Source organism: Muntiacus reevesi, chromosome 7, assembly GCF_963930625.1.
Source record: "Muntiacus reevesi chromosome 7, mMunRee1.1, whole genome shotgun sequence".
Taxonomy (NCBI): domain Eukaryota; kingdom Metazoa; phylum Chordata; class Mammalia; order Artiodactyla; family Cervidae; genus Muntiacus; species Muntiacus reevesi.
The window spans coordinates 90710684-90854862 of NC_089255.1; the positions used below are offsets into that span (position 1 = coordinate 90710684).

Genomic DNA, 144179 nt, shown 5'->3' on the forward strand with positions numbered 1-144179 from the left:
GCCCTTCCCAATAAAATCTCTTGCTTTGTCAGCATGTGTCTCCTCGGACAATTCATTTCCGAGTGTTAGACAAGAGCCCAGTTTCGGGTCCTGGAAGGGGTCCCCATTCCTTCAACAGTCACTCAGATAAAATTTATCTCCAATAATACCTCTTTTCTGGGGAAAAAAATTAAATTAGTTTAGGCAGTTAAGGGAGGGCCAGTAGCTTCTCTTGAAGCCTCAGGGTCTCAGTTGCCTTTAGCACAGAATAATCTGCATGTAAAAGTGACACATTTTGAGAAGGCTCATTCTCTAGCCCGATAAGGTCAACAGAATTAATTTTCACTGAGGTGAAAAGATTTCCTAATCCTCCTTAATGGAGTCCACAGTAAGCAACTTGTTTTGCTGGCTTGGGGGTTTTTCATCAGTTGATCAAAACCAATAGGCATATTTCAGCCTGTCTTAAGAGTAGAGGTCATAAGGCTTATAATGTTTCAGCTTAAAGAGGAAGCATTTCTTAGGAACACTCAAGTGGATTTTTAAAAGGCATCACATTTTTCATTTTATACCCAGTTCTATAGATCTTTATCACATAAATGTATTTTTTTTCATATAAATGCAAGGACTAAGTAGTGCTCTGAAATGTGTCAGCATCGTCCAGTCTCAGTTCTGCCTTTTCTCCCATACACACAACCCTCTGAGTAATCTAGATAGCTGTTGTTTTATATGGCTTATATCCTCTCATAAAGGATCATAGATTTCCAAGTTCTTTCAAAAATATAATTTGAAATATTCTGTGTAAAGGCTTCTATAATAGGCTAAGAAATTAATATATATATATATATATATATATATATATATATAAAGTTAGTGCTCCCTTATGTACCCTGAACATACTCCTTTTCCTTACTTTCAAGATAATTAGTCTTCTGAATTTGAGATTTATCATTTCCATAAATGATCAATTATTTCTTTATATTTTATTACATCAAAATATTTCCTCAATATCGTATGGTTTGAAAACATGCATTTTAATTTTATAGAAGCTGTTTAATAATAGTCATAACCTTTTAAAACATGCTGTTTTTTTCACTCAATATTATCTTTATAAGACTAATGTATGTCAATACAAGTGACAAAAACTGTCTAGTTATGCATTTTTTAAGAAACCCATTTTGGTGTGGAGGGATCACATGGACTCTATTTTGCAGCCATCTTCATAAATAGGTGGGGCCATATGATTGAGTTTTAGGTAATGGAATGTGAATAAAAGTGATAGTGTATTTCTGGTCACTTAACTTTAAATAACAAGGGTTCTCTCTGACATTTTTCCATTTCTGCTTACAGGATGAGAATGATGACAATGTCTTAGAGGATAATGGAACCACAAGATGGAAAAAACCTAGTCCCTGAACTACCACTTGGAGAAAAGCTGACAGCAGGTGAAAACTGCATGTGAATAAATAATTCTTTAGAGAATTTGAGCTATTATATACAACATGTAATGTTCCTCTGACTAATATGACACTAATATAATACAATCACAACTGTAGCTCATTCATTTTGTTGCTCTATTTCCAGTACAAGTAAACTAAAATTATTTCTTCTTCACTTAAAACACATTTAAAAAACTTATTCTTATGAACAATCCTGCAATAAATAATGTGTACATCATTATCATTGAAGCTTTATTGATTGTGGAGTGAGGGATAGAGAGGGGAATTGATTAATAACTTGTCACTCACCAGTCATTTATCTTTGCATATCATCTAATATTCTCATCAATTCTAGAAGGTAATCAGGAGACCATTAAAAATTTATCTCAAGAAAAAAAAATGGAAAGTAATCCAAATTGATAAGTCTGTGATTATATATGGAATTGTAGACAAAGCAAATAATACATGTATGGATATGCATATTTGATCTCGAGTCGCCTTGACCTACAGTGTCTTGAAGGAAATTGAAGTTGGACCGTGGGAGTGAGAGAACTGAATCCTAGCCACTAGTCTAGTGCTCAGTGACAAGACCAGACCCTGGCCCTCCAGCTTTGCAGAAATAAATTCCCACAAAGATGGGAAGCTATGAAACAAGCAAAGTGTTTACTAGGATGAAAAAGAACAGTACATACATGTGGATAGACATATGTGTGGACAGACACATGGGTCAACTCAGACATTTGTATGCTTGTGGTAGTTTCAATTAATATGAGGCACTTCTGAGTTTTCTCTGGCCCATCATTCTGATTCGTCTGGTTCTGAGTCCTTATTTGGCATATCTCAGAATCCTCCCATGTGTGTGTGTATCTTATAACCAAGATGCATTTCAGCGGAGTGGCTTATGGGTCATTTGGCATCATTCCCTTTTTGACCTCCAAGGAGCTTTCTAGTCAGAAATGTCTCCTTGACTTTGAGAATGAAAAATATGTGGTATTTTATTTCTTATCTGGGCAAGGCCCAGCCTCCTCTCAATTATCTTATTTTTGGAGTTTTCTGTCCACAGGGAATGAACTCAAGTTGCTCACCCCAAAGGGGCTTATCTATCTCCTGCCTCAAATTCATTGTATAAAATAATGATAGTATGTAATTTATAGAAATACAGAGCATACATAGAGACATTATGTCATTCAACCAAAAATCAGTAAGGGTCTCTTATAATTGCAATATTCCAAAATTTTGTGTTTTTGTTAGTATTTCAAGAGTAAAAATAATAATTAACATGAGGGTTTGTCAGCTTAGTGGATTTATGCTAAATATATGTGGTATTTATTGAAAGAATTGGAACTTATTTTTAACTTCAAAACTATGAAAGAAAATCATTTTCATAGATCATACTCAGCATTTTGAAAGAATACCAAAAAAACAGTATGTATAATATACATACTTGGTAAATATTATTTTATAAAATCCTTGTTTCAGAATTACCATTTGTAATTACCAAATTACAGATTTGATTGTATTAGGTTCAAACATTTCTCCAGAGGAACAGATATCCAAAACTCAGTCAAAAAGCATATGAGAAAAATACAGAAGATTTAAACATTGTGAGAAACAATATATTGCTGTTAGTAATATACTAATGGTGTCCATAAATGGATGAAAAATTACTGAATAAACCTGGGCAAAGAATATAAACTGATCATTCACTGAATAAAGGACAGTAAAATTTCAGTTGTGCACAAAAATATCCCGATGTCACATGCAGATTAAAAATAGTCACAATCTGAAAGTAGAGAGCTATTTTATTTGGTGGGGAGTTCAGGACTCTGAGCCTGGGAGAGCATCTCAATGTGTGTGTGCTAGTCACTCAGTCCTTCCTGACTCTGCGACCCTATGGACTGTAGCTCACCAGACTCCTCTGTCCATGGAATTCTCCAGGTAAGAATCCTGGAGTGCATTGCCATTTCCTTCTCCTGGGGATCTTCCCAATGCAGGGATCAGACCCAGGGATCAAACCCAGGTCTTCTGAATTACAGGCAGATTCTTTACCGTCTGAGCAAAAACTGCTCCAAGGAGGCAGGAGGGAAAGTCAGACTACATCAAGTTTGCAAGAGAAGGGACAGGCAGTCTGAATATCAAAGATTGGAAATCAAGTTAAGGGGTTTAGCATTCTATTTATGGGAAGATGCAGGATTCTGGGCTCACTGAATTCATTCCTTTTATATGCAAAATGAAGATCATGGCATCAGTCCCATCACCTCATGGCAAATAGATGAGGCAACAATGGAAAGAGTGACAGACTTTAATCACTGCAGATGGTGACTGCAACCATGAAATTAAATGATGCTTACTCCCTGGAATAAAAGCTGTGACAAAACTAGACACCATATTAAAAAGCAGAGACATTACTTTGCCAACAAAGGTCAGTCTAGTCAAAGCTATGGTTTTTCCAGTAGTCGTGTGTGGATGTGAAAGTTGAACTATAAAGAAAGTCAAGCACCAAATAATTGATGCTTTTGAACTGTGGTGTTGGAGAAGACTCTTGAGAGTCACTTGGACTGCAAGGAGACCCAATCAGTCCATCCTAAAGGCAATCAGTCCTGAATATTCATTGGAAGGACTTATGCTGAAGCTGACACTCCAATACTTTGGCCAACTGATGCAAAGAACTGACTCATTTGAAAAGACCCTGATGCTGGGAAAGATTGAAGGCAGGAAGAGAAGGGGATGACAAAAGATGAGATGGTTAGATGGCATCACCGACTCGATGGACATGAGTTTGGGTAAGCTCTGGTAGTTGGTGATGGACAGGGAATCCTGGCGTGCTGCAGGCCATGGGGTCGCAAAGAGTTGGACACAGACTGAGTGACTGAACTGACCTGATATGCACCTGAGCTATCGGGCCAATCCTGTTTCCTTGTTCAACTTGCTTCTTGAGTTCCCCCAGTTCCTCAGCAATCCTCTGGATCACAGTTCTGGGAGCCTTCACTAACATTTGGCAGCCAGAAATCACTGATGGCTGTGAAATTTCTTGTTTATTGATTTCATAGGAGATATTTTCATTTCACACACATATATTTAAAACAATGAAAAATTAACCTTTTACTACTTTATTGCTTTCACTCAAATTAATCTTCAAAGTATATAGGTTCAGGACAAATTATGGGGACATAAAATCATCATGGATACTTGAACTTGTTCAGAATACTTTTGGTAGGTTACAGAATGCTTCAATAATGGTTACATTTTGGAAATAGAACTACTTTTCCTATAAGAAAGACATTTTCATCATGTGTTCTTTGTTGTCTGTGTTATTTTTATTATGTGGAAATATATATTTTTGAATTTGGTGCCTGAAGTTTTATTTAATAAATGAACTTATTAAATTAGCTTATTACTACTTCATCTGTCATAAATTACTACAACTGTAGTGGCATAAAGCAATGTGTATTTATTATACAAACTTTTGTTCTGTTTTGTTTTTTTAAATCAGGAGTCCAGATAAAGCTTATTTGGATCCTCTGCTTTCATTCTCATATGCATAAAATGGAGGTGGTGGCTGGGCTGTTTTTTACACAGGGGCTGAGTTAGGGGAAAATCTGCTTCCAGGCTTACTCAAGCTTTTGCAGAATTAATCTCCTTGAGATGATAAGACTGAAAACCCCAGCCTTTGCTGGTTGTTAGCTGAAGGCCAGCCACCCCAGCTCCTAGAGGCTCCACACATTGTCTTGCCACTTGGGTTTCTTCACCATGGTTGCTTGCTTCATCAAGCTGTAAAGAAGAATCTCTAGATTGAGTCTGAGAGTCCTTATGGGCTTCCCTGGTAGCTCAGACAGTAAAGGGTCTGCCTACAATGCGGGAGACCCAGGTTTGATCCCTGGATCGGGAAGATCCCCTGGGGAAGGAAATGGCAACCCACTCCAGTATTCATGCCTGGAAAATCCCTTGGACAGAGAAGTCTGGTGGGCTACAGTCCGTGGGGTTGCAAAGAGTCGGACACGACTGCCACTTGGGTTTCACACACACACACACACACACACACACACACACACAACACATCACCTAGCTCTTGGATACCACAGAAAGATAGATTTAGGGTTTTTTGTTTTCTTTTAAATTTTAATTGAGCTGGGATACATCCGAAGTCAGCAGGAGAGAGAACTCAGAGAGGTTATGTAAATAATTAACCTTTGGGAATAACACTTGCTAAGCGAACATAAATATCGATAAAAATAATTATCATTTTCTATTCACCTTTAGCCAAAGATTGCAATGGGTAATTTAAAAAACATTTGAAATATTTGCATACTATTCAGAGTGTTACCTTTTCTTGGGTTCTCAGTTTTAATAGACCAAGCCAGCAAAGCTTCAACATATGAGTAAAAAGAAGACTTCTCATCAGAAAGATAATATTGGGCTTTACTATTTATTATTATCAGGCTTAAGACAATAAGCTGACTTCATAAGGTGTCAATGTTAGTCCTTAAGTGAGTAAAGAGATTCACCAACAAAAATTCTGACATAGATGAAAATGTACTACTGTAAGAAGAGACAATCTGTCCTGATTTTATTTATGTGTCAGTATAAGGTCTTCACAAAGAGTGAAACAGGAACATAAACAGCAGCTATATTTTTTTGGCTGTGAAGCATTCAAGTGAAGTTAAAGGCCCTCAGCTCTTTCCTCTGCCACCCTGTGGACTGTAGTCTTCCAGGCTCCTCTGTCCATTGAAGTTCTGCAGGCAAGAATACTGGAGTGGGTAGCCATTGCCTTCTTCAAATAGCTCTTTAATTATTCAAATAGCACTTTACCTATTCAGCCTATTTCAGGCATTATTGAAATTCCCTTAGCTTAAAAAAAAAAATGCTTCTTAATTTTTTTAGGAAGATCCATTTGTTTGTTTGCTTCTGGCTGCGTTGGGTCATCGTTGCTGCCTGCAGGCTTTTCCTGGCTGTGGGGAGCAGGGGCTTCTCTGTGTTGGGGCCCACGGCTTCTCATTGCAGTGGCTTCTTGCTTCAGCTCACGAGCTCTAGGGCACGTGGGCTCCATGACGTGTGGAATCTTCCCGGACTGGGGATCAAACCCTGTGCCCCTTGCATCGGCAGGTGGCTTCTTAACCACCGGACCATCAGGGAAGCGCTAATGCTTTTGTTGTTGTTGTTGTTGTCATCGTCATGCACATGAATATATGTTAAATGAGATTATGATGTCTCCATTGTTGAGAATAGTCCCCATTCTCCATAACTGAAGAATATCATACACTTTTATTGCAAGGAGGCAGCCACCAAAGGTCCCTTTTGGGACCTATGGTTTTCTTTTGATGTTTGATAATTTTATATCCAAAGATTTTGTAAACCTGATCTGTTTTATTTTCATTGCTTTGAGGTATCTAGGGGGAATTGCTGTGCTTAGCCGCTCAGTCGTGTCCAGCTCTTTGTGACCCCTTGGATGCAGCTCACCAGGCCCCTCTGTCCTCCGTGATTCTCCAGGCAAGAGTACTGGAGTCCGGTTGCCATGCCCTCCTTCCGGCGATCTTCCCAGCCCAGGGGTCGAACCCAAGTTTCCTGCATTGAAGGCGGATTCTTTGCTGTCTGAGCCACCGAGGAGGCCCATGTTTATTCTAATGTCACAGATTGGTTAAATGATACATTGAAGGAAGGAGAAAAGTGCGCTAACATGCTGGTGTGGCTTTGTTCTTCTTTACCTTCTCGAGTCTATCCTCCTCTTCACTTTCCAGGCTCACACTTTGCTGTTCTTGCTTCAGGAATAGATGGTGTATTTTGATTAAATATGTAATTCTTTCTGCCAGATATTTTATGTAAGATGGGTCATGCCAGCTTCCCATTTCTCTGGAGCCGTGCCTCTCCTCTACCCACCTGTTCTAAATTTGGGCTTCCTGCCTAGATCGGAGATTCTTATCAGAAGGCAGATATGATAAGTAAATGATATAGAGAATATTATACAGATAATACAAAGAGCTTCTTTCTTATAAATACCACTCCAAGCAATCCATGCTTATGTTTTATTGAAATATTCCAACAAGAATAACATATTATCTGTATATTAATAAAGTGGTAAATAATGATAGAAATGATAAAACTTTTATTGTCCCCTATATACTACATCTTGGGTGTTGGGTCCAGGTACTTCGCACCTATAGAAATGTTGTCCAGTCTGATAAGACTGTGGGCTTCTATGTTAGACTCTCTTCTTTTCCATCTTGGCTCTACAACTTCTTAGAAGTGCCAATACACACAAATGACTTGAACTCTTTACTTTGACTTTCTTCATTTGTAAAGTCGGGATGATAATTTAGCCATTCATGACTTAATTGGAGCATTAAATAAGTTAGTGTACCTAAATCACTTTAAAAATGCATGGCACACAATAACCATAAATGTTAAAAAATATTTGTAATTCTAACCACAGAACTAGTCCACTTTACGAATGAGGTGAGAAGCAGAGCCTGTGATTTAATCCTATATTCCCTCAAATATAAACAGCAGCCAATAATTCAGTTTTCTGTTTTTATTGTTAGAAAGGCTGAGATAATGAATATTGTTAAATAAATATTGCACTGAACACATTAAGCAAGATTTTATTTGAGAGTATTGCATAGGGGAGAGAGAATCCAATGGCATCTTGGCACATTGAATATTTTAAGCTGAAGGAGCTGAGAAAATGGTGGGAGAGGATGGCTACTCTGTCCTCCTTCTCCCCTCATCTCCCTTTTTTGAACAGGTCACAAAATCCTTGAGAGAGAGATGCCCTTCCATCCTTGTTTCCAAAAACAAAGGGCAGCCAAGAAGAATTCTAAAAAACAGGGCTTGCTCCATTTCTCCTGGGCTTCCCAGGTGCCTTGGTGGTGAAGAATCCACCGCAAGTGCAGGAGATGCAGGAGACGCGGGTTCGATCCCTGGGTCGGGAAGATCCCCTGGAGTAGAAGTGGCAATCAACTCCAGTATTCTTGCCTGGAAAATTCCATGGAGAGAGGAGCCTAGCGGGCTACAGTCCACAGGCTTGCAAAAAGTCAGACATGACTGAGTATGCACTGACAATTTTCTGCCCGTTTTCTCCCATATTCCTTAACCTGACATATTCCTCTGCAACTGTTCAGTCTTCATCAAACCTAAACCTATTTACCTTCATCAAACTCGTGCATAAAAATACACAGGTCTAAGTTTTTCTATGGGTTTTTATTTCCTGTCTAAGCCTCCCTTGTCATGTAAAACTTACTGTAAATAATTTGTGTGCTTTTCTCCTGCTAATCTCTTTCAGTCAGTTTAATTTTCAGATCCAGCTAGGGATCCTCAGAGAATCTGTTTTCCTTTGCTACATACTCTGTTGAAAAAAATGGTGGGGGAGTTGTTCAGAGTTGAGGTGAGCTAGTGGAATTGTACTGGAGGATGTGAGGAGGGTTGACAAGGAGGGTGAATAGACCGTCTGTGTTTGGTATTTGGTGTTCATCTATGCTCCTAAAATGTCCTGGCTTTCTGGTCTTTGAGAAAGACATTCCTGAACTGTAAAACGGGCAGAGAAAGAAAGAAGATTTACATCTCAAAAGAACCAAACAAAATTTACAATTGCAAGTAAAGTGCTCTAAGAAAAGGGAGTTTAGAAAACTGTAGTGAAGCAGAAACCTATCTAAATTTTAGTGAAGCTGAGGGAAATATTAAAAGGCCATCTTTGTCAATACAAAGTACTTTATTACGGATGGTTTATAGTATGCCAAGATCTCTACTTACCAATGAACATGATGATGATGATGACTTTGAGTGGGCTTGCTTTTCTTCTTAGGTATTTAATTTCAAATCATAGATCAAATGTTGTACAATATAAGAAAAGACAGGTATTTAGAGATGACCTAGTTCAGTTGCCCCACTCTATAGTTGAGGAATTAATGATCTGTTGCAAAGATGCTGAGTAAATGCATTCTTGAATAGAAATTTTGACACCAACAAATCATATCTCATGATAGCGCCTCCAAAGAACATCAAAACAAAAATTGTATTATGGAGAAAGCAAGCAAGTGGAATAAGGAGCTCGGAGACTTGCGTTGGTGGGGAAAGTGTTATTTGCTCAGTCGTGTCCGACCCTTTGCGACCACATGGACTGTAGCCCACCAGGCTTCTCTGTCCATGGGATTCTCCAGCCAAGAATACCGGAGTGGGTAGCCATTCCCTTCTCCACTGGATCTTCCTGAACCAGGGATTGAACCTGGGTCTCCTGCATTGCAAGTGGGTTCTTTACCATCCATGCCACTAGGGGCTATCTCTGTGTTGGTGTAGTCATGTTTAAAAATTAAGCTTCTCAGAGTTGCTTGGTTGCATTTATGTGTCCAAATTGAGTGACCTTTCAGATTGCTAGAAACTGGTGATCCAGAGAGAAAAGCAGTTTTTTCACTCTGGTCTCTTTTCAGTCCTATTGGCAGTCCCTGTTTAGAAAAGCAGGGAGACAAAATTAAAGGAATAAATAGTTGACTGCCTTAAATCCATTCAACTTCTTTGCAAAATGGAAAATAAAATTACACAATGTCATTTTTTCCACCAATTATCAGAGAACTGAGGATTGAAGCTGTTGATTTTACTAAATTAATCACAGTAACTTCTGAGCCAAGAATATGACAATATCATAAATACATGGAATCCTTTTGAGAGGTTAATATTTGAATGCTTTTCCCAGGCAGCAGTATTTGGCCCTGAATAGACTTTTGTCCTTTGTATTTTTTTAAAATATATCTTTTATTCTCACCTGGAATGTTTCCTTTCATGACATGCCATCCAGGTAAACATGAACAGGAAGAAGACCCTCATTTGGAGTTTCACTTGGAATTGAGCAAACTCAGTCAATTCATATTATGCCCATAAAATATCAAAATCATCCAGGTGGATCATTACTGCTACTATTTTCATTTCTCATTTGAGGAAACTGAACTTCAGAGATAATAATAATATATCTATGATCCTTGACACTTCAGCAAATGATGACACTCTGGACCAGCAAGATGTTCAGTCTCCAATCCATCAGAGTTTAATTTGAAACAACACATACCTATTGTGTGCCAGAAAGGGTGATTGAAGCTCTGGAACACAGGGGTGATTTTCTGTTGTTATTGCAATACTCGTGTTCTCCATATTTCACTGTCTCAGCTTGTGAGGGGTTTTCTAGTTTATTTGTCTTTCTGACTTTTTGATGGTTATCTTGAATGTCAATTATCTGCATGTCCTTTGGTCACCCGGATTTCTCCCTTTGTCATGATCACTGGTGGATTGCTCTTTTGGTTCCTTTTTGTTTATACAGACTCACATCCATTCTTGTCCTACCATGTTGGCCCATGTGTATCCTCCATGTATGTTACTGGTAACCTCTTCTTACTTGGTCTTAAGGTAATGCTTGATGTGTGTGAGCATGCTTAGTCGCTCAGTCGTGTCTGACCCTTTGTGACCCCGTGGACTGTAGCCCACCAGGCTCCTCTGTCCATGGGATTCTCCAGGCAAGAATACTGGAGTGGGCAGCCTCCAGGGGATCTTCTTGACTTAGGTATGGAACCCAAGTCTCCTGCATTGCAGATGGATTATACTGTTTTGTTAATCAGCATTTACTGTGTTGGAAGGATGAAGAATATTCTTACTGCGTTTTTCCTGTGGTTTTTTGGACATATTCTTCTCTGAGATTTTCCTCCATCTTCTTTCTCCTGCTCATAGTCTAGGAGACAGATAAACAGAGTAGCCTGCGTTTCCTACTGAAGCATACAACAGATCCTTTTGTCAAGTCTTATTGACGGGACATAGAAGAAAACAGTAGCTTAGAAAAGTCAATAGCAGTATGTAACATGAGTCTCAATTTTTCTTTCTTTTTTTCAGGTAATGAGAGTAAATTCAGTCCAAATGTATTCCTGCTGTCTGTTTTATCCTAGGGAAATTTAAGCAAGAATTCTCTACTGTAAGACTCATGTTAAACTTTGAAATCATCAGTTTAGCAATGGCGAGCTGATATCTTCAGGTTAACTCAGATTCAATTTCAGTGGTTAAAAATACAAAGTAACCCAAATTATCATCTTCCTGGTTCGCAGGTAATCCTGGGAAAATTGGAGCCTAGATGACAGGAGAACATTTTCTCCAAAGTTAATTTAAATTAACAGATTCAATTTCATATGTGTTATGAGCTACCTGAATTTCCAGATGGGGACTGTAACATTTAAGCAGAAATCCCACCCAGAAGTTAGTCTATCCATTGGCACATAATCTTGGTAAAATCATCTTTCAGAAACATGTCAACACAGGTGCAATGGAATATAATCAGCATAATTTTCCATAACAGACGTGACTTTTCTAGGAATGCAGGAAGAAAAGAAAGGCATTACTGAAGATTTCAGAGGTACTATATTTCAATCATATTTATTTTGAATGAGAACAATATTCGATAATATTGCTATTGGATGAAATCAAATAAATATATTGCTAGACAAGACTAAGCCAGAAATCCAATGTGCAATAAAGAATGTCAAAAACCACTGAAGTGTTTATAAATAGTTCTTAATATATAGTTTCTGAAGAGGTTCCTTTGCTTCACTTTTACATTTGTTTTATGACTTAAACATAGCAGCTTTTTGATATTAGAATTGGGGCATACTAAATTTGAAAATATTTCATTATCCTGTAATAATTGAAGCCAGATTTAGGTGGCAATAAGAAGAAAAAATATTATTTGCATAAAATACACAGTATAAAAATTAAAAAAATTAAGTATACAATATGACTGAGGATTTACATATGTGTTAAGACATACACAATCATATACAGACATGATGTGAATGTCTATATTTTAGGTTATAATATGAACTACGCTTTTTCTTTAAGATAAATTAGATCACACATTAACCTATAGTCAAACTATAGCATTGGGAAAATTAATAAGATGCCATTTGAACACCCATTTTTTGCCAATTTCACATTCTTTTTCAAATTAAATTCCAAATTGATATTTAGTCATTGACATCCTTGAAGCAACAAGTCATAATTTGAAAATTCTGTCCTTAATCTTACTACTAATCCAGAATTTACTTTTTCAGTCATTTCCTTCAGTTTGAACATATCATGTAGTATATTCTTTTTAGTCTGACTCTTTTTTTGTACAAGTCATCAGTTTTACTTCATAAGATTTCAGTAGAAAATCAGCAGACCACAGGGCTATATTCTGCTGAACTTGTTCTGACCTGTACTATCTAACCTCTAGTCTTCCTACCACCAGAAACTCCTGTTATTTCAGTTAGGGCATGCTCTGTTACTCCCCTCTGACACCTATATGGTAAACAAGCTAACAGACCAACACACAGTCTCATGAGTGGTTTCTGTCTGTGGATTTCCCGCAGACTCTTCTAGCATCTTTAATGCATGGGGACAAGACCATTTATAGTAGTTGATTTCCAATGATGGCCTTCATATCTATCCTTCTTTCCAGTATTCCTGCCCTCCTATGCTTTCTTCTTTTTAAATCTGTGTTGCCCCTTGAATTCTGAATCAAGAAAATATATTGGTGTGATGTTTAAGGATTTCTGAGGCCAAATCAGAAGAAGCTTTGAGGTTTACAGTTGGACCCCTTTGCATTGCTCTTCTTGGGGTCATCTCTCTTGGAAACCAGTCTCCCTGTGGTGAGCTGCCAACGACATGCAGAGAGGCCAAGTACAGGTACTCGGTCAATATTCCTGGCTGAGTATTGTCTTCCACCAGCCATGTGACTGAGCTATCTTGGATAACTAGCTCACCCAAGCATCTGACTAACCGTGAGAAATCCCACATGAAGACTGCCCAGCAGAGCCCAGCGGACCCACATTTCTGTGACAGATTAAAAATAAATCATTGTATTTAGACAGCCCCATGGACTGTAGCCCATGGAGAAGGGAACGGCAACTCACTTCAGTAGTCTTGCCTGGAGAATTCCATAGACAGAGGAGCCTGGTGGGCTAGAGTCCACAGGGTCACAAAGAGTGGGACACGACCGAGCAACTGACACAAAAACACAATAAAATATCACATTTAGACAATAAAATATGGAGGTGATTGGCTACTAAACAGAAACCATGTAAGGAAAATCAAAGTTCTGATATTTATACTATTTTAACTAGCCAAAATCTAACAAGCTGATTATATACACTTAGCTACTAACACGGAAAGTCATTTATTTTGCTTAAAATGGTTATTCAACTAATTCAGAAAATGGTCTCAGTTCTTTTTGCTAGCTTCTTTGTTGACAAGACAGTGAAATCAATAGATCTGTAATGATGAAGGAGAAAGTAGAAATAAATAAATAAATAAATAAATACTGACAGCAAAGTATTTCATGACCTACTAAATAAATTAGACATATCTGTTCCTAACAATGTCAAAATTATACAAAAGTCAGTAAAAGTGATTTAAATTGAGCATTAACCATAATTTATATCAAATAATATGTTTGTGTGTCTTTAACATATTTGGGCTATTTCCCAGTAAATTTAGTTCAAAGAGTGCTGTTAAATATTATTTAAATGAACCCTAAGCATGCATCCTCACTATAACTCATGTTATCTCTTCACACCTCTTACAATGATACTATTTAAAATTTGTGTATGTGTGTGCAGGTGCAGGTGTACATGTCTACACCATTTACAGTTTCTGTTCTATTTCTTTCAGAACAATTAACCATTTTCTAGAATAATTTATTTTCTAGCTTCTTGTTGTTCCCATAACTTCAGAGTATAAGGTCCATGAGAGGAGGGGTTTGATCTCTCTTGTTATCCCCATGATAAATGCCCCACTGTATTCCCTGACACTTGAATGTTGTTGAGACAGTCTAGACCTTCAAGAATACTTGTTAATGCACTAATGAACATTAACACAGTAAGGAATGCTTTATGGTCAGGCTTCTATATTGCAGGCAGAAAAAAAAAACAAACAAACCAACCAAAAAGCCTCTTATACTAAATAAATGCTTTTCCCCCCCTTAACTCTGTTTACTTATTCAATATGTATCTTCAAAATATTCTTTTCTTTAGTATATCCCAAAAGGTTTAACTATTTTGTAGAAAGAAGCCTAAAGAAACATGGGATCTGGTGCCTGATGGAAATTTCTGACATAAGTTGGGTCTGTGGTCAAACCAAGTGGTATAAATTCACTTCATTTTAGATTCAAATCATTACAGCCTGTGAAGTTGTGCCTGGCTTTGCTGCCTCCTGTGTTGCTTTGCGTATCTAACAAAAAGAGTTCACATGGGCATTTTGAAAAGTTAAAATTATAGAAAAGTAAAGTAAAAGTATTGCTTACCTTTAATGTTATTTCTATGTCAAACTTAATTACACACACACACACTTACACATGCACAGAGACAGATATATATATACATATGTATATATATATATATATATATATATACACACACACACATACACACACACACACTAGGAACAGTGTGCATAAAATTATTTGAGCACAATGTAATGACATTTTAAAAATTTAACAATATAAAGACATTACTTGAGAACTGTTTCTAAAATATCACACAATATTCAGATAAAGGGTTCACCTAAAATAAAATTGCATATTATTTAGAAAAATCGATTTTGAAAATGTGTAAAATCCACTAGAAGGCAGCTGAAGCACAGTTTACATCATAATATTTTGTCTACTTTGATTTATTAACAAATAAGAATTGATTTTAAAACTCTTGATTTTAAAAGTGTTTATATTAAGTTTGAAATTTCCAAATACAGAAAAGGTGAAGACAAGGATTAAAAAAGAAAAGAAGTGAATGTTAATTCTCTTTTTTATTTTTCAGTGGAAAGCTGCTATATAACACAGGAGGCCTAGCCCGGCACTCTGTGATGACCAATAGATGTGGGAAGAGGATTTGAGAGGGATTATCTAAATATTCTTATGACTGATTTGCTTTGTTGTACAGCAGAAACCAACACAACATTTTAAAGCAATTACCCACCAATCTGAAAAATAAAAACAATATATATGTTCTTATCACTGTTTGTGGTGATATTTCAAAAAAAAAATGGAGAAAGAAATGGCAACCCACTCCAGTAGTCTTGCCTGGAAAATTCCAGGGACAGAAGAGCCTGGCAGGCTGCATTCCACGGGATCACAAAAGAGTCGGACACACTTAGCAATTAAACTAACTGGTTTTATAAACATATATGCAACCTAATGAACTTTTAACATGTGGTTATAGTTATAGGTTTTTCAAAAAAAATAGCTTCATTTTTAAATGTGCTGACATCTTATAAGACAGAACTTCAATTCATGTGTGTACATATGTATACACACAAGTACACACATTTATACATATTTATATATCAGTATATACTTATAATAACTTGTGATAAAATCCAACTAACAGACATTTAATGAAGATAAATGCATTTGTTACTTATTTATGTTTTCAAGTCTTATTATGTGCTTGCTATACACTATTTTAATTGTGTGAAAGAAATCCCCAAGCAAAACAGACACATACCTTTCCTTAAGAATATGTATTCCAGTTTGAGTTTAAAAACCTATCCAGGTAATGAAACATGCTCATTATTTTCATTTTTTATCAGCAAATAATTTAGATACTATTAGAAGCATGCCAAAGCCTTTGACTGTGTGGATCACAACAAGCTGTGGAAAATTCTGAAAGAGATGGGAATACCAGACCACCTGACCTGCCTCTTGAGAAACCTGTATGCAGGTCAGGAAGCAACAGTTAGAACTGGGCATGGAACAACAGACTGGTTCCAAATAGGAAAAGGAGTACATCAAGGCTGTATATTGCCACCCTGCGTATTTAATTTATATGCAGAGTACATCATGAGAAACGCTGGGCTGGAAGAAGCACAAGCTGGAATCAAGATTGCTGGGAGAAATATCAATAACCTCAGATATGCAGGTGACACCACCCTTATGGTAGAAAGTGAAGAAGAACTAAAGGGCCTCTTGATGAAAGTGAAAGAGGAGAGGGAAAAAGTTGACTTAAAGCTCAATATTCAGAAAACCAAGATCATGGCATCCAGTCCCATCATGGCAAATAGATGGGGAAACCGTGGAAACAGTGTCAGACTTTATTTTTTTGGGCTCCAAAGTCACTGCATATGGTGATTGCAGCCATGAAATTAAAAGATGCTTCCTCCTTGGAAGGAAAGTTATGACCAACCTAGATAGTATATTAAAAAGCAGAGATATTACTTTGCCAACAAAGGTCCGTCTAGTGAAGGCTATGGTTTTTCCAGTGGTCATGTATGGGTGTGAGAGTTGGACTGTGAAGAAAGCTGCGTGCCAAAGAATTGATGCTTTTGAACTGTGGTGTTGGAGAAGACTCTTGAGAGTCCCTTGGACTGCAAGGAGATCCAACCAGTCCATCCTAAAGGAAATCAATTCTGAATATTTATTGGAAGGACTGATGCTGAAGCTGAAACTCCAGTACTTTGGCCACCTCATGCGAAGAGTTGACTCATTGGGAAAGACCCTGATGCTGGGAGTGATTGGGGGTAGGAGGAGAAGGGGACAACAGAGGATGAAATGGTTGGATGGCATCACCGACTCGATAGACATGAGTTTGAGTAAACTCCGGGATTTGGTGATGGACAGGGAGGCCTGGCGTGCTGCAGTCCATGGGGTCTCAAAGAGTTGGACACAACTGAGTGACAAGAAACTGGGCTTAGAAGCATACTCCTATAAAGGTCATATTCAACCATCCTTGTAGTCATTTAGGAAACTTTATTATTACGCTAGGTTTGGGGTAAATAGGTGTTACTACTACACAGTCCAGAATGATAAGATTCTCACAATCTGTTGGAGGTGTGTGGGGTGGAGCGGAGACAAGAATACAAGTATTGTAATGAATTGGTATTTGTTCTCATGGACTATTTCAGGTAGCATTGGCACAAACAACTGAAAGATGTCCTCGTCCTGCTGATAGATAGCTGAAATATGATGAGTGATCCTATTATTACTTATATTTGTGCAGGTAGAAACATATCTGAATGGTAGGACAAAGTAGCTGGTTTGTAATTTTAAGCCGCTATAGATGGCTTCTTTGAAGTCATAGCAAAGTCTTTTTTTTTTCTTCTCTAGATTTTAAAAGACTATCAGGCCTTTGAAGGCAGGATAAAATTGTTATTTGATTTAAAATCAAATGGAAAATTTTCTTTGAAGAGTAGTAAAACCTGCAAAACTTACTGGGAAACATGGGTTAATAAGTCCTTCTTTATTGGTCCCATGCTGTGTTGATGGTGGGCTTTCGACAGGCAGAGTATGAAGTCCTAACCGCTGGACCACCAGGTAGTTCACCTGCTTGGGGCTTAGACTCCAATTGTAAGTATTTTAACTTAGAATGACGACGACAAAAGCTTACCTAGACATTTCTCAGAATTATAAGCCAAGAAACAATGCAGTATTGTCAGGTACATGGATTTTACAGATGACTCTTTTTCACTTGACATTGAAAAGTCAGTCGGAGTGGAATCTTTGTGGTTCCATCTTTCCAGTTCCCTGGAGAGATTCTCTGAATGTCTATACATAGGAAATCAGAAGCACTAAAACTCTATAGAGCATTTAGTGAAATCAGTGTTCACATACATCCTTCACATAATTTTAAAGCTCATCAATCACATAAAGTTGTCATGTGAAACTTGAAAATAATAGCTTTTAAGATTAAAGAAACATTGGTCCTCAGAAATGTTTACCTCTTCCTTTTCATGGCAAACAAATGAGGGATAGTGGGGAGTTCTGTCATTCCTCTCTGTCCTGACAAAATACAATTTATATTGAGGTAGCCCTAACAAAAGTACCTCACCAACACATGCATACACTTCCCCTCAGATGTTCCTTTTAATATGCAGCCACTTTGATTTTTTAAAAAGCTCTAGTCAAAATTGTAAAATGTTGCTTTCATGATCAACTTAATCTCTTACTATGAGTTTATACCATTCACACAGAAGAATTGGTTAAAATGCTATACATGACAATTCTTTGTAAGTTATTGGACTCTAAAAAGAGCTTATTAGTGGTTCTTTACCATTTAAGCTTCAGAAAGAATGAAGCACAATGAAATTTTGATGTAGTGATTATAGTAAAATGATGATTTCATTAAATCAGCTACTTCTCTGGATGCTAAACGGAGAATCTGCTGAAAATGTGGTTAATGTAAGGGTGTGGACGACAGAGCTGTAAAGAAAAGCTAGGACAATGGTAAAAGATGTGGAACGTAATTAATAGGTGCTCCATACATGTCCATTTCCGTTTGCCCTACTTTATACTTTTGATTTAAGTCAGCAACAAGCAGGATCAACAGCTTTTATACAGTTGCCTAGGAAGGGTTCATGAAAATCAATGAAGAAACCTTTGAAAAATGAATATTGCTTCATAATACTAGTACCATGGTGTAAGTCAGGAATACAATGTCCTTGGAGTCAACATTATATACTCAGGTTCATCTTATCTTGCTGCGTTCTACATATTCATAGTCCTTTTGGTACATACTCACCACTGACAGCTCAACTCATTACAGCCATCCAAGGCAGACAGAAAACAGTGCAAACATATATCTCAGGCCCTGCACTGTCAGTGAAGGGCGAAGTAATAACGTAGGGAAGTTTCTTCTCATTCAAGTTGGGTAATATTCAGTCCCATGCGTCCAATTCCAATACATCAGCATATAGCATTCTGAAATTTTGAATCTGAAATTTAAATAATTTTATATAATACATGAGAATGACTAGAAAAAAAAAGGTCAATTGGAAGGATGTAAAAGGCAAGAATTATTAGTTTAAAAGGAATCTGAAAGCATTATTTTGATATAGCAATATACAGAGAACAGGAGTCTTTCACATTAAGGTATAATTAATAATGATTACTAATGAAATGTAATAATAAATTCTATTCACATCTTGTTTATGGCTCATAATTAGCACACTAGCAATTAGCTCACAAGGTGAAATAGACTCATACCACACTATTGTCAAACACTCAAATTGAAAACAATGTTTTTGGGGAAACAAACTAATAAGCAGAAAATCCACAGAATACACCTGGAATCCCAGCTTTCAGTATACGAAGCAGGAGAAGCTTACACTTGGGACAGTCAGGCTGCATGTGCCATGGCCGGGGTTCCGGCAGAAACTATGTCTGGTCTGTATTTGTAAGGATGCAAGCAAGAACCCTGGGTATGGAGCTGAACGAATGGAAGCTCCTTAATCTAGGTCATGGAGATTGTGGTCTTGTTAGAAAGGGAGGTGTTTGAGGCTCAGGGGCTGGTTCTTTTTCTGGGCATAGATCTTATCATTTCTATTGACTAAAGTGGGGAGATGGGCCTTCAAATTGGGTTCTGTCCATCCTCAATAGGTTTATAAGCACTTTTATAGATTGGAAAATAGACACTTGGAGGTTAAGAAACTTACCCAAGTCATACCAGGAATTTAATGATGGAGTAGAAGTATTAGTAGAAGATGGACCTGTAATTTGGTTTTATTTAACCTTTCATATAATGAATTGAGAAGCTTTCTTTGGTATCTTCTAAATCATTTGGGTAAGATACAAGTTTTCAATTTCTTGTGGGTTTTGTGAACTTCATGTGAGGAAACAACTGGGAGGTTTTCATTTTTTATTTTTTTGGTTTTTAATTTTTTTGTTTGCTTTTGTGTTTTATTTCTGTTAGGAAGTGGGGGAGGTAGTCAAGGATTGTAGATTAACAATTCAAAGTCCTTAATTATTGATTTGTTTAGGCTTCTAGCTCTTCTTGAATTAATATTTATATGTAATCTTTCCAGAGAAATTTTATTTTTGTGTTTTCATCTGTATTATTGTAAAATTATTTTTATAATTTAAAAATTTCTACTGATCTACATTTATGTTAATTTTTCTTTCCTATGTGGTTTGTTTTTATTTTATTTTTGTTGATAAATTCTCAAATTTGTGCCTATTTTACATATTTTCTGGCCATGGCCATGTTCTTGTTATGTTTTCTTTAAAGTCATAAACATTTTTGCAATTGTAATTTTTAACTGTTTTAAAGTTTTGTTCTGTTCAGTCTGCCGTCTTGCTCTTTCTGGGTATATTTCTTTTTTAACTTTATTTTATTAAATTGTAGTTAAAATTGTGTGTTAATTTCTGCTGTAAAGCAAAGTGATTGCTATACATATATATGCACATCATTTTTCATATTCTTTTCCGTTATGTTTTATCAAAGGATATTGGATATAACTCCCTCTACTATACAGTAGGACCTGTTGTTTATTCTATATATAATAGTTTGCATCTGCTAATCCCACACTCCCAATCCGTCCTTCTCCCAGTTCCACCCCCACTTAGCAACCACAGATCTGTTCTCTATGTCTTTGAATCTGTTTCTATTTTGTAGATAAGTTCGTTTGTGTCATATTTTAGCTTCCACATTTAGGTGACATCATATGGTGTTTGTCTTTCTGCCTTTCTGATTTATTTTACTTAGGATGATAATCTCTATTTGGATCCGTATTGCTGCAAGTGGCACTTTCTCCTCCTTTTTCTTTGCGACTGAGTAGTCTTCCATTGCACATATGTCTTCTTTACCCATTCATCTGTCAGCGGACTTTTAGCTTGTTTCCTATTGTGAATGGTGCTGTTATGAACATGCAAATCTGGGTGCATGCATCTTTTTGAATTACAGTTTTGTTCGGATGTATGCCCAGAAGTGAAATTTCTGGATCTTAAGGAAACTCTTATTTTTAGTTTTTATGGAAACCTCCATACTGTTTTCCATATTGGCTGTACCATCTTATATTCCCTGGGTGTATATTTATTGGCCATCTTTTTCACTCGATTTGGGTTATATTTGCTTCACATGCCAGTAGTTTTTAGTGGATTCTGACATAATGGGTGATTCATCCTTGAATGTATGGGATTTGTTATTTTCTTTTAAAAAGTGTGGAAGTTTTGTCAGGTTTGTTTTGTCAGGTTTGATCCTTTCAAGGCTTGGTTTTAAGCTTCTTATAGAGCAAGATTAAATCTCTGTGGCTATTCTAGTTTTACTCTTTAAGTTGATTCTTCTGCAGTTTCTATTGATTGCCCTGAATATTCAGTGAGATTTCTACAATCTGGCTGCTTGGAATTTGGATGGCTCTCAGGCCTTTTTGAGGTCTGGACATTGTTCACTTACAGCCCCTCGCATTTGCTATTTGCCTGGCTTCATAGAGTTTCCACTTTACATGCACAAATTAGTATGAATTCAAAAGTTCAAGGGGGCCCAATAAAGATTTGAAGAATTAAGTCTCTATCTTGCAAGTTCTCTCTGCCTCAGCCTCCTGAGAAGTGATCAGCTCGGTCACTTCAGATTCTGTGTGACCCTATTGATTGGAGCTCCCCAGCTCCTCTGTCCATGGAATTCTCCAGGCAAGAATACTGGAGTGGATTGCCATGCCCTCCTCCAGGGGATCTTCCCAATCCAAGGATTCCTTGGAGGAGGACATGGCAAGGATGGAACCTGGGTCTCCTGCATTGCAGGCAGATTTCTTACCCTTTGAGCCACCAGGGAAGCCTTCCTGATAAACATGCTTCTTCAAGTCAGAAAGCCCATCATTCTCTGCTTGCCTTCCTCTTTTCTAAGCCTTGATCCACAAATTGCCTCCAAGCAGAAAGTCAGAACAATTGTAAAACTCACTTAGTTTCTGTTCTGTTAAGGATTATGGCAGAGAGGAAACCAATTCTGACTCCATGTTGGAAACTGTTTCTTTGACTTGCTTTTATTTTTATAATCATAGTCAATGGCTTGCCTAGAAGACCCTGCCCCTCTGTTTGACTGTAAGCTAAAGTGCCCTTCTGAAGCCTGTCCATTCCCTTGGTGATGTTTTGCAAGACAGAAGGTCCTCTCACTTTACTTCCCCAATGCCTCTCTCTATTCTGCCTTTTGACTTTAGTTTCTCATTGCTTTCTTCTCTCTCATCTATAAAAGAAACTGGCACCCAGACCCCAATAGAGGATTATTTTGAGGCCCTAGCCTGCCTTCTTCTTGGTCTGCTGGCTCCCCCATTAAAGTCTCTTCCTTGCCTCAGCTCCTCATCTCTTGGTTTCATTGGCCTGCTGTGAAGCAAGCAGAGTGAACCTGGACTCAGAAAAAGGATCATAGTCCTGTTCTACCTGTTGTTCCAACGTCTGAAAACAGTTGTTTCTTATATTTTGGCCACTTTTTTAGTTGTCTTGTAGATAAGAAGGTTCCCTTTTAGTTATTCCTTCATGAAGGGGAGTAGCCCTACATTCCACTAGCTTTAATAAGCCTTGTGGATTTTCGTGTTTCATTCTTTGCCTGGTGGTTTAGTAGTTGTATCTGAGTGGGTTGCTGGTCCCCTCTCCAGGTTTGGTCTTTAAGGCCATGTAACTTTCAGTATTTTTTAACATGCTAATTATTTAGAAGTGGAATTTTTAGTTTTCAACAATCTGTGTTTTTGAAAGATTATCTTCATTATTGCATAATCAGTGTATTTCTTTCATATTGGTGTTTGTTCTTAGATGTAGAATCCAAAATACTGGTGAAATACTGTGCTTTATTTTACTATGCATGAAAAGTCATGTATGTATTAATTATATATTACTATTGAAATAATTTAACCTGCAAAAATTTGGCTGTTTATGCTGCAGGGAGGAAGCGAATTCTGACTCCATGTAGGAAACTGTTTCTTTGGCTTACTTTTCATTGATTTTATCATTCTAATCGTACTCTTCCTTGCCTCAACACCATGACTCTCAGATTCATTGGCCTGTCATGAGGTGAGCAGAAAGAGCTTGGACTCGGTAACGTTTACTCTATCACTTTCAGATTGAAGAGTTTCATAACATTCCATTTTGATTATTTGATGTCTATATCTCCTCTGTAAAATTGTTTTCATGCAGTAAGGTATTTTTTAGTTCAGAATTTTTATACCTTTTTCCTGTATTAACGGGCTTCTCTGATGGCATAGAGGGTAAAGAATTTGCTTGCAATGCAGCAGACCTGGCTTTGATCCCTGGGTCAGGAAGATACCCTGGGGAAGGAAATGGCCACTGACTCCAGTATTATTGCCTGGAAATCCCATGAACAGAAGAATCTGGTGGGCTACAGTCCATGGTGTTGCAAAGAATCAAAAAAGACTGAGTGACTAACACTTTTACTTTCATTGTATTAATTGCCTTGTTATTGTTATTCAGTCATTCAGTCCTGTCCAACTGTTTCTGAACCCAGGCACTGTACTCGCCAGGCTTCCCAGTCCTTCACCATCTCCTGGAGCTTGCTCAAACTCATTGAGTTGGTGATGCCATCCAACCATCTCATCCTCTGTTATCCCCTTCTCTTCCTGCCCACAATCTTTCCCAGCATCACGGTCTTTTCCAATGAGTCAGCCCTTCACATCAGGTGACCAAAGTATTGGAGCTTCAGCTTCAGCATCAGTTCTTCCAGTGAATATTCAGGATTGATTTCCTTTAGGATTCACTGGTCTGAACTCCTTGTAGTCCAAGGGATTCCCAAGAGTCTTCCCTAACACCACAGTTCGAAAGTATCCATTCTTTGGTGCTCAGCTTTCTTTATGGTCCAACTCTCACATCCATACATGACCACTGGAAAAACCACAGCTTTGACTAGACAGACTTTTGGCTGCAGCATTATGTCTCTGCTTTTTAATATGCTGCCTAGATTGGTCATAGCTTTTCTTCCAAAAGCAAGTGTCTTTTAATTTCATGGCTACAGTTACCATCTGCAGTTTCTGGAGACCAAGAAAATAAAGTCCACAACTGTTTCTGTTGTTTCCCCATCTATTTGCCATGAAGTGATGGTATCAAATGCCATGATTTTCGTTTTTTGAATGTTGACTTTTAAGCCAAACTTTTCACTCTGCTCTTTCACTTTCATCAAGAGTATAGTTTCTCTTCACTTTTTGTCATAACTGTGTTTTCATTTGTAAATCTGAGGTTATTTATATTTCTCCAGGCAATCTTGATTCCAGCTTGTGCTTCATCCAGCCCTGCATTTCGCATTATATACTCTGCATAAAAATTTTCTATTTTTTGTGTTGCTCTACACATCTTTTTATTTTCATACTAAATGAAAAAAAAAAAAAAGGAAAGAAAGAGAGACATACATTTTCTGTTTGCAAAGGACTAATTGGAAAAGACTCTGATGTGGGAAAGATTGAAGGCAGAAGGAGAAGGGGACGACAGAGGTTAGATGGTTGGATGGCATCATTGATTCGATGGACATGATTTTGATCAAGTTCTAAAAGTTGGTGATGGACAGGAAATCCAGGTGTGCTGAAGTCCATGAGGACACAAAGAGCTGCACATAACTTCAATGAACTGAACTGAATATATATTCTTTAGCTTTTTTTAAAAAAAAGAATATAAATTTTATTCCTTAAATAACTTAAAACAACATTAACATATCAATAGATATTTTTCATGGGGTGTTCAAGGCAAGAATACTGAAGTGGTTTGCCATCCCCTTCTCCAATGGACCACATTTTGTCAGAACTCTCCACTATGCCCCACCTGTCTTGGGTGGCCCACCATGGCATGGCTCATAGTTTCATTGAGTTATACAAGGCTATGGTCCACTCAGTTCAGTTCAGTTCAGTCACTCAGTTGTGTACGACTCCTTGTGACCCCACAGACTGCAGCACTCCAGGCCTCCCTGTCCCTCACCAACTCCTGGAGTTTACTCAAAGGCATGTCCATTGAGTCGTTGATGCCATCCAACCATCTCATCCTCTGTCATCCTCTTCTCCTGCCCTCAATCTTTCCCAGCATCAGGATCTTTTCAAATGAGTCAGCTCTTTGCATCAAGTGGCCAAAGTATTGGAGTTTCAGTTTCAACATCAGTGCTTCCAATGAAAACTCAATATGTCAGCAAATTTGGAAAACTCAGCAGTGGCCACAGAAGTGGAAAAGGTCAGTTTTCATTCCAATCCCTAAGAAAGACAATGCCAAAGAATGCTCAAACTACCGCACAGCTGCACTTATCTCACACGCTAGTAAAGTGATGCTCAAAATTCTCCAAGTCAGGTTTCAACAATATGTGAACGATGAGCTTACAGATGTTCAACCTAGATTTAGGAAAGGCAGAAGAACCAGAGATCAAATTGCCAACATCCGTTAGGTCATAGAAAAAGCAAGAGAGTTCCAGAAAAATTTCTACTTCTGCTTTATTGACTATGTTAAGCCTTTGACTGTGTGGATCCTTACAACTGTGGAAAATTCTGAAAGAGATGGGAATATCAGACCACCTGACTGCCTCTTGAGAAATCTGTATGCAGGTCAGGAAGCAACAGTTAGAACTGGAAATGAAACAACAGACAGGCTCCAAATATGGAAAAAAAGTACATCAAGGCTGTATATTGTCACACTTGTTTATTTAACTTATATGCAGAGTACATTATGAGAAATGCTGGGCTAGAAGAAGCACAAGCTGGAATCAAGATTTGCTGGGAGAAATATCAATAACCTCAGATATGCAGATGACACCACTCTTATGGCAGAAAGCAAGGAAGAACTAAAGAGCCTCTTGCTGAAAGTGAAAGAGGAGAGTGAAAAAGTTGGCTTGAAGCTCAACATTCAGAAAACTAAAATCATTACATCTGGTCCCAGCCCTTCATGGCAAATAGATGGGGAAACAGTGGAAACAGTGACCGACTATTTTTTTAGGCTTGAAAATCACTGCATATGGTGATTGCAGCCATGAAATTAAAAGACACTTACTGCTTGGAAGAAAAGTTATGACCAACCTAGACAGCATATTAGAAAGCAGAGACATTCTTTGCCAACAAAGTCCATCTAGTCAAGGTTATGGTTTTTCTAGTAATAATGTATGGATGTGAGAGTTGGACTATAAAGAAAGCTGAGTGCCGAAGAATTGATGCTTTTGAACTGTGGTGTTGGAGAAGACTCTTGAGAGTCCCTTGGAGTGCAAGGAGATCCAACCAGTCCATCCTAAAGGAGATCAGTCCTGAGTGTTCACTGGAAGGACTGATGCTGAAGCTGAAACTCCAATATTTTGGCACCAGATACAAATAACTGACTAATTTGAAAAGACCCTGATGCTTGGAAAGATTGAGGGCAGGAGGAGAAGGGGAGGACAGAGAATGAGATGGTTGGGTGGCATTGCCAACTCTATAGACATGAATTTGACAAGCTCTGGGAGTTGGTGATGGACACGGAGGCCTACCATGCTGCGGTCCATGGGGTCTGAAAGAGTGGGAAATGACTTAGCGACTGAACTGAACTGATCAGTAGACAAACCAAGAGCCTCCCACTATTCACATACCAAATGAGCCACAGCATTCTAGGATCTCCTGCTTAGGAATTAGTCAGTTAAATTCACTATTCAGAGAATGTGTATCATTTGTTTTCACTATTAATAATATATTTGCCTCTTTTTTTTCTGTAATTCCAATGCTAATATCAAGACAGTTCAAAGCAGAAGTAAAGGAATATATAAACTGAAGAAACATTGTACGAATTTACAGACTAGTTACTGCCAAATTTTAAATCTCATTATCTGAGTACCAGAGACTAAATTAGTGGGAAGGTTAGAATAACAAAGACTGAAATTAATAACTTTAAATTCTGCTTAACCATGAAGTAATAATATTAAATCACTATTTTTATATGTTCAACCAAGTTTGCAATTTACTGACACTTAAAGAGATCTTACTAAAAATCACCTTTACATTTTAGTCCAATTCAGCCACTCAGTCATGTCTGACTCTTTGTGACCCCATGGACTGCAGCATGCCCATCTTCCCTGTCCATCACCAACCCCCAGAGCTTGCTCAAACTCGTGTGGGGTGATGTCATTCAACCATCTCATCCTTTGCCATCCCCTTCTCCTCCTGCCTTCAATATTTCCCACCATTGGAACTTTTTCCCAAAGAATTATTTCTTTGCACTAGGTGGCCAAAGTATTGGAGCTTAAGCCTCAGCATCAGTCCTTCCAATGAATAGTCAGGACTGATCTCCTTTAGGATTGACTCGTTTGATCTCCTTGCAGTACAAGGGACTCTCGAGAGTCTTCTCAAACACCACAGTTCAAAAGTATCAATTTTTTGTGCTCAGCCATCTTTATGGGCCAGGTCTCACATCCATACATGACTACTGGAAAAACCATAGCCTCGACTAGATGGACCTTTGTCGGCAAAATAATGTCTCTGCTTTCTAATATGCTGTCTAGGTTGGTCATAGCTTTTCTTCCAAGGAGCAAGCATCTTTTAATTTCTTGGCTGCAGTCACCATCTGCAGTGATTTTGGAGCTCAAAAAAAATAAAATCTCTCACTGTTTCCTTTGTTTCCCCATCTATTTGCCATGAAGTGATGGGACAAGATGCTGTTATCTTCTTTTTTTGATGTTGAGTTTCAAGCCAGCTTTTTTACTCTCCTCTTTCACTTTCATCAAGGGGCTCTTCAGTTCCTCTTCAGTTTCTGCCACAAGGATGGTGTCATCTGTGTATCAGAGGTTATGGAAATTTCTCCCAGCAATCTTGATTCTACCTTGTGCTTGACCCAGTCAGGCATTTCACATAATGTACTCTGCATATAAGTTAAATAAACAGGGTGACAATATACATCCTTGACGTACTCCTTTCCCATCCTGGAACCAGTCCAATATTACATATCTGATTCTAACTATTGCTTCTTGACCTGCATTTAGATTTCTCAGGAGGCAAATCAGGTGGTCTGGTCTTCCCATCTCTTTAAGAATGTTCCACAGTTTGTTGTGATCCACACAGTAAAAGGCTTTGGCATAGGCAATAAAGCAGAAGTAGATATTTTCCTGGAATTCTCTTGCTTTTTCTATGATCCAGCAGAAGTTGGCAATTTGATGTCTGGTTCCTCTGCCTTTTCTAAATCCACATTGAACATCTGGAAGTTCACAGTTCATGTACTGTTTAAGGCTTACTTGGAGAATTTTGAGCATTACTTTGCTAGCATGTGAGATGAGTGTAATCGTGCAGTAATTTGAGCATTCTTTGGCATTGCCTTTCTTTGGGATTGGAATGAAAACTGACCTTTTTCAGTCCTGTGGCCACTGCTGAATTTTCCAAATTTGCTGGCATATTGAGTGCAGCACTTTCACAGCTTCATCTTTTAGGATTTAAAATAGCTCACCTGGAATTCCATCACCTCTACTAGCTTTGTTCATAGTGATGCTTCCTAAGGCCCACTTGACTTCTTGTTCCAGGATATCTGGCTCTAGGTGAGTGATCACACCATCCTGGTTATCTAGGTCATTAAGACCTTTTTTGTGTAGTTCTTCTGTGTATTCTTAACATCTTTTCTTAATAGCTAATGCTTCTCTTAGGTCCATACCATTTCTGTCCTTTATTGTGCCCATCTTTGCATGAATTGTTCCCTTGGCATCTCTAATTTTCTTGAGGAGATCTCTGGTCTTTCCCATTCTATTGTTTTCCTATATTTCCTTGCACTGATCACTGAGGAAGACTTTCTTATCTCTCCTTGCTGTTCTTTGTAACTCTATATTCAGATGCATATACCTTTCCTTTTCTCCTTTGCCTTTAGCTTCTATTCTTTTCTCAGTTGTTTGTAAGGGGTCCTCAGACAATGATTTTGCCTTTTTGCCTTTCTTTTTCTTGGGGATGATTTTGATCACTTCCTCCTGTATAGTGTCAGGAACATCGGTCCATATCTCTTCAGTCATTGTGTCTATCAGATCTAATCCCTTGAATCTATTTGTTACTTCCACTGTATAATTATAAGGGATTTTATTTAGGTCATACATAGATGGTCTACAGGTTTTCCCTACTTTCTTCAATTTAAGTCTGAATTTTTAATAAGTATTTCATGATCTGAGCCTCAGTCAGCTCCTGGTCCTGCTTTTGCTGACTGTCTAGAGCTTCTACATCTTCCGCTCCAAATAATATAGTCAGTCTGACTTCAGTATTGATCATCTGATGATGTCAGTGTGTGGAGTCGTCTCTTGTGTTGTTTGAAAAGGATGTTTGGTATGACCAGCGCATTCTCTTGGCAAAACTCTGTTAGCCTTTGCCCTACTTCACTTTGTACTACACGGTTGAACCTACTTGCTATTCCGGGTATCTCTTACTTTTCACTTCTGCATTCCAACCCTCTATGACGAAAAGTACATCTTTTCTTGGTGTTAGTTCTAGGAAGTCTTGTAGGTGTTCTTAGGACCATTCAGCTTCAGCTCCTTCAACATTAGTTTTTGGGGCTATTTTGGGAAGATGATATTATATTTTACACTTGCTCTCAGATGTAGCTTTTTTTAAATTAATTTATTTTTTACTGAAGGATAATTGCTTTACAGAATTTTGCTGTTTTCTGTCAAACCTCAGCATGAATCAGCTATAGGCATACACATATCCCCTACCTTTTGAACCTCCCTCCCACCTCCCTCCCCATCCCACGCCTCTAGGTTGACATAGAGCCCCTGTTTGAGTTTCCTGAGCCATAGAGCAAATTCACTTTAGCTATCTACTTTACATATACAAAAACCATAGTGGAAAAACAAACAAGACAGCTTTGCAATGTAATGGATCAGGAGGAATAAGGTTTTACATGGGAGCATGCTTTAAAAAAAAAAAAATCACACTGCAGTGTCCGAGTCACAAAGTAAAAGCCTACAGTCACATTTAGTCATGCCAACTCAAAAACAGTTGCACAACATGAGAGTTGTGAGCTAAGTTTTCTTTAGAGTAAAATGAGGACTACAGCCTGGGAGACAGTATGTCAGAAAGCTCTGAGAAACTGCTCCAAAGAGGAATGGGGGGAAGTCTATATACATGTGATTTTGGTGAATGGGAAGTACATGCACTCAAACATTCTTTTGCAGAAGGTTCCAGCTTGTCACAAGGAGCAGGCATCACCATGAAAGGTTTTAGTGCTTTTCTAGACTTGAGGAAATATAAAAATTGGGCTCATAAAATCACCTCCTGAAAATATCTAACTATCTGAAGACATGTTTTGCCAGTTTTGCTTAGAGCACAGAGGGCTTCATGTCTTATCTCTACCCTGAACTCCTTTCAGGGGGTATTGAAAGTCCGCAACTGTAGCTGCTCATGATTTAATCCTTGTGCTCGTAGATGGCAAGTGCCAATTTGTAGTGGACAGTCATTTCTTTATTCATTCAATGCATAAAATGCCTATCCTTGTGCAAGTTACATTCTAGTGGGAGAGAGTCAATACACAGATGTAAAACAGGAGGGAAATAATATGTCATTATATAGGGATACATGCAGTGAAAAGTAATATAGTTGCAAAGAAAAGGTGAAGGGGGTTGAACTTCCATGTAAGTTGTCTAAAGAAGCATCACTGGGATATGACAGGAGCTACCTGAAAGAGGTACTTGAAGAAGTTTTGTCAGTATCTGGGGACGGACATTAAGAAGAGCAGGTGAAAATACTCTGAGGCAGGAATGCGTGCTTGCGCGCTCAGTTGCTTCAGTCATGTCCAACTCTTTGCGACCCTATGGACTGTATCCCTCAAGCCTCCTCTGTCTAAGGGGATTCTCCGGGCAAGAATACTAGAGTGGGTCCCCATGCCCCCCTCCAGGGGATCGTCCCAACCCAGGAACCCTACCGACCATAACCCACCAGGCTCCTCTGTCCATGGGGATTCTCCAGGTAAGAACACTAGAGTGGGTTGCCATGCCCTTCTCCAGGGGGGATTTCCAATCCAGGGATCGAATCTGTACCTCAAGTCTCCTAAATTGGCAGGCACATTCTTTACCACTAATGCCACCTGTGAGGCCTGAGGCAGGAATATACCCACTGTGTTCACAGCATAGCTTGGAGACCAGTGTGGCATTATTTCAGAAAGCAGATAGGACAAGAGGAGGGGTGAATTATACCGAGCATTGCAGGTTTTAATGGGAAATTTGGATTTTACTACAGGTGGGTGAGATAGGAGGGATTTCAACAGAGAATTGGCATGATCATTTTTTTAAAGTATCTTTGGATGTTACATGAAGTGTAGACTTTATGAAGGCAAAGGTTGAAACTGGAAAACCAATCAGGAGGCTGTTGTAAAAAAAAATACAGAAGGTAGTCATGTGGACTCTGGTTTGACAGCAGTAGAAAAATTAAAACAAATCAGATAACTGATACATTTTGAACAGTGCATTGGCTGCATTTACTGATAAACTGGAAGTAGCATGTGACAGTCATAAAAGAATGAAAGATTTGAACTGAGCAATTATAAAAATGGTTATTTCTCTAAAAATCTTAATTTAGATATATAGTAATTCAAATAATTCAAGCCAAAAATTAATGTGTGGAATTGGAATTAATTACAGTGCTTATTGCCAAATCTGGCTGAACAACTGAGTCACTGGGGGACTATATAAACATATAGATTCTTGGCTCTATTTCTAGAGGATCAGATTATGTCTGAGGCAGAGTTCACATCTATATATATATATGTATATGCATGTGTGTGTGCGTGCATTAAAAAAACCAAGTTGATAAGGGAAAAAATGTAATATAAATGATATTTTATTTTGCATTCCCCAGTATAGAGGTATTTACTAAATCAATAATGGGCAAACTATTGCTTGCAGGCCACCTGCCTAATTATATACACGAATATTTTGAGGGGACACATCCCTATTTGTCTACGTATTCTCTTTGTCAGCTTTCATGCTACAAGAGTAGTTTTAAGTGGTTGAGACAGAAAGCACATGGCTTACAAGGCTAAGATATTTATCTGGTCCTTTAAAAAAAGGCTTGCTGATCTTGGCCTAGAAATGACTTTCATAAAAGAGCTGTGCATTTACATGGCAAAGAAAATGATTTGATGGATTAAGTTTAATAATTAAGAACTAGAAATGAACATCTGAAGCTGGATAGTGAATTTTACTAGCTGATTTAATGCAATTCAATAAATAGGCATTGATCACTGACTTTGAACTTGTTCTCTGTTAGTTGTTCTAGTCTCATTGACAACATGCTTGCCGTCAGGATCTTCATGGACATATGACCATTTAGATTAAACACTAGACAACTCTGGGGTGCTGTTTACCTAGTAGATTATAATATAATTCATGCCCTTTAGTTTTGTGTAATGTGATACCTCTGACTTTCTTGTATACCTCAAATGTTCCTCACTTAATTCAGTGTAGCAACCTCAATATTTGAAAGATCATCTTGTATTTCTGCATAATTTCTAAATGCAAACTTCTTTACCAGCATGCAGAAACTTCAACAGAACATCATCTTCTGGGTCCATGATGTATGAGATACTTCTGTGTTGGTCTTGTTTCAGGACTTTCAGAGCAAGCCTGTGTTAAAATGACTTTTGTGACCTAGAAAATTCTAGACTGTGGTGTTTTGCTTGAACTACCTTTACATAATGGTGGAAAAAGCACTTTGGCAGGAAATAGATCTGTGAATAATTAGTTATTTCTCAACATAATCTGATCACTTAATGTGGTTCACCAAAGCAATTTTGCACTGTAGAAGAAAATTGCAAAAACAAATCATAAAAGCTAATGAATAATTGGTTACTCAAGATTATTTATAAAATGTTTATAAATAAAGAAATCTTTTAAATCCGAACAATTCATGTTCTATTGATATTATTGTTTAGTCACTAAATTGTGTCCAACTCTTTTGGAACCCCATGGACTATAGCCCACCAGGCTCCTCTGTCCATGGGATTTCCCAGGCAAGAATACTGGAGTGGGTTGTCATTTCCTTCTCCAGTGGCTTTCCCGACCCAGGGATCAAACTCACATCTCCTGCTTTGGTAGGTAGGTTCTTTACCACTGAGCCTCCATGGAAGCCCTGATCTGTTGTAAGCTAGTCAATATCCACACTTGGTGAATTAAGGAGAGTGGGTGGAAAGTTGATTGAGAGTGGGGAACTATGCCAAAACTGTCTCTGTGAACTGTACAAACAAATAATCTGTTAGGCTCTAAAACCTTGCTCATTTCACTAAACCAGTAAATACAAAGGAAAACTTTTTTTTTTTTTTTTTTTTACATAAACTCTTAAGACTCTTAAGAGTTAATCACTCTCCTATTGCTTAGGCATGCATACTGAAATGCTTAAAAGCATGTTACCCTTTGGATGAATGGGTAAAACTATTTCTTCAAAAGAATGTAGAAAACAATTACAAATTAACAACCCATTACAAAATGCCAATTACATTCTAGTCACTCAAGACCCCTAGACCCAGATCATGAGCCTCCATCAAGGTTTCTCAGCAAAAGAATTCAAAACTTAGATAGTACAAAGACTTTTTAAAGCTTTTAGAGACTAGCAATAGCAGAAAGCAAATACCCTTCCCTGGGTTGAAGTCTACGCGGAGGAAATGGAAGTATTAGGGGACTGCCTTTAGAAGCTACCTCACATCTGGTAAAGGCAACTGGAAATCAGACTGGGGATACCAAGGGGGATGAAGTACAGGCCGGAAAGCAGGGAGGAGAGGGTGAAGCATGGGTCAAGAATGATGAGTGAGTGAAGCAAAGGGAGATCACACAGCATATTGATGTGAAAACAACAGAGACAACATTTCTTCAGTTGGGTGCTTTCTTGAGAGTAGTTTTTTTTCCTTTGGATTGCCCCTTTTTGATGTTGTTATGACATGTACATTGCAAAATATTGAGGGAAAGCTAATGAAGGAATGCTAGACATTCATTTAGTTTTTTTACAAAGCATGCACACTTAAAAGGTATCAACAAGTGTGACATAGCATTTACAAATCACTATGTTCTCCGTGCAGAACATCAGGAAGCCTGCAAAATGAACTATGCCACAGGTGAAAAGTGCCTTGGGTAGAGCCTAATAAATCTTAGACTAGCAGACAGTTGAAACTGGAAGACCTGCTGAGCATTGATGCGAGAGAGTCTAATCCACTGGATAAATTGTTCCAAGAAGAACTCATCCTTGTGAAAATATATTATCCTGATCGCAATACCAAGGCCATCATCCACGGCAGTTATTGGCTCTGCAAATGCCGGTAACAAAAGTGAAATATACCAGAAGACTGAAGGTGAAGAAAGAAATAGGTGATCAAATAAAACATCCAGAGAGGGGGAAATGCCCGCCTCAGATCTGCCATTCTTATTTCTAAGATGTGGCATTCCTGTGTCTGCCTTGGCAGGTGCCCCCAAATACCATGTTCAGATATATTTAAAAGAGAATCTAAGAATTTCCTCCATGTACGTTAATAACTGTGTCCTTTGATAAATAAACTCAGAGGTCACAAAAAGTCTTAAAAAGAATGACAGTGGCAATAATAACAATAATAATAGATCAGAAGGTAGAGTTTATTATGGTCTTGGAGAGGAAATCTTCTTGACTTTTGCTTTATTTAGTAAACAGCTTTAAAAATTACTTTATTAAAACACTTTTTAAAATTCTAATTTACTTGAATTGCAAGTATAAGTGTTACTCACTCAGTCGTGTCCGACTCTTTGTGACTCCATGGACTTTTGCCCGCCAGGCTCCTCTGTTCATGGGATTCTCCAGGCAAGAACACTGGGGTGGGTTGCTATGTCCTTCTCTAGGGGATCTTCCCAACCCAGGATCGAACCCAGGTCCCCCTCATTGCAGGAGATTCTTTACCATCTGAGCTACCTGGGCAGCCTTGAGTTATTCCTGCATATGTAAAATATAAGTCAAGTTCAGTTTCTGTGTAACTCAAGCAAAAGAAAACTAAAGAAAATAATTTTGCTTTTGGTGGGTGAGGGCTGCTACTGACAAAATCAGGTGAGAGTCCCATAATCTTTGACTCACCCAAAACCTCCATCTTTCTTTTGCCAACACAGATATGGTTTTAGAACTTGGTGTTTTCCAAAGCAAGGAGATGGGTAATCTCCAGTTAAATGGAAACTTGAAGTAACTTTCTGGGCATCTTCAGTGAAAATATCCACAAAGTGAATAATTGATGCTGTTTGTCTAACCAGGTATTGTCTTTGTGTTCATAGAAGCCTGTAGACCAGCCCACAGTAGCTGATGAATGTGTCATGTGAAAACAGGAAAAGATTCAGACTTCTCCACCTTGAGAGAGTGTGCTCTGTACCCCATCTTGGGATGTGGGTTATCTCACTGCAGCAGCCTCAGTGTTACACCCATTGGTCTCTTTGCTCGAAATTACCCCTTGTCATCTTTCAGGGCATTTTTGTGCAACAGGATAGTAGGATGATGGTAAAAATGACACTTAAAATTATTTATTTGCTGCGCTGGGTCTTAGTTCCAACTCTTGGAGTCTTCAATCTCTGTTATGTTGTGTGGGATATTTTAGTTGCAGCATGTAGGATCTAGTTCCTGGACCAAGGATCAAGCCCTGACCCCCTGCACTGGGAACAGAGTCTTAGTCACTGACCCACCAGGGAAGTCCCCCAAATGGCACATTTTAACCCTGATTCTAATAGCAGCTCTGGCAGTCTATGGCCTATGTGTGTCATATCCATGACAACTTGTTTCACCAATTTATGCCTCATTTTATTTATCTGGAGATGGTTTTTGTCATTACTGATGAAGTAATGAAGTATTTACTAAATACTAGTGTGTGTGTATGTATATATATATGTACACATACACACACAGTTTAATTGCTAAGTTTTGTCCTATTCTTGCAACCCCACTCTTCTGTCCATGGAATTCTCCAAGGAAGAACGCTGGAGTGGGTTGCCATTTCCTTTTCCAGGGGACCTTCCCAACCCAGGAATCAAACTTGTGTTTCCTGCATTGCAGGCAGATTCTTTACTGACTGAGGTAGAAGGGTAGCCCATATGTATATACACAACATATTACTATATATCATTTACTATATACTATAATCTAGTATTTACTAGAGTATACGGGGATATAGTCTAGTAAAAACCAAATGGTATTTTTTTGAAGACTGAATAATTGATATTCATAAAAGATAGTCAAAATCTTTAGAAGTCCTTGACTATTTGTTTAGCTACTTTTTAAGATAATTTTCTTATTTTTTTCATTTTTTACTAAAAGCACATCACTTGTTTAATTTTTTTAGCAATACATGTTCATTAAGACGATCTGTAAAGTATGAAAATATGTAGAGAAAATGAAACTTTCTCACATCAATGAATATATAGTCTAGTAGATTTACTTCTTTTCTAGACATATACATTCTCTCACACATACAGACATTTTAATAGAGTAAAATTATGTCATTTCACATAACGTATGTCACATATATTTTCAAACATTAAAACCTTTAAAATTATTTTGTTATCACATATTGTACCATTCTATTGACTTACCACAATTTAATAAATAATGCCCCTATTTTTAAAAATATATGCCTTTAAATGTTATCTTTTACCTGCTCTTAGAAGCACAACTGTGATGAATATCAGAGCTAGGTCAGAATCTATGTGGGCACTTCTGTCAATTTTAGGGCCAATTTTTTTAAGAGGACATATTGAGTCAATGTTTAGAAATATTTTTAGGTTTTGATGCATTGAGCCAAATGGCTTTCCTAATGATTTTCATTAGTTTACACTCCCACCTGCATCAGATATTTGCTAAGATTTATAATAATTGTACATACTTTCCTTGTTTTATGTTATTTTGCTAAATAACTTCAAAAATTAGCTAAGGATGAGTGAAAGTGAAAGTGAAGTTGCTCAGTCATTTCTGACTCTTTGCGACCCCGTAGCCTGTAGCCTACCAGGCTTCTCCGTCCATGGGATTTTCCAGGCAAGCATACTGGAGTGGGTTACCATTTCCTTCTCTAGGAGATCTTCCCGACCCAGGGATTGAACCTGGGTCTCCTGCATTGTAGGCAGACGCTTTACCATCTGAGCCACCAGGGAAGTGATGAGTAGACAGTATCAAAAACTATTACATCATATTCAATATTAGGAGAATCCAATAAGGAATATACACACACACACAAACACACATAGAATATACATATATAATTAGAATATAAGCACAGAGACACACATACATGTATGCACAAAAGAAACATATATAAAGCAAAGTTCTTACTTTAGTAAGCACTTAAAAAGGTCTGGGTTATTAAGAACAAATGACAAATGTGGTTAAATATCTGATTAGAAAACCTAACATGTTTTGATTGCTTTTCTGCTGTAATGCAGGTGGGTTTTATGGGGAATATAAAAGTGTGTGATCTGGTTGTGTGACTTTAGGACTGGGAACATCACACTGAAGCTGTCAGCCTGGCAAATATTTTAAAAGGCTAAAAATAGCAGGTGTTGACATAGATATGGAGCACTGTGAAGTCTCAGGCACAGCTGGAAAGGTGGAAGTACAAAATGGTAAAGGGCAGAACCACCTTGAATAGATTTCTTTGGCAACAGCTCAGAAGATGAAGGTGTGCAGATTCTTTGATTCAGTAATCCTGTTCGCTAAGTATCTACTTGAAGGAGTTAATCACATGCCCCAAAAAACATTATAGGAATTTACACTACAGCACTGATTGCATTGGTTAAAAAAAAAAAATGAAACCTCATAAAGGCTCGTTGGAAGGAAACTGCACTAATAAATTATTGCATATGCATAGTTCTCACATTGGAGCACTGTTAAAATTAATACATGCAATCATAGATCTTTTCGAAAATAGTGTATTTTTGATACATATTTGTTTAGTAAATTTTTTGTAATGTGCATGAGATTGAGTAAAATAGTAAACCCAGAAGTTACCTTTGCAATGGGACGGGGGAGTTTCCTGGAGATCCAGTGATTAAGACTTAGCCTCCCAATTCCAGGGGCACAGGTTCACTCCCTGGTCAGAGCGCTGTTATCCCACATGCCTTGTGGCCAAAAGAAAGAAAGAAAGAAAGAAGACTGTAAATGTTAATAGAAGCAATATTGGGACAAATTCAATAAAGACTTAATAAAACAATATACATCAGAAAAAAAAAAAAGCTCTTAAAATGGGAGGGAAGGGAAAAAGATCAAGGAAGGATACAAATGGGAATAGGGCATTACACTTTACTATTTTAACACTCTAAACAAGGTAAAAGCAAAAAGAGCACAGAATGTTAAAATTGATCAAATTGAGTGGTGAGTACATTAACATGCCTTATCACAATCCATCTTTCTCTGTTTGGAACATTCATTTGATAACCTTTTGAAAACTGTTGATATATCGTCAGACAAATCAAAGTGTTTGTTTCTTTTCGTCTCTCATCTGAACATAATCGCTCCCCCTGCCCCCCCACCTCCACCCTGCCATCCTCTGTTGCCTTCCTTGTTCTGTGCCTCAGGAGGAACTGGTTGTGAAGTTTTGTCTTCATTTTCCCAGGACTACTCTGTTGCCAGAATCTCATAATCTAAAGGCCCATCCACAGGTCTAACCATCACTTCCTACCTTCTTTATCATCTCATTGTTTCTGATGGTTTTTTCTGCCTCTTTCATTTTTCCTCCTGAGATCCTTATCAACCTCCTAGTCCACTGGTCTTTCCTTGATCTTGCAGGTTTTCCCAGTGGATAAAACTATTTTTCTATTTTCATTTTAGCCCTACTCATCGTTTAGAGTGCATGTTCTATCCAATACCGACAGTGACCATTTAATATTGAATTAGAATACATCTAATAGAATATATCTATAGTCACTGGAGATTCCCTGGTGGCTCAGACAGTAAAGCGGGAGACCTGGGTTTGATCCCCGGGTTGAGAAGATCCCCTGGAGAAGGAAATGGCAACCCACTCCAGTACTCTTGCCTAGAAAATTCCATGGATGGAGGGGCCTGGTGGGCTACAGTCCATGGGGTCGCAAAGAGTCAGACATGACTAAGGGACTTCACTTTCACTTGTAGTCACTGGAATGCAATCCAAACTCCTTTCCGTGGCCTACGAAGTTCTACATAATCTGGCATCTCTAACCTCATCCTCTAGTCCTCATCCTATAGTCATTAAAATCCAACTATACTCACTTTTTCTTCTTCAGACATAAAGCTGTATTTATTCCTCATACCTTTGCACTTTTCCCCCACTCTGCCTATTATAATCTTTATTCAGATCTTCATATGAATGGATTCTATGTTTCATCAATATGTCCCATTAAATGCTATATCCTCAGGGGACCCCTTCCTCACCACTGTATCTTGTCTCCATGCCATCCTTTATTCTATGGACTCAAGCCCTCCTCTGTTCTGTCCACAGGATTTCCTGGGCAAGAATAATGGAGTCGGTTGCCATTTCCTTCTCCAGGGGATCTTCCCTACCCAGGGATTGAACCTGCATCTCCTGCATTGCAGGCAAATTCTTTACCATTGAGCCATGTGGAAAGCCTGGTGGCTTCATTATCACCTAGTTTTTACTTTTATACTTGGCAATTGCCTGCCTTCATACTAGAATGCAAGCAACACAGAGAAAACCACACTTTAAAAAAAAATTGTACCATAGTCACAAGACTGAAAAAGAGCCTGGCATGCAATTGATATTTAATAAATATCATTGAATGAATGCATGAACTATATGCTCTCCATACCACTGAGCAATGCATGATATTTTTTCTAGTTGATCCTTATCTGAGTGTCTAATGCAGCTGTTTCAAAGCTTTTTTTGTGCCCCAAACTTCCAGGCATGACTTTGCTTCTCTCATTTTCAGATAATCACTAGGTTGCCTACTGGACTGTAAACATTAGGCCATTTATTATTTTCTCCCTTTTTTTCTTGCAAGGATTTGTCCATGTTTCATCCTTTCTATTTCCTAATGTCCTGTATTTCTCAGGAAGACAGTTTTTTTCCATTTTGGTTAAGGTTAATCCTTCCAACTTCTGCATGATATTATAAGTCTCTCCATCTGTCTATTCTTTAGTTTCTTTGTACTGTTTCCTATCCACACAGCAAATGTGCTAAATTGGCTATGACTTGAACAAAACAACAACAAAATCTCTAATTCTGTTTCCTCAGAATAGTGTTATCTTTGCTTCTATTGACCAAAGTTTTTTCTAAAATGAATAACTTTCTCAAGCTGTATTTACTTCCTCTTCTGTCATCTGTTTTTCTTTCCCTTGTAGTTTGGATCATCTCTGCTACGCAGTGGTAAAGAGTCTGCCTGCCATTGCAGAAGATACAACAGATGCAGTTTCCATTCCAAGGTTGGGAAGATCCCCAGAAGAAGGAAATGGCAACACAACTCTAGTAATGCTGCCTGGAAAAATTCCATGGACAGAGAAGCCTGACTGGCTACAGTCCATGGGGTCACACAGAGCTGGACATGGCTGAGTGACTTAGCACACACACACTATTATCTCTAATTTCTTAATAATCTGCTTCTAAGAATTATCACTATTTAGTCGCCAAATCCATTGGCTTCATCTAAGAACTTGTACTGCTTGTTGGTTGATACTAAGTTCCATCTTCACCCTTCTAAACCAGCTCCTGCCACCCAAGGGCTGAGTGTCTGTGACCCTCCAGACTTCCTTGGTTCTTGTTCAGTTTTGCCAGAGAAAGACAATACTGTGAGCTTTGAAGGACTAAGATAAAGAAAAGCCGTAATTTTCCTGAGGCAGTGTGAAAACTGAGGCTTGGAATTCTGCTCCTGTTTTTCGGTGAGTCGCCTTTTGTGAATCACCCACGTCCAAGGTGCAGACAGCTGAGATGCTTATCAGTGCTTTTAGGAACTCTGGATTTTCCTTTGAGAATCATCCAAAGGATTACTGACCCTTCCAAGGACTGCAGAAGCCTCCAATTATCTGTTTTAAGCTCTTTATATGAGATAATTCATACAGCTTATTTTATCAAGGCTGAAGTTTATGGATACAGTCACCATACTTTTAGAACTCTCTGAAATATTAGAAAGTGTTACTGTTTTTCTCTTACTCTCAAAACTGTCTTCTCTTGATTTCTGAGCCTTGCCACACACCTTTTTTATTCTTCTTCCTGGTCTTCATGTTACTCTTACTCATTAGCTCTTCTTCTTCTTCTTCTTTTTTTTTTTTTTTTTTTTTTTGCATTTTTGCCTATCTTTTCACTTACTCCTGAAATGAGAGCATTTCTTATAATAATCATCTCAATTCCTTTTTTTTCTTAGTACACTGGCATTCCTCTATTTTGCACAATCACAGAGTACGTCTTCTTAAAATGAGTCAAACGTTCATGTCTGGGCTTCACCTCTCTTCTGAATTCTGGACCGTCACTGACGCCTGCTTTTAGATGCCGTTATCGGCACATCTCCAAGGACGTTGTGCTGTGCTGCGCCCTCTCAGCCATGTCCGACTCTTAGCGACCCCATGGAGTGTAGCCCGCCAGGCTCTTCTGGCCATGGAGATCCTCCAAACAAGAATACTGGAGTGGGTTGCCGTGTCTAACAAATCCACCAAGCCTTCCTCACTCCACCTGGTCATCTTGGGTTGATTAGTGACTTCAACATTCTCTCAGCTTATCAGATTTCATGTTGCTTATACCTCAACTCTACTTAACATTCTTTTTACTTTTTTAACCTTTTCAATGCATCTTGCCTCTTATCTTTTTATTTTCTCAAGTTACTAGTTTATTTACTCAGTATCTTTGGTCCTAAATAGTTCCCTTGATTTCAATCACCCCTTCCTACACATTGCTCTAATAGCCCTTTTCCTCAAACCTTCCTTCTGACCGTGGCACTACCAAGCCCAGTTTTCTGAAGCTTTTACATGAATGTAAAACAGAATTTCATATGGTCTGCCTGGAATTTAAGGTCTTCTAATATTAAGGACTCATCTTTTGGCCACCGTTTCCTCCCTATGATCTTCCCTGCTATATGTTCACTCATTTGTATCCTTCCCTTTAGCTGTGATAGATCATGTACCATTCTCCCAGCATTTACCATTCTTGCCCTGTGGCAGGTGTACAATCCAATCTCAAATACAAATTTCCTTTCTTTGTTCCAAATGGCAGATCCATATCTCTAAGTCAATTTAAAAAGCCAGTTCTTCCAAAAAGATACTTCTCGGACCTTCTGGAAACGGTTAATCTCTCCTTTAGGCTAGAGTCCACATTCGGTGCGTTTTTGATCCTTTGGAAAAAAATCTGTTTCATTGGTTTCTTTGAATAAATGCTTTTTCTTGCCGGTGTTTCTTGCCAGATTGTGAGAAGCAAAAGCTGGGAGCTGATTCATCTTAGCTTCTCCCCTCAGCGCCTCAAAGGGTGGCGGGCACGCTGCAGGCACTCCATCCATGCATGCTGGATTTAATTGAATTCTGCCGAAACTTGAATCAATGAACAGCACTCTCTAGGACAGGGATGATCATACACTGAACCTCTTCTTGTCAGAAGCTGGGCTTGAAGCACATTTTCTGATCACACCTGGATGGTAGCAGCCGAAAGGGAGGTAGATGAAAAGAAGCAAAGTGCTCTCCTAAGTGGCGGGAGCAGCAGGCAGACCGCAAACACGTGTCCTCTGGGTGTGCTGGCCCTCCTCCAGCGCCCGAGAGGGAGTGGCGGTGGAGGATCACCCGCGCTTGGGTGTTTGGGCTTGTTGGGCCACAACCTGCTTTGGGACTTGACTGCTCTGAAGTCTTTCTTTTCTTCCATTCACGCTAGGTTCATCGAAAGAGATCCTCACAGGCGATGAGTGCGGTCAGCAACATCCAGAATGATGCCTGCTCCAGCCCTCGGAGACTGCCTCATGTGGGCTTGATTTGGGGATTTTGAAATTTAAACTAGGTAGCTCACAGGTAATGAGAAAAATATCAAGCGGGGCACCTAGAGGAACTCTTAGTTAGCCAACCACTTCCATGCGCACAACTTCATTTCACTTTCCCAGCTCCCTGGGGGGCTGGGCGGGCTTACAGTTTTGTGTTTTTATAAGGCTAGGGATTTCAGAGTCAAACGATCATAGATTTAAAGTTCATCTCCCTCTCTCTTTTTTTAGCTGATAAATAAGAGATATTTATTTCTCACAGTTTCAGAGCATGGGAAGCCCAAGATCAAGGCAGTGGAACATTCACTCTCCGGCGAGGCATGCTTCCTGGTTCACAGACAGCCATCTCTTGCTGCGCAGTTGCTAGCATGTACCTTTGGACTTATTGATGTACATCTGTGACAGTTAATTCTACGTGCCAATTTGACTGAATCAGGAACTGCCAGGATATCTGGGATATCTGGTTAAACATTATCTCACTGTGTGTCTACCAGGATGTTTCCAGATGAGATCAGCATTTGAATCAGTGGACTCAGTAAAGAAGGTGACCCTACTCAATGTGTTTATGTGGGGATTGTGGGGTGGGGCTGACCCACTCACTTAGGACCTATGAATAAAACAGGAAGGTAGAAGAAAGAGGCATGCTTTTCTTCTTCTGCCTCTTTGAGCTGTGACGTCTTTCATTTTTTCCTGCCCTTAGAGTAGGATTCACGTTGCCTTTCCTGGTTCTCAGAGGTTAGGTCTCTACTGAATTAACACCACTGGCTTCCCTGGGTGTCCAGCTTGCAGACAGTAGATCATGGGACTTCTCAGCCTCCGTAGTCATATGAGACAATTCCCCATAACACATTTCCTTTTATATCTTCTTAATTTGCTTTTTCTAAAGAACCCTGACTAATACAATATCCCCTTGGTCCCTTTCTCTCTGGTTCATTCTCTAGAAAATGGACACTAACAGCATTAATTTTCCATCAGGATGTCTTGGGGAGTAAATGACTAAAGATTTTCCATAAGGTTCACTTGGATACTTTCAGATAGTAGAGGAAGTCGGGGATAATGAAAGAAAAGGACTTTGGGGTGAGAGCTATGTTAAATCATGAGCTAACTGTGGAAACTTGGGTACTTCACACACCATTCTGAGCTGTATTTTCAAAACCTGGAAAACTGGAACTGGCCCTTGCTGTCATGGCTTGTATGAGGAATAAATGATGTCATTAATTTGAAAGATACTATCTGGTAGGAAGCTGTGCTTACAGGATTATCCCAACAAATAGTAGCTTCCTTCATCTTTCAATGCGCCTCCTTTTATATTTTATCTATAGAATAGAGATAAATATTACAGGTCAGTCTCATGGATTTATTTTTGAGGTCAAATTAGTTTATGAATATACTTTAATAATATTTGAAAGTGCTTAGTTTATATTAGGTTCTGATACTTCTTTGATCAGGTTTTTACTTATCTATACCCACTGGGGAATCTTAACTCTCTCTCCAAAATATGCCAATAGATTGGCCCCTTTCTACTTTCTCCCCTGCTTCCATGCTGTCCCCATCTCTGCTTTTTTTCACCTGGGTGACTGCTTGCATCAGTGCCTCCCACAAGCTCTTCTCATATACGTAGTGGGGGTGAGCCTTGTGTTAGTATAGCATCCTGCTTGTCCTGCCATACTTCTGTTCAAACCCTTGAAAGATTCTGCTTTTCACTTAGGGAAAGAAGGAGACTTTCAATCCAATACTTCTTCTTCTTCTTCTTTTTTTTTTTTTTAAGTGATCTGTCCCCCACAATCAATTATTTCATTACCTTTCTAGTCTCTTTAACTACAATCCTCCGCCTTGCACTTTCCATTTAATTTGTGTCTGCCTCATTGATATTCTTTGATTGTGTCCTGCTAAACTCCTGGTTTGGACCTTTTATAAGGGCTACTCCCATTATCTGGGGCTCTCTTCCTTAGATAGCAGCATGGTTAAATCCCTCACCTCCTTCAAGTCTTCACTGAAATATCACTATTTTTATGAAGACCATCTTGACCATGCTATTTAAAATTATATTCCCCTTCACTCTTGATCCCCTAAATTCTTTTCTCCACCTTTTCATCCATCATACTTATCAACTTATAGAACTTATTTATTTGAAATATTTTATTGTCTGTCTAATCCTATGGGAATATAAGTTCCATTAGAGGTTTAATTTTTGTTCACTGATGAATCCAAGCTTCTAGAACAAGCCATCAATAAATATTTGTTGAAGTGAAGTGAATTGACACGGACAGAGGTTGCCTTTTTAGAAAAAATTCAATTTGCAGATTATCATCAAAGGACTCAGTGCTTAGCATAGCATTATGCATACATGGAGCCATGATCAGACCATTATCACTTATATTTGCTACATTAATTTTTGGTCCTTACAGAAGCAGCCTCTCTCTCCTGTAATTGGAGTTGCTGTCCACAATTGCATTGGCATCTCTAGAGAGAAATAGAAACTTGGAGCTGACTTTTCAGAGTTCTGATAAAAAATGCATTGCTCCATGGCTGAGTGCACTTAATTTTCTTATATATTAGAAGCTAATGCTTGCATCCCACATAAAGGTAAAAGCCATATGCCAAGTAGTTATATATCCCTGGAGAATGGTCCCCTAAATTGTAAGCTAGTTTGCATTTTAAGGATGCTAAGTTATCAAATTCTACTGGCAGGAATGTATTGGATATTTTTTAAAAGGAAACAAGCCTACTGAATTCTCAATAGGAAAGTAGTCTGCTATATTGCCATTTTTAACAATCAAAAATCAAGCATGACTTTATATATCTTTTATAATTCATGTTAATGATGATTGTTTGTGAAGCATCTCTGACCTGAAATGCATGTGGTTTTGTCATATCTGGATATTGAGTCTAGCTTGAGGTGCTTGGAGTGAAAAATAATATAAAAATAAGTGGCTCTGGCAGGAAATTAGGAGATTCCCTTTTAGCCATGAAGCTCTTCTGCAGGGATTATAGGTTGAAAATGTCAGAAGAATCAGATAGTGAGGTCTTAAATTACTCAGGGCAGAAAGAACAAGGCAGAGGATGAGCACATTGACACTGGAAGGCGTTAAACACAGGAGTCAGTGATGAGATTGGGGTCCAGCAGAGGGGCTTTTGACAGCTTTTTTTTTTTTTCTTATTTACATCTCAAAGTGACACTTTCATATTATTTGACCTCTCCTTTCCTCTTTGTTCTGCCCCGTTGTGTGTTCCTGTTTACGGGAGTGTGGGTTTGTGCGTCTGTGTGCACTCGCGTGCAGGGGTGGGAGTGGTGGTGACAATCAAGGCTAAAGACAAGTAGGAAGAGGAAGTATTGATGGTGATTTATGCAATTGTGGCAGTAGTTTTCATTAGTCCATCTTGATTCCTTCCCCTGCCTCTCTTTTTCACGTCTCATTTCCATATTCTCAGGACAGGTCTGCATTTTCTTAATAGTAGAGAAATGTAAGCACATTGATAAGACAGCATGCCGTTTCTTGCTCTACCAGTAAGCAGTAATTCCAGTGAGTAATTTTGAGATATCTTTGGAGAAACTACTTGCTTTGATTTCTTTATATCTTCTTGGGCCACAATTGTTTCAGAAGAAAGACCTAGTCAGATATAATAGGGCAAATAAACTGCCTTTTTAAAAACCCTTAGTATCAGGTTAAAACAGACCCAGAGGCCAGTACTTGCGGGATGTGCGTTCCCCGGCCAGAGAACCACCCTTGGTCACAGCAGTGAAAGCGCTGAGTCCTAACCACTGAACCACCAGGAAATTTCCCCATAGGCCACTTTTAGCAGTAACCACAGGCTTTAGGGAAAACTGCTATCCTCAGCACCTGTGGTCCATTTACCTGATTTGTTAAAACAAAAACCGTAGAAGGGAGATTACAAATACAGATGGGTGTCACTGTTGACATTCCTTTGAGGGGACAGAAATTCAGAAAGCCCTGGAGTTGCCTCATTGAAGCCAGCAGCGCCATAGCACTGTCAATATGACAGACGTGGGTCTCTGTAAAAGATGAGCAGAAGACAGAGGTCAGCTTTACCATGAGATCTGTCTTTCCAGAGGCAGGAGAACTCATAATATCCACGGATATATTGTTTTAATTATCCAAAATAAGACTGTTTCATGTTACTCATTTTTCTACAGATGTTTAGAGAGAAGAGGAAGAGATGGAAACAGATAAGACAGGGACAGAGAACAAATAAGACATGCCCTTAGTAAAAAAAAAAAAAAAAAAAAAAGATTCTGATTAGACATCTTGATTAAAGAAGTAATAAAGAGATGGTGGAATTCATATAGTGGAGAATTCTCAAATCTATGACCAACAGTTCAAGTGACTGTAGGGCATATATTTATGAAGTAATATAGCAAATACTGCTAAATGTCATCTTTCTCCAAAATAGAAGGAGCAACTTTCTCATTGCCATGGCAATTTCAAGAGGGTAGAAGTAGAGAAAAGAAAACTAGCTTGTGTATATATGTCTTGATTGCCATGATGAGAAAGCTGATGTGAGTTACCCAAAACTCCATGAGTAAAAGACATTTCTAAGAATGAGATTTGTAGGACTGTGGAAAGACAGACTGTAGTAAGTCAACAACAGCTATGCATTTTCCAGCTCTTTTCACTAGAGTAATTAAACCATGTGTATTTGCAAATTAAGGTGATAGCTCAAATAAGATGCAGCCTTGACAAATCCATATTTCAAAACATAATTAAAGGACTGTCAATACACTGCAGAATGCAAAGCATAGTGCAGTACTCTGAATGTTTTACTCTGAAGATTTGCAAAATCTTGACAGAATTGAGGGCAACATTTCAAAGTAAATACTTCACTTAAATAGGTACACCATAAAATATCTATGAAAATCTAATGGGAACTTATTCCCTCTGAGTGCCTCATATATCACTGTAAATTCTTCCCCACCCAGATAATCTATTTTAATGAGGAAGAGAAATTCAGCTCTGTGGTTTATTTATAAATTCAGAGAAGAAAGCCAATAACAATTAAAAAAAAAAAAAAAAAACCAGTATTTTATTGAACCTTTTTTTTTTTTTTTTTTTGTCTAGTGAGATAACATAAGCACCAGTTCTTTAAGCCAAATAACTTGTGAAGTAATGATTAACTTTAAGACCATCATGGAGGATTTAACTATCAAATGCCAAGACTCAATTACTCTACCTTCTTTTCATATGTGTGTGGGTGCATGTGTATTTGTATACATATGTAACATTTTTTTCCACAGGTAACCATAGTATATTTATAAACCATTTCATCTAAATATTAACTCATAGAGGTCATGACAATGAGATCAATGTTGAGGCAGGCCGAGCATGGGTTGGAAACGAATTTCCAGACACAGAGCGTTTCAGACGGGTGTGGGTTTAAGAACAAAGAGAAGAGATAGTGAAGGTACTGCAAATGAAGCAAGCAGACCTCCAGACAAGCCGGGGAGAGTTGACAGTTTTCGTGGGTTAATAGTCCATTTTTATAGCCTCAAGACAAAGAAAATTCCTGCCGGAAGGTTGGCGTTAGGTGATTCGTTAAGGCAGTATAAGGTGTTTACTGGAGTGCGCATCTTTGCCTAATTTGGAGTCAGGAAGCTTGTTAGTGATGATCAGGGAGTTTTTGGCAAAGGTTTCAAAGGGGCTCAATTAGCTTGGGAGGTGATCTTGGTGCAGGGCTTGCACTTGTGACCTTGGGGAGGAGCCTGTAATTTAGACCAGTAAAATTAATCGTCTTCTTCAGTCACTTAAACTGCGACCTCTTCTTACAATGTCTATATTTATTTATACCCACTATAGTTGTTGTTCAGTTTAATTCAGTTCAGTTCAGTTGCTCAGTCCTGTCCGACTCTTTGTGAACCCATGGAGTGCAGCATTCCAGGTCTCCCTGTCCATCACCAACTCCTGGGGTTTACTCAAACTCATATCCATTGAGTTGGTGATACCATCCAATCATCTCGTCTTCTGTCATCCCCTTCTCCTCTTGCCTTCAATCATTCCCAGCATCAGGATCTTTTCAAATGAGTCAGCTCTTTGCATCAGGTGGCCAAAGTACTGGAGTTTCAGCCTCAGCATCAGTCCTTCCAGTGAATAGTTGTTAAGCACATACTATATCCTAGGTACTTAGTATGATTTACATGGAGTATCATTAAGCTTAATGACATTTCTGTATTGAGTGAAATTTTATCTAAGTTTTTCACATAAGGGAATTGAATCTCTGAAGCTAAATATTCAATATCTTTTAACTAATGTTTGGCAGAATAAGATATCTAACTCAAGTCTTTTTTTTTTTTTTCACTATAATGCCTATATACTGGACCACATTGTCTCTTGAAACTCTTGGTCATAAGTAAGACTGTACCAAATTTAGGATTAAATTAGAAACTATTTTTATATACTTCTTCAGTAATTAAAATGAATTTCAGAATCAATATATTGGGTGTAGATTTCAAGAAATAAGTCAAAACTTTTTGGAGAAGTCCAGATCTGCAAGGAAGTGAATTACTGTTTCAGAGTAAAGTTCTGGGGTTTCTAGTCTAAACAGATTGGAAAAGGAAAAGAGAGGTTAAAGAAAATGAGACAAAATATGAGCAGAGGATTAATCAAGGCTATTTGACTATAAGAGTTTTACCAAGAGAGAATAAAGAAATGGGGGCAAGACAATCATAAAAGTGATGATCATATGACATACACCAGAGACAATGAGCACACAAATTATTTATTGGAATAAATAATAAGCACCCATCACATGTCATCAGATAACTTGGGAAATACTTCAAGAATCTTCTGAATAGAAGGGAAGAATGAAAGAAAGATCCTAAAAGATTCCAGGGAGAAAAATATTTTTATACAAAGAAATAAAAGTCAGAGACTTCAGGTTTGGGTGTTTAGTCTTTGTTTCCTTGTAGCATTTTGTTTTTATGAGCAAGAGTGGATGTTAGGGAAAAAAAGAAAAAGAAGGAAATGCCCTCAAATTCCAAGGACACACAATTTTGAATCTAGATTCTATACTAAGCTCGAAAAGCCATCAAGAGTGATGATGAAGCAGATGTTTTCAGACACTTGCAAAGACATAGTCTTAGATTTAATAAATATAGTTTGAGTAACTACATTGTTCCAGGGATTCTTTTTGGCACTGAAGATAATGTAGTGAATAAAATAGGCAAGGTTCCAACTAGAAGAATCCCACATTTGAAAGGTAAGAGTTAGAAAAAAGTCAACTGGAAATGGAGATGGATAAAAGAGATCACAGAATCTCAAGTTCTCTATTGATAAAAGCATCAATACCAAAAGTCTTGCCTCAAGTCATGACTGCTCTTAGCATCCTGATTCCGCCTATAACTAACCCGAGATAAGCCAAAACTTCTCTGACTGGGAAGTGGTTTGTGTGTCTCTCTTTCTCTCCATTTTTCCCTGATCCTCTTATTTGCTTCTTTTTCATGTTCAATTTCTCTGAATCTGTGATAAAGTAATATAAAAAGCTCTCAGACTGGTCTCCACTTTTGTGTACCAGTAAGCAGCTGTTCTAGACTCTCTGCTCCTGTTTTCTCTGAACAAATCCTAGGGTAACGAGTGACTTTGTAAGTAAACCATTTTGCATTACCATTTGTCTCTCTGAATTTAACTCTGTTACTGTTACTATGAGATTTTCTTTAACTCATTATTTCATCCTTAAATAATTCATAGTCTATTGTTTTCATTTTAAAAACTAGTTTCTTTTTCTAACTCCTGGTAATTCTCTCCCATCTTAGGGTCTGTTTGCTATTTTGGGCAATGCATGCCCTTCTGCTCCCTGCTGAGATTCATAATTGTTGCTTGGCAGATGAATCTTGGCATGCCTAATCATTACTCTGAACTTTCCACAAGCCCAATTAGCAAACAGCAGTAGTTCAGGGGGTGCTTCTCAAGCAAAACCTCAGAGCCACCCTCTATGAGTTTTCAAATTTGTAGTGACTCACTGTAATTATAGTTTTTCATAATTATAAGTCATCTGTGTCTGCAGAAGGCTTAATCATGGTATTATGTTATCCTTATTCCTCTGAGCATCGATGAGGCCAGTGCTTATTAAGGAGCATTGACCTAACTCCATAAATATTTGCCAGAGATTAGTTGGTGAAATTTTGAATAGTCCAAGCAAAGACATCTTTAATTCAAGCAAGACAGAAACAACAAAGGATTAAAACTTACCGAAAGTCAATAATTTTGCAAATAATATCTTAATAGAGGCTAATTTGCCAAATGAAGAATACAGCACTGAAAGATTATCAGATCTATTTTTCCTTTTCCTCACACTGATATTGATGTGTAAAAGTTCTCTTTTAAAGATAGCAATTCTGTGTGATGTGTCCTTCTCAGGTCATCCTGCAGGTTGATGTGGGGTATGACTGAGTAGTTTTGAGTAGTTTCCTTTAGCTGTATCAGAGCTTACTCTTCACTTTTGATGCTGTATCTGGCAGGGCTTCCCTGGTGGCTCAGTGGTAAAGAGTTCACCTGCCAATGCCAGTGATTTGGGTTCAATCCCTGGATCAGGAAGAGTCGCTGGAGAAGGAAATGACAACCCACTCCAGTATTCTTGCCTGGGAAATCCCATGGACGGAGGAACCTGGCATGCTATATAGTCCATGGGGTCGCAAGTGAGTCAGACACGACTTAGTGACTAAACAATGACATCAACAACTGACAGGGATACAATGTGGGATAGTGTAAAGGCAAGGAGATGGAGATACCCATGTGGGTGTCCAGACTGTGCCCTTGGTAGTTGGGCATTTAACCTTTGGGAGAGTTACCGTCATAAATCAGCTGTGGGTACCCGGTATAGGAGTAACAGTGGTTGGCTCATAGAACATTTATTGAAGTTGAAGACCACGAGAGCAAAGCTCAATGACAGTACTATGCAGTTAACAACTGGCAATTTATTATTGAAAGTTTGTTGTTCGAAGGTAGAGGGTCAAAGAAAAGGAGGGAGAGATTCATCAAGGTTTTGGTTTGGTTCTCTCTTGAAAGTGAAAGTTGCTCAGTTGTGTCCGACTCTTTGCGACCCCATAGACTGTATGTATAGTCCATGGGATTCATTTTCTGGAGTGGGTAACCTTTCCCTTCTGCATGGGATCTTCCCAACTTAGGAATTGAAACCAGTTCTCCTGCACTGCAGGCAGATTCTTTATCAGCTGAGCCATAAGAGAAGCCCAAGAATACTGGGGTGGGTAACCTATCCCATCTCCAGGGGATCTTCCTGACCCAGGAATCGAACCGGGGTCTCCTACATTGTAGGTGGATTCTTTACCAACTGAGCTATCAAGGAAGCCCTCTTCTCTGACAGCTATCAGGGAAGTTCTCTCTTACTTTATAGTAATAAGATTTTCAAACTGTTAAAGAATTTAAGAACTGTGGATTACTATGTGTATGAAAGCAGTATACCATCCCACTGTGATCCAGGAAAATCTGCTGCTCTGAGCTTGGAACTAACTCTCTTCAAATTTTCACAAAGATGGAAACAGGTAATACTAATTGTTGATATTTGATGTAACTATCTATTAAAAAGATATTGATGTAGATTCAGTGCGATCCCAATCAAAATCTCAGCAAGTAATTTTGTGGGTATTGGCAAACTGATCCTAAAGGTTTTATGGAGAAGCAAAAGATTTAGAATAGGCAATATACAATACTCAAGAAAAAGAACAAAATCAGAAAACAGCATCATCTAACTTTATGACTTACTGCAAAGTTACAATGACCAAGCCAGCATGGTTTTGATAAAAGTATAAATGACTCAATGGAAAAAATAGAGATCTCAGAAATAAACCTACCCAAATATAGTCAAGTATATTTGACAAAGGAACAGAGGCAGTGTAAGGGAACAAAGATAGCCTCTTAAAAAAAATGGATGTCTAAATGCAAAAAAAAAAAAAAAATCTAGACACAGATTTTATACACTTTATACACTTCACAAAATGTAGCTTAAAATGGACCATATACCTAAATGTAAAGCATAAACAATAAAACTCCTGAAGGATAACATAGATGAGGACCTAGATGGCCTTGAGTATGGCAATGACTTTTTTGATAGAACACCAAAGGCATGACCCAAGAAAGAAAGAATTGATAAACTGGACTTCATTAAAATTAAAAAACACTTTCTCTGTGAAGGAAAGTGTCAAGGCAATGAAAAGACAGGTCATAGACTGAGAGAAAAATGTTTGCAAAAGCCATTCCTGATCAGAGGGTAACAGGCAGGAAGGCCAGGGGTCTCCAAATGGAGGACATAGGCTGCAAGTGTCAGACAATTTTTTTTTATTCTCCCTTAAACAGCAGGAGGACACAAACTCTTCATGGAAATTTCTTAAGCTATGTTAATGAAACTATGTATTTGCTTTGGAATTTGCCTTTCTTCAAAATGGCTTCACCTAAGACTATTTTTTCTTTTCTTAAACCTTGGGCTGATAATAGCTCAACAAGCCAGTTTTCATATCAATTGCTTTATGGCTGGGGGATCGCATACCTCATGCCATCTTATCTCAAAAATGCACAATTTGGGAGAGGGGCCTTGGGTGAAACTCTGCCAGCCTTGAGGTATATCTCTTATTTGATTAATAACTTTCAAATAGACATAAAACAGCTTGCTAAAACTAGCAAAGGGGGACACTCTCCATCCCCCTCTGATGTCCATGTCAGAATATTTCTCTGTCCCTTTTTATACTTTAATAAAACTCTGCTACACAAAAGCTCTTGAGTGATCAAGCCTGGCCCCTAGTCCTGAAGTTAAATCTTCTTCTTCAGAGATCACAAATCTGACACCGTTCACCGTTAGCTATCACTGATAAAGAACTCTTCTACAGTATACACAGAGAAGTCTAAAAACCCAACGATTAGAAAGCAACTCAATTAAAAACAGTGAGACAGAGACTTTGATACCTCACCAAAAAAATTTGTAGATGGCAAATAAACATATGAAATCATTCTCTACCTCGTATATCCTGAAATAAATGAAAATAACAGTGAAATGCCGTGGCAAGCAGGGCTTCCTTTGTGGCTCAGTTGGTAAAGAATAAGCCTGCAATGTGGGAGACCTGGGTTCCATCCCTGGGTTGGAAAGATCCCCTGGAAAATGGAATGGCTACCCACTCCAGTATTCTGGCCTGGAGACTTCCATGACTATACCAGTCTATAGGGTCGTGAAGAGCCAGACATGACTGACTGATTTTCACTTTACTTCACCATTACAAGCTTATTAAAGTGACCAAAATCTGGATTCATTGCTGACAAGAAGGCAAAATGGTACACCAATTCAGAAGATATTTTGGCAGATTCTTACAAAACTAAACATCCTCTTACAATAAGATACAGCATTTGAACTCCTTGTTACTTACCCAAAGGAGTATAAAGCTTACATCCACACAAAAACCTCCACATAGATGTTTATAGTACCTTTATTCATTAACTGCCAAAATTCAGAAACACCAAGATGTCCTTCAGAAGGTGAATGGATAAATAAATTGTGGTACACACAGACAGTGGAGTGTTATTCAACATGAAAAATAAATGAGCTATCAAGCCAAGAGAAGAGTTGGAGGAAACTTAAATGCATATTTACTAAGTGGAAGAAGTCACTCTGAAAAGGTGACACCCTATATGATTCCCTTTATAGGTATACCTTGGAGATATTGCAAATGTGGTTCCAGACCACCAAAATGAAGCACATCTAGCAATAAAGGGAGTCCTGTGAATTTTTTGGTTTCTCAGGTCATGTAAAAGTTATGTCTATGCTATAGTGTAGTCTATTAAGTTCGCAAAAGCATTGTCAAAAAGATGTATGTACCTTAATTTAAAAATGTGAAAAAAATATTACAATAGAAACATTAAAGATCACTGATTACAGATTGGCATAGCAAATATAACAATAATGAAAATTTTTGAAATATTGTGCGAATTACCAAAATCTGACACAGAGACAAAAAATAAGCAAATGCTGCTGGAAAAATGGCACTGGTTGATTTAGGTGTAGGATTATCCCCATACCTGAATGTATTAAAAACACAATATCACTCTGAAAAGTACTTTGCAATAAAGTTAAGTGCAATAAAATGAGGTATGCATGTACATGACATTTAATTTGCTGTCCAAATGTGTGAGAGGTGCCAGGCAAGGCATACATATTCTTGATATGCTGTGTCTGATTTTATGTGTTGCATAGACCAGTCATGAGTTTCTTTGAGCTAAATTGTTAGTAATTACTTCCCAGGTTAACTAAGGCAACATTGACACAATGTCAGAATGAATGATTATAGAGAAGAGTAAAATTATAGTTAATTCTGTGTTTGTTCAGAGAGAAGTTACATGCCAATAAATATTTTAAATAAGTAAATAAACACATTATTTTCACCTATTGGGTTTATAACTCATTAGTTTGTGTGTGTGGACATGATTGGACTGATGTAATGATAAAACTGACCAGTATTTGTGTATGCATATATTATATGCCAGATACTAGAATAAACACTTTATGCACATTGACACTTTTGATCTTATGATAACCCATGTGTGGGATAAAATTATTGTCTTCGTTATACAGATGAGAAAACTATGTCTTTAAATTACTACTTTCCTTTAGATGATACAAGTTACTCTGAGGCATTTCCAATGATGTGAGTCTACAGAAAACAAAGGTAAGGCATTTTTCTAGTAAGTGTCCATGAGTGCAACAAATGGACTGAAACACAGAACAAATGTCGACAATTAAAAGGAAAGAGAGATTTGTGTCTATTGAAGAATGCCTGCATCCCTGGGATAAACTCAGCTTGATCATGGTGTATGACCCTTTTAATGTATGATTGGATTCTGTTTGTTAGTATTGCAAAGAGTCAGACATAGCGACTGAACCACAACAAACAACAACAGTATTTTGTCAAGGATTTTTGCATCCTTGTTCGTCAAGGATGGGATCAGGGAGGGAGGGTGAATCAAAAGGGAGGCGAATATGTATACTTATGGCTGATTCACATTGTTGTATGGCAGAAGTCAACAAAATATTGTAAAAGCAATTATCCTCTGATTAAAATTGCTTTAAAAAATGAGGGAGAAAAAAAAGAAAGAGAAAATCATGGGTTGGGCAGGAGTGAGGCGGTAGGGGGGGTACGTGGAGGGGAGGAGTTGCAGACTAGAAATGCACAGATAACCACATCAGGAACCTGGAGATCCCTTCTGTAAAGATTTGTAACTTCATATTCACCTTTTAGTGAAGAAAGGGCCAGTATATAAAAAAAGGAATCAAAGTCCTAGGGGTTCCTTTTTGACACACTATTGTATTATCTTCAACTTGCCTTTCTTAGTGGCTCAGTCGGTAAAAAATCTGCCTGCAATGCGGGAGACCTGGGTTCAATCCCTGGATTGGGAAGATCCCCTGGAGGAGGGCCTGGCAACCCACTCCAGCATTCTTGCCTGGAGAATACCACGGACAGAGACGCTTGATGGGCTACAGTCCACGGGGTCGCCAAGAGTCAGACATGACTGAGCAGCTAGGCACACAAAATATTTTAAGTGCCCTATATGTCCCTTCCATTATAATTAACCCCAACCTTTTTAAAAGGAAGGGTGGTTGGAAGGAAGTTAAATACTAGAGAACTTTCTGAGGTTAATTGCCAATTACAGAGAATGCTCTTAGAAAAAAAAGTTTCAAAAAGCACTCTGCTTCTCATTTATGGAACTGTTTGAACACAACTCAGGCAGGTCAGGATCTGTTGACCCAAATTTAGGATATTCTCTGAAGACAGAAACAATGGCAGCTACCCTGCAGAGAAGAAATCGAGAGAAATGTCATATTTTAAAGTAGAGAATGACTTGTGTTTTTCCACTCCATTGATTTGCTAGAACTTTGACTGTGGCTGCTTGGAAAATGCAAACTTGCTATTGAATATATATATAGCATTGTTTTCCAATGATCCATATTTTAAATACTTTAAATGCCTTGTCACTATTTTGTAAAATTTCACATTTTAAAATAAGTCATGTCAATCGCTGTTAACATTTTCCTGTTTCTTGAAATGTTCTCAGAATATACAGACACACATATGGAGGAGTTCACAGTATGTGCTCATTTTTGCTTTTTTCTTACAGTTATCAACATATAGTTCCTATAAATCTCTTTCCACAAATTCACACTTTCATGAAATGTAGCTTTATTTTTTTAACATGTCCATTCATGTCTTATTGGAAGCATCCATTCTCCCTGGTTGCAGAAACAAAAATCTTGCCAAACTGAGGGACTCCTTATTGTTTATCCTGAAATGGCATCTTAGAAATGTAGGAAATGCTCAACTTGAGGCTTGGGAAGGAAGTAGTCACTGGACTTTCTTCAATCAATGTGGAGCTGCCTACCATCTCAGACATGTCATCTCCAGAGGCCACTACTAAGCTCCCTCTCGTTGCTGTTTGCCCAGCTTCTTTGAGTCAGCCTCTGTGCATCCCCTGAGGGCACAGTAGGCTGGTTTAGCATGGCAGCCTCTGCCCAGATGTATTCTGCAGCAGTTCTTTCTACCACTTCTTGGTCAGTCCCGGTAAGCATATGTGATGAGGGGATGGAGAGGCTGAAACTTGATGTTTTTCCAGCTTCAGCTGGGAACTGAGACGCAGATCTTGTGTCTTCTTGGTTAACCCCAATCGTCTTGGGGTTCTGTTTCTCCATTACTGATGGACAGTTTACTAGAGTACAGGGGTAAGAATTTAGTTCAAAACAATTTGCATCTTTTGTTATTCTCATTGCTTTAGGGAAGAAGGGCCTATTGGCTTATTGGTTTCTTCTGTTCTACCTTCCCTGGAACCACGAAGGCAGAATGCTTTACAACCTAAATCTTGAGAAGGTATGGGACATTGTAAGTCTGAGGTGGGAAAGGAGATGTTGCATGGGTATATATAGCAAAAGAATATATGTCCACTACTGTATGGTGGTGATTTTTTCATAGATATACTATTTTAAAGTTGCTGACTGTATTATAATAATTATGTATACTGTATTTTATGTATTTAATACTTATTCTATTGAAAGACATTTTTTGGGGGCTGATATCAATAACACTAAAAGAAAAGCCTCATACATTCATTTCCTACATATATCAATATATCATTCTAGTTAAATCCCTAAAAATGGAATTCTTGGGTCATTAGATAAATGCATTTTGCATTTTAAAAGAGATTGCCAAAATGCCCTCTAAAGAGGTTGTCTCAATTAAAAATCCCATTAATGAAGTATGACCTGGTATTATTTTAAATGCATATTTCATGCTGTTTGACTCAGTAATGGTCATAACTCATTTTATAAAAGGTATAGAATTCAGAGGGTAAGTTGTACATGCATTTTTAATTACTTAAAATATAAATGATGATGAGTAATCATTGTATTGTGTTTGCATTTTGCAATGAATATCCCCACACTCTCTCTTTCTTGTGTTAGGAAATACATAAAATTGTTCTTAAAGATTAGCTAGATTATAAAATCTATGAGACAGGGAGCTGGTCTGTTGCTTCAGCATATAGAGGGATCTGGATATATAAATATTTGTTACAAAAAAGTAGATTAATAAATAAATTACAAAACTGATAAACAGTTGTTCCACTATGCTTTTCAGAAATATTACACAAAATAAAAGCACTGATGATTCACTTCTTCTTATAGATAACCTTGTAGACATGCTTACCTGAGGAATGAGCTTTTTAGATTTCTCATTGTAACAGCTTTTACTAATTCAAATTAAGTATTAATAGAAACCTGAAGGCATATTTTAGCAAGAGAGATGAGGGATACATGAAGAGAGTCATAGTACAAATTTAGAAGCCATCTACTAACTTCACCTCCCATTCCTGAATATATTCTATTGATAATTCTGTGACTGTTTAACTCAGAGAGATGTGACTGCTGGGGTATTCCATTCTATTTTAGGAAAGCAATGGCTGTTAAAAAACTTTATGTGTATTAAGATGAACCCTGTCCAGGTTGGACTTCCCCACTGTTCTGCAGGATTCTTATAAGGACTATCTATATTTTACCTTTCCTGTATTTGCAGAAATATTTGAATTTCCCAGATTCTCCTTTGGGTCTATTATCCAAGTTAAATAACCCCATATGCTTGTGTTTTCTCACCATGATCGTTTCAACTTAATCTCATTGTGTTTCTATCTTTACTCTTCTGAGTTGGTAGGAATCTCCCATAAAAATAATAACAAAATAAGTACTGCATTTTAAGTATACCCATATTGAGATCTTTGAAAGAGAAGGAGGATAGATAAGATCTAAATAAGGACTTGGGTTTTAGTACCTGTTTGGAATGAACAAGAGACAGCATACCACCTAACTGAACTGGAGTAGGCTGTTAAGACTGAGCATACATCAAATCAGACCACTCAGAATGCCTTCTATTACAGAATATTTGCCTTATTCAAGTTGGTGTCTGTGTTGAAAATTAAACTTTCCTGAGAATATACAATTACACTTCCCCTAAGATTAAAGTGTGAATTTACACTGACCACGTGGTCTTGGAATCCCTCAACAAAAATCCTTACATATTAGAATAAATGTAAGTGGTTCCTGGCCAAGATAAACCTGCAGTACTTGTCAAAAACAGAAACAAAATTAGGGCTGAAGGTTTATATTTTCAGTTATTGACACACAGCTAAAGCCCTGCTGAAGATAAGCTGAGTCTGAATTAATTTAATAAGTAAGGGAGTGAAACAGCATGAGTGGGAGTCGGGAGTTACAGTAAACAGTGGGAAGAACCTCAATAAAAGAATCAAATAGAATCCCTATATATGAAAATGTGAATATTTTCTAATGTTTAAAATAATTGCTATTTTAAATGTTTTTAAAATAATTAAACTGAAGAGATTATTTTCTTGGAAGAGCATCCTGAAATGAAGCAGGGGAGACAAAGAGATGAAAATTATATTAAGAGATTAAGGTATCTGAATGATCAGATCTCTTGATGATTCAGAGTTCATTTATTGAGTTTATTATGAGTTACAAAAGGAAAGGTCAGGATGAATGCTAGAGTGGTAAAAATGAAGTAATAATTAATGAGAATTTCTAGACTTGAGAAAGGTAATTATTAGTTCCCAAGACCATAATGAATTTCTAACAAGGTAAATACATGCCCAGTGTATACTTTTTAGTGTATTAGTTACCTATTTCTATGTAATAAATTACCCCAGATTATCCCAAAGCTCAGTGGCTTGAAGTAATATTTATTTTCACACAGTTTATGTACATCCAAAATTTGTAGGTTGGTTTTTGCTCAAGATCTTTCAAAAGTTTTCAGCCATTATGTCAATCAGTGCCACAGATATCCGAAGGTTTATGCTGGGCTGGATCCACTTCATAGATGGTTTGTTCACATGACTGGCAATTTCTTCTCCACAAGACTCTCCCAGGAATGCTTGTAAATTCTCAAGATGCGAGGACCAACTTACACCAGAAAAAGTGATCCAACAGGAAAGAGAGAGTTGTGTACTTTTTATCATTTAACATCAGAAGTCACCTAATATCAATTCTACATTATAGTAGTGAGAATTCAGATAGAAAGCCTGTTCCACATTCAGACAAGGAGTGTCAAAAATTTGCAGACATATTTGCAAACCAACACATTAGATGTGTTGAAATAACATTGCAATCACCAAGCAGACCAAAGAACCAAATACCAAGATAAGTTCATAAAATATTTAGAAATGAATTTAAATGAATAATAGATAGACACCTTTAAAAGCAATAATAAAATTTGGGAGGCAATTAAATAATATCTTCAAAGAGCTGAGAAAATATAACTGCCAACATAAAACTCTAAAGTGACATAAACTATAATTTAAAAATGAGAAAATAATATAGAAGTTTCAATCAGAAAATGAGCTGAACTAATTTATCATCATAAGGCCTTTCCTGAAAATACAAAAGAAATACTTAAGGAGGGAGACATTGCTGTTAGGAAAGAATGATAAATAGAAGAAAGAAAAAAACAAATGCATGGTTATATCTGGATACTTGCAAAATATTGAGAACTAATTTGATAATTACTAACTTGTTATGGGTGAAATCAAAGGATAGTTAAATACAAAATTAAGACAGAGGAAAGGAGGGATTCTTCAAAGTTAAGGTATTATAAGGGGATGTTTGGGGATGGCTAATGGTTTTTATTAGTTTTGGTATTAACTTTATGAAATAAAGTAGTTTAAACAGAATACAGGACATGCAGTTAGTATAAAAAGAAGAGGGAATAGTAGTATACTTACCATTGAGTATTTGCAAGAGAGCGCAGCATTAAAAAACACGTGTGGTGTGTGTGTGCTCAGCTGGATCCCACTCTCTGCGGCCCCATAGATGGTAGCCCACCAGGCCCCTCTGTCCATGGAATTTTTCAGACAAGAATACTAGAGTGGGTTGCCGTTTCCTTCTCCAGGGGATCTTCCTGACCCAGAGATCAAACCCAGGTCTCTTGCATTGCAGGCAGATTCTTTACCACAACTGCCACTGGGAAGCTCCCCCGCTCAAGACCCCACATGTCTAAATACTATAAATGGAAAACGAAATATGATGGAGGGAACACTGACATACAGTTACACAATCAATACAGACTGACTAAATTTTCAAATTAAGATCATTTAATGGACAAACTCCATGTAGAATTTTCGTAAGTAAAGAAAGTGAAACTGAAATTCGCTCAGTCGTGTCTGACTCTTTGCGACCCCGTGGACTGTACAGTCCATGGAGTTCTCCAGGACAGAATACTGGAGTGGGTAGCCCTTCCCTTCTCCAGGGGATCTTCCCAACCCAGGGATCAAATCCAGGTCTCCCACATTGTGGGTGGATTCTTTTATCACCTGAGCCACAAGAGAAGCCCAAACTCCATTTATAATTTTCATAAGTAAAACCAAGGAACAAAAATGTAAGAAATAAAATGATTAGAGATCAAGATGGTTGAGTAGGAAGATGTGGAACTCACTTCTTCCACAAACATAAAAATACACGTCCACATGTACACAGTTCTCACTGACAACTAACTGGAGTTTGGCAGAAAAACCTTGTGGAACAAAGGCTGTGAGAAAGTTCTATATGGGATAAGATTTCTATATGGACCCTGTGGACTGTAGCCTGCCAGGCTCCTCTGTCCATGGAATCCTCCAGGCAAGAATGTTGAAATGGATTGCCATTCCCTTCTCCAGAGAATCTTCCTGACCCAGGGATGGAAGCTGGGTCTCCTGCATTACAGGGAGATTCTTCAGCTAGGAGCGCCAGGGAAGCCCCATGAGTATGGAAAAGGTAGGGGAGGAGAGATGTAATCTGACAGAGAGCAGCGCACAAAGACAAGGAAGGGGATTACACAGCCTAAGATGCTCTCTGAGGAGTGGGGAGTTTGAACCATACACTGGGCTCCCCCGCTGGGGTCTGATTCAGGAAGATGAGTCCTCTTTGCTGGTTTGAAAACCAATGGGACTAAGAAGAAGGATGCGAGAAACCTAGACTCCTCTCATAAAGAGCACAGACACACACACGTTTACAAACATAATAATGATATCAAAAATAAATCAACTTTAATACAAACTTGATATTTGCCAAAAGGTGGTTGTTATGTGAAGGTGTAAATTTAAGTATATCCATCAGATATAAAACTCTAAATTTGTATTACATGTTTAAATGATCTTTAATTAAAACCAGTACTTTTTCCAAAATTACCAAGGAAAATTGACAAATGGTCAAAGCATAATGATGGATTTTATCATCTCTCAGTAACCAATAGGAAAAAAATAGAAATAAAATTAATAAAGCTATTGAATATTTGAGTAAGGTAATTAAGAATCTTAAACCTGTGTAGATTCTAATCCTAATATTGCAGAATATATATTTTATTGAACTATAATTTGGAAATTTTATGAAAATTAACTAAGTATCATATGATGTAAAAATTCCCAACAGATATAAAAAAACTGATATTGTATATTCTCTGTACCTCTTTGTATATTCAACTGACATGGAAACCAATTAAAAGTTTAATATATATATATATATATATATACATATATATGGATACTTAATAAGCATCCTACTTTTCAGATAAAAAGATATATTTTAAAATTCTATTGTTTAATATATTACTGTTTTGGTATTAAGTTAGATAGTTGAACAAAGAAAACATGACAGAAAGCCCAGGAACAGACCATGCATATGTGAAAACTTGAAATATGATGACTAGGATGTTTTATATGAGTAGGAAAAGGAAAACCTATTCAACATGGTGATGAGACAATTGTTTATCCATATGACAAGTAAGTTGAGAAATAGCCACAAAAGGCTCTTTTGTTATCATAAATAAAAATCATTTCCATATGAATTAAAGGCATAAATCTGAAATGAAAATTTTATGCTTTTAGTAGAAAATAAGAAATTATCTTCATGGCCATTTGGTAGGTATGGAATTATACAGAAAGAACAAAGAAAAAAGTGAATGTAAGTTAATAAATATTACTATGTCAGCATTTAAAACATCAATAGGAAAAATGTTAACATAAAGGGAGGGAAGATGTAGAATAGGAAAAGAAATTGTATAAACAAAAATGCATTATTTTTACAATGTATTAATGACTTCTACAAATCAATACAAAAAGAGAAAGAGGTACAAAAATGTGCTGTAACAAAACTGACATTATGTATGTAAGGAAGTGCAAATGGGAATAAACACACAGAGTAACATTTCAATATTATTAATATTCAAAACAGTGCAAATTAAAGGAACAAAATAATACCATTTTCACCCTGTAAGGCTGTCACAATTTTGACATATATATACCAGGACTCAGAAGAATGTTCATTATTGCTTATAATAGTAAAATACTGAAGAAAATCAATAGTTGAAAGGATATACAAACTTTTTTGTAAAGGATGATTGGCATTGAAGACTGGATCAATCGATTTAGAGAACAATGTACATATCTAAAGTTCTAAAGTTACTGGACAGTACAATTTGTTAAGTTGTGAAATATACATATAGTCAATTCAGTTTTCATAGACTGTTAAGATTTATATAATGTCATTTGACATATCTGTGTTTACATTTTGATATATTCACTACTGACATAGGCAGTATGTCATATGAAACATTGGAATTTATCTGCAATTCAGAAGACTGCCTATAATGCAGGAGACCTGGGTTTGATCCCTGAGTCAGGAAGATCCCGAGGAGAAGGAAATGGCTACACACTCCAATAATCTTGGCTGGGAAATCCTATGGATAGAGAAGCTTGGCGGGCTACAGTCCATGGGATAGCAAGAGTCAGACGTGACCTAGTGACTAAATCAAACCAAGTAACTGGAATCATTTAGCTTTTTATTAGAAGTATACTTTTTTATTCTTGTGAATTTGTCATTTTACATTTTTATTACAACTCCTTTCACATGCCTTCTATTTCTAACAACTGAAAGTGAAAATGAAAGCTGCTCAGTCGTGTCTGACTCTTTGCGACCGCGTGGACTATACAGTCCATGGAATTCTCCAGGCCAGAATACTGGAGTGGGTAGCCTTTCCCTTCTCCAGGGAATCTTCCTAACCCAGGTATCGAACCTGGATCTCCCTCATTGTGGATGGATTTTTTTACCAGCTGAACCACAAGGGAAGCCCAAGAATACTGGAGTAGTAGCCTCTCCCTTCTTCAGTGGATCTTCCGGACCCAGTAATCAAACCTGGCTCTCCTGCATTGCAGGCGGATTCTTTACCAACTGAGCTCCCGGGGAAGCCCATAATTTCTAACAATTATAGTTTACAAATCAATAAAGGATTTGCCCTCAAGTTTTTCTTTGTTATTCAAAACACTTTTTACAAAGAAGATACGTTAAAACATATTTGTTGAATGAAGTACTTATTGTGTCCTTGGATTGTTTGCAAGATGAATTCTTCTTCCTAAAGCAGCTCATTAAGAAAAACTAATCAAATGTCCTATCAATAATTCAAGTAATGTGGAGAGAGTAATCAAAGCAGAGTTATAAAGGACTTCTTTGCTTTTCTCCTACTCATCTTACTTACCATTACAGAATTTCTATAGGACTTGGAACACCTCTCTGCACTTACCTAGCATTAAAGACATTTCATAGATTTTTTCCATGAAATTTAGCCTTCCAGAGTTATCACTAGGGAGATTGTGATAATCATCTTTCTCTTGATAATATGTCCCAATCTTTTTTTCAACCAACTGTCCATTTTATTTATGGTTCATAACATTTCCATTTGATAAATTTTTAATGATTCAAAATAGCTTTATGGAACTGAGTTGTGAGGAAATATTTTAATACTGAAGTATTCTGAAGATTCTGAAGTGATGAAAAATAGTTTGTAAATCTATTTGCTATCCACTTCTTCTTATTCTGGAGAAGGCAATGGCAACCCACCAGTAACTCTAAGAACTATGAATTTGTATAAATTTTTCTTAGGTAGGTTTAATTAACCAATTATAAAATTATTGAAATTGGCAAGGAAGTTAGAAGACTTCAGAAAAAAGGAAAATAATTCATAGTACCAGAAGATATTAATAAAAGATTGCTTTTTTAGGTGTATAATCCTGGCATCATAAAGTAGATACATTTTAGGCTTTGAAAGTGAAAGTTGCTCAGTTGTGTTTGACTCTTTGTGACCCCAAGGACTATACAGTTCATGGAATTCTACAGGCCAGAATGCTAGAGTGGGTAGCCTTTCCCTTCTCCAGGGGATCTTCCCAACCCAGGGATCAAACCCAGGTCTCCCACGTTGCAGGCAGATTCTTTACCAGCTGAGCCACAAAGGAAGCCTAAGAATACTGGAGTGGGTAGCTTAACCCTTCTCCAGCAGATCTTCCCTACCCAGGAATTGAACCAGGGTCTCCTGCATTGCAGGCGAATTCTTTAAGTGCTCACAGCTTAATATCCCACTTCTCCTGGGAAGTGATCTCGCCTTGCCTCCTTCTGAGAAACATAAAGATGCACCACTGTTTTCTCTGTGTGACCCTGACCTCGTTGTCACCCTGGCCTCGTTGTCCTGGGGTGTGAACAGCTGACTCAGGCAAAGCCAGTAATACCAGTTCTCCAGGAATTTGGAGTGAGGTCAGAGACACGATGCCAGATTCTCCATGCGATTATAGACTAGAAATTAGAAAGTAGTTATATTATGGTCCTGTTTCTTAATGGTGTCTTCTAGTGAGTTTCAGAAACTCACTTAGAAAAACAACAGTACAGAATTAGTGCAAAGTGAAATTAAGGTGAGTTAAAACTATACATTTACTTTGTGTGATTTTCAACAAATATGTTATATTTAATAATAAAAATGTATAAAACAGCAAATAAAGCATATTTCAAAACATTCTAAAATTTGAATTTCTAAATGAAATAAGCTCAGCAAAAGACAATTTATAAGCTCACACATACACATTCAAAATAAATAGAAATTCTGAATATATTTAGTAAAAAAAATGCATCTGAAATAAAAATCCTTTCCACAGGGTAAAAGTCCAACTCCCAGTTAATTACATAAATGAAGTTGATCAATTATTTTTTTTTTCTTTAACAGACAGTTTTTATTTTTTTAAATTTATTAAATAAAAGATTCTTTAGATTCTATAGTTCTTTGCAAGTTTAGAAGTTTCACACAGATGATTTCATATAATTCCATAATCACCTTTTTTCCCCTTACCTCCTTATTGTCCCTCCTCCTTCCTTCTCCCTGCTGGCAATCACTAATTTGTTCTCTATATCTATGAGTCTGCCTCTTTGTTTTAGACACCAGTTTGTTGTATATTTTTTTTATTCCACACACAAGTGAATCTTATTTGTCCTTCTCTGATTTATTTCTCTTTTTAGATTACCCTCCAAGTCCATCCATATTGCTGTCAATGGCAAAATTTGATTATATTTTATGGCTGAGTATTCCATCATATATATATATATATATATATATATATATATATATATATATATACACACACACACACACCACAGCTTCTTTACTTCTTTATCTAGTCATCTGTTGATGGGCACCTAGGTTGCTTCCATAGTTGGCAATTGAAAATAATGCTTCTACCAATATTGGGGTGCATATGGCTTTTCAAATTAGTATTATTTTTTTTTTTCAATTTATATATCTAGGAGTAGAATTGCTGGGTCACATGGAAGTTCTGTTATTAGTTTTTTGAGAAATCTCCATACCCTTTTCCACAGTAGCTTCATCAACTTGCAGTCCCACCAACAGTGCATGGAGGCTCCCTGTCCCCCGCATCCTTGCCACCGTTTACTGTCTGTGTCTTCTTGATGACAGCCGCTCTGACAGGTGTGCGTGATACCTGGTTACGGCTCTGACTTGCCTTTCCCTGGTGATTAGTAGGTTGATCACCTTTTCATATTCCTGTCGGCCATCTTCATTTCCTCTCTGAAAAAATGTTTATTCCATTCTTTTACCCTTGTTTAAATTGGACTTTTTACAAAGTTTGTATTAGCTGTTTATATACACAGTTGGCCAAAACCTTTGCGTTTTAATCTTTTTGCCCAACCCAATATGTTGGATATTAACGCCTTACCAGTGACATCATTTGCAAACATCTTCTCCCATTTATCAAGTTGTCTTCTCATTTGTTGATGGTTTCCTTTGCTGTCCAAAAGCTTTTAAGTTTAATAAAGTCCCATTTGTTTATTTTGCTTTTGCTTCCTTTGTTTCAGGAGATGGATCAAAAAAGAAATATTACAGTGGATTATGCTAAAGAGTATTTTGCCTATGTTTTCCTCTAGGAGTTTTACAGTATTTGGTTTTACATTTAGGTCTTTAATCCATTTTGAGTTTGTTTTTGTGTATGGTGTTAGAAAACGTTCCAATTTCCTTCTTTTACAGGTAGATGCTCAGTTTTCCCAATGTCACTTATCAAAGAGGCTGTCTTTTCTCCATCATATATTTTTGTCTTCTTTGTCATAGATAAATTGACATTAAGTGTGTGGGTCACTTTCTTCACTTTCTATTCTTTTCCACTGATATATAACTTTTTGTGTCAGTACCATACTATTTGAATTACTTTAGCTTTATAGTATAATCTGAGGTCAGGGTACATGGTTCCTCCAGCTCTTCTTTTTCAAAATTCTTTTGGTTATCAGTCATTTAAGAAAGAAATAAAGATAGTACTTTCAAAAATGTCTAGAGTTAAGAGAAAAATAATAGTATTAAACAGTTTGTGTGGCCACTGTGTGTGACCTTGATAACAAAATGAAAATAGTGTTATATAAGAAAAAGAAATACAGACCAACTTTTCTCATGAACGTAGATACAAACAAAACAAGTCTAAACATTACTATAGCAAAACAAAATTAGTGATACATAATTTAGCTGTCAAAAGGTAATGTTGATGAATAAAAATCATGAAAAAAATATGGACATAACAGAATAAAAATTATAATTAATAGTTCCAACTGATTATTTATTGACAATGTTAATACAATGTATAAAATGGAATTTCATAATTTTTAAATTTCTAAATTAAAGAAGTTGAGGTACAATATTTTACTAGTTTCAAATTCGTGTTATGTTAATGTCCATTCTGCAGTTAATGACTGCAAGGAGATCAAATCAGTCAATCCTAAAGGAAATCAGTCCTGAATATTCACTGGAAGGATTGATGCTGAAGCTGAAGCTTCAATACTTTGGCCACCTGATGTGAAGAACTGACTGATTGGAAAAGACCCTGATGCTGGGAAAGATTGAAGGCAAGAGGAGAAGGGAATGACAGATGATGAGATGGTTGGATGGCACCACTGACTCAATGGACATGAGTTTGAGCAAGCTCCATGAGTTGGTGATGGACAGTGAGGCCTGGGGTGCTGCAGTCTATGAGTTCGCAAAGAGGTGGACATGACTGGGCAACTGAACTGAATGTCCATCCCAGTTACCTTTAGCAAATTTTACAAATCTTAATGCTCATTTTGAACATTAAAGCAAAAAATGCTCTAGCAAAAAAGAACTTGATGGAATCTTCCTCAGCCCAAAGCAATGATTTTGTAAAAAATAATAATTAATATTGAGATATTAAAATATTTATATCTGAAACCAAAATAGGATTAGAATTCCCAGTTTTATTATTTTTCTTTAGCATTGCATTGGAAGTCCTAGTCAGTGCTTTAAGACAAGGAAAATAAACACGTCTATTCTTAAAGATTGGAAATTAAAAAATAATTCTGCCTCTAAATACATATAACAGGGTTATAAATACAAAATTTTTAAAACTACATATTATTAAAAATTTTAAGTGATTTTATCAAGAATTTTGACAAAACTGGCATAAAAGCTAATTATACTTTTCTATTGCAGCAACATACAATTTGAAATGGAAATTATTAATGATTCAATTTGAATAGTAGAGAATTACAAATCTTAGATAATAATTTTCAATAAATTAACACTTTTAAACAGATACTTAGAATGCATTACTGAAAAAAGTATGAAAAATTCTCAGTAAATTTAGGTTTACTCCATTTTCTTAGATTGGAAAGCCAATTGAAAAAATATCAGTCCTCCTCAAATCATTCTGTAGATTTTGTGTAATCCCAGTAAAAAAGAATCCCATCAGCTTTTTCCTCCTCTGTGATGATTAGTTTTACATGTCCACTTGACTAGGCCACAGAAAATGTCCAGATACCTGGCAAAACATTATTGCTGGTTGTGTATATGATGATGTTTCTGGAATAGATTTACCTTTGAATCAGTAGAGGGAGTAAAGAAGATCATTGTTACCAGTGTGGGCACAGAATGGAACAAAAAAGTGAAAGAAGAGCAAATCTGTCCTCTAGTTACAACATCCACCTTCTCCTTGAAGGTGATACCCCTTGGATATCAACACTTCTGTTTCTCAGGTCTTCAGATTTGGATGGGACTCGTACCATTGGCTCCCTTGGGTCACAATCCTTTGGATTTAGTCTGGAACACCACAGCCAGCTTTCATGGCCATTTAACTTTCAGATGGAAGTTCCCGGGACTTCTCAGCCAATCACTCATAATAAATACCTCACTCTCTCTATCTATATATATATGGTGAAAGTGCAAGCCACTCAGTCGTGTCCGACTCTCTGTGACCCCATGGACTATACAGTCCATGGAATTCTCCAGGCCAGAATATTGGAGTGGGTAACCATCCCCTTCTTCCAGGGGATCTGCCCAACCCAGGGATTGGACCCAGGTCTCCTGCATTGCAGGTGGATTCTTTACCAACTGAACTATCAGGGAAGCCTCATATATATGGTCATATATAAGTATATATCCTATTGGTTCTGTAGAGAACCCTAACTAAACATTCTTTGATGGGGATTGAAAAACTTATTCTGAAATGTAGGTGGAAGTGCAAAGGGTATATATATTTACCAATTGAAAAGCAAAGTTGGAAATACATCCACTTCCACACAGAAAAGCTTCATGTGATGGAGTACTTTACAAAAATCAAAATGAAAAACCTACTCTTACAAGCAGTAGGAGGAGTCTCACCAGTACAATGTGGAATTAAAAAAAGCCAGAGATATTATGCAATATAGTGAAAATTTGATTAAAAGATATACACTTTCAGGTTGATGGTTCTCTTAGGAGACGAGAGCGAGGGAAGTGGCTGGGGAAGAGCATGAAGGTCGTTTCTGCACTCATAATACTCCATTTCTTCAATGAGATGATAGGCACATAGATATATTATTTTGTGATCACTTAGTGATTTATATGCCCATTTTTTTCTGCACGCATTGTTTCAATTAAGAAAATGAAAAACAATAAAAACAATTATATATTTCCATCAGCCACTTTATCTTGAAGTCTCCATTCCTAAGCAAAAATATGCATATCTTTTAACACTGCAATAAATAATGCAGCATAGACACATTATATCCAAAATACATAGAGACTGATATATACCTCGAATTGTTTGGGAGTCAGTTACTAAAGAGTGCCTGTGTAGAAACATGACCACAAAACCAGCGGAAGTATACCATTTGTGGGCTGTTATATAATTGCCTTAATTCTTGGTAGGACTGTTTTCGCCGTCAGACTCCATAGCTGAAGAGTAGCAAAGCTGGCAGTGATAATTGACTCTCATGTACCCAAAACTCAGAGAATTTAAAAGTCCCAAATGTCATTGAATCATTAGATGCATTGAAAATCCTTTCTTTTTTATTTGTACATAATCAGGAATAAGAGTTTAACTAATGCCAGATGGATCAGACCTTCTAACTTCTTGATTGCTATCACAGCCGCTATATATATTAGGATCCAATCTATAGCACTGACATTTTTGTTAATAAGTTTTTGCTGTTTTATTGTGTTTGTCTTCAGGCATTGCTGATTGCCAGGAGACCCCGGATATCCTGTCAGGCTTTGAGTCAAGGTTTCAGTTCCAGGAAAAATGTGCCGGTTTTACAGAGATGGGAGAGAGAAGCTTGTAGAGAATTAAAATGAAATAATCGGTCAGGTAAATAGTTTCCCTTTTCCCAACATAAACAAAGTAAAATCCAATGAAATGTGCCCCTTCTCAATTACTTGGGGAATGCAGGCATGTCCGTTTGGAACAGGTGTTTCAGAACCGAGCCATCTGTTTTTCGGGGAAGCTACAAGGGAGAAAGGAACCAAAGTGGACACTGATTTATTCATGAAGAGGCTCTGACTTCCCATCTGTGTACTTAGCAAGAAAGGGGAATACCGAAAGACAAGACAGTGATTGTAAGAGGAGGGCAATTTCATAAAGACTTCCATTTCATTTCATCCCTCCCCGCTGTTGTAAGGGAAGGCGAAGAATCCAAACTCAGTACTGGCAGATTTAGAACACCCCGATTGAATCCGAACCTCCATGCACCAGTTCTTTAACTAGTTAAATGCTATCTTAATATCTGATTGTAGGCAACTAACTTTATTTACACCATTTCTATGCAATAAAAAAAAAAATCAATCACTATAGAAATTAAAATGTCAGAAATAGTTTTTAGAGGTACTAGTGATAGTCACATTTGAAACTCTCAATTACTGAGAATTATTCATGAATTGTAATAATTTTAGATTAACATATATAAAGATAGCAATGACATACATTCTTTAAAGCTTTAGTGAGTAAGGAGAAAACAGAAGTATTTCCATGAAGGCTTTTTGCTTGCTTGTTTATTTTTAATATTAGGTTTAAAGAAGTACATTTGAGAACTGAATCACAAGGGGGAATTCAAAGCATGTAAATATCCAAGTCTTATACTTACCTGGTGTTTGGCAAGGTTCAGTTACTTACTCTACTAATTTTTAAACAAAAATAAAACTGTTACTATGAATATCACAACTTACTTTGTTAGAAGAAATGATACTGAAATCAATTTTAACTTGACATCACCCTCATGACGAATAATACAACACGCTATTTCTCAACAAGGCAGTTTTCTTACGTTAAATCTTGGATTCATCTCTGATTCATTCTATGAAAGTCCCTTGGACTGCAAGGAGATCCAACCAGTCCATCGTAAAGGAGATCAGTCCTGAGTGTTCATTGGAAGGACTGATGCTGAAGCTGAAACTCCAGTACTTTGGCCACCTCATGTGAAGAGTTGACTCATTGGAAAAGATCCTGATGCTGGGAGGGATTGGGGGCAGGAGGAGAAGGGGACGGCAGAGGATGAGATGGCTGGGTGGCATCACCAATTCGATGGACATGGGTTTGAGCAAGCTCTGAGAGTTGGTGATGGACGGGGAGGCCTGGCGTGCTGCGATTCATGGGGTTGCAAAGATTCGGACACAACTGAGTGACTGAACTGAACTGACTGATATCTCACTTCCAAATACTACTTTTTTTTCAAATCCTATCTGCTTGAATTTCAAACACATTCCATTTTTAACTAAGCTGTCATTGCTTGAATCCTCTCTTGATTATTACAAGAGCACTCTAATTTCTTTCTTCTCCTTAGGGCTCTTATTTAATCCATTACACCATGCAGAATAAGCTTTGTGATTAGGTCACTCCACAAATAATAGGTAGAATCTATTTGGAAATTATTATATTCCAGACATTGAAATGTTTATAAAGAAGTGTCATTTACTCCATAGTCATTTTAAATTACCACTAAAATTAGTACCAATATGATTATTAAAATTTGGTCTAGAGAGTTTAAGCATGCTTGAACCCAGGTCATTTGGCTTCAAAGAGCATGATTCAAATACCTGCTTCGCACTGTCTCTCCACCATCTACTTGGAAAAGAATGATATAACAAGCTCCCATATATTCATCATAATCGTCAAATATTATCAACTCATTACCAATCTAATTTAATCTATAATCCCAAATATTTTTCTCTTCATACTATTTTATAGCAAATACTAGACATTCTTTAATTTCAAGTGAAAATGTTTCATTGTGTATTATAACTCTACATATATTAAAACTTATTAAACAAAACTAGAAAACCATTTTCACAAAAAAGTCTTAATATCATCAAATAATTTGCATTGCATCAGAATCCAAATAACGTCCATAAAGTGCAGTCGGTTAGCGTTTGCCTTGCCTCTTTTATTTGTAGAATCCCCTTGCATATTTCTTCTAGCCCCTTCCATCTCCAATTTTTATTTAAAAAGTATTTCTTCTATCATCCTCTTTGTCTCCTTTAATTTGCTGACTGCAATTAAATACATATTAGACAATTTAAGTTGTTCTGCTGCTCACTGATGCTCTTTTAATGTTACTGAATTTTTATTTTGTACGTCCCATTATTATGTTTTGAAGCTCAGTAATATTTACTTTTGACCTACCTAATTGATAATTAATTCCATCCATCATATTTTTATCTCAGACATTGTAGTTTTCATCTGTCAATTTTTTATGTAGTTATAACATCTTCCACATTATAAGAACTGTATCATAACAACTATATAAATTCCTTGTCTGCTAATTTGGATAGTATATATATACATACACACACACATATATATATATATATATATATATATATATATATATATCAGTTCTACGTTTCAGTTGATTTATTTTTCTCATTAGGGGTCAAATTTCCCTTCTTTTCATTCCTCATAATCTTTGATTAGATACCAGATATTTCTGGTATTTATCTTGATGGGAGCTGGATATTTTGGTTTGCTATATATTTTTTCATCATAATTAAATTACTTACAAAGAGTTTGAGAACCAGAGCTGTGTTTAATCTAGGGCTAATTTTTCTCCACTACTTGGCAAAATCCTTATAAGTACTCTACCCAAAGACGGGGCATCCACGAAGATTCTCTGTCTGACTTGGGGGGACGTGCACTATTTCCCTGCCCATGCCCGATATGGGCTTTATTGCGGTGATTTGGAGCCTAACATACAATATTTCTGAGGAGTGTGCCTATACTGTATTAATATCTTCTAAAAATCTGGATTTGGTTTTACATCTTGAAAAACATTTGAATAAAACTCCATTATCACTGTTTTCCCAAACAAAACTTATCCTCAAAAGCGTCCTAAGAATTAACCTAGTTGCTGTAGTATCCTTGGGCCATAGTCTGCGTGGGTTTAATGTAATTTATTGATGTGTTTTTGTCCACACCGGTGTGCCGGCAAGCTCTCCTCGCGCTGTGGCGGCGGGGCTGCCCTCTCCGCGGGCACAGACTTCTCGCCAGGCCGGCTTCCTAGTTGCCAAAAAGATGCGCTCTCGGCGCGGACTTGGCAGCTGCAGCACGTGGCTCGGCAGTCGGGCTCTTGGAGCCCAGAGCTCAGGCCCAGTGGTGTGAACGTGGGTTTAGTCGCTGCAGGTTGGGGATCCTCCCGGACCTGGCACTGAACTCGGATCTCCTGCGTTGGCAGGCGGAATCTTTACCGCTAAGCCACCAGGGAAGCCTGGTGGACATATTTTGTTGTTAACCTAAATACAAACTCGTGATTTCCCCTCGGCAATTTTGAGAGACTTTAACACGAGCCTCGTTCACGATTCATTCACAAGAATAGTACTTTTCCCACCACTTTAACGTCTCATCGTGTGCCATTCATCCGAGGTTCTCTCACTTTACTGTATGTCTAAATGATCTTCAAATTTGTTTTTTTTTTTTTTTTTAATTTTATTTTATTAGTTGGAGGCCAATCACTTCACAACATTGCAGTGGGTTTTGTCATACATTAACACGAATAAGCCATAGAGTTACACGTATTCCCCATCCCGATCCCGCCTCCCACCTCCCTCTCCACCCGACTCCTCTGGGTCCTCCCAGTGCACCAGGCCCAAGCACTTGTCTCATGCATCCCACCTGAGCTGGTGGTCTGATTCACCATAGATAATATACATGCTGTTCTTTTGAAACATCCCACCCTCACCTTCTCCCACAGAGTTCAAAAGTCTGTTCTGTACTTCTGTGTCTCTTTTTCTGTTTTGCATATAGGGTTATCATTACCATCTTTCTAAATTCCATATATATGTGTTAGTATGCTGTAATGTTCTTTATCTTTCTGGCTTACTTCACTCTGTATAATGGGCTCCAGTTTCATCCATCTCATTAGAACTGATTCAAATGAATTCTTTTTAACGGCTGAGTAATATTCCATGGTGTATATGTACCACAGCTTCCTTATCCATTCGTCTGCTGATGGGCATCTAGGTTGCTTCCATGTCCTGGCTATTATAAACAGTGCTGCGATGAACATTGGGGTGCACGTGTCTCTTTCAGATCTGGTTTCTTCGGTGTGTATGCCCAGAAGTGGGATTGCTGGGTCACAAATTTGTTTTTCTACTTTGGAATCATCCGCTTATAATTTCCCCTGTATTTTGGGAGCTCATTCCTTAGACTAAGCTCTTTGAAAGTCAGATCAATACGTTTTCATTTGCATCCTTAGCACCTGGAAGATTGAAGATGCATGTGTGAAGTCCTGAGAAAACACTGCAGAGACTTGTCCTGTAGTTCACCAGCAATGAAACCATATTTAACATAATAAAGTTTGTCTCTTTATGGTAGAATCAAGAACACAGCTTAATATTTCTTGGTCTTGTTGTTGTTTCTTGATTATACTGGAAATCATTAAAAAGGGGTTTCTAAAAGAACTTAATTACAAAAGAAATAGAGAAAATCATATGCCAATGACATCAGAAGACGGCAATTACTTCCTCTGTTCCATTTCATGTGTAGAAGCAAAATGTTCTCTTCTCTCCTTCAATAAAAGAAAAAAACAAAAATGACAAGCATAGGAAATCCACTTTCCAACTGTATGTAACAGAAACATTAAAATGATAAAATATTCTTTAAAAACCAGGAATAAGATGCTTTAGTTTGATCTTATGAATTAGAATTTTATATTAACTTAATAGGAGAATAGACTGTGAAAGAAGTGAAAAAAATAAAGCACATATAGTGTTATTTTCTTCTTTGCTTATAGGAAACATTTTGACTGCAAGAGTATTGATTAATGGATTTCGGTAAAAATATATATGCACACACCAGCAGTGATGCAATTGGTTTTTGGAAATTAAGAAGTTCACCCTATTCTCCATTAGAATGGAAATCTGCATGCAATCATAATACACATCATAAAACTGAATGTATAAAATCAGGTCACAAATTCTAACAGTAAACCTTTTTTAAAACAGTACTTAATTCAGATAAAATTAAGCCTTTTCAAAACTCAGAGTGAGATTGGAGTATAATTATATGTTTAACTCTTACTACTCTGCTCCATTGCAGAAAAGGTTTTAAACTTCAACTGATTGCTTTTAATGACAGATTTGGAACTCTGGATTTCATCACTTAGATACTTATTTATTTCATGCAAAAGCTACTGCAACATTAAATTATCTTTATTACATATTTATATAAAACATCTAGAATAATTTCAAGGTATTTGTCCCAGATTTTATTTTAATTTTTGTTAACTCTTTTGTTAACCACCCTGGATCCACCCTAAACTTCTCATTTAGTAGCCCTTTTATCCCATTTATTAATGCTGTGTTCACCATTGTCCCAGAATGTAGTGACAATTTTGCTCCCACGTATTTTTTTAAATCATGATTTGATAGTTTACAGCAGTTAGAACAATCATACATTAACGAAGAAGGAGTAGATGTGGCTAGTATTCTTCATCCAGTTGATAGCAAAAGATTCAAAGCAAAAAATAATTCTCAGAACATGCTAACCTATTTTAGGTTACCATGGACTCTTGTACCATATAGTTATGAGCAGGAACTCTGCAGTCAGAGTTATAGGGGTGAATACAAACTATACTAGTTAATGACTGCATCACACTGTGTAATTTACTTTATCTACACATCAGTTTTCTCAGCACTCACCTGGAGATGATAATAGTAGATATACTATTATGTTCTTTTGAATATTAAATAAGTTAATGCTTGTGAACCATTTAAAATCATGGTTTTTGTATAGTGAGCTCCCAGTAACTCTCAGCTATTACTAGCTTGTCTTTGCTTTGAGTACCCCCTGATGCATGCACTGTCCTACCTTGTACACTGTCAGTATTTTAGCAACTCAAGATCTGGGAAAATGGATTTTCTATGTTTGTGTGCCCAACACCTCGTGTTAGCACCCTGTAACAGTCACTTAGGAAATACATGTTTCAGATGCAATCAAATTTCATGGACCCATCTACAGTCAAATTTCATGGACCCATCTACAATGACCTCTTCATCCTACCAGGGAGATTTTACAACTTCTTCTGTGCCCACCCTCTTTGCCACGCTGGTGTCTCATGGTACTTTTAACACTTCAGTGAAAGTCTGTCAGTCGTGACCAACTCTTTGCGACCCCGAGGACCGTAGCCCTCCAGGCCCCTCTGTCCATGGAATTCTCTAGACAAGAATACTGGAGTGGGTTGCCATTCCCTCCTCCAGGGGATTTTCCCAATCCAGGAATCGACTGTCATTTTATCATCTTTCCATTGCAGTGTAGCAAATTATCCCACAGTTCGGAGCTTCAGTCCACACAAGGTTCCTAGGTCTCAGGTTCTGCATGTCAGGAGTTTGGTTGCAGGTTAGCTGAATCCTCTAGTCAGGTTCTCACCACACTGAAATCAAGGTGATAGCATGGCCACAGGCCCATCTGAGGCTCAGCACTCTTCTCCAAGCCCGTTTGCTTTTGGGCAGAATTCACTAACATCCCATCGTGTGACTGATGCTCTGACCCATTTTCATATGATCTCTTGGTGAGGGGCTGCTGTCGGTTTTTAGCGGTCCCCCTCAGGTCCTTCTCATATGGTCTCCTCTCATAACATGACAGCCAACTCCTTCAATGGCAGCAAACTAGCGTCTGCTGCTATTGCTTGTCTCCTTTATCTAATTAGGTCAGACCCACCCAGGATCATCTGCATTTTGATTAGCCTGAAGGCAACTGATGTAGGGCCAGAATTAAATCTGCAAAATTTTTGCCAATTATCAGAAGCATCGGAGTGATATTCCATTAGATTAAAAAAATCCAGTCTACATTCAAAGGGAGGAGGTTATATAGTGTGTGTGTAATCTTGGTGGTCTTCAAATCCTGCCGATGGCACTCTTTACCCCGTGAAATAATGAAGAAATCATGTACCATTTTTCTCCCTATTTCTATCACCTAGTAGTATAGTATCCAGTGGGTATTTGCTGAAAAACAACAACAATGAAGGAGAATGAATGAATGAATATTACTCTTGTGGTAATTTGCTTATGCTAAAGATAACTTTGGGCTGCCCTGATGGCTCAGATGGTAAAGAATCTGCCTGCAATGCAAGAGACCTGAGTTCAATCCCTGGGTCGGGAACATCCCCTGGAGAAGGGAATGGCAGCCCACTCCGGTATTCTTGCCTGGAGAATTCCATGGGCAGAGGAGCCTGGCAGGGCGTGGTCCCTGGGGTTGCAAAGAGTGCGACACTACTGAGCAACTAACGCTACTTCTACACTACACTGAAGATAGCTTACGTGTTGCAAACATACATTGAAACTGCTAATTTTGCTGAGATTTTGGACAGTGAAATATGATGCATGATTAGTTGCTTCAGTCATGTCTGATTCTATGTGACTCTATGGACTATAGCCCCCCAGGTTCCACTGTGCCCCCCTCCAGGGGATCTTCCTGACCCAAGGATTGAACCTGTGTCTCTTATGTCTACCTGCATTGGCAGGGGGGTTCTTTAACACTAGCGCCACCTGGGAAGCCCAGTGAACTATGCTAAAAGTTGTCATTTTGAATGTTTTCCTGACTTGATTTTAAGCAGCTTGTTATAGTCCTATTTTTCTCCATAAATCAAAATTAGTCAGAATTTTTATGGTTTCTCTACATAAACACTTACTAAAATCAGATCATTTTTTCAAACACATCCTCAAACCATTATCATTGTCTGAAACCCATATCAATCTGAATTCACAACCCGTTTGACTGAAAGTAGAGTTCCAGAACATTCTAGAAGGTGGCTGGTGTCTAACTGGTTTCCCCTCAGAGTATAAGAGGGGCTTCCCTGGTGACTAAGGCAGTAAAGAATCTGCCTCCTATGCAGGAGAACCATGTTCCATCCCTGGGTAGTGAAAATCCCCTGGAGAAGGGAATGTATCCACTCCAGTATTCTTGCCTGGAGAATTCCATGGACAGAAGAGCCTGTTGGGCTACAGTCCATGGGGTCACAAAGAGTTGGACAAAACTGGGCAACTGACACTTACACACTTTCACAGAATATAAGGAATAGACATCTATCAACTTTGACAGATGAGTTTGCAGAAATAAATACATAATTTTTATTTATTTGAATATTCCCTAAGAAACATCCAAATGGAATACAACTGAATGCAAGTACATTGATAACTTAAAATGGGAAAGGACTAAAAATTGGGCCATATGAATGATGTGAACTTCTCCTGTGTCCTATACCAGATACATGTGACTGGAATCAAACATGTAAGTTTTAATGTTCCCCAGAAAGTGAAGAAGAACTTAAGCGCATCTTGATGAAAGTGAAAGAGGAGAGTGAAAAAGTTGGCTTAAAACTCAACATTCATTAAACTAAGATCATGGCATCCAGTCCCATCATTTCATGGCAAATAAATGGGGAAACAGTGGCTGATTTAATTTTTCTGGACTCCAAAATCACTGCAGATGGTGACTGCAGACAGCAATTAAAAGACACTTACTCCTTGGAAGGAAAGTTATGACCAACCTAGACAGCATGTTAAAAAGTAGAGGCATCACTGTCAACAACGGTCCATCTACTCAAGGCTATGGTTTTTCCAGTGGTCATGTATGGATGTGAGAGTTGGACTATAAAGAAAGCTGAGAGCCAAAGAATTGATGCTTTTGAACTGTGGTGGTGGAGAAGACTCTTGAGAGTCCCTTGGACTGCACGGAGATCCAACCAGTCAATCCTAAAGAGATCAGTCCTGGGTGTTCATTGGAAGGACTGATGCTGAAGCTGAATCTCCAATATTTTGGCCACCTGATGCGAAGAGCTGACTCATTGGAAAAGACCCTGCTGCTGGGAAAGATCGAGGGCAGGAGGAGAAGGGGATGACAGAGGATAAGATAGTTGGATGGCACCAGCGACTCAATGAACATGGGTTTGGGTGGACTCTGGGAGTTGGTGATGGACAGGGAGGCCTGGTGTGCTGCGGTTCATGGGGTTGCAAAGAATTGGACCCGACTGAGCGACTGAACTGAACTGAACTTCTAAAGACCTGTTTTAAATTTTTCATTTCTAAGTAGTCGGAAGAGCATTTACACATAAGGAGAATGGAGTATTTTAATTTCCTTGTTCTGATTGCTTTCAGGAAAGTTCAGGGAAATGCTAACTTCATTTTCAGTTTGCCCCTCTTCTCCCTAAGGCATTTCTTTTGATCTGATTCACAGGTATGGGTCACCATTATTGTTTCCTATTTTGAGGGACATTCCAAATCTAAATACCAGTGACATAGACCAAACCAATTTGAAACAATGTTAAACAAAATACCACTGTAACACAAATAAAAGAAAAGGCAATAGTGCATTAAAGTGCTTTTTATTCATGCTTTTGCATAATTTTTCTGCATAATTTGCAATTAACCTTTGTTATCCCTCTAGTCCTGTACCTTCAAACTGATTTCCTTTCTGAATGGAGGGGACACTGATTATTATTATTATTTTTTTTTTTTTGAAGTGCCTCCACTTTGGCCCTTATAAACTTTGCCCAGTGAGAAAAATTAGTATTTCCACTGAAGAATATGCATTAGGAGTTCGTTCGTACTGATTTGCATGTAGAAGAAGCCACTTGAGCAGGAATCAATTTACTAGAAGAGTATATATGTTGCACCATGACTTTTGCTTTAAGATATTATCGGAAATATTTTTTAAAGAGTGACAGTTACGAGGTTGTCTGCAATACTTTGAGGGAATATGGATATTTAGAGAGATCTAGACTCTGCCTCTTCTTACCCACCTATACATTTTTGGAAATATTGCTCCCAGTAAACTCAACACTACATGACAATAAGTACATCAAGGCTCTTGAAAATACTGCAACATTACATTATTTCTTAGGTCTTCCCTTGAAATCTTAGTAACTATGGTTTAGAATAGACTTTTATTTATTTTTTTTATTTTTATTTTTTTTATTTATGATATTTTTTTTAAATTTTTTTTTTATTTTTCAGTGGGTTTTGTCATACATTGATGTGAATCAGCCATAGAGTTACACGAATTCCCCATCCCGGTCTCCCATTAGAATAGACTTTTAAATAGGCTTGGAAACTTGAAGGAGTAATCTTTAGTTATTTCAATAATACATAGATGTGACTGATCCCATTGCCAAGTGATTCTTGAAATGAGTACTTAATCTGTATTTTTGAACTGCTTTGGCAAACCAAAATACAAGTTTGAGGCATTTGGTATCTCAGAAACCTCTTAATAATACTATAGCTTGTTGTGTTAGGTCTCTTTTTACAAATTCTTCTTCTAGGATTTCTCATGATTAAAAAGTAGTACTTCTAAACTCTAGCTGTACATCAAACCATTTTATTATTATTATTTTTGAACAATGCTCATATCTAGTCTTTACACCATACCAATCAAATAAGAAATTCTACAGATAGGACCAGATATTAGTATTTTTTAAAGTTCCCTAGAAGCTTTTCATATGAAGACAGGGTTTAAACTTTTTGGAATAAGAAGAATGATTTTTCAATGAGTGCACACACAACTGAAAATTACATTGTAATTTATGTGTCCACTTTTGAGTAATGCTTTAATCAAAGATATTTGTAACATACCCTAAAATATATAAGCTCAGTGAATCCAGGAAGACAGGGAGAAGGTGACAACTTGTCACTCAATTGTGTCTGATTCTTACAATCCCATGGACTACAGCCCATCAGGCTCCCCTGTCCAGGCAAGAATACTGGAATAGGTTACCATTTCCTCCTCCAGGGGATCTTCCAAACCCAGGGATCAAACCCAGGTCTTTTGCATTGCAGGCAGATTCTTTACCGACTGAACCACTAGGGAAGCCCTAGGGAGAGGGTAAGACGTTATATATGCAGTTCTCAGGGTGAGAGAAATCAAGAAGAGGGTCTTGGGCTCTGACGACTACGTTATGAAAATTCTTTCTCAACATTATCCAAATACAGTGATTTATAGTACATAAGACTACAGGGATCCACAAAAACTAGGAGCAATTTAACATGTCTAGCTTGGTGGTCTTCCACCTGGGACACACACACTTCAGAAAGTACACAAGGGCTTTTCAGACAGACAGTCTTTAGAAAATAATTTCCCTGACTGTCAGTTTCCACACATACTTTCCCCTAAGATTTATCTTGGAGAGAGTGGTACCCACAATCTGCCACTTCTCCTTTCACCCTAATTGTCTTGTTGTATTAAAGACAGGCAACCTCCACATGGCCTGAATCTTGCTTTCACAGTGATGGGCTTGGTGTGGTCACACCCAGAAAGTGCTGTTTAAGGGGGCAGAGCTCCTGAGTGAGAGTTCCTGGAAACAGAGGAGAAGCAGAGAGGTTCTGTAGAAACAGCCACTGGTTTTATGCAAGAAACACTCATGGCAATTACATCAGTCCCCTTTATTTTTCTATCTATCTATACATCCATCCATACATTAGATTTATATTTTAGAAGTGAAATGACTGTCATATAGAATTGTATTAGCTCATTTATTGAACTTGTAAGAAAAACTCATAAGGGTTCCTTTTCTACAGAAAGTCTGATCTAATGGCTTAATGATGAGGTCTAACTTACTATTGAAATTATGTGGCAACACACATTCTCCATAAAGTGAATTAACTTAATCAGCCCCTTCAAATTTTGATGAAGGCATATTTAAATTAATATGCAGACAATTCATGGAAGAATTCATATTTTATTAATTATAATCTCATGAAAATTGTTAAACTGCAAACCTAAACTGTTTGAAGACCACAGGTCTAGCTCATGCTACATTGGGAGGCAGATTCAGATGGAATTTTGGGGTGTTAATAAAATGCATAAGTAAATCCAAATGAGATGGACTTTGCTAAAAAATAAGAATTTTTTTTTAAGCTTTGAGTTTGCTAAAGAATATCTAGGATATCACTGATAAACAAGGACTGGAAAGTGGAAATTAATGAAATGCTTTCAATCTGTGCAGCCTACCTGTTCTAGTCAGTTGCATCTACAAGGAACGAAGCATCAAGGCTGATTTTCAAAAGTGAATGCCTTTAAGAACAAGTCTGTGGATGGCAGCTGAGGCAGATGGCTGGGCCGCGCTGTTGCCCCGTTCAAGCAGGTGACACGCTGGCTTCCCCTTGCACAGAGTTTCTTAAGCGCCGGTGCTGGGAGTTTACCCAGAAACTGGGAAAACTTCCTCTCTCCCTTTTATATTAATGCTATTAAAGCTGTTTTCAAATAAAATCATGTTATTTGCATAATTTCAGAGAAATAGTACTTTGCTTTTATTTATTCTCTCCCCCTTTCAGCAGGCTGTGGAACTGGGCCAGGATACATATTTGAGCAATAAATATTAAGCTTTATTCAGAATCATCCTTGCTCTGCAGCAGCCCCTAAGGAAGATTTCTCCTGTTGTAGCTTCCTTGGTGCCTCTTTTAAATTGTCTAACAGGTAAGGCTTGGCTGCTGAAAAACTGTTAGACACATACCTCTGAATCTCAGTGGTAGATACAAATTGTGTATATACTGTGAGCCCCATGACATATATAAAGAATCTAGAGTAGTGGATGACATGTAGTATAGGCCCAACAAAATTAGGTTTCCTCTCTTTTTCACTCCTTTTCTATGGCAAATTCAAAAATATTTTAGGAAAAAAAACTTTCAAAGTGAAGCACACATATAACAGCATTATTTCTAACAGCAAACCTTCAACACAGCAAATGTTCAACCACAACTGAATGGCTAGTTCTGGCAAGACAAAATTTTACCCTTAAAATGATGTGCATTGACCTTTTAATGATAGGAAAATACATAGGCTATAATTCTGAGTAATAAAGCAGGATTCTGAATGACAAATACATTTTGATATCAAGTACATATATAAAGAAAAGCCTGGATCGAAACATCTTTCAGTTAATAATAAAGCTGCACTGCGTAGTGAGATTTTGCATGACTACTGTTATCTTCTTTGTAGTATTTGAGAATATCTTCCAAAAATTCCAGAGGAAAGGCATATTAACTTTATGTTGGAGAATGAATAATTTGATTAAACAAATATTCTAAAAGCAGCCAGTTTGCTGATGCTCTCCAGAAGGAGGGATTTTCCTGATGATAATTTCTTCAATCCTTCACTGAAATATTCACCTTTCTGCCAAACTCCTCAGCTATCTTTAGGACAAGCATAGTGGATATATTATTTTAAAAATCCTCACTCCCTTAGCCATGACTAATTTGGGAGAGGAAGGAGCTTCTTTTCAGGCTCCTCAAAATCTTGTTTCACCTAATAAGCTGTTTTTCTTAGGACTTTATGTCTTTCTTCATGATTAGAAGTCTTATCTTGATTCCTAAGTATCTCATTGTTATTTCCAAACATATCAGATTCATTGAGGTACACACTATTTTAAAATCAGGGCTTGCTGAAATTGCACCGCGTTTGTTTGTTTTTTAAAACAACAGTCTTTATTCAAGGGCATTTAAACTATTCACTAATTATACCCTTCTGTGGAGGGAAGCTTCTTCTCATTTTGAAATCCAGCTCCTGGATCTAATAAATTCTGTCTCTTTCTCAGTAAGTAACTGACGACTGTAGCTGGAGAGATACATATTTCACTGATCTTGGTCAAATAGCAAAATTAAACTTGGCTGCCAAATATGATCAATGCAAGCCTGCCTGCCTGGATACAGTCAGAGACTCGTGACAAGTTTCATGGTTCTCTAGGCCCATCCTTACTTCCCAAGGGTAGGGAGGCAACTCTGCCTCTTTCTTCTCTTTTATCCTTCCGTTTAGAAATCCATCTATTTATCTTAAACCATTATAAATATATCTCTGAAGCTCCCAGTTTCTGAGACTTAGAAACAAAACCAATTTCCTACTAAGAAAACCATCCTACATAATAATGGCTTTAGGTAAATGGTATAGTTTTTGTAGTCAGTGTTCCAAAATGTTTAAATGCATGTGCTAATGGCATCAATCTATAAATAATAATTCATTATAAAGAATTGCCATTTTTTTTGAGTGATTAAAACATATGTTAGCCTGTAGGTCATGTCAGCATGCATGCGAAGTTGCTTCAGTTGTGTCCGACTCTGTGACCCATGGGCTGTAGCTTGCCAGACTCCTCTGTCCGTGGGATTCTTCAGGCAAGAATAGTGGAGTGGGTTGCCATGCCCTCCTCCAGGGGATCTTCCCAACCCAGGGATCAAACCCACGTCTCTTATATTTCCTGCATTGGCAGGTATGTTCTTTACCTCTAGCACCACCTGGGAAGCCCAGCCTGTAGATCAGCTAGGTCTAAATAATAAAACGTCACAATTTAATGAAAGCATATATATATATATTGGTTATCAGTAGAGAAAGGAATGTAGAAAGAGCTTAAGTGGATTTTTCTGGGTTTTTGAAACTCAGGTAGCTATTGACAGGAGGGATTTACTTATGGTCTATGGAGTGGAAATTTTATGTGGTTGCCTGGGGACAGAAGGCAAGGGAGACATACTGAAGTGGAGTACAGTATGGGTATTGTTCTCTAGACCAACTGCAAGTAATAGAACCCCTGCCTCACAGAAAGAAAGGTGCTTCTGGAATAAATGTAAGGGGTCTGCATTCTCTAGAATCCATTTATGTCTCAGAGGAAAAGGCAATACTGCTTTGAGACAGAGGTAAACGGTAAAACACATCGCTTGCTAGAGAGAGACACTCTGCTCATTTATGCATGAGGTTCAGCATCACAGTGAGGATGAAAAATGGCCATGTAGCATTTTACAGCTATCGCACTGCAGCTTTGGTGGCCATGGGAAGCAGCCTTCTAGATGAGAAGGCACGCAGTGCTCCCTTGGAGAGCAGCATCAGCGGTGAACTGTCCAGCAAGAGAAAAGACGATGTAGCAATGGGGCAATGCAGCTGACCACCGGCATGTGTGCGGCAGGCCTGGGCTTCTCAGAAATACCGGACGAGGCTTCATCTTCATGGACAATTGAAAGCTTGCATTATCTTACATAAAAACCCCATTCATATTCACAGATTCCTAAGGCTGATGGCCACTGATTTTCTTCAAGTTTCTGGTGAAAACCTTGATTTTTTCCCCCAACCTTTGCAGTCCTATAGTGAATGCAACAGGGTTCTCATGGTAATACAAATGAATTCTATCTCAGAGAGACCAACAAATTGCCCATTCTCACCCAGCTAGCAGATGGTAGGGCTGGGTTTGAAACTCAGCCCTTTAATTGTAGATCCCAAATGTTTTCATGGTACATATTAGGTCTTTACTTACTGGTTTTTTTTTTTTTTTTTTTTTCCCGATTGAAAGACAACGATGTTATATCTTCATATTCTAGGATTATCTCTAAGATTATTTCAGAAATATTCCCTTCTTTTGCATGAGTATACCTTTTACTCTTCCCGAAAGGAATAGCAATGGTGGTTATAACGTAGGTAAGACAACTGTACACTTTCAAGGTCAAAACAAGTAACTAATTTAAACAGAGGGAGGTGAGAAATTGCATGTTCAGTTTAGCTCAAACATAAGACTCTTGCTGATCACTCCTGTTTTCCACTATGCTTCATTACCCATGTAACAGGACTCTTCTCTTGTTCGTCACAGCAACTTGGATTTTCAGGACCTGTTTCACTGCCAACTCCTCTGATACTGAATCTGGGGGACTAGTGAAGCCAAGTCTTTCACTTCCCACAAACACAGGAATTTCACAGATTTTAAAAGCACAAGTATGCTGAGCTAGGGCCAGAAATAATTTTTAATTAATATATAACTAAAGAAGCTGAGTCTGAAATATGAGTTTGGTTAAAGGTCATATACCAGCAAGAGACATATTTGGCACCATCTCTTAAGATGTAGTCAGAGCCTTCTGTATCTTCCTGAACATCAATGTTTAATCAAGTCAAACTACCCATTTGGCCAGAGAAAATAAATGCATTCAGGGAAGTTCATTCTGTATCTTATTCAGTCATTTCATTAAGGAATTTTTATTACCAATCAATGCAGATTATACCCCTAAGAGCTTCCTGACTTAGATCCCCTCCCTTCTTCTACAATTCAAGTCTAGGAAGTGTGGAGCAGTCTTCTAATTCTTTCTATACATAGAAAAGTTAGCATTCTTATTCATACTTTATCTGTTCACTATTTTGTGTTTGTAAAGTGCAAACTTGTTATTTTCCTGGAGAATGTTGTAATGTTCATTAGCTGAGAAACAAGGCATTGACTGTGATGATCTTTCAGTGGCTCAGTAGGGTCAATAAGAGCCCTTTATGAAGTAAAAAGAAGATTCACAGTAGTCTGTATTATTTGCTTTGTTTTAAATAGTCATCAATTTGTAAAGAGAGAGGCTATTAAAAAGTATAGCAAATGCATTGATAGTTAGCATTCCCAACATCCATTGCCCCTTCGTCTAGCAAGAACCTCAATTTTCACTTGAGAAATCTCCCCTATTTAACTCTTAACTCATGCTGTCTAAATGAACTTCATTTCCACATGACCTTGGTCAAGTCAGGAAGTGCATTGCATTTTCCTGGCTGGTGTCTGGGGCTTAGGGATGGTAGGGACATATCCAGTTTCTATGAGAATGACTAGGAATTTTGTAGGCTTATCTTGAAAACAAAACTATCTTTTATTGATGATACTAAACATGAAAGGGTATGAGACTGAGGCTATCATAGACATGGTCATCAGGAAGCAACAGTCAATGGCACTGGGGAACCGACAAGTGAAGCCTGAGAATGAAGTCAATAGAGAGAAGGCAGACTCAGGAGAACCTAAGTCCTAGTGGCTTTGTTTGAGCCCTGAACCAAGACCCTTTGATTTTCACTCATTTTAATTAGGATTTTTTTTCCCCCTAAATCATCAAGAATTTGCAGTGTGTGTGTATTCTGGTTAGAAATAAGTAATCTTAACTCATAAAATAAGGAAGACAAAGTTACTTACAGGTTGGATAAATGTGTGTTTATCCATCAAGGCAAATTTCATCATACATGATGATTCTTCCTCCTCTTAAAAAAAAGTAATTGTTGAATATTTTAGATAAGTGGTTGTCATTCTGAGATACTCTAGTCTTGTTATTCCATTTCTTTCAGGTTGTCTGTTCGGAATAGAGAAATTATAGTTTTAAAAAGATTTATTTCTCAGTTCTATTATCACTGGAACTATTTATTAAAGATATCACCATCAATTTTGAGAACATTTGAAGACATAATTTAATATCTTTATTAAGAGTTCTACATCAAAAGAGTAGCAGTAACTTACATTTGCAAACATTTATAAGGAACTCTCATGAGAAAACATTTCTCCCCATTCAAAGAAAGAAATGATAACAAGTAGGTGATTTTAGAATCTGCCAAACTAGATATGTAGTTGGGCCTTCTCATGTAAATATGAAATCTACATACTAGATATATAGTAGGTGTTGCTTATATTTATAAATTCATGGAATATATCTGGTTGAAGAGACTGTTTGTAGGTTCTTAGTGGAAAATCACTAGTAGAGTTTTGGAAATTCTAGCTGAATATGAAGAAAGACAAGAGAATTTAATATGTGCGTTTGTGCTAAGTCACTTCAATCATGCCTGAGTCTTTGCAACTCCATGGACCATAACCTGCCAGGCTCTTCTGTCCATGGGATTCTCCAGGCAAGAGTACTGGAGTGGGCTGCCATGCACTCCTCCCCAGATCCATGAAGTCACAGAGTCAGACACGATTGAAGTGACTTAGCATGCATGCCCATATTAAATCCTCTTGTCTTTCCTCATATTGACCTAGAATTCCCAAAACTCTAATAGTGACATCTGTGACTAGGTGGAAAAGGATTGAATCATACACTTATTGCCAGCTTCACTCCTAGGAGCCACAGCATCATTAGAGTTCAACAGTCTTTACAAAAGGTAGCCTTGAAATTAACTTGCCTGTTACTCCTATGCTTGAAACCGGAGTGTGATGGGACTCTAAAGGGAAAAAGTTAGTCCTATACAACACAGACACGCTTCAGGTGAAATCCGCCCAAGGATAATCAATTTAGATCTAAAAGAAACAGGAATCTTAAGATAATTCTCCTAAAAAGAAAAGAAAAATCTCTACTTGCCCCTTGGAAATTATTCCATTTCTATGACTCAGGTTAAACATTTGATGCCTTAGCAATTTCAATAATTTCAAAAGCTCTTCTTAATACAAAGTACAAGAACCACAGGGAAGGCAGTACATTGCATATTTCTTTAGGATGAAGCAATGAAATGCTAGCATCTACCTGAGATGCTTCAGCTCTGTCATCATGTTAGCTGTTTGATAGAAAATTTCTGAATTTAAGGGCACGTGGGAACATCCTTTAAAAGCCTTCAAGTGTAATTGCTAAAGTGTTCACAGATCCAAGATAAATTAATGCCCTTGGAAATGAGAACAATACTTATGACTTGAAATATATTTTTGCCATTACTATAAGTTATTTCTTACATGCACTTCCTTAATTTCTAAAACAGTAAATAACCTCTGAAAATGCTGAAAAGCTCCAAATGAAAAAGAAAATAGTTTATAATCTCATCACCTAGAGGGACCTATTTATAATATTTTCTAGTTTGACTTCCATCTTTTACCTGCTGTAATTCCATGTAAATGAGTTTCACTGTGTAATGGCTTGTATGTAAAACAAAAACTAAAGTACATATTGTTTTATATTCTGTTTTTCCTATTTACATGAGAAGGCCCAAGTTCATGAATACCAGTTGATCACATGGTTTTTAATGGATATTTACTACACACACACACACACACACACACACGCGCGTGTGCACATACACACACACACACACACACATGCGTGTGCACATACACACACACACACACACACACACACACACACACACATACACGCATACACACACAGCTTCCCAGGTAGCTCTAGGTAGAGAATCAGCGTGTCAATGCAGGAGATGTAAGAGATACAGGTGCAATCCCCAGGATGGGAAGATCGCTCGGAGAAGGACATGGCAGCCCACCTCTGTACTCTTGTCTGGGAAATCCCATGGACACAGGAGCCTGGTGGGCTATAGTCCATGGGGTCACAAAGAGCTGGACATGGCAGCTCAAACACATAGAGCACACACACACATATGTAAACAATCACATGTTGTTGTATGCTTAGATTTTCCAGAGTTCTCCATAATGAGGTGTATGATATCAAGCATCCTTTCTTTCTCAGATACTGAAATTCTTTTTATAAATTTAAAATTTGAATCTTACAGCAAATCAGAAGTTATCAGTGGTGTTGAATTTCAGTAGGAATACCCCAAGAATATTTTCACTGTGTATTTGTTGATCAATTTGCTTCTCCTATTAGTATATGGTAATTGGTTGATTATTTGCTTATTTCATTCACTAGACTCTAAGCTCCTTTGAGAGCAAGAGCTATTTTTTTTTTTCAACTCACCATTACATCAGTAGCATCCCTCATAATATATAGCACATTGCAAGGCTTCAATACTTATTATTGAGAAAGTGGGAAAAGCACAGACTAAGTTTTCTGAGACAATACGAACTACGATAGTAAGAATGTTTCAATGGTAAAATCATGTGTTAAGATCTAGTTTTTAGATACTACTGTATTTCAAGTACATTATTGTATTTAACACAGGTGACTGATATTTTACAAGTGAAGTACAATCAAGCATATTAACCAAGTTTACAGAGATACTAAGTGGAAGATTCATGATGCAGCATACGGTTATATAGTTCAAGGTCTATGTTCTCAATGGCCATGTGGTGGTTTTTTATTGTATTCGCATATCTATTCCCAAGCTACCTCAAGAGATTTAAATTACTATAACTTACTAAATGTTTATATATGTAAATAAGTTTCATAAACAAATAATTGAATGAAGTTAGATGCATTTTCTCTTGGCAAATACTGAAAGCATATCCTACAATATTGTGCATAGTAAGCCATTATCCCTGCTCTTTCTGCACCTATCCCCTGGTCCCTCAGCTTCCTCCTTTTCAAGATGTGCTATAATGGTACCATTACATATCATACTGAATCTCCATTCTTTCAGGTATATGTTCCTGTTTATGTAAGATTGGAATGTTACAGAAATGAAATGCCAATTTTTGTTGTCATTTTTTTCTCTCTCCTTATATAATCTTAAAACTTTTCACATGAGAGCAGAAGGGTATATAATTTAAGACTAATTCCAATTCTGAGCACATATGAAGTCTGCCTCGAATCCCACTGAGAGGCTCTACATTTTTTCATTTAGCATTAATGTATTAGTTTTGTCACATTTATATAACCATAAAATTTAGTCAAATGGGTAGAATTAGTAGAAACAGCAAATGCATGATTCATATCAAATCAACATATTTGGATTTGCTTATTATTTGCATGCAGAGGGAGAATATCAACATTTATAGAAAAACTAGTCACAGAAAAGAATTTCCCACTATGCAATATACAAGAGCTATGAGCTTTTGATGTCTTGTGTTACTGTCTCCACTGCAGGATTTTAGGTTGCTTCTGTACTCTTAAAATTTCAAGATTTAATCTAATCAATCCTCTGGATTTTTCTTTTTTGGCCAAAGATCCAGTCAACTATATTTGTCTATGAAGTTTCTCGGTAAAGACAAATCATCCACAAATGCAAGGTGATCAGTGGACGTAGCCAAGGCAGTTGATGGACCATTGTGAGGCCATACCTTGAGATAAAGTTTTGTGGCCATTTATCCTTACCGCTATCCCAAAATAATGAATTTGTGGGGGGTTATTAATATAATGCTTAATCAAGATTTATTAAATAACTTTATATTGAAGAGTCCTATAAAAATGTTATTTGAGCAAGTTGCCTGTGATTAGTTTCCACATATCACTTCAAAGCTAGTAGAGTGAACATAACACAATTCACTCTTGGTTCCTAGGTTTCTATAGATTCACTTTATTATGTCTACTAGTCTAAGAAGGTCTGGTAAAAGCAGCTCTGTGACTGAAGTAACCCCTCTCTAGAGAGCCTCATTATTTTGTAAATGTACTGGGCATGTTGGGGGTCTACTCCCACCTCCCCTGAGAGGGAGGCTTCAGGTGGGTGACTTCCACTAGCCCCTGTAGACAAGCAGGTCAGAGGTCTGGGAATTACACTCATCTCGTCCTGTAGACTAACAAGATCAAGACCTGACCTAACTCATATTGGAAAGCTAAGAACTATTTTGGTGGCAGTTTCAGGGTTGTCTGAAACACTGTACTGTAACACTTAATCTCATTTTGGGACTGAAACACTGATTTCTGCAGCTGCTGAGAGAGCTGGCGCCTGCAACCTTGAGTCTAGGCCCAGAGGGTCTCCTTCTGGAGATTATCTGAGTTTGAGAGAGATATTTTGCCTAAGGTCAGGCTTCATCCAGTGACTGGTTGACATGGGTAAGGAGGCCTAGTATTTCACACCAATTGGGGCCACTCTGCCATGCTGTCCCAAATCCAGCACTCTATCCAGACTCACTTTCTCAGAGTCTGTTTCCTGGGGAACCAAATACTCCTTAAAGACACAGGAGAAAAAAGAAGGTAATAGGTTACCTTTAATTCTGCAGAACAAGCTATTTCTCAGTCAAAAAGTCTGCTCTAAGTTGATCATGAGAGCTGCATGAGAAGGGACTTCTACTTGGATTTGGGTCCAAAGTCTTCAGAGTCATAGACAGAATTCATTTGTTAGTCAATATTCATTGTACAAAGTTTCCCAGTAGATATCATGAGAAAAAAAAAGGTATCTAAAAAAGGAGAATTAAAAAAAAAACTTTTGGATGTCATAGCAATGATGGGAAATTTTAATATTACTTTTAGCACATACAATCACCACCCCCACCTCCCACACACCTCATTCCAGTAAAAGGTATTATTTGCAGATATCCATTTTTTTAATCTTTAAATTCTTACTTTCTGTTCCCTCTGCATGGAGCATCTTCCACCTCCCAGCTCCATCTGTCTGTCCTTTAAAATTTGTTCCGTTGTGACCCCTTCTAAGATGGGTTGGATGCCCTGTCCCCGTGTTCCCAGAGCGTCATATACTCTGAAGCCTCAATGTGAATGTGTTATTACATATGTCTGCTGTGACTCCTCCACTAGACTTCTAGCCCCAACAGCGTGCCTGAGAGCAAGCATGCAATCTTTTGAGATAGACTCTTTGTGAGATTCCTGTTTGCAGCTCCTTACATATTCCCTGCAGATACTATGAATTCTACAGATGATGCTTACTGAGTACTGTTCAGTTCAGCTCAGTCAGTCGCTCAGTCGTGTCCGACTCTTTGTGACCCCATGACTCGCAGCATGCCAGGCCTCCCTGTCCATTACCAACTCTGAGTAGTGTTACAGAGCCCTAAATATCTGAAAATATGATGCCGTGTGGTATATTCTCCAGAGAAACTTTCTGAACATCAGTTACCTACTATTAAAATATTGTTGTGCTTTTCTATCCTTGTGTTCTCAACTATATCATTGAACTCTTACTTATAAACTGCTGTTGGTGCACTTTATTCTGCAAAATAGATTATAAGCTTTCTATGGACAAGAAAGCTTGTCCCCCACTTGACTAGTACCCCATTAAATCCACAGCAGAATTTTCATTTTGTAATTTATTGTTTGGGTAGATGTAATGGGATATCTTTTATTTTCTTTCATAAATATAAACATTATCCAAAATATCTGCACTTAGGATAACCTAAGAATTTTATTTCTGTTGTTAACAAACAGAAAGTTGCTTTGGTATAAACATTTTTCTTAAGTTTCTACAATCTCCATTTATTTCACTGAGACAAAATAGTCACAGATAAAAGCTATTTTTTTCCAAAAATGTGCCAAATGATTTCTTACACAAAAATATTACTTTTTGCATTAGTTTTTTTGTGAACAACTTCATTAGTGAAAATTTTATTTTGCAATTTACTTAGAAGTCTATCTATGAGTACTGCAATATGAAGGCTTTAATACTCTTCAAATTTGCTTCTCTAATTACGGTAAATATCATTAGCTCTGATTTCACATATTCATGGCATCAAGATAGTTTTATGTGAGCTAGCCTGATCTTTAATTTTGGCATTTCTTATAAGGGACCAATGTGGTAAGAAAGTACAAAGAGTTTGTAAACACAACTATATACACTATATTTATGTTATGAAAGAACAAGTGTTTGAAGCGTCTTAACAGCTTTCAGATACTCTTTCCTTATACAGAGAGATATTACCCAAATAAAGACCCTGAGGGATGGGATGGGGAGGGAGGTGGGAGGGGGGATCAGGATGGGGAACACATGTGCACCCATGGCTGATTCCTGTCAATGTATGGCAAAATCCTCTACAATATTGTAAAGTAATTAGCCTCCAATTTAAATAAATAAATTAATTAATGATAATAATAATAATGAAAAAAAGAACCAGGAACCTGAATAAAAGTAAAAACAGACTCTGAGCAGTCAAATTAGAAGTCACATACTTTCACATTCATGTCACTCTTGAAGACAGTCATTGCAAGTCCATTCATACAATTTTAAAGGCTTAGGGTCCCAGTCACACAACATAGAGAACACCAAAGCAGGAAGAACAGAAGTACCAGTAGAAGAAGCTGAATCAGCGGGCAATAAAAAACCCACATGGCAGGCAGACACCAAGTTGGGGAACTGTAAACAAGAAAAGGATAGGTGTAGGTACGTGGATCCAAGAGGAGTCACTTAGTGCTATGAATGTAAAAGAAAGAAAGAGGGAAAGTCGCTCAGTCATGTCCGATTCTTTGTGACCCCATGGACTGTAGCCTGCCAGGCTCCTTTGTCCATGGGATTCTCCAGACCAGAATACTGGAGTGGGTAGCTGTCCCATCCTGCAGGGGATCTTTGCAACCCAGGGATCGAACCCAGGTCTCAAATACCATATATATGCCTAATGATCAGTTCAGTTCAGTTCAGTCACTCAGTTGTGTATGACTCTTTGGGACCCCATGGACTGCAGAACACCAGGCCTCCATCCAGGCCTGTTCATCACCAACCCCTGGAGTTTACTCAAACTCATGTCCACTGAGTCGGTGATGCCATCCAACCATCTCATCCTCTGTCGTCCCCTTCTCATCCTGCCTTCAATCTTTCCCAGCAGCAGGGTCTTTTCAAATGAGTCAGTTCTTTGCATCAGGTGGACAAAGTATTGGTGTTTCAGCTTCAGGGTCAGTCCTTCCAATGAATATTCAGGACTGATCTCCTTCAGGATGGACTGGTTGGATCTCCTTGCAGTCCAAGGGACTCTCAAGAGTCTTCTCCAATAGCACAGTTCAAAAGCATCGATTCTTTGGTGCTCAGCTTTCTTTATAGTCTAACTCTCACATCCATACATGACTATTGGAAAAACCATAGCTTTGACTAGATAGACCTTTGTCAGCAAAGTAATGTCTCTGCTTTTTAATATGCTGTCTAGGTTGCCCACAACTTTTCTTCTAAGGAGCAAGTGTCTTTTGATTTCATGGCAACAGTCACCATCTGCAGTGATTTTGGAGCCCCCCAAAATAAAGTCTCTGTCACTATTTCCATTGTTTTCCCATCTATTTGCCATGAAGTGATGGGACCGGATGCCATGATCTTTGCTTTCTAAATGTTGAGTTTTAAGCCAACTTTTTCACTCTCTTTCACTTCCATCAAGAGGCTCTTTAGTTCTTCATTTACAAACAATAATATAATTTAACTCAAAAAGTGATTCTAATAGGTGCTCAGAGCTGATGGTCAGTATCCATTTTGATTGTATATTCTCATTTCCCTACCAGGTTTTGAAGACTTTAGTCTTATCACTGCTTGTGTTACCTCTTTTAGCCTTTAAGTAAAGTCTCTCCCGAGTTGCTCTCTGTTGCAATTAGAATTATATAATAAGCGGGTTATCTTGGTCCTTATGCTTTTTATGCCAATTACCATACAGGGTGACAGGATAAGTTTAAACCCGATAGAAAATAGTTTGTCTCACAGGTGTAATAGGTGAGATAGATTGATGTTCTCCAAAAGCTTGTGCTCTGAGCACATCAACAGAATATTTGCTAGGGAATGGCTGCTCAGCCAATGACTCAATCTCTTCTCACCACTTTCAGTAATTTCCTCTTCCCCACCTGACACCCCTCATGTCTTATTCCCTCATTTGTGTTACTTCCAGGCTGAAGTGTTGCAAGTGTGCCTGCTCCATATCACCATACTCCTATTTTCTATTCACAATCCTAGATGACATAACATACAGGGAGCTTCCTTAGTGGCTCAGATGGTAAAGAATCTGCCTGCAATGCAGGAGACCCAGGCTTGACTCCTGGGTCAGGAAGATCCCCTGGAGAAGGGGATGGCTACCTACTCCAGTATTCTCACCTGGAGAATCCCATGGACAGAGGAATCTGGCCGGCCTACAGTCCAATCAGTTGCAAAAAGTCAGACACAAAAGAGCGACTAACACTTTCATTCCCCTCCACCCCCCACTGTAGGGAATACTTGAGATGAAGATGGAAAGAATCTGAATATCTGAAATTCCAGGTGGAACACCAATTGCAACCCAGAAATAGAAGTACTGTACTGTGTGAACAAGGAATTTGCTTTAGTATATCAACACTACAGATTTGGAATTTACCCCATATTGTTTGGGATTTATTGCTTAAAGTAGCTGGTTTTTAACTAATACTCATTCTGTTTAATTAGATAGCAAATCTTTTTTCAGAAGCTTCTAGCAGAGTTCTTGTAAGCAATTTTCAAAGACAAGGATATATTCCCAAACCCATAGGAAAATAAATAGGCTTATAGATTTAAAACTCATTTATTTAGTACCAGGAAATAGGCTAGGGATAACACATTTCTAACATACAGTACAGCTTCTAAACCCTCCAGTAATAAGCTCGGTCTACTCTTGTCTTTGTAGATAGAACAACTAACCCAGTAGAGTCCAAACCCCATGTTAGAGACTGTTGTTGATTTTAAGTATCCTGCAAAGCATTTCCCCAGTTCCAATCTCCAAAAACATGAGAATTAGATACACATAAACCTTACTTTTCCCCACACATCTTATAAAAGGTTCTCTGAGTTTTCTGACTTTTACAAGCTCAATGTTTTTTTTTTTTTTTCTTTCATTTGATAATCTGGGATATTACTCCAGTGCTGGCTTTCTCTAGCTATGACATTATGGACGTATTACTAAGGTTCTCAGGCTTTTGTCCCCACCTGTAAAACAATTCGATCCAACTATCTCTAAATTGTCTTTCAGCAATAGAGAATATGTTTTAAAATGTGCAGATATACGTATATAGCAAGTTTATAAAATATCAGTCCTTCCCCTCCATGTCATTTTCATAAATGCCATCTAGCTCTTTAGTTGGGATCCTTTCTGCAAAAATATTGTTTAGTTGGTTCTTAGTTCCTGTTCCTTTTCTTTTTCACTGCACTCTAAATTTAATTGAAGGTAATTGTTAAACTTTCTTGACATTCCCATATGTATTTCCAACAATACAAAGTGTTGATTGAGGTTAAAAACACACATACCAATATGCCTCCACCCTCAATACACACATGTATCCATTGGAAGTATGTCTTATTTTACAAATTTAAAATTTTTTTTTAAACATTTAATGTTATATTGGAGTATATTCATTTAACAATGTTGTGATGGTTTCAGGTGGACCGCAAAGGGACTCAGCCAAACATATATGATCATAGATATATGTGCCCTTTCTCTTCTGCTTTAGAGTAGAAAATTTTAAGTACAAAATAAAGTCATTCAACTTTTTTTTTTTGTCATGAAAAGATTAAATTTGGTTAAACCTTACACAGAAAATTAAATTAAACAAGAATACTTTGTTCCCCAAGCAACAAAATGCTTTTTAAAAAAAAAATTATAGATGCTTTTCAGTATGTAACACTTGGACCTGCTTATGGAGATCTCTCCAGGAACATGTTGCAATATTTAAGTGGCTCATTCCTGTGAAGTTCTGCCTTTGAGGTCTTGAGAAAATAAAATGCTTAGTATTTAGACCATAGAAATGAATGTACAATTGTTTACTAAGAATGAAAACTTTTGAGCTACACAATTAAGCATCGTGTGTGTGCTCAGCCCTGTCTGACTCTTTAGGATCCCATGGACTGTTTCCTGCTGGCTTCTCTGTCCATGGAATTTTCAGGCAAGAATACTGGAGTATTGCCAGCTCCTACTCCAGGGAATCTTTCCGACCCAGGGATCGAACCCATGTCTCTTAGGTCTCCTGCATTGGCAGACTTATTCTTTACCACTGTGTCACATGGTGAGCCCAGTACTAGCATTATATCTAACAGATAAGTCACTGGAAACTGAAGTGAAGTAGCCAGCCCAGGAAAACCATTGTTAAGATGTCAAGAAATAGCACAAGGTACTTTCAGTAAGGGGCTTCCCAGATGGCACTAGTGATAAAGCCACTGCCTGCCAATGCAGGAGACATAAGAGATGTGGGTTCAGTCTCTGGGTTTTGGAAGATTCCCTGGAAGAGGGCATGGCAATCCACTCCAGTATTCCTGCCTGGAGAATTCCATGAATAGAGGATCCTGGTGGGGTACAGTTCATAGCGTTGCAAAAAATTGGACATGACTGAAGCATCTGAGCAGGCATGTAATTTCAGTCAACAGTCTTTCAATGAAAACTGAGTATGGAGAGAGAATAAATAAAAAGCATGAAACAGTGTGAATTGTTGAGTATTTTCTTTTGACTGTTAAAGATGCTGCATTATTTGATGATTTCCCTTAGGTAGTTGATTGAAATGACTTTGTAACGTTCTATCAGCTGTTATGCCTCCAGTGAAGCTTGTAGACATTAACTTTGAGATTCATAAAAATGGCCATCTATTTGTGAAAACTTTGTATAAATTGCTCCCATTTTATAAATGGCATTGGGTTTTGCTGCAGAGAATGTATTAATTATAGAAAAAGACATGTAATAAGCCAGCTGTTTTAGAAAGTGAACATCATGTCTATTCCTTGATGGTTTTTAAATCTCTATCATCTCACAGCAAACAGTAACAATGTTATTAGCAAGCTAAACTATCAAGGGTGAACTTTATGCAATGAAAAATAGACAGCGAAACATGACATGTTATGACATCATCTGGTAATTTCAGTGCTTAAACATGTACAAGTCAATCAGTTTTTGTTTATACTTGCCTCGGATCAACTGAAATTTTAAATTTTAATTAGTGACTTTAATATTTGGAGGCAGCAAGAGAAAGTGAGAGCTGCCTTGGGATCTCATGCCTGCCTGCTCTAAGATCTTGGGTCATGATAACAAAGTCTATTTTTACCTTAAATATTCACCATGTCCCAGACACTAATCACTTCATTGGGTTATCTTATGTACAACTCCTTACTAAAGGAGCTCAGTGGTGCAGTGGTAAAGAGTCTGCCTGCTAATGCAGGTGATCCAGGTTGGATCCCTGGGCCAGGAATTTCCCCTGGAGGAGGAAATGGCAGCCACTCCAGTATTCTTGCCTGGGGCATCCCAAGGACAGAGGAGCCTGGTGGGCTAGAGTCCATAGGCATTGCAAAAGAGTCAGACACAGCTTAGCAATGAAGCAACAACAATTTCATGATTATTACTACTGGACACATTTTCAAGGTTACAAAGCCTAGGGAGTTGGTCATTAGTCTCTCTGAAATAAAAAGTTGATGAAAAGAAAAAATTGTGGAGGAGGTGAGGGCAGTAGAGAAGTGGGTATCAAGTATTTTACATCGCTCTGACAAAAGGGTTTCTGCTGATATAATATGTAAATAAACCTCTTTCCTTCTGCAGTTGTTTATATTTCTTTATTCTGCTTTATTTTCCTTTGTTACACTCATCCTGTTTAATGGCTGGCTCATCTCACTATAACAATATAAACTGAATGAGGGCAGCTGTCCTATTTTTCTTCCTGTTGTGTTCTCTGAGCCTAGAATAGTGTCTTTATAGTAAGAGCTTGATAAATATTTATTGAACAAAGTAGTATGTTTTCTGGTTTGCCAAGTAATCAAAAATAAAAGTCTTCAAACTACATAAACTACATAAATCTTCAGTATCTTCACTATAAAACAGCAGTGTTGATCATAAATGTTAGTAATGATGGATTCTGAAAGGTATGAGGAGACTTTTGGGGATTATGGAAATGTTAGCCATCTCTTTTGGGGAGATGATGATAGTCAATATTGATAGAACATAGATTGTTAAACTGTACACTTAAAAATATGTGTCATCATATGTTAGTTATTCTTCAACAACGCTGTTAAAAATAAGGATTGAGAGTATCATAGAACAACAAAAAAAGAAAGAATTGAATTTAATTTAAGAAAGTATCAGCAAATGTTTCCTATTTTATGCTTCTCTCATTTACTAATCAAACTTTTCTAACAAACTGGCGTTTAGAATCCATTGAATAAATAACAAAGGTCCTATAGCAGTAATTCCAACCCAGGGATTCTTGCTTCAGGGTCAGTGAGCCAATGGCACTGCTCACCTTACACGCCTCCACCTCACGTTACATAAAAGGGGTTATACTAAAGAACTCGAAGTACATTGGAATTGCCCTAACTAGCGCTCATCCATCGGAGAAGGCAACAGCACCCCACTCCAGTCCTCTTGCCTGGAAAATCCCATGGACGGAGGAGCCTGGTGGACTGCAGTCCATGGGGTCGCTAAGAGTTGGACACGACTGAGCGACTTCACTTTCACTTTTCACTTTCATGCATTGGAGAAGGCAATGGCAGCCTACTCCAGTGTTCTTGCCTAGAGGATCCCAAGGACAGAGGAGCCTAGTGGGCTGCCGTCTACGGGGTCGCACAGATTTGGACACGACTGAAGGGACTTAGCAGCAGCAGCAGCAGCAGCTCTCATCCATACTCTGAATTGTTTGAAATTCCAACAGGCTATGACACTGTTGCTCTAATGCATATATCTTAAAACAAATAACGGCACTTTGTAATCAAGTTGTAAACAAGATCTTATATATAAATTTGTACTTGCTATTCCCTGCTGTGTCTGAACATCAAGTTTACAACTCATCATTATCATTATTATTCATTATTGTAATTATACTAGTGCCTTGGAAAGATAATCCCAAACAGAATAATGTAAGAGCCACTCATATTTGATTGTAGATTATCGTGGAAGCAAGGGAAATAAGTTTAGATTAAAAATGGAAATCCACATGTAGGCAATCACAATTAGCAGTGTGTCTAAGCTACCATAGAGTTCCTAATGTAATGTTGGGCTTATTGAGTTAACTAATGAAGCTGCAATGAGGGAATCTTATCATAGTGTATACCAAAAGCTTATTTAAGACTTTATTAAATAGGCCCAGGAATGGAGAAAATGCACAGTTTCCATATTTCTAAATACTTTAAATATACCTCTGATATGGCTAATGAAAACCACTTCAGTAAGTCAAATCATGCAGTAGATTTCAAATAGGAGTAATGATAGTTTTATTTTAAATGTTTCATCATTTCACATACATGGCACATATGTAACATTTCACAGCGTTAGGACCTGGGAATACAAAGTCGATTAATCATGTGCTCCCTGCCACCCTCCCTTAATTGAGCGTTGGTGATGCTAATATTGAAGAGAAGATAATAATTAAATACCATTTAAATTATCTTTGTATCATGAAAGGTAAGTTTTTATGTAAGTAAGGATTTCTCTCTTTATTAGCAAGACATTTAGCAGTTGAATAGCTGTGAATTTCCTGGCCTCTTAGGGTAAAATTCATTACCCTTAGTATTTGCTTATAATTGTTAGGGCAGCAAATTTTAATGTTACAAGACTCCTATTAAAGGTGAAACCCATATTTAATTTCATTGGAGTGGCAGAATAGGAGAATGACAAATATACAACTGTTAGATACGCTAATAGATTTTCTTACCCTTTAAGATCATTGATTAGGTAAATGCCTGTTTCAAAAAGTAGAAATGAGAGAAAAGCATAGAAATGGTAGGTCTTGCAGCCATCCTCCATATGCTACTCCTGACCTAACCCGACATTCATCCTCTCTCTCTCTTTTTCCCTCTCTCTTTTTCTCTCTCCATGCAGCTATTCATAACCTTGGGTAACAACCCAAAGATTGCTTATGACAGTATCAGCAAATAGCAAACATGTACCTATTTTACACAAAGGAAACTTGTCTTTCTTGTTTTCACCTGATAACACACCTTTAAGATCTTTTCCACTGTATAGAGGAATCCCTCGTTCACCTTTTAATTTCAATGTTATTCTACGGTCTACACACATATGCAGTATGTCTATATACATATTCGTGACATTGTACAGGAGATAGGGATCAAGACCATCCCCGACAAAAAGAAATGCAAAAAAGCAAAATGTCTGTCTGAGGAGGCCTTACAAATAGCTGTGAAAAGAAAAGAAGTGAAAAGCAAAGGAGAAAAGGAAAGGTATTCCCATTTGAATGCAGAGTTCCACGGAATAGCAAGGAGAGATAAGAAAACCTTCCTCAGTGATCAATGCAAAAAAATAGAGGAAAACAATAGAATGAGAAATACTGGAGATCTCGTCAAGAAAAAGAGAAACCAAGGGAACATTTCACGCACAAATGGGCACAATAAGGGACAGCAATGGTATTGACCCGACAGAAGCAGAAGATATAAGAAGAGGTGTCAAGAATACACAGAAGAACTGTACAGAAAAGATCTTCATGACCCAGATAATCACGATGGTGTGATCCCTCACCTAGAGCCAAACATCCTGGAATGCAAAATCAAGTTGGCCTTAGGAAGCATCACTACAAACACAGCTTGAGGAGGTGATGGAATTCCAGGTGAGCTATTTCAAATCCTAAAAGATGATGCTGTGAAAGTGCTGCACTCAATATGCCAGCAAATTTGGAAAACTCAGCAGTGGCCACAGGACTGGAAAAGGTCAGTTTTCATTCCAATCCCTAAGAAAGGGAATGTCAATGGATGCTCAAACTACTGCACAATTGCACTCATCTCAAACACTAGTAAAGTAATATTCAAAATTCTCCAAGCCAGGCTTCAATAATACATGAATCGTGAACTTTCAGAATTCAAGCTGGATTTAAAAAAGCCAGAGGAACCAAGATCAAATTGCCAACATCCCCTGTATCATCGAAAAATCAAAAGAGTTCCAGGAAAACATCTACTTCTGCTTTATTGACTATGTCAAATCCCTTCACTATGTGGATCACAGCCAACTATGGAAAATTCTTCGAGATGGGAATATCAGACCACCTGACCTGCCTCTTAAGAAATATGTATGCAGGTCAGAAAACAACAGTTAGAACTAAACATGTAACAACAGACTGGTTCCAAATCGGGAAAAGATTATGTCAAAGGTGTATATTGTCGCCTTGCTTATTTAACTTCTATGCAGAGTACATCATGAGAAACGCTGGGATGGATGAAGCATAAGCTGGAATCAAGATTGCTGTGAGAAATGCCAATAACTTCAGATATGCAGAGGACAAGACCCTTATGGCAGAAAGCAAAGAAGAACTAAAGAGCCTCTTGATGAAAGTGAAAGAGGAGAGTGAAAATGTTGGCTTAAAACTCAACATTCAGAAAACTAAGATCATGGCATCTGGTCCCATCACTTCATGGCAAATAGATGGGAAAACAGTGGAAACAGTGGCAGATTTTATTTTTTGTGGCTCCAAAATCACTGCAGATGGTGACTGCAGCCATGAAATTAAAAGATGCTTACTCCTTGGAAGAAAAGTCATGACCAAATTAGACAGCATATTAAAGAGCTAAGAAGTATTCTATGCGCTACCATTAAACAAAACCTAAACAGATGATTTGTAAGTCACTTCTTTAGAGGCCTCTTCCAGGAAACTTCTCCAAACTCAAGGCCTTTAATTCTGCTACAGGTCTGGCTTCAATTCTCTTTTACTGAATATTCTTGAAGGACGTCACCATAACTACTTTTGTTGAGAAATACTTATGTATTTCTTGTCTTGACAACTAATTGCTGAGAAATGCTATACTGAAAACCTCCCAAGCAAATTTCGTCTATTTCTGTTGTTATATTCCAGTAAAATCTTAAACATTTGACTGAAGTTGGTCTTCATTAGTGGATGTAACTTTTTTTTTTTTTTTTTTAATATCTTCATCTGCCATTTCCAGCCTGACCATTCAGTATGCCCAGTTACAGGCACTCTATTTACAATGAAGTCAGAGTCCCATTAATTTGCTAATGAACCGATATTGACTTTATTTTCTGCAAGCTGGCAATGCTTCAGAAGGCAGTTACCTCATTTTCAAAATGAGACCTGATGAATTTTTTCGCTGAAGAAATTAAAAAAAAAATCAATTAGAAATGCTAATTGTTTCAATACTAGTCTGGCTTGAAGCCAAGTACTCCTGATTCTCCGGAAATCTGACTGAAGACTTCCGTCCAGGTAGGACTCCTCCCGATGGAGATGAATAAGAGACCCAAGAGGAAACAGGACACCCTGTTAGAGGAGCGACTGGCAGCGGGTCCCCCACTCTGCATTGCCAAGCACCGCCTCAGGTCACTGGGTTTTTATTCTACGTGTGCAAGCTTTGTCACTCAGCCCTGAGAGTCTTTGGGACCCTTTGGATTGTAGCCCACCACACTTCTCTGACCATGGGATTTTTTTAGGCAAGAATACTGGAGTGGGTTGCCATTTCCTCCTCTAGGGGATGGTCTCCATCCAGGGATCAAACCCTCATCTCCTGCTTCTCCTGCATTGCAGGTAGCTTCTTTACCATTGAGCCATTGAGGAAGCCCTTTGATTTTTTAGTACAATTCAATTATGTAAATATTTTGGAAGGCCTGCTAATTAAGTGAGAAAATATATGAATGATTTTTTGCCCTAAACATTGGCTGATTTCTCCTGTGGAGAATCAAATCATCTAGATAATTATGGCCCTGTTGATTTCTCTCAAAGGTGCCTCTTTTTCAGCTGCCTAACATTTCATTGGGCTTCCCTGGTAGCTGAGTTGGTAAAGAATCCACCTACCATGCAGGAGACCTCGGTTCGATTCCTGGGTCGGGAAGATCCACTGGAGAAGGGATAGGCTACCCTTTCCAGTATTTTTGGACTTTCCCTGTGGCTCAGCTGGTAAACAATCTGCCTGCCAATGAAGGAGACCTGGATTTAATCCCTGGGTTTGGGAAAATCCCCTGGAGAAGGGCAAGGCTACCCACTCTAGTGTTCTGGCCTGAAGAATTCCATGGACTGTATGTATAGTCAATGGGGTCCCAGAGAGTTGGACACCCCTGAGTGACTTTCACTTTCACTTCAATGTTTAATTACTGTCAGGTGTTAAAACTGGTACACAGAGAGGAAGTTTAAAAGGTAACAGAATAGAAAGAAGGCCAAAGATCAACCTATAGAAAGGATTTAACTTTTACTTTGGGAACATGCACATCTGTGGAGTCTACCTGGTGGGTTTTTAAGTCAGCACTTTTCCTTAAGTGGCACCTGGGGCTGTGGGAGGTGATGTTCATGGCAAAAAGCAGAATCATGAGGGGTTAAGTTTAATTCCAAACATAAATATACTATTTATGTTAGAAGCAGTCTCATCTACTTTGGAAACCTTTCTGGGTGAATTCGTTGCCTACCTCTGATTGCTAACTGCCTGTTAGCAAATAACGCAATTTAAAATTCTCTGTAATGATAGTCTGAGGGGAGGTGAAATGAAAACTCAGGCATAAAATCCCGTGGAAGCCAAGTCAGTCACCGCTCTACAAATGAATAATTGTTGCTTAATCCCTGTGAGTCTCCATTTTCTCTTCCGTATAGTAGGAAGTAAGATCTACCTTGGAGGACATTGCTGAGAATTAAGTGAAACATTTGTGTGTGTATGCTAAGTGGCTTCAGTCATGTCCAACTTTGTGACCCCATGGATTGTAACCTGTTGGGCTCCTCTGTCCCTGGAATTCTCCAGGCAAGAATACTGGAGTAGTTACCATTTCCTACTCTAGTGGATCTTCCTGACCTGGGGTTCAAACTCACGTCTCTTACATCCTCTGCTTTAGCAGTCAGGTTCTTTGTCACTAGCGCCTCCTGGAAAGGGAGCCTGTAAAGCACCTGAAGTTCTATCTGGTTCTTAGACGTGCTTGTAAATATATATATTTTTTCCCTACACAGCCTTATAATTTGTATTTAAAAAAGGAAATGGAAAACCTACCATAAATATTCTAGACACATTAAATAGGTGGTGGTGTTAATATTCCTAAAAATTTAAGTATTTTACTGAGGATGGCCTTTCCAAGTTCAATTTTAAAAGACCCTCAATCTCAGCCGCTTACAGATTTATAATGCAGTTTAGTTTTCTGAAGATTCACCGATGGATGAAAGTTTAGGTTAGGAGAATGTTAATGGAACCTGACAAGTAGATTATTAACCTGTCAGTGTTCCTTAAAACGAATAATGCTTATATATTTTGTTGATCAGTCAGATACAACTTTTTCTGAACAAATAATTCAAAATTTGGTTGTAAAGTAGAAATGAGTCTGCACACTCCGGTTTTGCTTTTCTACTAAAGTAAGCTGGATTTAGAAAATATAATGATTTGAATTATTCAATACTACAGATGTCCTCAGATCTTCACAATTGTTAGAACCCAAAGATCCAAAGAGAGTGAAAATGAGACTTCAGGCTCCAAAGAAATTACAAAGATAAGTCACAAATAAGTAATGGGCAGATAAAAGGAAGAGTAGGATGGACTTGTGACAGCTGGCATGTGGCAAGACAGAATCTGAGAAATGAGTTCCATCAAAATGAAAGATGAAAAGTGTGATACATTTTACAGTTACCTATTTGTGCTTTGAAGATTGGATGGGGAAAGCTACCATTTCTTGCTTATATTAGGATGCAGTAAGTGGATTTTCATGTATGAATTGGTTCAACCATTCATTTAGCAATGATAATAAGAGGTGCTGCTGACTAGTAGTTAAGAATGTAAGATCTTGAATGAGAAAGAAAAGCTGTGTTTAAAAATGGATGTTTCTTCCATTTTTAGAGGAAAGCTTCTTTCTGGATGTTTGATGTTATGTCATCATGACTATTCCTTTGTTTCTGCTTTCTAATCTATAAACTGAGAATGCCTATCTCATAGGGAACCACTCTCCAATAATTAAAAAGAAATGATAAATAAAACATTTCAAGTGCTTTTAGTCCACTAACACAATATGAGTTCAACAAGTAATTAAATAATTGTTACTTTTTCTTGAGTTTCTACTATGTACTACATACCATACATAACATTGTATGTGACTTATATAGCATTTCCATCTTTGGTTTGGTAGAAAACAGTTTTCTTCTGAAGATAAGGAATGCTGAGACTCAGAGAACTTACATAATTTGTCCAAATTCACCCAAAAGTGATAAATCCTCGAACCTATAACTTTCTGAGCTTCAGGTTTTAGTACTACCTTTCCTTTTGATCTGGCTGCTTTTCTATCCTGAATTTCTCATTTTAAAGACTAATCACTTTATCTGCAACCATTACTAAACTTATTTAAAATTAATTTATGCTGTTGTTCTCTAGAGTTTCTACATGTCTGTCTTATCCTACAGGCACTTCACTGATTTCCCTAAAGAAAGAAAATGGGTTATAAAATATTTACATTACCATTTCACTGAGGACAGAATCAACAGGTGCATTATTATAGCTGCTGGATAAATAACAAAGTAATAAGCATGGTCTATATTTTGCTATGTTTTAATTCAGGTTAAGATTTACATGTAGTGCACCTTTGACTTTCAGTATTCTAGACTATCTAAATGAGTAAAAAAAAAAAAAAAAAAGCCAATTTAACTAATTGAGCAACTAGCCCCAATTAATTATAAAACTACGTTATTCCAAGAGGCTTCCCAGTTGGCACCAATGAAAGAAAGCCTGCCTGCCAATGAAGGAGACATAAGACACTCGGGTTTGATCCCTGAGTTGGGAAGATCCCCTGCAGAAGGAATGGTAACCCGCTCCAGTATACTTTTCTGGAGAATCCCATGGACAGAGGAGCCTGGTGGGCTACAGTCTGTAGGGTCTGAAGTAACTTAGCATGCCTCTGCTTTATGCCAAGACTTTCTGATGAAAAATTGTTTATGTCTTCCCCCATTTAAAATTCCCTCATTTCCCAACAATTGGCAAGTAACTATCTTTATATAAGTGAAACTTCTGGAAATGGACAAAGACTCTTTGCATCAAATAATACTTGATTTTGTTCAGGTGTAGTAATTCTGTCTTACAGTGAGATTGATTAGTTTCTTATGTTGTAGTTTTCTCCCAGCACTGACGTTGACTTCTATGAAGTTCTTACAATGATAACAGAGCAAGCAGTGTCTTTGACCTGCCCAGCTCCGTTTCAGATTTGGGTTCCACAGCTTACGTTACACTGTCCTTTCTTACTGAGAACTGGCATGGTTATTAGACTCTCTTCTAGGGGGAGATAGATACTTAGATCATCTATACTAGCAAAAAACCACAGTAGAAACTCATGCATCCCTACTATGTATGTGTTTGGGTGTGTGTATTTGTGTGTTTGTATGTGTGTGGAAATTTCCTAGTTTCCCATCTACTGATCAATAATCATTTATTTAGTACATGCTCTGTAGAAAACATTGCTAAATTCTATTGGACATAATATAACAAAAATATAGCATAGTTATATAGACAAAAATATAACAGAGACAAAAATATAACAGTTCTTGCAATATAAAATTATTCTAAAGATACTGAAGCTTAAGTAAAAATATACAAAATCTTAAAAAGTATTATGATTTTATCTTTAGGCTATGGCAATCTGCCTTCAATGTGGGAGACCCAGATTTGATCCCTGGGCTGGGAAGATCCCCTGGAGAAGGGAAAGGCTACCCACTCCAGTGTTCTGGCCTGGAGAATTCCATGGACTCTATAGTCCATGGGGTTGAAAAGGGTCCGACATGACTGAGTGACTTTCACTTTCATGTCATTTAGCATGATTAATTTTCCTGACAAATGGCGTCAAGACTAACTTCAGTAGGTGTTCATAAAGTGGAGGCCACGTTTGGCAAGTGATTTTATGGACAAAGATCTGAGTTCATTTTCTGCCTTACTTGGCCAGTCCCTTTTCTTTCCGGTGGTTCTGGTCATCGCTTCGGGACCTGTTTTCCTAACGAACCTGCTTCACACGGACTCTTCCAGTTTACTGTTGTCTCACTTTTTGGCCCTTCCATCCTTCACTGCGTGTCCCTAGGAATTTGTGCCCTTGGACCTTCTCTATCTCTCCAGCATAGGGATCCCCACTCATAGCTGGACTGTGCTTTGCCCAATGCCCATTCTATGTGGCTAGTGTGGATTTATCCCAGGTGGAGGCAATATTCTCTGTCCCTGGGTTAAACAGTTCTAGGAGCAGGCATACTCCCCTTGTCATGTTCTAAACCACACTTTGACCAAGAAAAATTAACTTAGCTGCTTGATCCAAAAGATATCTGCTTCTGAAAGATTACACTGAGTCCACTAAATCAGATTATCATTTAATACTAAGTGACTGACAACTTTTATTTTTAACATCAAAGGTTGCTTTTCAAGACCCTTCCTACTTTTCCCACCAATAAATTCTACTCAATCTCAACCATTTCCCTACTTTCCAAGACACATATTAAAATCATTCAGCACAGATTTAAAAACCCTACAAACACATTTCCCTAACTTTTTGTCACTTTTTGAGATAACAGCCATAATCTGCCAGGTGCTCTCCGTTACTACCATAGACCTAATAAACAAGTTTTTTGGAAGAGTCACTAGTCAATACCTTCAAAGTGTGACTTCCTTTCTAATGTTCTACCCTCTTATGTCTGATTTGATCTCAGATGACATTATAACTAAAAAATTTAAGCAGTAGAAATTCTAATGATTATAGAATGATGACATCTTAAACAGCCATATGAAAGAACGAAAAATGATAAAATTTAAAAAATCACAAGTGGCAGTAGATTCTGGCTTTAAGAATGGACCTTTAGTTCTGAGTCTGCAGTTGCCATATTCCATAGATTTATGAGCAGCATTTCATCATTATTTTAATATTTGCTTTAATGATTGCTAAGCTGTTTATCAGACACACATCTAAGAGTCTTACATATATTATCTTTGTAATCACATTTTAAGTTTCCCTAAGAGAATTTCCCAATATGCTAAAGAAAACTAAGTCACATACAGGTAACATGGCTTGTCCTTAGGCATAAAGTTAGTGTTCGGCATGCAGAGAGCTGAGACCACGTGGTTTCACAGCAGGTGATATGCCTCTGCAGTGTGCTGGGTGCTCAGCCATGTTAGACACTTCTGGGACCCTAGCCGGCCAGGCGCCTCTGTCCATGGGATTTTCCCAGCAAGTCTACTGGAGTGGGTTGCATTTTCAACTCCAGGGGATCTTGCCAACCCAGCAAATGGACCCACGTCTCCAGCGTCTCCTGCATTGGCTGGAGGATTCTTTGTCATTGAACTACTTGGGAAGCCCCTGTACTGTACTATCTGTACTATCTTTTTTTTCCATTTATTTTTATTAGTTGGAGGCTAATTACTTTGCAATATTGTAGTGGTTTTTGTAGCGATAACTCAACATGCAAAACAGAAAAAGAGACACAGATGTACAGAACAGACTTCTGGACTCTGTGGGAGAAGGCGAGGGTGGGGTGTTTTGAGAGAACAGCATCAAAACGTGTATATTATCTCGGGTGAAACAGATCACCAGCCCAGGTGGGATGCATGAGACAAGTGCTCGGGCCTGGTGCACTGGGAAGACCCAGAGGAATCGGGTGGAGAGGGAGGTGGGAGGGTGGATCGGGATGGGGAACACAAGTGGATCCATGGTTGATTCACATCAATGTATGCACTATCTTTTTAAAATACATCAAGTTTTGGTTTTTCTGAAAGTCCCATATAGACACGTTGATTGTGACCATACTTGAAATATTCACCAGGTAGGTAATGAAGGATTTAGTCTTCTTATGTTATGAATTTAAAGATAGTTAATAACTCTCACTGTTATCAATGGTGAGTGCTAATTTCTTATATAATAATTTTATGTAAAATGCATGAGCAGCTTGTGTTCAAAAATTCTGAATATCTCCATATGCTAACACCATTTAGCATTTGGTTCTTATAATATCTCCACATCAAATTCAAGTGTTTTAAGATAAGATAATACATACTATATTTTCAAACTCTTAATTATAGTGGGGAATCTAAAATGATGAATTATTTTTTAAAAACAAGGGTAGATTATCTAATAAAAATTATTAGAAAGGATACAGCAAAAAATTACTTTTGTCACCCTGTTCTCATTTCCAGGGTCATATTCCCTCATGTTATGATTTTAATTGTCTTTATGCTTATATTACTAAATCTGATGGATTAAGGAAATAAACCACAGTTATGATTAGAGTTTGAGAGGGTGGTTTATATTTAGTATCACTAAAGTGTGAAAATATATACACAATGCAGTCATCATTTAATATATAGAAATGCATCTCTGAGGATGAATATTTTATGATCTTTTTAAATGTTGAATTGCAATTTATCTTTATCTTTCAACTTACATTCAATGTTTTGTAAAAGTAACCTGGGCTTCCCAGGTGCCACTAGTGGTAAAGAACCTGCCTGCCAATGCAGGAGACATAAGAGGTGCAGGTTCGATCCCTGGGTCTGGAAGATCCCCTGGAGGAGGGCATGGCCACTCCAGTATTATTGCCTGGACATTCTCATGGACAGAGGAGCCTGAAAGCCTACATACAGTCCATAGAGTCGTACAGACTCGGACAAGGTTGAAGGGACTTAGCTTACACAAACAAGAGTAACCTATGCTCATAAGACAATGGTCATATTTTCTTCTCTATATATTTGCTACTTCCTAACTGATTTTCTTATCTTGAGTTCTAAATCTCTCTGTATACTAGTGAGAGACTGATTTTCTTAAAGCATAAGAATAATCTTAAACCTGTTATTAAAATCATCCACTGACAAAACAGTCAATTTTAAATTTCCCTGCCTGACCTTCAATGCCCTCTACAATGGGACAATAACTACCTGATACTAAAATCACTCAGGATTATTTTCTTTGTCTAAGTTAACTTATCTCTTTGATGCGCTCATGCTTCGCTTCTGTTGTTCCTTTAGCCTGGCATTTGTCCTATTCTCTAGCCTGCCAATACCTTTCATTTTCAAGGTCTACTACCATTGAGGGCTTCCCTGATAGCTCAGATGGTAAAGAAACTGCCTGCAATGTGGGAGACCCAGGTCTGATCCCTGGGTCAGAAAGATTCCCCTAGACAACAGCATGGCAAACCATTCCAGTATTCCTGCCTGGATAATTCCACAGACAGAGGAGCTTGGTGGGTTGGAGTACTCGGGGCAGCAAAGAGTCAGACATGACTGAGTGACTTACTACCATTGAAAGCTGGAATATCTACCTAGCTAAAATTAGATGTTTATTCAAAATGGATTAAAGACCTAAATGTAAGACCAGAAACTATAAAACTCTTAGAGGAAAACATAGGCAGAACACTTGATGACATAAATCAAAGCAAGATCCTCTATGACCCACCTCCTAGAGTAATAGAAATAAAAACTAAAGTCAATAAGTGGGACCTGACTAAACATAAAAGCTTTTGCACAGCAAAGAAAACTATAAGTAAGGTGAAAAGACAACCCTCAGAATGGGAGAAAATAATAGCAAATGAAACAACTGACAAAGGATTAATTTCCAAAATATACAAACAGCTCATACAACTCAATACCAGAAAAATAAACAACCCAATCAAAAAGTGGGGAAAAGACCTAAATAGACATTTCCCCAAAGAAGACATACAGATGGCTAACAAACCCATGAAAAGATACTCAACATCACTCATTATTAGAGAAATGCAAATCAAAACTACAATGAGATATCACCTCATACCAGTCAGAATGGCCATCATCAAAAAATCTATAAACAATAAATGTTGGAGAAGGTGTGGAGAAAAGGGAACACTCTTTCACTGTTGGTGGGAATGTAAACTGATACAGCCACTATGGAAGATGATATGGAGATTCCTTAAAAAAAAAAAAAAAACTAGGAATAAAACAACCATATGACCCAGCAATCCCACTCCTAGGCATATACCCTGAGGAAACCAAAATTGAAAAAGATACATATATCACATTGTTCATTGCAGCACTATTTACAATAGCTAGAACATGGAGGCAACCTAGCTGTCCATTGACAGATGAATGGATAAAGAACTTGTGGTACATATTGGCAATGGAATATTACTCAGCCATAAAAAGGAACACATTTGAGTCAGTTCTAGTGAGGTGGATGAACCCAGGGCAGAGTGAAGTAAGTCAGAAAGAGAAAGATAAATATCGTATACTAATGCATATATATGGAATCTGGAAAAATGGTACTGAATTTTTTTTTTTTTTGGCAGGACAGCAATGGAGAAACAGACATAGAGAATAAAATTATGGACATGGAGAGAGGGGAAGAGAGGGTGAGATGTATGGAGAGAGTAACATGGAAACTTACATTACAATATGTAAAATAGATAGTCAGTGGGAATTTGCTGTATGTCTCAGGAAACTCAAACAGGGGCTCTGTATCAACCTAGATGGATGGGTTGGGGAGGGAGGTGGGCTGCTGCTGCTGCTGCTAAGTCGCTTCAGTCGTGTCCGACTCTGTGCGACCCCATAGACGGCAGCCCACCAGGCTCCCCCGTCCCTGGGATTCTCCAGGCAAGAACACTGGAGTGGGTTGCCATTTCCTCCACCAATGCATGAAAGTGAAAAGTGAAAGTTAAGTTGCTCAATCGTGTCTGACTCGTAGTGACCCCATGGACTGCAGCCCACTAGGGTCCTCCATTCGTGGGATTTTCCAGGCAAGAGTACTGGAGTGGGTTGCCATTGACTTCTCCAAGGGAAATGGGAGGGATGCCCTCAAAAGAGAGGGCATATATGTATACCTATGGCTGATTCATGTTGAGGTTTGACAGAAAACAACAAAATTCTTAAAGCAATTATCCTTCAATTAAAAAAAATAAGTTAATTAAAAAATTTTTTAGAACAATTAGATGTTTGGGCTTCTTTTCACTGAGCATGTGATCTTTTTTTTGATATAGGATATTATTTGCATGATTACTTTTCACCTTTGGAGGTAGGAAAAGATTTAATCACCTTATGTCTAAGACAGGTAACCACTGTTCCTTCAAAAGTTAGGTGTTTTATTGTACTGAATGATGGATTCTCAATTATTATTTTTCTAGAGTCTATGTGAGTAGTATGGTATACAGTATTTTCTAAATAATGTCTTAATTCTAAGGGATTTTTAAATATTTTTATTATGAAAGATATATTATTATTAATAAAACTAAAATGAATTATCTAACTTAAAACATAAAAGAAACAAACATTTTTTCAGCTTTTAAAGTAAATATAGAAGGAAAAATCATGAGGTGTTTTAAAATTAATACAGTAATATGAGAAGCAGAATGTGAAAAGATTTATTTTGTATTATAATTCTAGGAAAGTTTTAATTGCTCAGTCGTGTCTGACTCTTTGCTACCCCATGGATTGTTGCCCACTAGGCTCCTCTGTCCATGGAATTCTTCGGGCAAGAATACTGAAGTGGGTTGCCATTCTCTTCTCCAAGGGGTCTTTCTGACCCAATGATTGAACCCAGGTCTCCTGCATTGCAGGCAGATTCTTTACCCTCTGAGTCACCAGGGAAGACCCAATTCTAGAGAAACCCCAAATCCTAGGGAAGAAGGTGAAATATCCAGTTTAGAACACTTACTTTTAGGAGAAATAAAAAAAAAAGTTTACTATGCTAAATTAAAAAAGCATGCAGTATTGGTGACCTAGCACCTAAAATATATGTGAGTTCTAGCAAGATTTCAATAAATGTTAGAGTCATTTAGAAATCAAATGCAAATATGATTTGAGAAAATCTATTTAAAACAATTTTTAATAGTATTAAGTAACGTAACACTGAGAGAAGCCCACATAATAGTACTTGTTTAGTATTTCGAAATCAAACCCAGATTTTGAATCCTCTTGTGCTATTGGTGGGAATGTAAATCGATACAGACAGTATGGAGATTTCTTTAAAAATTAGGAATAAAGCCACCATATGACCCAGCAGTCCCACTACCAGGTATGTGCCCTGAGGAAACCAAAATGGAAAAAGACACGTGTGCCCCAGTGCTCACTGCAGCACTGTTTGCAATAGCTAGAACCTGGAAGAAGCCTAGCTGTCCACTGACAGGTGAATGGATAAAGAAGCTGTTGTACGTATATATATATAATGGAATACTACTCAGCCATAAAAAGGAATGCATTTGAGTCAGTTCTAATGAGGTAGATGAACTTAGAACCTGTTATACAGGGTGAAATAAGTCAGAGAAAAATAAATATCATATACTAATGCATATGTATGGAATCTAGAAAAGATGGTACTGATGAAATTATTTACAGGACAGCAATGGAGACATAGACATAGAGATGGACTTATGGACATGTGGGGGGAAGGAAGGAGAGGGTGAGATGTATGGGGAGAGGAACATGGAAACTTACATTACCATATGAAAAATAGAGAGCCAGTGGGAATGTGCTGCATGATTCAGGGAACTCAAACAGGGGCTCCGCGCCAACCTAGATGGGTGGGGTGTGGCGGGAGATGGAGGGGAGGCTCTAGAAGGAGGGGACATATGCATACCTTTGACTGACTCACCTTGATGTTTGACAGAAGCCAGCACAATTCTGTAAAATAATTGTCCTTCAGTTAAAAAAAAGAATTAAGATAAATTGAAAAAATAAATTGAACCCAAATTTCTAGTAATCCCTATCATACATGGGGTAACTCCCATGGATCCCAAAACAATGGCTGCAGCATAAATCCATGTCTTCCAATATTCTTCAAAAATAAAACAGAATGTGAAGAAGACCCCACAGAACTACCAATATAAAGTTGCAACTGAAATGTATGTGTGCTAGTTGTTCAGCCTGTGACCCCAACCTGCCACGTTCCAATGTCCATGGAGTCCTCAGGGCAAGAATACTAGAATGGGTAGCCTTTCCCTTCTCCAGAGAATCTTCCCAACCTAGGCATCAAACTTCGGTCTCCCACATTGCCTGCAGAGTCTTTACCATCTAAGCCACTAGGGAATCCCCAAAACTGAAATGCAACTGGTAAATAAAAGATGCCCAAACTTTAAATTGCTTGCATTAAAATACAAAATAGCAAATCCCAATAGGCAATCATTCACACTCCTATCACAGCCTTTGCTGTGAACAAGGGTAATTCAATAAAAGCTTCATGTAAAAGACAGAAGGGAACCTGCATCATATCTCAAATTGCTTTGTTAATTCTCCGTAAAGGGTATCTCTACCCTATGTGTGAAAATACCAAAAGAGAGAGAGAAAAAAAAAGTTTTAATAGATCAAAGCACTGCTTATAGATTTTAAACATGTGCAATATGAGGTGGTCATTTTTGAAAAGTATGATTTTTTTGAGGGGCAGTGGGGAATGTTTAAGTAAGTGCCATTAGAAATTGAATGATTAAAAGCAAAAGAAGAAAATATGTAGATTTTAGGGCACTGAAAATTTCTTTCAGATGAATACAATGAAACGGAGTAAACACAGCTCTTCTCTCCAGTACTAATTACAATCTTATAACACTAAACAAATTGGACTTTCCTACACTGTCAGAAGAGAAATTGTCGAGGAGACAAAGGAAATAATTTTGCTTCTGAGCAAACTGAAGTAACAGGCAACTAGATTTAACTTCCTACCATAAACAATAGTAATAACAAAACAATCTGTGAAATCATGGCTCAAAGATCCTGGCCATGGGGAACTGAATGACGCTGACTCCTGATGGATAGAAACGAGCGAGGTGAGTGCTGCATCTGCCCCAGCTCACTGCCTTAAGACGGTTTCCAGGTCATAGAAGAGAGAAGGGAAACCTAGATAGGGCTCACAACCCTCCTAAGAATATGCAGCCTAAAATCTATTTACAAAGCAAAATAGAGACACAGACATAGAGAATAAGCGAATGGATACGGAGGGGGAAGGAGGGAGGTGGGATGAATTGGGAGATTGGGATTGACATGTACACTATTGATAATGTGTCTAAAACAGATAACTAATGAAGACCTGCTGTATCGCAGAGGGAACTCCACTCAGTGCTCTGTAGGGACCTAAATGGGAAGGAAATCCAAAAAAGGGGGCATCTAGGTACACATATAACAGATTTGCTTTGCTGTAGAGTAGAAACTAACACCTCATGATAAAGCAGCTATACTCCAATAAAAATTTTAAAGGAAATAATAAATAAATAAAAGGGATTTATATCCTTGTAAAAATAGACAAAAAATATTTATTCTTTAAATACATTAGTGGATCATCTAAGAAGAGCAATTAAGACCTGAAACCGACAGTAGCTCAGATCATGAGCTCGCTCCTTATTCCAAAATTCAGGCTTAAATTGAAGAAAGTAGAGAAAACCATGAGGCCATCCAGGTATGGCCTAAGTCATATCCCCTATGATTATACAATGGGGGTGATGAATAGATTCAAGGGATTATATCTGGTAGACAGAGTGGCCAAAGAACTATGGACAGAGGATTGTAACATTGTACAAGAGGCAGTGAGTAAAATAAACATATATTTAAAAGCAAAAAAAAAAAAAAAAAGTTGGCTAGAGATCACAGACTAGGGTATAGCTGACATGGGATGCCTAGCTCACTGAATATCTTCATCAATTTCAGACTAGTCTGCCAGCTTCCATCTTCTCCAATTCAAGTCTGCAGCCTGAGCACAGAGGCAGTGCTAGCTGCCTCCATTCATTTCCCATTGGTATTGCTATGGTTTCTAAAACCCAGGGCATGGTGGCTTTCAGCTCCTCTCCAGTTTCAAACAGCTCTTTTCCTACAACAAACTCCTTGGTTTTCAACACAATAGGCCTATGTGGAGGTTGATGGGGAAGGTACAGGGTAAGTATGGAGTAGCCACAGGCTAAAACTCTACAGACTTGAATCATTCTTAACTGCACTTCAGTCATCTGTCTGGAACAAATGCCTCTCAATTTGTCATTTGCTTCCAGGCCTTTTTTGTTGGTTTGTTTAATAATTGCATTTAGTTAATCATTGACTTGTGAAGGAAGATTATTGTGTGCCTTTCTCTCTCTGTCACTCTGTAATCCTTTCTATCAAAATCACTGTTATCTATTTCCAGATTGTTTGGCTGAGATGGTCACAGAGAATCTCCCTGGCTGCCACTTTCAGTCAGCATTGATAATAATGGGAAACTTGAGATATCCTTAATTAGGGGAAATTCAACCATCAAATTATTTATAATAAAGGCTTTATATATGCAGTTTGTATGGCATCACACTCATCTGTAGGTGGTTGTTTTTTTTTAGTTCCAGCTCAGTTCCAAACAATGTATGTGGCATAGGCCATTTGATTTTTGTCTTCAAATCTCAATTTCCTTATGTAGGCTAAAGGTATTTGCCTAGATTTTTAAAAAAGCTTCTTTCATCTCGGAAATTCTATGGTCCTGTGAGAAAATAGCTAGGATGTCAGTTTCACATGTAATATTTGGTAAGACTAAAGTAAATGTAGTTGATGAGGGAACAGTCCCTCAACTGTTCCCTCATCAACGGAAACAGAAAATGAGGTTGAATACCTATTATAATATGTGAATATTATTACAGTAATCAGTGTTTAATTTGAGATGTATGTTGTTATACATAACAATCTTTAGATGTCAATCATGAAAAAGGTTGTGCTTGTCAGAAATCTTTTTATTCAAAACATTTTAAAAGAAGTGGGAAACTGTGTAGAAAGGTACTGGGATTATATGTTAGATGTCATGATATTGAACTCTCAGGAGATAGGCTAATGTAACTTTTGGAAGTTGAAATACAGTACTCCTCAGTCTGGATCCTGTAAGGTTTGAACATCATTAAGTTGAACAATTTTTCTTTAAATATTTTATTTCTTAAATGAATATAATCTTCTTAATTAAAATAACTAAATGCAAAATCATATGATGGCTAAAATGTAAAATGCTTGCTCCATTTTAAGATGTGCAAAATGAATCAAATAGAATGATTTATTATAAAGAAAATTAAATTCAATTTTTCATTTGAAGAAACTACAAAAGAATATCATTGTTATTGGTAGGCACTCTTACACGCTGGCATTTGATACAGAATTTGCCCTAACTTTGGTCTCTGGACTATGACACTGTGTGATGCATGAGCATAATTTTTATTCTAGATGCCCAAGACTGAAAAGGAGTCAGAGTTTCCTAAATCAGATTGCTAAGTGGTTATAATGAGGAATGAATAATATTTACATATATTTATACTCTTCATTAATTCTCTAAGCACTACTTTCCACAAAAAAGAGGAATAATATTACTATTTAAAAAGTTACATAAACATAAAATGCACAGTTCAATGGATAGAGTGAACAGATCATCTTGACAAGCATTTTCACTCAACTTTCAGCAGGTATTATTTGGGTTTCTAACACATATTTATTATTGGGAAAATTTCTACATACCATTCAGTTCAGTTCATTCACTCAGTTATGTCCGACTCTTAGCGACCCTATGAACTGCAGCACGACAGGCCTCCCTGTCCATCACCAACTCCCGAAGTCCACCTAAACCCATGTTCATTGGGTCAATGAGGCCATCCAACCATCTCATCCTCTGTCATCCCCTTCTCCTCCTGCCCTCAATCTTTCCCAGCAGAAGGGTCTTTTCCAATGAGTCAACTCTTCGCATCAGGTGGCCAAAGTATTGCAGTTTCAGCTTCAACATCAGTCCTTCCAATGAACACCCAGGACTGATTTCCTTTAGGATGGACTGGTTTGATCTTGCAGTCCAAAGGACTCTCAAGAGTCTTCTTCGACACCACAGTTCAAAAGCATCAATTCTTTGGCGCTTGGCTTTCTTTATAGTCCAACTCTCACATCCACACATGACTACTGGAAAAACCATAGCCTTGACTAGATAGACCTTTGGTAACAAAGTTATGTCTCTGCTTTTCTATATGCTGTCTAGGTTGGTCATAACTTCCTTCCAAGGAGTAAGCATCTTTTAATTTCATGTCTGCAATCACCAGCTGCAGTGATTTTGGAGCCCAGAAATATAAAGTCAGACACTATTTCCACTGTTTCCCCATCTATTTGCCTTGAAGTGATGGGACTGGATGCCAAGATCTTAGTTTTCTGAATGTTGACTTGTAAGCCAACTTTTTCACTCTCCTCTTTCACTTTCATCAAGAGGCTCTTTAGTTCTTCTTCACTCTCTGTCATAAGGGTGGTGTCATCTGCATATCTGAGGTTATTGATATTTCTCCCGGCAATCTTGATTCCAGCTTGTGCTTTTTCCAGTCCAGTGTTTTTCATGATGTACTCTGCATATAAGTTAAATAAGCAGGGTGACAATATACAGCCTTGACGTACTCCTTTTCCTATTTGGAACGAATCTGTTGTTCCAGAGGGCAGACAGACTGAAGCTGCAATTCCAGACAACTACATACTGCTGATAAGAGGTAAATTTTACAAGAGTTAAGATATTTGTACTTTAGTTAGAATCAAGTTAGGATTGTTCAGTTTCTGTTTTCTGCCTACTGATTTTAACATACATGTCAATTATCTGAATATTTTTTGAAATGCAGTTCTAATTGGTTTGGGTGTGATTGTCACTCAGTCATATCCATCTCTTTGTGACCCCACAAACTGTACTCTACCAGGCTCCTCTGTCCATGGAATTCTTGAGGCAAGAATATTGAAATAGGTCGCCATTCCCTTCTCCAGGGGTTCTTCCCAACCCAGGGAATGAACCCAGGTTTCCTGGATTGCAGGCAGATTTTTTTTTTTTTTACTGTCTGAGGCTAATTCTAATATAGTAGATCTGAGGTAAGGTCTGAGGTTGAGCATTTCCCACAAACTTCCTGATGATACCAATGTTGTTGGTTCAAGAACTAGACTAAGAGTAACAACAGCTAAAGAACATTTTCAGTGTTCTTACATTAAATTTCTCAAGTGGTCACTTTTAGATTACAAGAATTAATGATCCAATTTATGTAAAAATTTTGCTTTCTTTATAGTATTGTTTAGGAATGAATGTTATAGTGAGATTAGAGAGGAAATAATTAGAAATATTATTCTGTTTACTTTGATTTTGTATTGTTTAATGCTTATTTATGTTTTTATGGTCTTTCCAAGTTTGAAAATGCATTTCACTCAGTTATTTTATCACATCATATTTTTTTATTTCACAAATAATTATTTCATTGTTTTATAACTAAGCATTGTTTCAAGAGGTTGATTTCCCACCAAATGCAGAGGAATTATCTTTACCAAAATAGGCATGAGGAAGCTGACTTAGATCTAGAAATGTTGGAAAAGGACATTAAATAAACCAGTACCAAAGAAATTATTTTTGTGCCCAAAATAAATTCATCTAGATTTTAGAATAGGTCATTAAGAAAATGTAAATAATGCAGTGTTTTTTTTTTTTTTTTCTGATTTGAAATTAAAAACATTAAAAAACTTAAAAATGCTGGACATGTATCCCCTTTAATGTCTGTCACATTACTTTCTTAAGATTGGTGTTTCTATTGAACAATACTTTCTTTGTCATTGCTTGCTTTCTTTAAAAAAATTCTTCTATTCTTTCAGCAACATTTAGAAAATCATCTGAATCTAATCAGTATTGGCTGTCACCTTTATCTTCCACCTCTTTTCTTCCCTTCTTGCTGTCTTGGGCACTTGACTGTGTTATTCCAGATCTTAAATATCACCAGGCCATTCATGAAAATATTCTCCTCTTAGATTTCATCTTGGTATAAAATATTAGGATAGCAGAAACATTGAAAGAGAAAAAAAAAGGTAAGATGAAAATCAAAACTTCATTAGAATTAGTTTTTCTCTGGAGATTGGTAATCACTTCAAAATTTGTAATCATTGCAAATTACTAAAAATATTACTCTTAAACAAGTTGATTATAAGCAACAGGAAGTCATCGGGTGACTTCCTTAGTGAATGAGCTCATCTTACCTCCCAACCAACCATAAGCCAGAGGAGCTTTGGGGACAGGAACCCTTTCCTGGCTGATTAGAGGATGATTTTATACTTCAGTCCCCCTGCAAGATCTCAGTAAGAGAAGTAGGTGGAAGTCTCCCAAAATGCAAAATATCAAAACGTGGAGTGGAGTGAGGGTTACTGAGAGAAACAAATCTTCTTTTTGGGGAAAAAGAGGACAATTGTTTGAAAACAAATAAACTTCTACAGTATATATTACTCAAATTATTTATGTTAAGTTTTTGGTAGTTTTTATCTCAGATACATGCAATAAATTTTTTTGTGCTTCAGTATGCAAGATGCAACATACTTGAGAATAATGTTAAGTCAAAGGATAGTACAGCCAGGTCAGAAGGGAACAAAACCTTATTTGGGTGTGGAAATTTGTTCCCTCAGGCAAAGGGGCATTTTTTTTTTTTTTTTTAATTGGTTGTAGAGATTTAACAAGACACTGATTTTTGCAATTGTGTGAAAAGTCTACTTGGTTTCATAAAATCCTAACGCATACTATTAAAGAGGCATAAAAGAGAGAAATCATCCTGTCAATCATCAAAATACCATAATGTTATTATAATCTTTAAATGGAAAGAGAAGATCAAGAGGTGAGATCCGAGTGAGCAATTTGTGTTACTGTTTATGCAATAAATGACAAGAGGTTATAAGAAAATGTAACTAGTATTTTAGGTGAAACCGATGTGTTTTCTTCCTCTAAGCCAAAAGTACACATGAAGGTTAGGCCAATCCGACAGAATCAGGAGGTCATCAACTAGCTTGAGTTTGTCCACAGGATCATTCATGTGACATTAAGTAGTAAAGCAGGCGAAATGTGTGAAGGCTTTCTTCACATATTAAAATATTTATATGAATATGGATGCTATTCATCTCCATGATACTCATTGTTTATTGGCGGTCAGCAGAATTCTGAAATGGTCCACAAATTTCCCACCTTTGTGCAGGCTCTGTATAATGTCCTTCACTTAAGTGTGGACCGGGCTGTGAATAGGATGGATTACATGCACATAATTAGACTATGTTTGATGTCAGAGTGAAGAGATTTTACAAGTTTATGATCCTAATTCAATTGCTTTTATGTTATTCAAAACTAAGATTATCAGGTGGGCCAGATCTATTGAGTTGATCCCTTCAAAAGTATTGGCTTCTTCCTGAAGTCAGAGACGTTTGAAGAATGAGAGAAATTCTCTGGCTGGCTTTGAAATAATACAAAATTAGAGGAAGTCATTTGGCAAGTTATTGTTGTTTTTTTTTCCCTCTATCCCTTTACAGAAGTTATTTCAAGCTTTTCTTCCATGTCATTAATTTAATTTTTCATTGTGCCTATTTTATTCTTTGTTTCTCTTTTTTCCAGTGTGTTTACTAGAGTATTGTATGCCCAGTACATTTCTTTAGTTTGGCTTTCTAAATGTCATTTACTTCTTCATAAAAAACATTCTGTGCAAATATTTTAATAAATTCAAATTATCACCAAATACTCATCAAATTCTATTATCTCAGGGAGATTGTCTCTTTGGCAGAATTTGTTTCTACTCCTTTGGTTTGTCTATATTAGACAAAGTTTGAAGAGTTGCCAGCTCATTTATTTTTCATCTTGCTCTTAATGTGGGCTGCTGAGTTCAGATTGACTACATGTTCTGAAATAATTTGGGCAATTGTTTTTGATGCCTCATGTAGCTGAGCTGGCTGAAACAATAAATATGGTTCCAGTTTTTCCAAGTTTGTGAGATAATATCACTCTCCTCATTCTCCTTTTTTTTTGTATTAGATTGTTGCTGATAAGATTATGACTCTTCAAGTATTTAAAAATTTTCTCTACTTAATTATAAATTGAAGAAGGGACTACTTATGAGCAATTCAATTTTTTAAAAAATATTTTCCCAACATCTATAAAATCATAGAATTAAAGGACAGTTGTATTTGAATGTATTCTTCAGACTTTAAAAAATAATATAAACTGCCAGCTAAGTGGATTTCAGTTGTGATGATAAATACTGATGGATTATATTTCTGCTCATGAATGGACAAGCGTGAGTAAATAAGAAAAACATGTGGAAGATTCAAACACACTTTACACATAAAAATGTGCATATCTTAATAATCCATAAAAAACTATGTGAGCAGTATTTTGAGGATATGGGCTTAATTATTAAAAGAAATAACATTCATGAACTATGTAAACTGAGATCCAATTAACTTGCTGAAGCTATATTATTAAATGCCAATTAAGTGTATTAACATTTTTTATAATTTCATATATTAATATGAATTTAACTGTACCTTTATTGCCATTATAATTTAATTGCATAGCTACACAATTCATCTTTGGCATAATTATTAAGGCTTACTCTCTGTTCCTCAAAAAATTAAAATTGATAGCTTTATAAACTCTGCAGATAAGTCCCCAAAGCATCACTAATTTCCTGGCATTGTACTGATCTTTGTTTTGAAGCGAAATGAAGATTTCCCATGGTTGGTACTAGCTAGATAGTGATTCAAATTCTTTATCAGAAGTAAAATATGAAGCAGCTACATAATGTGCCTGAAAGACACTAAGGTCTTTCAAATTTTTTTCTTTTCTGTTATAGTTTTGGTTTATGTGTGTCTAGTTATAGAAAGGTTTGCTGACAATGGAGAGGATTTTAATAAAATGGAATAAGAAGAAAACAGATCATGAACTCCTTATTGCCAAATTCAGACTTAACTTGAAGAAAGGAGAGAAGACCACTAGACCATTCAGATATGACCTAAATCAAATCCCTTACAATTATACAGTGGAAGTGAGAAATAGATTCAAGGGGTTAGATCTAAGAGACAAAGTGCCCTAGAAACTATGGACAGAGGTTTGTGACATTGTACAGGAGGCAGGGGTCAAGGCCGTCCCCAAGAAAAAGAAATGCAAAAAGGCAAAATGCTTGTCTGAGTAGACTTAAAAATACCTGTGAAAAGAAGAGAAGTGAAAGGCGAAGAAGAAAAGAAAGATATACCCACTTGAATGCAGAGTTCCAAAGAATAGCAAGGAGAGATAAGAAAGTCTTCCTCGGTGATCAATGAAAAGAAATAGAGGAAAACAATAGAATGGGAAAGATTAGAGGCATCTTCAGGAAAATTAGAGATACCAAAGGAATAGTTCATGCAAAGATAGACAAAATAAAGGACAGAAATGGTAAGGACCTAACAGAAGCAGAAGATATTAAGAAGAGGTGGCAAGAATACACAGAAGAGCGGTACAAAAAAAATCTTCGTGACTCAGATAATCACGATGGTGTGATCACTCACCTAGAGCCAGACATCCTTGAATGCGAAGTCAAGTTGACCTTAAGAAGAATCACTATGAACACAGCTAGTGGAGGTAATGGAATTCCAGTTGAGCTATTTCAAATCCTAAATGATGATGCTGTGAAAGTGCTGCACTCAATATACCAACAAATTCGGAAAACTCAGCAGTGGCCACAGGACTGGAAAAGGTCCGTTTTCATTCCAATCCCAAAGAAAGGCAACGCCAAAGAGCGCTCAAACTACCATGTGATTGCACTCATCTCACACACTAGCAAAGTAATGCTCAAAATTCTCCAAGCCAGGCTTCAACAGTATATGAACTGTGAACTTCCAGATGTTCAAACTGGATTTAGAAAAGGCATAGAAACCAGAGATCAAATTGCCAACATCCATTGGATCATTGAAAAAAAAACAAGAGAGTTCCAGGAAAAAAACATCTACTCCTGCTTTATGAACTACACGAAAGCCTTTGAGTGTGTGTCACAACAAACTGGAAAATTCTTCAGGAGATGGGAATACCAGACCACCTGACCTGGCTCTTGAGAAATCTGTATGCAGGTCAGGAAGCAAGAGTTAAAACTGGACATAGAACAACAGACTGGTTCCAAATACGAAAAGTAGTACGTCAAGGCTGTATATTGTCACCCTGCTTATTTAACTTATATGCAGAGTACATCATGAGAAACGCTGGGCTGGAAGAAGCACAAGCTGGAATCAAGATTGCCGGGAGAAATATCAATAACCTCAGATATGCAGATGACACCACCCTTATGGCAGAAAGTGAAGAAGAACTGAAGAACTTCTTGATGAAAGTGAAAGAGGAGAGTGAAAGTGTTGGCTTAAAACTCAACATTCAGAAAACTAAGATCATGACATCTGACTCAATGGACATGAGTTTGGGTAAACTCCAGGAGTTGGAAATGGACAGGGAAGCATGGCGTACTGGAGTCCATGGGGTGGCAAAAAATCAGACATGACTGAACAACTGAACCAAACTGAAGAAAGAACCTATTAGAACACAAATATTTTAGATCTTTTTGGTGAGATATGTTTTATTTTGCCTCAGAAATCCTTTGAATATCTAGCAAAAGGCTCTTACCAAGTTTGAAGTAGTTAAAAAGATGGGCTTTCAGTCAGATAATTTGGGGCTCAGTATCTCTCCCAATTTCTATTTCTTTGTTGTAGATATTGATGGCATTTATGGCATTTAGTCCTTTTCCCTGGTGGCTTAGATGGTAAAGCGTCTGCCTACAATGTGGAAGACCCAGGTTTGTTTTGATCCCTGGATCGGGAAGATCCCCTTGAGGAGGAAATGGCAACCCACTCCAGTATTCTTGCCTGAAAAATCCCATGGAGAAAGGAGCATGGTAGGCTGCAGATTATGGGATGGCAAAGATTTGGACACGACTTCTGTTGAGTCCCTTTGTGGCATTTATGGTATTTACTCATTAGTAAAATGTGAATGGTAACAACTCCATTTGTTTATGTGAATATGAAATATACCTAAATGTGTATGCATATGAAACATAATAGTATGAATGTTTTACATGTACATCTACACACATCAAAAACTAGATTTTATTCTTATATTTTCTATATTTTTGAAACAACTTCTTTGATTTGTATATAACCTACTGTCAAGTAACTTTATTTATTTATGATTTATGAATGAGATGGATCTCAGGGCATCTATAAATCTTGAAAGAGAAAAGTATAAAAGAATGTATTCACCTGAAAGACAATTTGGCTATTAAAGTCTGGGTAAGCACAAAGTTATTGCCTTGTTTCATTTACGTCATAAAGATAAAATTTAAATGTTTAATGGTTAACTCTATATTTACGCAAGGAGAACCTCTTTCACATATATTTACTTATGGTTCAATGATTAGCACATTGATGAATCTACATATGAATTATTGAGAGCTGGGATGCCAGAAAAACCAATCCTGATTCCATGCTAACAGGCGACCATTGCATGGAGGGAGCAATGAGTTTTGCTTGGTACATTTTGCTTTTTTCGTGGAGTTCAACGTAGTTCTCTCAGGAAAAGTGGCCTGTTGGTCACTGCATTATTGCATAATATTCAGATATAAGTAAGTTTCAAGGGGGAAGAAATAACCCTTTCTATGTACTATTCGCATGAACTCCACTCAGCACCCCATCCCTGGTTTTTTCAGCCCTCACATTTCCTGTGTGTGGGAAGGTGGGTAAGTGGAAGCCAGACTCCCTCCATTTTCTCCTTCTCTTGCCTAAGCAGTGATGATCACTTCTCTGCTTGACACTGTCACTTGGATTTTTGCTAATGTGCCCATTTAAATGTGCCCATTTAAGTCATCTATACAACCTCCAATAAAATTACCTATAAAGCCATCAGTGTCAGGTTCAATAACACATGTCTTGAAAGCAAAGTCGCCCTAATGAAATGGAAGGAAACCTAAAATCCTTGTCCATGTCCTTCCCATTAGAAATGTTTCCCCTGGTTTGCCATTATTTATAGCACCGTTAATGATGGAATTCACGTGGAAAAAAATGTCTTTCTTGTTGATGATTATTCATGAGGCCTGTGGGCCTATGAGCACCTCAGACAGAGCATTCTGTATGGTAGTTTGAGACTGAGGGTCACTGGGAATTGATGTCGAAGTCTGAGAAAGGGTTTTACCTGTAGCTTCACAACAGTTCCATGGAGCTCTGGGTCTGACTGATAAGGATGAACAATTGTGACCGCCAGAGGAAATTTATGGAAATTGGTTGAACAATTCCAGTGTGGCTCTGGAATATCAAAATTGCAATTTGTACAGGTGGTGAACCTTTAGTCAACTAAGCAATGAAAATAAAGCGGCTGCCACTTGTCAGAAAGCCAGCATCTGGATTAAAAGTTCTTGGCGCAGCCTTAGCCCAAACGGCAGGCAGGTCGCAGGCTCTCACTTGAGTTGAAAGTTGCTAGGTTTTCCTTTCTAGGATTTGATAGCTTATTGTCATATTTTACTTCTCTCCAGAGTTCCTCATTTGTATAAAAATTTCAAGGATCTGTCACCATTTCATAACTGCAAAAGACACGCATGAAAAGAAAAGTCCTAATGATAGTTTTCATCCATTGACTACGCTTCAGGCATTTTACATACTCTGGTTCACCAAACAGCTAGGCATTTTTTTTTTTTTTTACAATGATTTGACTTGTGAGAAAACTAATACATGAAAGGCTAATCACTGGGTAAGCTATTATCCAGACTGATTTGTCCCAGAGTTTGTATGTTCATATTCCTTAAGCTACACCATTCTGCTTGTGTGTTAACTGAGTAACCTATGAGTTCATCATCACAGATCTCAAGGCTAATAATATACACCCACAATTCAGTTCAGTTCAGTTCAGTCGCTCAGTTGTGTCCGACTCTTTGCAACCCCATGAATCGCAGCACACCAGGCCTCTCTGTCCATCACAAACTCCCAGAGTTTACTCAAACTCATGTCCATCGAGTCGGTGATGCCATCCAGTCATCTCATTCTCTGTTGTCCCCTTCTCCTTCTACCCCCAGTCCCTCCCAGCATCAGGGTCTTTTCCAATGAGTCAGCTCTTCACATGAGGTGGTCAAAGTATTGGAGTTTCAGCTTCAGCATCAGTCCTTCCAATGAACACCCAGGACTTATCTCCTTCAGGAAGGACTGGTTGGATCTTCTTGCAGTCCAAGGGACTCTCAAGAGTCTTCTCCAACACCACAGTTCAAAAGCATCACTTCTTAACTGCTCAGCTTTCTTCACAGTCCAACTCTCACATCCATACATGACCACTGGAAAAACCATAGGTTTGACCAGATGGACCTTTGTTGGCAAAATAATGTCTCTGCTTTTTAACATGCTGTCTAGCTTGGTCATAACTTTCCTTCCAAGGAGTAAGTGTCTTTTAATTTCATGGCTGCAGTCACCATCTGCAGTGATTTTGGAGCCCAGAAAAATAAAGTCTGACACTGTTTTCACTGTCTCTCCATCTAATTCTCAAAAGGAGATGGGACCAGATGCCATGATCTTAGTTTTCTGTATGTTGAGTTTTAAGCCAACTTTTTCACTCTCCTCTTTCACTTTTATCAAGAGGCTTTTTAGTTCCTCTTCACTTTCTGCCATAAGGGTGGTGTCATCTGCATATCTGAGGTTATTGATATTTCTCCTGGCAATCTTGATTCCAGCTTGTCCTTCTTCCAGCCCAGCATTTATCATGATGTACTTTGCATAGAAGTTAAATAAGCAGGGTGACAATATACAGCCTTGACGTACTCCTTTTCCTATTTGGAACCAGTCTGTTGTTCCATGTCCAGTTCTAACTGCTGCTTCCTGACCTGCATAAGGGTTTCTCAAGAGGCAGGTCAGGTGGTCTGGTATGCCCATCTCTTTCAGAATTTTCCACGGTTTATTGTGATCCACACAGTCGAAGACTTTGGCGTAGTCAATAAAGCAGAAATAGATATTTTCCTGGAGCTCTCTTCCTTTTTCAATGATCCAGTGGATATTGGCAGTTTGATCTCTGGTTCCTCTGCCTTTTCTAAAACCAGCTTGAACATCTGGAAGTTCTCGGCTTGCTAGACCATTCTGGTATGACCTAAATAAAATCCCTTATGAATATAAAGTGGAAGTGAGAAATAGATTTAAAGGGCTAGATCTGATAGACAGAGAGCCTGATGAACTATGGACTGAGGTTCATTACATTGTACAGGAGACAGGGATCAAGACCATCCCCATGGAAAAGAAATGCAAAAAGGCAAAATGATTGTCTGAGGAGGCCTTACAAATAGCTGTGAAATGAAGAGAAGCTAAAAGCAAAGGAGAAAAGGAAAGATATTCCATTTGAATGCAGAGCTCCAAAGAATAGCCAGGAGAGATAAGAAAGCCTTCCTCAGCAATCAATGCAAAGAAATAGAGGAAAACAGTAGAATGGGAAAGATTAGAGATCTCTTCAAGAAAATTAGAGATACCGAGGGAACATTTCATGCAAAAATGGGCTCAATAAAGGCCAGAAATGGTATGGACCTAACTGAAGCAGAAGATATTAAGAAGAGGTGGTAAGAATACACAGAAGAACTATACAAAAAGGATCTTCACGACCCAGATAATCACAATGGTGTGATCACTCACCTAGAGCCAGACATCCTGGAATGTGAAGTCAAGTGAACCTTAGAAAGCATCACTATGAACAAAGCTAGTGGAGGTGATGCAATTCCAGTTGAGCTATTTCAAATCCTGAAAGATGATGCTGTGAAAGTGCTGCACTCAATATGCCTGCAAATTTGGAAAACTCAACAGTGGCCACAGGACTGGAAAAGGTTTGTTTTCATTCCAATCCCTAAGAAAGGCAATCCCAAAGAAAGCTCAAACTACCACACAGTTGCACTCATACACCCACAAATTCCCATAATTTTCTTCATTAATTACTTTAGTACTGTCCTCTGGAGGAATCTATACAGGTTTAGTTGCTCAAAATTGTGTCCTCCTGTGTTGTCAGGATTATTTTGTTTTTTATAGTCTGTGTGTCCTCTATCTGGTCTTAAGGATTCTGCCTTGTAACTTAATTCTAATAGAACTAATGTGGAATGCTGTGGTAATTTAAGCTAATCCTCTGCATCTGACGGAGCATGCCTGGTATGGCTGGGTGAGGTAAGCATCCCCTGCCTCAAGACTTCTCTGTCCCTGTGTTTGAAAATGCTTCATGAGTTGAAACTCCCATACATTCTGTACACGATTTTCCATATTTTCTTCTGTACTTTTTCCCCATGGAGAGCACAGTAGTGGTAGTAGTGTTGGTCACCCAGTCGTGTCCAACTGTGTGAGGCACCATGGACTTTAGCTGGCCAGGCTCCTCTGTCCATGGAATTTTCCAGGCAAGAATGCTGGAGTGGGTAGCCATTCCCTTCTCCAGGCAACCTTCCCAATCCAGGGATTGAACCCGAATCTCCTGCATTGCAAACAGATTCTTTACAGTCTGAGTCACCAGGAATAGACACATATGAAATACAACACAATTGCACTCATCTCACACACTAGTAAATTAATACTTAAAATTCTCCAAGCCAGGCTTCAGCAATACGTGAACTGTGAACTTCCAGATGTTCAAGCTGGTTTTAGAAAAGGCAGAGGAACCAGAGATCAAATTGCCAGCATCCACTGGATCATTGAAAAAGGAAGAGAGTTCCAGGAAAATATCTATTCCTGCTTTATTGACTATGCCAAAGCCTTTAACTGTGTGGATCACAATAAACTGTGGAAAATTCTGAAGGAGATGAGAATACCAGACCACCTGACCTGCCTCTTGAGAAACCCGTATGCGGGTCAGGAAGCAACAGATAGAAGTGGACATGGAACAACAGACTGGTTCCAAATAGGAAAAGGAGTTCGTCAAGGCTGTATATTGTCACCCTGCTTATTTAACTTGTATGCAGAGTACATCATGAGAAGCACTGGGCTGGAAGAAGGACAAGCTGGAATCAAGATTGCTGGGAGAAATAAATAACCTCAGATATGCAGATGACAACACCCTTATGGCAGAAAGTGAACAAGAACTAAACATTTTCTTGATGAAAGTGAAAGAGGGGAGTGAAAAAGTTGGCTTAAAACTCAACATTCAACTAAGATCATGGCATCTGGTTCCATCACTTCATGGGAAATAAATGGGGAAACAGTAGAAACATTGGCTGATTTTATTTTTCTGGGCTCCAAAATCACTGCAGATGGTGACTGCAGCCATGAAATTAAAAGACGCTTACTCCTTGGAAGGAAAGTTATGACCAATCTAGATAGCATATTAAAAAGCAGAGACATTACTTTGTCAACAAAGGTCTTTCCAGTCAAGGTATTTCCGGTAGTCATGTATGGATATGAGAGTTGGACTATAAAGAAAGCTGAGCAGTTAAGAAGTGATGCTTTTGAACTGTGGTGTTGGAGAAGACTCTTGAGAGTCCTTTGGACTGCAAGGAGATCCAACCAGTCCATCCTAAAGGAAATCAGTCCTGAATATTCATTGGAAGGACTGATGCTGAAGCTGAAGCTCCAACTTTGGCCACCTGATGCGAAGAGCTGACTCATTGGAAAAGACCCTGATGCTGGGAAAGGTTGAGGGCAGGAAGAGAAGGGGACGGCAGAGTATAAGATGACTGGGTGGCATCACCAACTCAATGGACATGGGTTTGGGTGGACTCTGGGAGTTGGAGATGGACAGGGAGGCCTGGCGTGCTGCGGTTCATGGGGTCACAAAGAGTCGGACACAACTGAGCGACTGAACTGAACTGACCTTCTAAACTCTTGATATATTGAGGGAAAAAAATATCAACATGATTGTGTCAGCAAAAAACTTGAATTTAGATAAATATTCTATTTGAATCTGTTTTGTTCATTCACATATCCCTGAAAGCATTGTAGGTATATATAACGTTCCCTTGGATTTTCAAAAATGTGCTCGTTTCAAAAACTTCAGAATTCATTCAAATTTTCAACATGGTTTCTCTCTTAGTTTTTATTATTTTTGAGACTTTTGCATAGCATTTCAACTTGTAACCCCTTAAACTTTTTTCTTAAACATAAATTTTCATTAAATAGCATTTAGTAGAATGTTCTGGAGAAGGCAATGTCACCCCACTTCAGTACTCTTGGCTGGAAAATCTCATGGATGTAGGAACCTGGTAGGCTGCAGTTCATGGGGTGGCTAGGAGTCGGATACGACTGAGTGACTTCACTCTCACTTTTTACTTTCATGTATTGGAGGAGGAAATGGCAACCCACTCTAGTATTCTTGCCTGGAGAATCCCAGGGATGGGGCTGCAGTCTATGGGCTCGCGCAGAGTCGGACACGACTGAAGCAACTTAGCAGCGGTAGCAGCAGCATGTTCCAGATTTCCCAACGATGCAAGATGAGTCTGTATAATAGAGGGGCCATGTCTAGGGTTTCTTGTATTGCTGTGGTCTACCTACACTCCTAAATATCTTTTAAAAGTCATAAAAAATAACTTTCTTTATTTATATGCTATCAAAACATCTACTTACTGCAGGAAACCATTTCTGATCTTGTGGAATGACTTATTTGACTTAAGACCAGACTCTTCCTTTTCTGAAAGATATTTCCTGTCCCCATTGAATAATCCAATCACTCCTGTCCTTCTTAGTCAGCATTATGTCACATCCTGTAATCCAGTCTTCTTGTATTGACATACATATAAAATAGATGCAAGAGATTATGTCTAGGAGATTAATTTGTCATGTGAGTGAATGTAACTGGCAAAATATCCTCACCCAATTTTCCTATAGGTGAAGGAGGAGTTTTACAATTTTCATCAGTCTTGTGTACTAAAATTGTCTTTTATGCAGATATTTAGGTATGTTATAAATAAACAGTCACAGCATTTAATAGTAAAAATTTTAGTCACAATTTTTAATAGTGAAAATTAGAAATCTCTCAGAAGAGAGTATAGGAGAATATATTTATCACATGGCATGAGGAAATATTTCATAAATAGAGCACTATTCAGAAAAATAAATGTTTATTAATTTCGACATCATGAGCATTCAGAATTTGGTTTGATCATGGAAATACACCAGGAAGATAAAGGAAACATAAAACAGGGAAAGATGACTGCAACACATGCATCAGACAAAGGACTTGTATGTACAGTACATAAAGAATCTCAGCAAAGAAAAAGAAAAGAACAAATTCTTTAGAGGAAAAAGGTAACAGCAGTGCAATAGGCAGTTAACAGAATAATATATTTGAATGATCAGTTGTTTTTAGGTCACTCAGATGTGTGCAACTCTGCAACCCCATGGACTGCAGTACGCCAGTCTTCCCTGTCCTTCACTGTCTCCCAGAGTTTGCTCAAACTCCAGTCCATTGAATCAGGATGGTGCCATCCAACCATCTCACCTTCTGTCCTCCTCTTCTCCTCCTGCATTCAATTATTTCCAGCATCAGAGTCTTTTCTAATGAGTCCTCTCTTTGCATCAAGGGGTCAAAATATTGAAACTTCAGCTTCAATAAAAGTCCTTCCATTGAATACTCAGGGTTGATTTCCTTTAGGATGGATTGGTTTGATCTCCTTGTAGTCCAAGGGACTCTCAAGAGTCTTCTCCACACCACAGTTCAAAGCATCAATTCTTCAGTGCTCAGCTTCTTTATAGTCCAACTCTCACATTCATACACAACTACTGGAAAAACCATAGCTTTGACTATATGGATGTTTATTAGCAAATTGACATCTCTGCTTTTTAATATGCTGTCTAATTTTTTCATAGTTTTTCTTCCAAGGAGCAAGTATCTTTTAATTTCCTGGCTGTAGTCACCATCCACAGTGATTTTGGAGCCAAAGAAAATAAAATCTATCACTGTTTCTATTATTTTCCCAACTATTCGCCATGTGGTAATGGAACCAGATGCCATGATCTTAGTTTTTTGAATGATGAGTTTTAAGCCAGCTTTCAACTCTCCTCTTTCACCTCCATCAGTTCAGTTCAGTTCAGTCACTCAGTAATGTATGACTCTTTGTGACCTCACAGACTGCAGCACACCAGGCCTCCCTGTTCATCACCAACACTAGAACTCAGACTCATGTCCATTGAGTCAGTGATGCCATCCAACCATCTCATCCCCTGTCATCACCTTCTCTTCCCACCTTCAATCATTCCCAGCATCACGATCTTTTTCCAATGAGTCAGTTCTTCTCATCAGGTGGCCAAAGTATTGGAGTTTCAGCTTCAGCATCAGTCCTTCCAATGAATATTCAGGACTGATTTCCTTTAGGATGGATTGGTTGGATCTCTTTGCAACCCAAGGGACCTTCAAGAGTCTTCTCCAACAGCAAAAGCATCAATTCTTTGGCGCTCAGCTTTCTTTATAGTTCAACTCTCACATCCTTACATGACTACTGTAAAAACCATACCTTTGACAAGCCAGACCTTTGTTGGCAAAGTAATGTCTCTGTTTTTTAATATGCTGCCGAGGTTGGTTGTAACTTTTCTTCCAAGGAAGCAAGCATCTTTTACTTTCATGGTTGCAGTCACCATCTATCTGCAGTGATTTTGACGCCCGTGAAAATAGAGTCTGTCACAGTTTCCATTGTTTCCCATCTATTTGCCATGAAGTGATGGGACCAGATGCCATGATCTTAGTTTTCTGAAAGTTGAGCTTTAAAGTAATTTTTTTTCTCCTCTTTCACTTTCATCTAGAGGCCCTTTAGTTCCTCTTTTCTTTCTGCCAAAAGGGTGGTATCATCTGCATATCTGAGCTTATTCATATTTCTCCTGGCAATCTTGATTCCAGGTTGAGGTTCATCCAGCTGGCATTTTCCATGATGTGCTCTGTATAGAAATTAAATAAGCAGAGTGACAATATACAGTCTTAACATACTCCTTTCTTGATTTTGAACCTGTCCATCATTCCATGCCCAGTTATAGCTTTTGTTATTTTATCTGCATACAGTTTTCTCAGGAGGCAGGTCAGGTGGTCTGATATTTCCATCTCTTTAAAACTTTTCCACAATTTGTTGTGATCCACACAAAGGGTTTAGTGTAGTCAATGAAGCAGGGGTTTTACTGGAATTCCCTTGCTTTGAACCAATGGATTTTGACAATTTAATTTCTGGTTCATCTGCCTTTTTTAAATCCAGCTTGTGTATTTGAAAGTTCTTGGTTCACTTACTGTTGAAGCCTAGCTTGAAGGATTTTGACCATTATCTTGCTAGCATGTGAAATGAATATAATTGAGTCATAGATTGAAAATTCTCTGGCATTGCTCTTCTTGGGGATTTGAGTGAAAACTGGCCTTTTCCAGTCTTGTGGCTACTGCTGACTTTTCTAAATTTGGTGGCATATTGAGTTCAGCACTCACAGAATAATCTTTTAGGATTTGAAATAGCTCAGCTGGAATTCCATCACCTCCACTAGCTTTGTTCATAGTAATGCTTCCTAATGACCACTTGACTTTACACTCCAGATATCTGACTCTAGGTGAGTGATCACACCATCATGGTTATCTAGGTCATAAAGTCTTCTTTTGTATAGTTCTTTGTATTCTTGCCACTTCTTATATCTTCTGCTTCTGTTAGGCCCTTGCCAATTTTGTCCTTTACTGTGCCCATCTTTGTAAAAATGTTCCCTTGGAATCTCTAATTTTCTTGAAGAGATCTCTAGTCTTTCCCATTCTATTGTTTTCCTTTATTTCTTTGCATTGTTCACTTAAGATTTTCATATCTCTCATTGATTTCTTTGGAACTCTGCATTCAGATGGGTATATCTTTCTTGTTCTCCTTTGCCTTTAGCTTCTCTTCTTTTCAGCTGTTTGTAAGGCCTCCCCAGGCAATTGTTTTGCCTTTTTGCATTTCTTTTCTTGGGGATGTTTTTGATCACTGCCTTCTGTACAATGTTACAAACCACTGTCCACAGTTGTTCAGGCACACTATTAAATCTACTGCCTTGAACCTATTTTTCACTTCCACTGTATAAACCTAAGAAATTTGATTTAGATTACACCTGACTGTCCTAGTGGTTTTCCCTACTGTCTTCAGTTTAAGTCTGACTTTCACAATAAGGAGTTGAAGTTCTGAGTCACAGTCTACTCCCAGTCTTGTCTTTGCTGACTGTACAGAGCTTCTCCATCTTTGGCTGCAAAGAATATAATCAGTCTGATTCAGGTGTTGACTGTCTGGTGATGTCCATCTGTAGATGTGTCTTTTGCATTGTTGGATAAGGGAGTTTGCTATTACCATTGCATTCGTTTGACAGAACTCTGTTAACCTTTGTCCTGCTTCGTTTTGTACTCAGTAAGTACATGTAAAGTTTGACAAAATCAATCTTCATTAGGAAAGTGCAAGTTAAAATCTCAATGAGATCAGTAATATACCAATTAGACTCATTGTAATAGCTGAAAAAAAAATTGCCAAGTACTGACTAGCAAGTTGAATGATGCAGATTACACTACTAATGGACATATTGGGCTACCCCGGTGGCTCAGACATTAAAGAAACTACCTGCAGTGAAGGAGACCCAGGTTCGACCCCTGGGTCGGGAGGATCTCCTAGAAAAGGGAATGGCTACTCACTCCAGTATTCTTGCCTGGAGAATTTCATGGACCAAGGAGTTTGGCAAGCTAAAGTCCACAGAGTAGCAAAGAGCTGGACACAACTGAGCGACTAAAACTAATCGAAATATTAATTTCCTGGTTCATTCTGTTATGTATTTATTTATGGTTTATTATAAGATTTCTGGTCAGTAAAGTTGCCTAATACTTGGGTGATTTAATAAAATAATGCAACAAAAATTCTTGCAGTGTATGGTACATAACATTCGCATATGATAGTATTTATGTAATTATTATCATTATCATTATTTTTGCTTACACTATTTTATAAGCACTCAGCTCATTTTGCCCACAACATATTTTAAATGTCTATTTTTAATGTTAAAAATAAATTATACTGTTTTCTTGGGCTGTCCATATTTATTATAAATTTCCATTTAAAATGATTATAAAATTATCTTGTGCCCTGTAAAACATAATTAAATTTAATGAAAATATAACAATTTTTGTAAATTAAACACATATCCATATTTCATATTAGCAAAACAGGTGTATTTTTTAATTAATTCCTCTTTAAATCTATGCATCCTTGGACCAGTCAACTGTTTAAAATTATCCAACAGTTGTAGCAATTTTACCTATGTGAAGCATTTTTTTTAAATGTCATGAAAACCAATTCATATGTATACTCTGAGTCTATTTTACACAATATTTTTTGTTACATTAGTACTCACATTTAAGAGCAAAGGGAAACAATAACACATATGTAGTAAAATAATTTGTCTCTAGGCCCTGTATGTTTTTTAAATCATTTGTATTTTATCACGTGGTATGGTCTTTGTACTTCAAATTTGCATCCTTTGTTCTTAGAAGATGGATTTCTAGTATTGCAAGGATAGTGAAGATTATACTATAATGGGTATCTCTCATGTCTCAGAGGAATAACTTGAGGTCTAGAGACGCCAAGAACCTTGTTTGGGATTCTTCAACAGAGACAACTATGACCCAGGTCTCCTGGTTCATGCTGCCCTGTGTAAGCTCTCAGAGATGGCAGTAACAAGAGAAATGTTCAAATGGCAAGGTGGGAAGGATCCATCATCCATCGGTGGGTTGGTTTCTTTGAACTAGGCTAACTCTCAGAGTTCTGTTTTTAGCACACTATGATCACAACAGATTTTCAAGGCTACTCTCTTGCTTCAGATCATGTTTAGCCTACAGCAACATAAATATTAGCATTGTTGATCATGTACAGAGTTCTGCCATGTCCCATTATGAGGCCCTCTCATTATCAGAAGGTTTTGCTGCTGATAATTTGGATGATGGTTTTCTTTCATGGTAAAAGTCAAAGGCATCGAAAGGGCGTATTTCATATCACTGCCTCAGCTCTGTGCTATTTGTGGTAGTTCTATGCCAGGGGAGGTAGAAAGGATTTTCAAAATAAATACATTATGCAGTAGGCAATGAAGGGGTAAAGCCACTTTTTCCGTAATCACAGTTCTTTCTAAAGTCATACAGTCCCTATAAATGAGATAATAAAGTAACTCCACATTGGTTTTTTCAGTTCCCTGGAGTTTAAAGTGTATTAATGGCTATTGGATTCTGAATAAATAAACTGGATGGAAAAATCATTATGTGAGTTTTATTTTCCAAATATCAATTTGGTTTCTAAGCACTCCAATAACTTACCCTTAATTTTCAGCTTGAAGCTTCTGAGGAAAAAATAGTTGAAATTTGGGGCATCATTTATTTTTTCCCCTCTTGTAATAATGGGGATATGAATTCAGCAGCTGAGTTTATTGAATTTGGCATTAGAAGTTGATTCATTTCTTAAAAAAAAAACACACATTTTACATACTGAATTTCATCCTTTGGGGGATAGCAAACAATAAAAAATGCATTGGAAAAATTAGTTGAAATGGCTGGGTGAATAGACCCTTTCTTCTGTTCATTAAATTTAGTAGAATCACGTGAACCCCAGTTCTCTATACTAGAATTTAACTTGAAAATTAGTGAACAAAGCTGTTAAACAGAATTATATCTTTCCTGGGATAAATGTTTAAATTTCCCTGTTTGCAGTTTGCATACACTGGAATCTTTATATTTCACATGTCACAAAAAGGAAAGGTCAGAAATGTCAGATCCCAGTAGTGGGATAGCCAGTGCGGTGTGTGATCTATATGCATGCAAGTATATGGATCTTCCAATGACCTGCTGACTACATATATACATATATATGTATATATGTATAATACTCATCACTAAATCTCCTTTTCTAGCAATGGAAGCAGTTAATTGGCAAGAATGACAAAAAGATAAATTGCAGCACACAACAATAACAGGCCAATAATCACACAGACTGTAATCACATTACAAGGTCTTGTAGAATAGGCAAAGTATTCACAAAATTATTTTTCTACATTCAACAAACCACTGAAGGCCTACCACTTGGGTATCTTTCTCTTGATTATTTTCTTCCCCAAATCTCCTCTTTTTCACTTGAAAAATCATGAAATAACTAAGTCTTTTAATTTCTTCTGCTTTTTCTTTTCTCACTTCAGTTGATTTCAATGGAAAATTATTAGAGAGATCAAAAAAACACACGATTGGAGTGTAATTGCTTTACAATGTTGTGTAGTTTGTTAGTTTCTGCTATGCCGCAGTGTGAACCAACTATATCTATACACTGACCTGCTCCCTCTTGAGCTCCCCTCCCCCACCCTCCATCCTACATCCTAAGTCATCCCAGTGCTGAGCTGAGCTCTCTGTGCTACAGAGCAGGTTCCCACCAGGCTCCATCACACACACTGCAGTGTATGTGCGTCTGACCTCCTAGCTGACAAACCTTCCCCTCCTCTCTGCGGGCCTTCAACCCCTCTTGACTCCCCTTCCTTACTTCTGTGAATTCTGTAATTGCCTCAGTATAGAAAATCTAGAAGAACTGAATGAGCTCTCCTAACTTTACCTCTGGGAGACAATAACAGATAATATTTTGGTGTAATTGCTTTCCAAATTGTCCATATATTTTACATGTTTGCTGAATATATTAACATAAAGGTATGTGTGTAATAGTCAAGATCATACTATATACACATTTAAGAAGATCTGATTCATTGACTATGTTAAAGCCTTTGACTGTGTAGATCAAAACAAACTGGGAAATTCTTCAAAAAAAAGGGGATAACAGACACCTTACCTGCCTACTGAGAAAGGTACATGAAGTCAAGAAGAAAAAGTTAGAACCAGACATGGAAAAACTGACTGGTTTTTGAGAAAAGAATATGTCAAGGTTGTATATTGTCACCATGCTTTTTTAACTTATATGCAGAATACATCATGTGAAATGCCAGACTGGATGAAGCACAAGCTGGAATTAAGATTGCCGGGAGAAATATCAATAACCTCAGATATGCAGAAGACACCATCGTTATGGCAGAAAGTGAAGAGAAACTATAGAGCCTCTTGATGGAGATGAAAGAGGAGAGGGAAAAAGCTGGCTTAAAATTCAACATTCTGAAAATGAAGATCATGGCATCCAATCTCATCACTTCATGACAAATAGATGGGGAAACATTGGAAACAGTGAGAGACTTTATTTTCTTGGGCTCCCAAATCACTGCAGATGTGACTGCAACTATGAAATTAAAAAAAATGCTTACTCCTTGGAAGAAAGCTATGATTGACCTAGACAGCATATTAAAAAGCAGAGACATTACTTTGCCAACAAAGGTCCGTCTAGTCAAGGCTTTTTTTCTTTTTTTTCCAGTAGTCATGTATGGAAGTGAGAGTTGGACCATAAAGAAGGCTGAGCACCAAAGAATTGATTCTTTCGAACCGTAGTGTTGGAGAAGACTCTCGAGAGTCCCTTGGACTGCAAGATCAAAGCAGTCCATCCTAAAGGAAATCAGTCCTGAATATTCATTGGAAGGACTGATGCTGAAATTGAAGCTCCAGTACTTTGGCCACCTGATGTGAAGACTCAACTCATTAGAAAAGACCCTGATTCTGGGAAAGATTGAGGGCAGGAGGAGAAGGGGACGACAGAGGATGAGATGGCTGGATGGCATCACCGACTCAATGGACATGGGTTTGGGTGGACTCTGGGAGTTGGTGATGGACAGGGAGGCCTGGCGTGCTGTAGTCCATGGGCTCACAAAGAGTCAGACATGACAGCAACTGAACAATAAGTGACTTAATTTTTCATAGTAAGTATGCTTTGGGGTTATAAACTTGTAATTGAATTCTAGAAGTTAAATTACTTTGTCAATTCCAAAAAAATTGAAATATTGATGTTCCATGTGATTCCACAAGTATTTGTTTGGCTTTAAATCTAAGGTGAAGATTGTAAACACATTACTTACATATATACATATACATATATATATATATATATACATAAATGCTGCACTTTGTTCTGTAAATGTTAATTTATGTCATCTGTAATATTGATAGCCTTGAGTGACTAAATTAAAAATAAATTTACAATGATTAGGTGGAATATATATATTTCTCAAACTGCTACTCTCTTTATTGAGGCCAGTTTCCAAATGCTTTCTCTTTTCTATGCAGTGAGCAGACCTGTTATAACCCTACTGTAGTCCCTTGAGGTTTTTTCAAATTGGAGCATGTGTACATTATATTGTCTAATAAAACTTGTTTTCACAGTTTAAACTTTCTCTAGTGCCTCTTTTGGAGAAGGCAATGGCACCCCACTCCAATACTCTTGCCTGGAAAATCCCATGGACTGAGGAGCCTGGTAGGCTACAGTCCATGGGGTCATGAAGAGTTGGACATGACTGAGCGACTTCACTTTCACTTTTCACTTTCATGCATTGGAGAAGGAAATGGCAACCCACTCCAGTGTTCTTGCCTGGAGAATCCCAGGGACGGGGAGCCTGGTGGGCTGCCGTCTATGGGGTCGCACAGAGTCGGACACGACTGAAGCGACTTAGCAGCAGCAGCGGTGTCTCTTTCCTGCCTCTTGGATACTTCTTAAAGAAAAAGTAAAATGACCTTTAACTTCCAGTTGTATGAGACTTACTCAAGATTTCCTAAGCATGCTACGTATTTTCACATCACCATATTTTTCCCTAATTCAAAGTTTTTCAACACAAAAAACCCTAATCCTGTGCTGTCCCCTAACTTTTTACCCCCTTCCTACATACACACACTGATGTATAAACTTATTTTCCTATTTAGTGGGATGTACTCAACCATTCATCAAAGCCCAAACTCTGTATGACTAGATGAGAGCTGGCTATCTTGCCACAAGCGTAAGACCGTAGGGGTAGCTGCTGTCTTTAGGAACATGAGTTTATATCACATTAATCACCACAGTTTTGCCACCTCATGATATTTGTGCTTTGGGAGGGTAAGAACTCTGCTTTATTTACCATGTATCAGGTATTGCAGTAAGACTTAGGGCTTCTGTTGACTGAATGAGCAAATTATTGTGATCGATGTTCATATTTAAGACACAGAACAAAATCCTCTTACTTCTGTGTAAGGCAGGAGAATTGCTTTGGATGGATAAAATGATGAAAATTCTCAAGATAGAGCAAGGTGAAAGTAAGGACAGTTATTTAGATAATTTGAAAGCAACTTAGCTTATTCATTGAAATCTGCAAGAGAGCAATAAACAGTGACTTTCTTGTATAAGGGAAAGAATCAGGGCAATGGTGAATATCCTGGTTATTAAGAGGTTAATGAAAAATCCTGACCTACAGTTAACTGCTCACAGTCCAGCTATTGTCAGAATGTATCTAAACAGCCCAGATTCTGCAGGCCTTACTACTAATTCTTTAAGGAAGTTGCATTTTTATCAACAAATAATGTTCATCAGAGCCCAGAAATTTTATGGTGATATCTGGTGTTTTTTTAAAAAGTAAGTATTCACTTCAAAAAGTAAGACATTGCAGAATATCTGCCTCCTCAGAACTGATATTTTTCAGTTTTTTTACAATGACTGATTACTTTCTCAAGGAAAAAAAAAAAAAAAAGGTACATTCAGGCAGAAATTAATAAAACTGAAGAGAAGAAAAATAGCCACAAGGTTAAAAAGTTCAGGAAAAGCTGAAGAGAAACCAACACAGCTGCCCAGAACCATGGAGAAAAGCCTTCTGGGGATTCATAACAAATGAACATAGGTGATTAAATTTAATTCAGTAGTTGATGGTTCCCAGGG

At 37.7% G+C, this 144179-nt stretch overlaps 1 non-coding gene across 1 annotated transcript; it reads right to left on the bottom strand.

Moving 5' to 3' along the window:
* Positions 1-37126: 37126 nt before the first annotated feature.
* On the bottom strand, positions 37127-37198 carry TRNAC-ACA (transfer RNA cysteine (anticodon ACA)). The gene has a single exon. It is a non-coding gene; the product is annotated as a tRNA-Cys (tRNA).
* Positions 37199-144179: the final 106981 nt, after the last annotated feature.